The 144,179-nt window shown below is 39.6% G+C and overlaps 3 protein-coding genes across 9 annotated transcripts; 1 reads left to right on the top strand and 2 right to left on the bottom strand.

The window, feature by feature from the left end:
• Positions 1-40,275: 40,275 nt before the first annotated feature.
• FAABTP (fatty acid amide binding transmembrane protein) lies at positions 40,276-64,101 on the bottom strand. 6 transcript variants are annotated; one of them, XR_008681810.2, is made up of 8 exons: positions 63,527-64,101; positions 61,557-61,670; positions 52,600-52,737; positions 51,952-52,206; positions 50,591-50,800; positions 48,657-48,703; positions 46,051-46,153; positions 40,276-44,812 (listed from the first exon to the last, which is right to left on the bottom strand). XR_008681810.2 is itself a non-coding variant. In XM_055395390.2 (7 exons), exons 1-7 carry the CDS (start codon positions 63,654-63,656, stop codon positions 44,807-44,809), a joined length of 900 nt encoding a protein of 299 aa, XP_055251365.2. In that variant the 5' UTR covers positions 63,657-64,101; the 3' UTR covers positions 40,277-44,806. The 6 variants fall into 6 exon arrangements, 5 of the variants coding, with proteins under 5 accessions (XP_055251365.2, XP_055251363.2, XP_055251364.2 ...); XM_055395390.2 differs by lacking the exon at positions 46,051-46,153 and having other exon boundaries at positions 40,277-44,812; XM_055395388.2 differs by lacking the exon at positions 46,051-46,153 and having other exon boundaries at positions 40,278-44,806.
• Positions 64,102-68,616: 4,515 nt separating this feature from the next.
• On the bottom strand, positions 68,617-90,768 carry THAP2 (THAP domain containing 2). The gene is made up of 3 exons (XM_055394092.2): positions 90,254-90,768; positions 80,936-81,131; positions 68,617-72,490 (listed from the first exon to the last, which is right to left on the bottom strand). The coding sequence occupies exons 1-3, from the start codon at positions 90,322-90,324 to the stop codon at positions 72,101-72,103; spliced, it is 657 nt and encodes a 218-aa protein (XP_055250067.1). The 5' UTR covers positions 90,325-90,768; the 3' UTR covers positions 68,617-72,100.
• Positions 90,769-90,817: 49 nt separating this feature from the next.
• ZFC3H1 (zinc finger C3H1-type containing) lies at positions 90,818-143,933 on the top strand. 2 transcript variants are annotated; one of them, XM_055394091.2, is made up of 35 exons: positions 90,818-91,825; positions 96,356-96,772; positions 105,984-106,048; positions 108,508-108,703; positions 108,928-109,151; positions 110,424-110,547; positions 112,351-112,448; positions 113,677-113,886; positions 114,078-114,242; positions 115,349-115,486; positions 116,025-116,146; positions 116,554-116,703; positions 118,324-118,498; positions 118,741-118,872; positions 119,216-119,758; positions 119,844-119,953; positions 120,846-120,977; positions 121,084-121,205; positions 122,111-122,212; positions 122,415-122,534; positions 123,654-123,837; positions 125,429-125,615; positions 127,574-127,762; positions 128,401-128,638; positions 131,593-131,698; positions 131,780-131,978; positions 132,719-132,813; positions 138,392-138,502; positions 138,764-138,868; positions 138,985-139,150; positions 140,262-140,362; positions 141,971-142,072; positions 142,616-142,655; positions 142,921-142,983; positions 143,113-143,933. In XM_055394091.2, the coding sequence occupies exons 1-35, from the start codon at positions 91,231-91,233 to the stop codon at positions 143,248-143,250; spliced, it is 5,964 nt and encodes a 1,987-aa protein (XP_055250066.2). In that variant the 5' UTR covers positions 90,818-91,230; the 3' UTR covers positions 143,251-143,933. The 2 variants fall into 2 exon arrangements, with proteins under 2 accessions (XP_055250066.2, XP_055250065.2); XM_055394090.2 differs by having other exon boundaries at positions 108,505-108,703.
• Positions 143,934-144,179: the final 246 nt, after the last annotated feature.

Raw genomic sequence — 144,179 nt, 5'->3', positions numbered from 1 at the left:
TCATCACAGAGCATCTGACTGGGCTCCCTGTGTGAAACAGATCTTGCATTCATCAATTCTCCATCTCTACCACCCTAGTGAAACACACAATCAACTTTGTGTGTGTGTGTGACTACTACAATAGCCCTCTAACATGTCTCCCTGCTTCTTCTTCTTGTTTAGTGTGTTCGACCTCATTTACTGTAGCCCACCAGCCTCCTCTGTCCATGAGATTTCCCAGCGAGAATACTAGAGTGGGTTGCCATTTCCTTCTCCAGAGGATCTTCCCAACCCAGGGATCGAACTCACAGCTCCTGCATTGGCAGGTGGTTTCTTTACCACTGAGCCACCAAGGAAGCCCCTCCCTGCCTCTGCTTTTGCCCTGTTACCCACTGCAATATATTCTTCAAACAGCTGCCAGAGTAATTTTAAAAAATAAACTTAGACTTCCCTAGTGGCACAGTGGATAAGAGTCCACCTGCCAATTCAGAGGACAAGGGTTCAGTCCCTGGTCTAGGAAAATTCCATAGGCCTGTGTAACTAAGCCTGTGTGCCACACTACAGAGTCTGTGCTCTAGAGCCCACAAGCCGCAACTACTACACCCCGCACCCTTAGAGCCTGTGCTCCACAAGAGAAGCCACTGCAGTGAGAAGCCCCTGTACTGCAACTAGAGAGTACTCCCGCTCGCCAAAACTGGAGAGAGCCTGTGTGCAGCAACAGAGACCCAGTGCAGCAAAAATACGAACACAAAAATAAATAAAAAATAAAACGTACAAAACTTAAACAGACTCAAATTCTTTACCATGACCTGTAAAGTCCCCACATGATCAGGATGCTTCCTGACTTTCCACCTTCATCTCATACCATCTTCTCTTCCTGTCATATGGTCGGAGGGTCCTGCGTTCTTCTATTCTGGTCTTCTTATAGGCCTAGTCCTTCTCTGTCTCCAGGTTCTTGTTTGGAGCAGAGAAAGATTTATTGCAGGGCTGAGCAAGGAGAATGGTTGGCTCATGCTCAAAAACCCCCAAACTCCCCATTGGTTTTCAGGAGAAGTGTTCATAGGCAAATTTGGAGTAAGGGCTGAAGGATGTGTGACTTTCTTTTGATTGGTTGGCAAGGTAACAGGGCACTACTCCAGGAATCTTGTCCTGAGCCAAAAGTTGCCATCCTCCACCTGGGTGGGAGCCTTAGTTCCTGGTTCTTTCCCAGTGGCGCCGCCTGGGAGACCCTTAGTTCTGGCAGAAGAACTCAAAGATATTATAAACATGTGTATCCGTGTGTGTGTGTGTGTGTGTGTGTCCCTTGATGAAGAACCAGGTGACCATCCTGCATTTTTTTTTGGGGGGGGGCGTTGACTGCTTCATTTTTGCTTCTGCGTTCCCTCACTTCTCTGATCATTAACTGTTTGAATCTGCTTTGGAACTCAAGGAAGGTCTAGGAGGCTGAAGCCTTTTTTCCTGCAAACAAGAAACAGGACACAGAAAGGATTTGTACTCAAGAGGACCTCACAGGCTTCCGCTCAGCTTCAGTACTTTTGTCACACTCCTAACATTTATGTGTGTCCATGTTTATAAGCTCCATGAGAACAGATGCCTTGATGGTTGGCACACCACTGAGTCTCTAGGGCCTAGCACTGTGCCCAGGACATAACGGTCACTCAGTAAACACTCGCTGCATGAACTGAGGTAGGATAAAGTTTTGATACTTTAATCTGTGGGAATTGCCCCCTAGTATTTCCATGAGTCATGGGGCATCGTATATACCAAGGAAAGACAGGGACAGCAGAACGTAGTACAACAGAGATTTTACTTTTAAACATCACACTGCTTTGATTAGTTTTGGCTGTGTTGCGTCTTCGCTGCTGCACGCAGGCTTCCTCTGGTTGCGGTGAGTGGGTGCTGCTCTTCTTTGTGCTGTGAGGGCCTCTCATTGTGGAGGACTCTCTTGTTGTGAAGCATGGGCATGTGTGTCCTGCAGTACGGATGGATGCTTATCTACCGTATCACCAGGGAAGTCTGATTTTCAGTTTTAGATTTTGATTTCAGAAGATCAAGCCACTGTTATTTAAAGAGATTTTTTTAGTAGAATATATAAGCAATTAGAGTAACTGCTTACATTGGTTGCTCAGTCGTGTCCAACTATTTGCAACCCCATGGATTCCAGCCCACCAGCTCCTCTGTCCATGGGGATTGTCCAGGCAAGAATACTGCAATGGGAAAAAAAAAAAAAAGAATACTAGAATGGATCACCATGTCCTCCTCCAAGGGATCTTCCCAATCCAGGGACTAAACCCAGGTCTCCCACATTGCAGGCAGATTCTTTACTGTCTGAGCCACCAGGGAAAGCCAGGAATATTGGAGAGGATAGCCTATCCCTTCTCCAGGGGATCTCCCCAACCCAGGAATTGAACCAGGGTCTCCTGCATTCCAGGTGGATTCTTTAGTAGCCGAGCTACCAGGGAAGCCCAGAGTAATGGCTTGATTAGTAATTATTAGTCAAGGAGAATCAGAGGAAAAGCAAGGGAGTTAGACATTGGTGAGTATTACTGCGGCAGATACCGATGTTTCTCAAATATCCCAACCCCTTCTGTCTTGCCTTCCTCTACTATAGATATAAAAAGAGAAACACTTGAATTAATAGTTTTTGAGTTATAATAGTTATACTACACCTATGAGACTCAAAATCATATAACTAAAAGTTGCAGAGCAGTAAGTTAGAAAGAGTCTTGAATAAGCATTCTGATCCTGAATTTCCTATCTCTGAACTTCTTGAAGAAGACAAATACCTAATTTATATAGTCCACTGTAGTATGATTATATTTGTGGCTCAATATATTCATAAGGATATCATCCCAAAGAGTTTTGGGAAATCCCAAAGCAAAGAAAACAAATTTCTCCCTTTCCTAAAAAAAGCCAAGAAGGTAACAAGCTTTTTAAAGTTCACCTGTGTCTAGTATGGGCCAGGAGCTGTAAAGCAGAGGTGGCTGCATCCAGTGTCTAGACAGAAAGCCTGAAACAGACTTACAGAGTTTCCTTAATGCCAGTGTTAAGAGAGGCCTCAAATGTTTCCATGAGCTACAGAGAAAAACTGACAAAGAACTGGACTTGGAGACAGGGTGATTGGTCATCCCAGTTTGCCCCAGATTCTCCTGATTTGAGCACCGTGAGTCCCACGTCCTGGGAGACCCCTCATTCCTGGACCAACTAGCATGGTTGGTCACCGTACTTGAAGAGACCCTGTGGCTAAGACAAGGAGGGCACAGCAGCACTCGAGGGCCAAGTGGCTATGAGGATGCGGACGGATGACAAATGGCTGCATGTCCGGCTGATGATAACTGAGGCCCTGATGGCCAGCATCTCCACAGTTCATAGTGTGACTGAAGCTGTTGCCCCAGAACCATACCCTGCCCCTCCCTTGAATGGAAACCAATCACTCTTACCTAAATTTCAGGAGGATCCTACAAAAAGAAACACAAGGGCTGGTTAGAACCAAGTAGGCCCACAGTGACAGAAGATGTGACTTCGGGCAGACCTTGACCTTCCTTATGCACTCACTGTAACAGCATGCTGAATGCCACACCCATCAGCACCATGGCAGTCGACAACTGTCACAGCAATAACCAGAGAAGTCCAAGCAAAGACCGAAAGGAGTGTTGCGCCAGTTCCAGACCCAGCCACACCTGTGTTCTCGGATAAGTCATGACTATTCCTCCCTCTTTCCAATGCACTCCCTTTTACCTCGACTCTCCTGTACCCGTGGTGTCTCCGCCCACTCTGGGTGGAGAAGTTGATGTGCAAACTAAGTTCCTGCTTCTCCATTCTTTGTCTGTTGCATAAAGCTTCTGCTGCTCCAGTCTCAGCATCGGTTTCTTTTCGTTTTTTGGCTGGATTGGGCCTTTGTTGCTCTGCACAGGCTTTCTGTGTCTCAGCATCGGTCTCTTTGCTGGCGATGCAAACCCGAGCAGAAAAGGAAGTTGAGACAGCGGCTCTCAGCTCGGGCTTGTTTTTGTTCGGTCGCTCAGTCGTGCCCGGCTCTCCGCGACCCCATGGACCACAGCACGCCAGGCCTCCCTGTCCAGCACCAGCTCCCGGAACTTGCTCAAACCCATGTCCATTGAGTCAGTGATGCCATCCAGCCATCTCATTCTCTGTTGTCCCCTTCTCCCACCTTCAATCTTTCCCAGCATCAGGGTCTTTTCAAATAAGTCAGCTCTTCGCATCAGGTGGCCAAAGTATCAGAGTATCAGCTTCAGCATCAGTCCTTCCAATGAATATTCAGGAATGATCTCCTTTAGGATGGACTGGTTGGATCTCCTTGCAGTCCAAGGTACTCTCAAGAGTATTCTCCAGCACCACAGTTCAAAAGCATCAATTCTTTGGCACTCAGCCTTCTTTACGGTCCAACTCTCACATCCATACATGATCACTGGAAAAACCATAGCCTTGACTAGATGGACCTTTGTTGGCAAAGTAATCATTCTACTTTCTAACATGCTGTCCAGGAGCATGTTAAAGATTTTCTTCCAAGAAGCAAGTGTCTTTTAATTTCATGGCTGCAGTCACTATCTGCTTTGACTTTGGAGCCCAAGAAAATAAAGTCTGTCACTGTTTCCATTGTTTCCCCAACTATTTGCCATGAAATGATGAATGCCATGATCTTTGTTTTCTTAATGTTGAGTTTTAAGCCAGTTTTTTCACTCTTCTCTTTCACTTTCATCAAGAGGCTCTTCAGTTCCTCTTTGCTTTCTGCCATAAGGGTGGTGTCTTCTGCATATCTGAAGTTATTGATATATATCTCCCTGCAATCTTGATTCCAGCTTGTGCTTCATCCAGCCTAGAACTTCATATGATGTACTCTGTAAATAAATGAAATAAACAGGATGACAATAGACAGCCTTGATGCACTCATTTCTCTATTTGGAACCATCTGTTGCTCCATGTCTGATTCTAACTGCTGGTTCTTGACATGCATAGAAGTTTCACAGGCGGCAGGTCAGGTGGTCTGGTACACCCATCTCTAAGAATTTTTCACAGTTTGCTGTGATCCACACAGCGAAAGGCTTTAGTGTAGTCAATGAAGCAGAAGTAGATGTTTTTCTGGAATTCTCTTGCTTTTTTTATGATCCAACAGATGTTGGCAATTTCAGCTCTGGCTCCTCTGTCTTTTCTAAATCCAGCTTGAACACCTGGAAGTTCACAGTTCACAACCTGTTGAAGCCTGGCTTGGAGAATTTTGAGCATTACTTTGCTAGTATGTGAGATGAGTGCAACCATGTGGTAGTTTGAGCATTCTTTGGCATTGCCTTTTATTGGGATTGGAATGAAGACTGACCTTTTCCAGTCCTGTGGCCACTGCTGAGTTTTCCAAATTTGCTGACATATTGAGTGCAGCACTTACACAGTATCCTCTTTTAGGATTTGAAATAACTCAGCTGGAATTCCATCACCTCCACCAGCTTTGTTTGCAGTGATGCTTCCTAAGAACCCTTGACTTTGTACTCCAGGATGTCTGGCTCGAGTGAGTGATCAAACCATTGTGGTTATCTGGGTTATTCAGATCTTTTTGTATAGTTCTTCTGTGTATTCTTACCACCTCTTCTTAATATCTTTTTCTTCTGTTAGGTCCATACCATTTCTGTCCTTTATCGAGCCCATCTTTACATGAAATGTTCCCTTGGTTTCTCTAATTTTCTTGAAGACATCTCTAGTCTTTCCCATTCTATTATTTTCCTCTATTTCTTTGCACTGATCACTTAGGAAGGCTTTCTTATCTCTCCTTGCTATTCTTTGGAACTCTGCATTCAGATGGGTACATCTTTCCTTTTCTTCTTTGCCTTTAGCTTCTCTTCTCAGGTATTTGTAAGGCCTTCTCAGGCAATCATTTTACTTTTCTGCATTTCTTTTTCTTGCAGATGGCTTTGATCCACCTCCTGTACAGTGTTACGAATCTCCATCCATAGTTCTTCAGTCACTCTATCAGATCTAATTCTTTGAATCTACTTGTCACTTGAATCTATTTGTCAATCCCTGTATAATTGTAAGGGATTTGATTTAGGCCATACCTGAATAGCCTAGAGGTTTTCCCTACTTTCTTCAATTTAAGTCTGAATTTGGCAATAATGAGTTCATGACCTGAGCCGCAGTCAAATCTGACTATAAATCTGAGTGGAAAATGCTAAGACAATGGGTCTCAACCTGGGCTAGGTCCCCAGTGTTGGTCCAATCAATGAATTTGGTAAAAATAGGTCCCCTCAAACACTGATAAACCCAGGCAACCCAGGCAGAATGTGAAGGACATTTTGAATTGACTAAGATTACTAACACTGATATTCCATTTCTATTATCTAGAAGTCAAACAAGTAAGTTCAATTTTAGAAAAATAAAATTTCTTGTTTGTGGGCAAAGACTTTGTGCCCTCTGTAGAATAAATGAGTAATCTGAATACTGAGAAAGGAGTAAGAATCAGCCAAGCAACGAGATAAATACTCAGATTTCAAGACACAGCATGCCATTAAACAAGCCCAGGAATAAGATGAGCATGGTGAGAAATGAATGTAAAGAACTAAATAAAATCATATAGAACCTGGAACATCATGCTAAAAATTTGGGGCTTTATCATAAAAAACAGTGAGAGGTCCTTTAGGACAATGTGACACAAAATGTAGTCTGCAGACCATCAGGGTCATCTGGAAGCGTTAGAAATGCAGATTCTCAGATTTTCAGTCCCCACTTTTGCGACCCCATGGACTGTACAGTCCATGGAATTGTCCAGGCCAGAATACTGGAGTGGGTAGACTTTCCCTTCTCCAGGGGATCTCGCCAACCCAGGGATCAAATCCAGATCTCTTGCCTTGTGGGCAAATTCTTTACCAGCTGAGCCACAAGGGAAGCCCAAGAATACTGGAGTGGGTAGCCTATCCCTTCTCCAGGGGATCTTCCCGACCCAGGAATTGAACCAGGGTCTCCTGCATTGCAGGTGGATTCTTTACCAACTGAGCTATCAGGGAAGCCCAGAGCATGCTAAACTATTGCTCACTCCCTCCCCCAACCCCCATTAAATCAGAATTTCTGGGGGAATCTGAGTTTTAACAAATCCTCCTTGTGATTCTTATTCATACTAAAGTTTATACAGCACTGATTTTGGGAGACAAGGTTAAGCAAAGTGAGAGAGACAAGAAGGATTGGAGTCTTGTATTTCTGGTTTAAGCAACTAGAAAATGGTGATGCCTTTCACTGAAATAAGGAACATACTAGAAGAAAAAAATGGTCATATTCTTTTGGTTTGGGACATTTTTATTTTGAAGGCTTGAGAAGTTCCTAGATAGAAATACCCCTACCTGCTAGCATAGGAGAGAGATCCAGGCCTGAGGCAAGGATGAAAGAGTCATCAACACAGACAGGGAAATTGACCATGAGAGTGAATGGGATCCTGCAAATGGAGTGTGTAAAACTCAGCAGCCCCAGGGCCTAGGACCAAACCCTGAAATCACAGAATTTATTTTTGGCTGCACTGGGTCTTCATTGCTGCGCACACGCAGCTGCGATGAATCGAGGTTGCTCTCCAGTTGTGGCGCTCAGGCCTCTCATTGCAGTGGCTTCTCATGGTACAGAGCATGAGCTCTGGGGCACACAGACTTCAGCAGGTGTGGCGCATAGGGCTTAGGTGCACGTGGAATCTTCCCGGACCAGGGATTGAACCCATGTCCCCCACATTGGCAGGAAGATTCTGAACCACTGGACCACTGGGAAAGTCCTGAAAGTATTGACTTTTAAGGGGTGGGCGAAGGGCTTCCCAGGTGGCTCAGTGATAAAGAATCAGCCTGCAGTTCAGGGGACACAGGTTTGATCCCTGGGTCGGGAAGATCCCCTGGAGAAGGAAATGGCTACCCACTCCAGTATTCTTGCTTGGGAAATCTCATGGACAGAGGAGCGTGACGGGCTACAGACCATGGGGTCGCAAAGAGTCGGACATTACTCAGCAACTACACAACAACAAAGAGGAACTTCAAGGGAAAGCCAAAGGAGCAAAAGGCAAGCTAGGAGTCAATGTTAGGAGAAGAGGATGTCTTAGAAAGAAAGAATCTTGAGATGCTTTGGAGAATTCAAGTTAAATAAGGACCTGCAAATGTCTACTGGCTTCTGTGTGTGTGTGTGTGTGTGCTCTCAGTCACTAGCTCCAAGGTAGCAATTAGAGATCTTGGTTTAATGGTTTCAGTAGAATGGTAGGGGTTGAATTAAACTTGTCATGCTCAGGAATGAACTAAAAATGGTGGACATATTTCAGCAGTTCTCAACCAGAGGTAATTATGCTCTCCAGGGGACATTGGCAATATCTGGTGACATTTTCGCTACTGGTATTTAGTGAGAAGAGGCTAGAAATGAGACTAAACCTTCTAAAATGCACAGCACAACTCCCCTCCCCTGCCCCAATGAAGAATTATCTTGCCAAGGTTAATTGTCAAGATAATTATAAAATGCCAAAGGTCAAGAAACCCTGCTTTAGCCTAATAAAATCTGTACACTTTTGTGGCCTATCATAATTAGAAATCTCCTGGGTGTATCAGGGACTTCGTAGGTGGCACTAGTCATAAAGAATCCACCTGCCAATGTAGGAGATGCAGGTTTAATCCCTGGGTCTGGAAGGTCCTCTGGAGTAGGAAATGGCAACCTGCTCCAGTATCCTTGCCTGGAAAATTCCATGGACAGAGGAGTCTGGTGGGCTACAGTCCTTGGGGTTACAAACAGTCGGACGCAACTGAGCACACACACATACATGAACGCTGGGTGTATTAATATTATTGAGGCAAACACAGTATTCCTGAACAAGTAGTAAAAGCATGAGAAACTTGGGACTTCCCTAGTGATCCACTGGTTAAGACTGTGTGCTTCCAATGCAGGGGGCAAGGGTTCAAACACTGGTAAGCAAACTAAGTTCCCAAATGCCTTGTGGCCGAAAAAAAAAAAAGAAAAGAGAGAGAGAGAAACTCAAGAGTTCAGAAAACCCTTTCCAGTGTTGCCACTATTATCTATGTATGTCTTTTAAATCATCATTTAAGTGTTTTCTCAGCTCCATTTCTTCATGTAAAATCATCTTGTATTCCCAAGGTATTTATAATCCTCCATGAACATATTTTCCTTTAAGCAAGTGTTACAGGGACTACATTCTTATTCTTATGAGGTTTCTCCTTAGGGACAAAAAGGGAATTCAAACACACCTTTATAACCGATTATAGAAATTCTGGTATAGATGCATGTTTCTGTACAGCTGAATTTCTACAAGTGCAAAAAAATCTGAGTTTACTGTGCAATCATTTGACAAAGAATAAGTTGAGTATGAGGAGATAAAGTGGAGAGAAAACAGGAATACAATTAGAAAATAAAGGAAATGCAGGAAACAAAGAAGAGATATTATTCCTGCAGCTGCCAGAGCTGAGGGGACTGAGATTTGGAGCGTGGCAGCAACATAGGGATTTTCAATATAATCGTCTGATGTGCTCTCCTCTAGGGGCTAGAATTGTGTTTGTCACATTTTTTATCTCCAGATCCTGGAATGTAGTGCTCGATTCATATTTATTAATTAAAACAAGTGCATAAAAAAAGCTAAGCCTATAAAATACTGAGGTTGGGAAATGCTCTTGGACATATGGGGTTTTGTTAAATAAAATTGTCAAAAATTTTTTCATTTTAAGAATATGTTAAGAATAATCAGGGCTTACCTGATGGCTCAGTGGTAAAGAATCTACCTGCCATGCAGGAGATACCAGTTCAATGCCTGGGTCAGGAAGATCCTCTGGAGAAGGAAATGGCAACTCACTCTAGTATTCTTGTCTGGGAAATCCCATGGACAGAGGAGCCTGGCAGGCTACAGTCCATGGGTTCACAAAGAGTCGGACTAGACTTAGCGACTAAACAGAAACAACAAAGAATAATTAATAATACAAAGAAAAATAGCTATTATCTACTACGAAATTTCCGTGAATTAAACCCTTTTGTTTCTCTCCTTGCTCAGTCATTGAACAACCTTTGTTGAATGCCAGGCAAGCATTTTTGCCTTCATAGAGCTTGTATGTGTGGCGGGCAATACAGAAGACAACTACCATAAGGTGTAGTGGCCAACTCGGCATTCACACTTTGTTCTCCTTTTAACGAGAGTCTGTTCCTTGCTCTTGTATCCACTTTCTCCGGTGCAGCCCATGTGCCTCTAGCTTCCAGTTGGTCCTTATCTCATTTCTCTACGGTTCTTTCTAGGTTTCAGAGGCCATAATTCATGCATGTGAAGCAGCAGTTCAAATGCCTCTTCCTAGCAAACGAAAACTGAGCTGTAATTGTAAGCACTGGGCACAAAGGGGCACTAGCAGCTCAGTGAGATTTACCAGGTTGGCCAGCGTACCGTCAAGACTGATTTTGAAGTCAGTTTTCTCCCGAGTTGTAGAAAACAAGAAAATTCCAAGGGACATACAGGCTAGGAGAGGGAGAAGAAACAGTTTCCAAGCCATTTATCCTTCAGATGCCAATGGTGAGTAAAAGTGTCAAGACATTTTACATATTCCTGTCAAAGAAGGAATTTAAACCAAAACTTGCAGATTCTCAGAACTTATCAATTTATAATAAAAATATATAATCTCAAAAGTGAAAATGGGAGGGCAAACAAAGAAGGCAAACAATTTAAAAGTAATGTGCTTTTTATTTTTCCATTTATAAATTCTACGTGTATTTTGAAATAAACAGAGCATGAGGTTGTATCAAATGGAAATGTATGTTCAACATACTTGGCAATAGAACTGTGTTCTAGCAATGTGTGCAAAGGTATCTAACTGAAAAGGTTCAGTTAGAATGGTAGCAGTTTGAGTCAGTCTCACTTTTTAAAACGACATATCAGTAGTTAAATGGAACTGGAAATTCTAGAAATTTGTCCACTTGAACTAGGCCTGAATGACTATTCTATCTTGAGAAATGGATTAGTGTAGAGATAGAGAAGCCTCTTAGAAACATTGCTTTGTCCTGGTGAAATGACTTGGCTGAGGGTTCTTGTGATGTGGAGTGTGGAGAGCTTTGGTGGCTGTGGGCTGTCTGGGAGGAAGTTCGTGAGCAGTGCAGATGTATACTGAGGATTACCGCACTCAGTACTACTTGCTTGAGTGTTGTCTCCTCTTGGCCACTCATTCCTGCCTTGTATGGTCTCATTTGCAATTTTATCATTCCTCCATACCATTTCTAAATGCTTCCTAGTGTGTATCATTGAATGTCACAATTGCCCATTTACCTATCAGTACTTGAGCTGTAAGCTCTATGGTAGTAAGTACCTGTCTGCCTTGCTCTCCACTATCTTCTGTGACCAGGTTGTCTGGAACATGAGAGACACAAAGAAAACCTGACCAGATCTCCCAAATACCAACTCTCTCAGGCCTTCCTTTTCAATATATGTATTTTTTGCATTTGCACAAACCTCTAACTCCTTGAACCTCCGTCTGCTGCCAACCCCCAACCTCCATTTGCATAGAGGTGTCTCTGTTGACTCTTTTAGATTAAATTCCAACCGTGTGGGTGAAGGGTGGAATTCCATGAGAGAGGGCAAAGAACAACTGCTGAGGAGGGAACATTTCCAGAGCAGCTGTCCTGTGGAAAACTCACCCTCATCCCTAGTCCGTCTCTCTGTCAGCCTGCTCTTGGTCTCTTCATCCCCCTTCTTCTAGCGCCCTCATATCCCCAGACTCCTCCCATATGTTTGGGCTTCTCTTTGAGCGTCTGGAGTCTCTCTGACCAGCATTCTTGGTTCTCTTATATCCTTATTTTGGGTTGGCAAAGAAGTTCGTTCGAGTCTTCCGTAACAGCTTACGAAAAACATGAAAGAACTTTTTGGCCAACTTGGTATTTCCACTGCATCATCACAGAACACCAACGTTCAAGTTAACTTCTGGAAAAATCTTCTGTGCCACCTAGACTTTGTGCATCAATACAGACTCATAGTCATCAAGTTCCTCTTGGGCTACCTGTCAGTTCCTGTCCTTTTCTGGCTTCAGTTTCTTCCCATCCTCTTTTACTACTGTTACATGCTCTCCTCAGGCCACCTCTGGCTTTAATTTAAACTGTCCACAGTATCTCCTTAATATCTTTCTAGTGTTAACAGATACATCGTGATCTCTCTTCTTTTATTCCTGATACTGGCTATTGTATATTCTGTTTTTTCCCTTGGTCAGTCTGGCAAGAAATGTATTAATTATTTATCTTTCTAAGAATCAGTTTTGATTTCATTGATTTTCTCAGTTATTTTTCAGTTCTTAATTTTACTGAATTGTAATCTTTGTTATTTCCTGCCTTCTGCTTACTTTGCTCTTTTTTCTCCAGTTTCTGAAGATAGAAGCTTAGATTACTGATTACAGATCTTTATTTTTTTCTTTCTTTCTTTTTCAGAATTTCGGTCATGCTAGGTCTTCTTTGTGGTATACGGACTTCTCTAGTTGAGGAGCTCGTGGTTACTTGTCCCAAAGCATGTGAGAGCTTACTGGCTCCCTGACCAGGGATTGAACTCCCGTCCCCTGCACTGCAAGGTGGATTCTTAACTACCGGACCACCAGAAAAATCTCTTTATTCTTTTCTAAGTATTTGTTATAGCCACAGTCACAAATTTTAACACCATATATTTTCACTTTCACTCTGTTAAAGTATATGCTGTGCCTAGTCGCTCAAGTGTGTCTGTTTTTTTGGCGACCTCACAGACTGTAGACCTCCAGGCTCCTCTGTCCATGGATTCCTCAGGCAAGAGTACTGGAGTGGGTTGCCATGCCCTCCTCCAGGGGATCTTCCCAACTCAGGGATTGAACCCAGGTCTCCCATATTGTAGGCAGATTCTTTACCAGCTGAGCTACCAGGGAAGCCGCATTAAAAAAAAAAAATATATATATATATATATAAAATTTTTTTCTTCCTCATGAGATTTCCTCTTTGACTCAGGCTATTGTGGAAGGCAGAATAATGTCCCACCTCTCCATGTCCCCAACCTCCAAGATGTCTATATCCTAATTTCTGGATCCTGTGAATATGTTAGGTTACATGACAAAGGGAATTAAAGTTGCAGATGGAACTAGGTTGCTAAACTTCTGACCTTGAAATAATGAGATTACTCTGAATTATCCAGGGAGGCCCAGTGTAACCACTGTGCTGTGCTTAGTCCCTCAGTTGTGTCCACCTCCTTGTGACCCAACGGACTGTAGGCTCCTCTGTCCGTGGAATTTTCCAGGCAAGAATACTGGAGTGGGTTGCTGCCCTTCTCCAGGGGATCTTCCCAACCCAGGAATCAAACCCAGGTGTCCCGCATTGCAGGTGGATTCTTTACTGTCTGAGCCACCAGGGAAGCCCTGTAACCACAATTCTTAAAAGCTTCTTAAATTCTTAAAAGTGTAACCACAACAATTCTTAAAAGTGGAAACAGGAAGCAGAAAAGGAGATGTGATGAGAAAAACAAGATCAGAGTGATATGTCCCACCACTACCAGCTTTAAGATGTCGGAAGGGGGTCGTCAAGAATTGAGGAGTGCATCCAGATGCCTCCTGTCCGTGCTCCTGGGGTGCTCTGTGTGCATTCTTCATCTCGTGGTTATATAAGGTGCCGCAATTCAACGCTCAGGAGCTTGTCTATTCACTATCTTGTAAGCCTCCTGACATCAGAGGCTGTTTCTTATCTATTTTTGTACGCCCAGTGACTACCACAGTGCCTGGCACACTGTAGGCATTTAAAACTATCTTGTTAAGTCAACAAATAATTGAAAACCATCTACTGAAAATGAGTATATTATTTGTTTCACCTCCTCACAGGGAACCAAAAATCTCTCACAGGCACAGATTTTAAGAGCTACATTAGTTATTATGATTGAATAAGAAGGAGGTGATTCTTGGCACAAAGTTAACCATTCTCTTTTTCAATGGGATCCCTTTGGATGCTGTAAAGACATCCTAAAAAGATTTGTCTTTTTTATGTACCTATAATTGACCCCAGTATGGTTTTCAATAGGAAAACAACTTGAAGTGAACTATGGACTTGGTATCATTAATAGAATCTTTACTATTTCCATCCTCGTGTGCTTTTTACACATTTAGGAGCAAAGGACCTTTCATCAACTATTTTCAAATGTTGTAACTGTTAAGATTGAAGAAGATCAGGGACTGTTACAAAGAATCTGGTTACTAAGTCAAGGCTGTCTTTTTCTGTTCTGGGCCTCCCCTTCCCCTAACTGAAACAACTAGAAAAAGCACTGGGGGAAGAAGGGGGAAATATGAAACAACTAGACAACAGTCAGCACGGGACTGTGACCTTTCAGCAAAGGGAAACTAAGTGAGCACGAGGAAGGCCCTGGCTTTCTCCCCAAGGACAATTTTCATCACAGTGCCAGATACCTCATTAAGACGAGAAGATAGAGACTAAAGTCCAGGGAGGCCAAGATAGCTAAAGTACGTGGGGAGGGACTCGGAGAGGAAGGTACTAGAAAGAGAACCCCAGAAATGTTCACAGATGTCCCTCCCTTGATTCTTTTAGACTGAATTCCAGTCTTGTGTGTGAAAAGGAAAACTCCATGAGATTCGGCAAAACAGTGTTGAGGAGAGAATGTTTACAGAGGAGTTGTAATGCAAGAAAATTCCCAGAGCTCGCCCAAGCCTTGAGATGATGCTAGAGCCCATCAGACAGAGTGAAGAGACCTCACTGAATAAATGGGTCGTTAAGTAGAGATCTCAGAGGTTCCGTCTTAGCAGTGGAGCTAAACTGGTTCTAAATAAAGGCTTCAGTTCAGTTCAGTTCAGTCTCTTAGTAATGTCTGACTCTTTGTGACACCATGGACTGCAGCGCACCAGGTTTCCCTGTCCATCACCAACTCCTGGAGCTTACTGAAACTTATGTCCATCGAGTCGGTGATGCCATTCAACCATCTCATCCTCTGTCATCCCCTTCTCCTCCTGCCCTCAATCTTTCCCAACATCAGAGTCTTTTCAAATGAGTCAGCTCTTCACATCAGGTGGCCAAAGTATTGGAGCTTCAGCCTCAACATCAGTCCTTCCAATGTACACCTTGGACTGATCTCCTTTAGGATGGACTGATTGGATTTCCTTGCAGTCCAAGGGACTCTCAAGAGTCTTCTCCAACACCACAGTTCAAAAGCATCAATTCTTCAGTGCTCCACATTCTTTATAGTCCAACTCTCACATCCAAACATGACCACTAGAAAAACCATAGCCTTGACTAGATGGATCTTTGTTGGCCAAGTAATGTAAAACACACTTAAATTCAAACCTCAGAAAGATGAGGTTGGGGACTTCCCTGGTGGTCCAGTGGCTAAGAGTCCATGCTCCCAATGCAGGGGGCCTGGGTTTGATCACTGGTCAGAAAACTAGATCCCACATGCCTCAACTAAAGATCTCCATGATGCAACAAACACTGCAGATCTGGTGTACGGCAACAAAGACACAGTGCAGCCAAATAAATAAATATTTTTTTAAAAAGATGAAGTTGACCTCAAAGTAACTTAACTTTCTGCCAGAACAAAATCTAACACTCATCAAGAAATACTGAAAAACTTTTAAAGGAATATAATTTTAAAAATTGGGGAGGCAGATATGGGAGTTCGGGGAGGTGGAAGCTGCTAGAATATCTGAGACAGAACTTGAGAGTAGGGCATGGCACAAAGAGATGTCTGGAGAACTGTAGAGGGGTCTCCTCAAATATGTGAGTACTGATATGCACACGAGTGAGAGGAATCTAAAAACTGCCACGGAAAAGGAGTAAACAAAACAGTTCCTGGAGTTCTCACAGGGCAGAGACCTTGTCATATATAGGGCGTTAGGTACAGCCCTCAAGAAAGTCAGGCGTTAGGAGTAAGAATAAAAAGCCCAGAGTAAAGTCTTCTCTGAATCCGCTGTAGCAAAGCTTAATGATAAGCCTCGCAAGGATCAAGTTGATCCTCAAGTAGATTGACAAAATCAGTACTCTAGAAGGATAACTCTTGTGCACTTTTGGTGGGAATGTAAAACAGTGCAAAATCTATCCTCACTGCAGGTGTCTATCATCTTTGTGACTCTTAAATTCAATGTATATAAAGTATTTTCTCTATTCTGGTTCATCAGCCTTTTTGTCTTTTCCTATTATATCACATTGATTTGATAGCATATTTATATTAAATATTCAAAATTTAATGACTTTATTGTTCTTATTTCTTATAATTTTCTTGGCTCCCCTATAGCATTTAATCTTTCATACAAATGTTAGGAGCATTTTATCCAGTTATGTAATAAACAAGGTTGTAATGATAATCAATATAGTAATTTGGGGAGAAATACTATTTTTATGCTAAGTTTTGCCATCTACAAATTTAGTATATTTTCCCACTTCTTTAGGTCTAATGTTTTTATATTACTCCTACCAAGAAGATTTTATAAATTTCTTTTCATATTTTTGACCAATTTATTTCTAAGAATGTTATAGTCTTTCCACTATTATGAATAAAATGTGGAATATTTTTCTCATTCTTCATTCCTATATGCTTGTTACCAGAAAATTAAAAACCTAATTAATTCAATATATTGTCTTGATATGTAGCCACCTTACTAATTTCTCTTATTGATAGTATAATTGATTAGTATTTATAGCTTAATAAAATAAGTATTATATTATTTTATTACTTAAATTAATTGTTTATTACTTTATTTTATTATTATTTTTGAATAAAATAAAATAATTAGTTACTTAAATTAATTAATAAATATTTCACTGGATCTCTTAGGTGTTCTGCTGCTGCTGCTAAGTCACTTCAGTCAGGTGTTCTAGGCACTCTTTAACTGTCATAGTAATGAATTACATTGGTACATTTCCTGATGTTCAGACACATTGCATTCCTAAAACAAATCTTGTTTGAACCTAATTTTTATTTTTTTGATATATATATGGATTCTATTTACTAAATTTTGGAAGAGAATTATACATTTGTAGTTGTGAGATATGACTATAGTTTTTGCCTCCATAAAAGAATATATTTAAAATTTATTCTCATGTCCTAAAATAAATTGGAAAACTTTCTTATATAAACAATAAATTTTAAAAATGGAACAGAATTATCTGTTCTTAAAAGTTGCGAATCCATCTTGTACTGGAGTCTTTTTTAAGTGGTACATTTTAAAAAAATCATCTTTAATATCTCTTTTGTAAAGTCTATAATTTTATATAAAGTACACATATTTGGTAATTTATATTTTGCTAGGAAATTTTCCATTTCATTCAAGGCTTTCAAATTTTTTTTTTCAGATTTATTTATTTATTTGGCTGCACAAGGTCTCCGTTGCAGGTGGGATCTAGTTCCCTGATCTCATTAACAATGTTGTGATAGTTTCAGGTGAGCAGTGAAGGGACTCAGCCATACACATACATGTATCTTGTTACAGAATTGCTAGTAGTATTCTCATAATGGTTTTAGTCTTTGCTGAATACATTGTATGCCTTTTTTCTCATACCTAATTGTTGCTCTCTCTCACTTAATCAGACCTATAACTTTATTTAGTTTATTTTCAAAGAACCAGCTTATTTGTTTCTTCTATTATTTTTGTTTCCTGTTTCCTCAATTTCAGCATTTGTTTTTTTTAAATTTTAATGTTATAGTACACTTTGCTAATTTTCTAATTTCTTAAGATAAAGACTTAGTTCCTTAATTTTTGTTTCTTATCTAGTAATAAATTTATTTAGAGGGAAAGATTTCCTTCTAAGTTCAGCTTTTGAATGTTCCCTACATTTTGGTGTGAAGTCTTCTCCTTTTCATTGCTTCATTGTTTATAAATTATCTTTGATTTACTCTTTGATCCAAAGGTAAAGAAATTAGTGTATTTCTTAATTTCAGTGAAGTTACATTTTCTGTCATTTGCATATATTTTCCCCTAATTTTTATTGGGTTATGATTAGAAAAAAAGTAGGCAGTGATATCTCTATTTGTTTTTTAAATTTGTTAAACTTTTCTATATGGGCAAGTATGTGATAAATGTAAATTTTCCAAGGAAACAAAATGAATATTGTGTATTAGAGAAACAATGCCAAAGAATGCTCAAACTACCGCACAGTTACACTCATCTCAGACTCTAGTAAAGTCATGCTCAAAATTCTCCAAGCCAGGCTTCAGCAATACGTGAACCGTGAACTTCCAGATGTTCAAGCAGGTTTTAGAAAAGGCAGGGGAACCAGAGATCAAATTGCCAACATCCGCTGGATCATGGAAAAAGCAAGAGAGTTCCAGAAAAACATCTACTTCTGCTTTATTGACTATGCCAAAGCCTTTGACTGTGTGGATCACAATAAGCTGTGGAAAATTCTGAAAGAGATGGGAATATCAGACCACTTGACCTGCTTCCTGAGAAACCTGTATGCAGGTCAGGAAGCAACAGTTAGAACTGGACATGGAACAACAGACTGGTTCCAAATAGGAAAACGAGTACGTCAAGGCTGTATATTGTCACCCTGCTTATTTAACTTATATGCAGAGTACATCATGAGGAACGCTGGGCTGGAGGAAGCACAAGCTGGAATCAAGATTGCCAGGAGAAATATCAATAACCTCAGATATGCAGATGACACCACCCTTATGGCAGAAAGTGAAGACGACCTAAAAAGCCTCTTGATGAAAGTGAAAGAGGAGAGTGAAAAAGTTGGCTTGAAGCTCAACATTCAGAAAACTAAGATCATGGCATCTGGTCCCATCACTTCATGGCAAATAGATGGGGAAACAGTGGAAACAGTGTCAGACTTTACATTTTTGGGCTCCAAAATCACTGCGGATGCTGATTGCAGCCATGAAATTAAAAGACGCTTACTCCTTGGAAGGAAAGTTATGACCAACCTAGATAGCACATTAAAAAGCAGAGACATTACTTTGCCAACCAAGGTCCGTCTAGTTAAGGTTATGGTTTTTCCAGTGGTCATGTATAGATGTGAGAGTTGGACCGTAAAGAAGGCTGAGTGCCAAAGAATTGATGCTTTCAACTGTGGTGTTGGAGAAGACTCTTGAGAGTCCCTTATACTGCAAGGAGATCCAACCAGTCCATTCTAAAGGAGATCAGTCCTGGGTGTTCATTGGAAGGACTGATGCTAAAGCTGAAACTCCAATACTTTGGCCACCTCATGCGACGAGTTGACTCACTGGAAAAGACTCTGATGCTGGGAGGGATTGGGGGCAGGAGGAGAAGGGGACGACAGAGAATGAGATGGCTGGATGGCATCACCGACTCGATGGACCTGAGTTTGAGTGAACTCCGGGAGTTGGTGATGGACAGGGAGGCCTGGCGTGCTGTGATTCATGGGGTCACAAAGATTTGGACAGGACTGAGCAACTGAACTGAACTGAACTAAGATCTTTTATATGGGCTCCCCAGTGGCTTAGCGGTAAAGAATCTGCCTGCAATGCAGGAGACACAGGATATGCAGTTTTGATCCCGGAGTCGGGCAGATCCCTTGGAGGAGGAAATTGAACCTACTCCAGTATTCTTGCCTGAAAAATCTACAGTCAAAGGGGTCAAAAAGAGTTAGACATTGAGCATTGAGCATGAAGATCCTATATATAGCTATTTAATTAAGTTAATTGATTTATTTAGCTTTCCTAGAATTGATTTCTAAGAGGGATATAGTTAAGTGTTTCACTAAATATCTTATTTTTTATCATGCATTTCGTATAGTTTAGATTTACATGTCTGATTGCTCTGATGCTGGGTGCATAAACATTTTTAATTATATTTTTATCATAAATTGTCTTCTTTAAAAATTACATAATGTCAGTCCTTATCCTGTTTAGTACTTTTAACTTCAAATTCCATTTAGTCTTGAGTCTTTCCTGGTATTCCAGTGGTTAAGACTACACTTTCAACTAGGGGGCTGCAGGTTTGATCTCTGATCTGGGAACTAAGACACCGTTTGCCACGTAGCCAAAAAAAAGAAATTCCAGTCTGCTCTTTTTTTTTGGCCTCGCCACATGTGGGATCTTAATTCCCCACCCGGGGATCCACTTCCCTGGAGTAGAAGTGCTGAGTTGTTGACCACTGGAACACTGAGGACGTCTCCTCTGCTTTCTTTTTGTCCGAATTTTCTTGATATCTTTTGCCTGTTCCCTTAATTGTCAGTTCTATTAGTTTGATTATGCTTCTTTTAAACAGTTTTTTATCTTTTAATGTGAACGTTGTCTTTTTATTTATTTTTATTTATTTGGCTGCACCAATCTTACTTCCGGCACTCAGGACTTTTAGGTGGATCTAGTTCCTTGACCTGGAGAAGGCAATGGCAAGCCACTCCAGTACTCTTGCCTGGAAAATCCCATGGATGGAGGAGCCCGGTAGGCTGAGTCCATGGGGTCACTCAGTCGGACACGACTGAGAGACCTCACTTTCACTTTTCACTTTCACGCATTGGAGAAGGAAATGGCAACCCACTCCAGTGTTCTTGCCTGGAGAATCCCAGGGACGGGGGAGCCTGGTGGGCTGCCATCTATGGGGTCGCACAGAGTCGGACATGACTGAAGCGACTTAGCAGCAGCAGCAGCAGTTCCTTGACCAGGGATCAAGGCTACCTGCATTGGGAGTATGCAGTCTTAGCCATTGAACCACCAAGGAAGTCCCTGGGTATTGTCTTTTTAAAGTTATTGTAATGATTAGGTTTCCCAGATAGTGCTAGTAGTAAAGAACCCACCTGCCAATATGGCAGATTTAAGAGAAGAGACTTGGGTTTGACCCCTGGGTTGGGAAGATCCCCTGGAGAAGGCCATGACAGCCCACTCCAGTTTTCTTGCCTGGGAAATCAGAGGAGCCTGGCGGGCTACGGTCCATGGGGTGGCAGAGAGTCGGACACGATTGAGTAGGCACCTTGGATAATGATCTCTTTATTTTATCCCATCCCTCATGCTTTATATGTAATACTTATGTTTCGCTTTTCTACATATACTTTTCCATGTTTCAGCTGTTTCAATCATGTTCATATTTCACTGTCTCTTCTCTTCAACAGTTCTATTAAAACCTTCTGTTACATTTCTTAATCAGACACACATTTTTCTACATTTGAAAACGAAACACAAAATGTTGCCCTATCTAGACACAAAATTTCCTCCACTGAGGAACTCTGTTTCTCCTCCACTTCTCTTACCAGTATGTTAAGATCTTTAGTATAATTTCGCTTGCCTCCTTCTTCCCTCTATCCATGAGGTCTTAGAAACTTTTAATTCCTCTCTTCTTATATTGTTCCTGAGTTTCATACTTTCCGTCTCAAGTTTTCCTATTTATATTATACACGTATTCTCCACATGCCCCGTCTGTCCTTATCTATTTTTATGGATCTGTGCATATGCCTAGCAATGTGTATTGCTCATTCTGTTTCTTCCGCTTTTGTATTGAAGTATTTGTGCACATTAATTTGTTGTCTTTTCTTTAATATTTTTCTAGTCAAGGCAGGGGAATGATCTTATCTCTGAGTTATTTCACATTCTCAGATTAATTACATCATAGCTAACGTTGCTTTCTCTCTCTCGAAAGATGCTAATCTACTGCCTTCAAGCTACTAGTGTTACAGAGGTAATGCAAAGGTGCTTCTTCTTCTTTTTTTTTTAAAGCAGCTTATTCTTTCTAAATGGTAGCATTAATAATATTTGTTCTTTAGAATTCAAGAATTTTACCAGGTTGTGCATGTCAGTAATCTTTTTATGTATAACCACGTGTAACTAGTCAAAAAATTCACATGTATACTGTCTCTTCCCCTACTTCTTTGGGGTAATTTCCTAGAGCTACTGAGAGAATGGGCTTCCCAGGTGCCACTTGTGGTAAAGAAACTGCGTGCCAGTGCAAGTTAGACATAAGGTTCGATCCCTGGGTCCGGGAGATCCACTGGAGAACACTCCAGTGTTCTTGCCTGGAGAATCCCATGCGCAGAGGAGCCTGGTGGGCTACAGTTTATAAGGTTGCACAGACTCAGACACGACTGAAGCGACTTGGCACAGCACTGAGAGAATATTTCCTGGGTTATAGTCCTCAGTGTGATGTTGAATAAAGCTTAACCCACTACTTTTATGTTGCATGTTTTTCTTTCAGTTGACACTGGCAGTGCTTTGAAAGCATGCAAGCTGTCTCCTCTCTTCTGAATTCACAGAGGTCTTACAACAAAGCATATAAGAATATGTATTTTGGAGCCAGATGCCTCAGTTCAAATACTAGCTCTGCATTTACCAGTGATGTGGCCTTGGGCAAATCATTCACACTCTATGCTTCAATTTCCTTATTTAGCCAATGGGTAAACAGTGAGTATTCTTATGGGTTTATTGTGAGAGTTATGAGTCTACTTTTGTGAAGTACTACTTTTTCAAAGTCTACTTTTGTGAGAACAGTGCCTGGCAAACATATGGGCTGTATAAAAGAAAAAAAAAACAAACAAACTCGTGCTGAAATTAGATGCATATGTGGTGAACAGGAATTGCTAAAACTTTGAGCTTTCTAGCTTTCCTTCCAAATTGTTCTTAATTTTGGCTGCACATTTGAATCACAGAGAATCTTTTAGAAACTCTCTTGCTATGTACCCCAGGCTGCTGCTGCTGCTGCTAAGTCACTTCAGTCGTGTCCGACTCTGTGCGACCCCATAGACGGAAGCCCACCAGGCTCCCCCGTCCCTGGGATTCTCCAGGCAAGAACACTGGAGTGGGTTGCCATTTCCTTCTCCAATGTGAGAAAGTAAAAAGTGAAAGTGAAGTCGCTCAGTCGTGTCCGACCCTTAGCAACCCCATGGACTACAGCCTACCAGGCTCCTCCATCCATGGGATTTTCTAGGCAATAGTACTGGAGTGGCTTGCCATTGCCTTCTCTGGTACCCCAGGCTAGTTAGATCAAATTTCCCCAAAGGAGAAACAAAGCAATGGGAATTATCAAAACTTCCCAGGTGATTTCACTCTGCAGCCAACACTGAAAACATTGCCTTAACTCCTTCGTACACCAAATAAAATTGAGCGTTTGTAGATTGAGCTTCTTTTGTATTAGTCACTGCAGATGAGCTTCCTCAAAAAGATTCTTTTGCTTTGCAGAATGCAGATCTTACAGAGAGGAATAGAGTGAGACTAAATCTCAGATTCACGGAAATTTGGAAAAACTTGGCAGTTGTTTTCCGTGGCACTGAGTTAGAACCTAGAGTCTGAGAAGGCAAAGCTCTGTCAGGGTTCAGTCCTGTCTTTCAGGGGTCCCGTCATGCTCTTTGAATGACTCTCCCCCCTGTTCACTATGCTCCAGCCTGACAGCCACCTTTGCCTTCCTTTAACAGGCCAAGCTCTTTTCTGCTTCAAGGTTTTTCTGCTGGCTGTTTCTTATTCCAGGAATGTTCTCGACTCCCTACCCACCCACCCCCCTTTTTAAAAACAAACAAAACCTGGCCATTGCCTACTATTGTTTCCTCAGAAAAATATTTCTTGACTTTCCAACACAATTAGCCCTTCCAGGTCCCACTACTGTAATCACCCACCAACATTATATTTGTCTTCACAACTCCTATCACGTCCTTCACAATGTGTCATTATGTGTTTAGTCATGGGATTACTGGCTTAATGTCTAACTCCTGGCTAGAGTATAAGATTTATGTTTATTTTGTCTGACTCCCAATGCTTCATGCCTAATACTGTATAGTACAGATAGTCCCGACTTACAGTGGTTCGGCTTATGATTTTTTGACTTTACAGTGGTGTGAAAGTGAAACACATTCAGTAGAAATCGTACTTCAGATTTTGAGTTTTGATCCTTTCCCAGCCTAGTGATCTTCACTAGGATGCTCTTTCATGTCGCCAAGCAGTAGCAGGGAGCTGGGTTTCCCAGGGAGCTGCGTGACTGTAAGGGTGAACAACTGATACACTTACAACCATCCTGCACCCAGATGACCATTCTGCTCTCACCTCAGTATAGCAGTCAATAACGCACATGAGCCATTCAACGTTTATTATGAAACAGGTGTTGTGCTATATGATTTCACCCAACTATAGGCAATGCTAGTGTTCTGAGCCCTTTTAAGCTAGGCTAGGCTAAGCTGTGGAGAAGGCAATGGAACCCCACTCCAGTACTCTTACCTGGAAATCCCATGGATGGAGGTGCCTGGTAGGCTGCAGTCCATGGGGCCACTAAGAGTCGAACACGACTGAGCGACTTCACTTTCAATTTTCACTTTCATGCACTGGAGAAGGAAATGGCAACCCATTCCAGTGTTCTTGCCTGGAGAATCCCAGGGACTGCGGAGCCTGGTGGTATGCCATCTATGGGGTCGCACAGAGTCAGACACGACTGAAGCGACTTAGCAGCAGCAGCAGGCTAAGCTATGATATTCAGTAGGTGTATTAAATGCATTTTAACTTAGGATATTTTCAGTTTTCAATGGGTTTATCAGGATGAACACCATCGTAAGTCAAAGAAGATGTGTATATCTAATAGATCATGAATAAATATTGAAGAAAGGAATAAATGAAATTTAGCCCTGAAAGGGGGTCTTGATGTCTATTTCAAATAGTTGTGGTTTGGATGAAGAAACTGATACTCAAGTATTACTGTGATTTGCCCAAAATCATTCAGCTAACTAGTGCTAGAATTAGGACTCAGTCTCATTTTCCCATCTCTCAGTTCAGTGAACTTTCTAGTATAAATGATTTGCTGTACTGATATAAAACAAGAGGATCAAGAAAGTAATTTAGATACGTGGAATGAATGAAAGTTTATCACAGTCATTACTCAGAAAAACAATGTCTGCTGTGCAATAATGTAAGGTGAGTACTAGAAACAGGAAACTGAACCGAGCTTCAGTTTCCAAGTGAAGGCAGAAGTGAATAAAGGTTCAGTTTAACTTTTTTGAAAGTTAATGTTTAGTTCAGATTGGATTACTATTTGGAACATACCCAGTTCCTTAGAAAGTGTGCCATCAATCAATAATAAACCTACTAGTCATTAAGTTCCCCTACAAGTGATTTGCATACATGAACTCTAAATCTCTGCAACTTTGCAAAGTATATATGACTATTCACTGAAAAGAAAATTAGGCATATTACTGCACAGTTTGTAATCAGTTACCATAAGGATTAAAATCACATTGGTGGATTCAAGTTTCTCATCTGACAACAAGGCAAACGCTGAACATACAAAGTCAATGACTCTTTGCCTTTTCAGAGAACTGAGGTCACAGAGCAAACAGCTTCCCCCAGACTGGAGAGAGACAGATGGATACAGAGAATCACAGTTGTTACAACAGGGAGCAGAAGCCCAGGAGCAAAATCCAGCAGCTGGAACCAGTATGCAGCCAGTATCAGTAGAACGAATTTAAGCTATAATTGAGGAATTGCTGGAAGCTCAGTGTAGACCATCTTGAGTTAAAAACCACTACCAGATGCCAGATTAAAGAGGTTCCACAATTTCCTGAATTTTACCTCCAAGAGAAATATTTCTCCACAGAGAAATATCCCTCCAGGAGAAGAAAAATTATCATTTAAAATGTGCCCAGAGGGCTTCCCTGTGGGTTCCCTTGGCTCAGTGGTAAAGAATCAACCTGCCAGTGCAGGAGATACAGGAAACTTGGGCTCAATCCTTGGGTCAGGAAGACCCCCTGGAGGAGAAAACAGCAACCAAATCTAGTATTCTTCCATGGAAAATTCCATGAACAGAGGAGCCTGACAGGCTACAGTCCATGCGTCGCAAAAGAGTCAGACATGACTGAGCATGCTGCACACACTCAAGGAGAGGTCATCTTAGCAACCCTGATTATAGCTGGGGAAACACAAATCTGGTGGTGAGAGGTGAGGAACTCTTCCAGGAGCACCTACTAACCTGTCACTATGTAAAATGGGTGAGACTCATTCAGCTCCTGGGGAGAGTGGGGCAGTGAGCAGGACACAGAGACAGCTAAAGACACGTCCTCTCAAAAGCCAGAGGACTGTTCTCTCCTTCCACCAGGCAGAAACCCAGTAGAGACCATGGTGGTTGGGATATGGAGATAGCGCTTCCTACTTCTACACAGAGGTTTTTGAGGTAGGAATATGGGGTAGAAAATAAGTAAAAAGAGTAAAGGAATTTGGAAAGTGGACACAGAAATTATTTTACCATATTCCTACCACTCTAGGATCTAATTTATCATGTGCAAGTACATACGTCTTCTCACAGATGCCAGTCAACTTCCTGCCAGAATAGAAGCAAAAGCCTTCTAGTAAGAATGTGTGGAATAACATGGAGATAACTGAAAGCATAGGAGATACCCTGAGAGTATTAATAGTCCAGATGGCCTGGAAACGTGAAGCATGAGTAAGGAAATAACTGTTGATGAGTTTAGAGCATAGGGAACCCTGTGACTACTATTCAATTCTGTTGCTCAGTTGTGTCTGTTTGTGACCACATGGACTGCAGCACACCAGGCCTCCCTGTCCATCACCAACTCCCAAAGCTTGCTCAAACTCATGTCCATTGAGTTGGTGATGCCATCCAACCATCTCATCCTCTGTCGTCCCCTTCTGCTCCCTCCTTTAGTCTTTCCCAGTATCAGGGTCTTTTCCAATGAGTCAGTTCTTCGCATCAGGTGGCCAAAGTACTGGAGTTCCAGCTTCATCAGTCCTTTCAATGAATATTCAGGACTGATTTCCTTTAGGATGGACTGGTTGGCTCTCCTTGCAGTCCAAGGAACTCTCAAGAGTCAACTCCAACACGACAGTTCAAAAGCATCAATTCTTCAGTGCTCAGTTTTCCTTATAGTCCAACTCTCACATCCATACACCACCCCTGGAAAAACCATAGCCTTGACTAAATGGACCTTTGTTGGCAAAATAACATTTCTGCTTTTCAATATGTTGTCTAGGTTGGTCCTAGCTTTTCTTCCAAGGAGCAAGCATCTTTTAATTTCATGGCAGCAGCAGCAGTCACCTTCTGCAGTGATTTTGGAGTCCAAGAAAATACAGTCTGTCACTGCTTCCACTGTTTCCCCTTCTGTTTGCCATGAAGTGATGGGATCAGATGCCATGATCTTAGTTTTCTGAATGCTGAGTTTTAAGTCAACTTTTTCACTCTCCTCTTTCACTTCCATCAAGAGTCTCTTTAGTTCTTTGCTTTCTGCCATAAGGGTGGTATCATCTGCATATCTGAGGTTACTGATATTTCTCCCAGCAATCTTGATTCCAGCTTGTGTTTCATCCAGCCCAGGGTTTCTCATGATGTACTCTCATATAAGTTAAATAAATAGGGGGACAATAAACGGCCTTGACGTACTTCTTTCCAGATTTGGAACCAGTCTGTTGTTCCATGTCTAGTTCAAACTGTTGCTTCTTTATCTGCATACAGATTTCTCAGAAGGCAGGTCAGGTGGCCTGATATTCCCATCTCTTGAAGAATTTTCCAGTTTGTTGTGATCCACACAATCAAAGGCTTTGGCATAGTCAATAAAGCAGAAATAGATGTTTTTCTGGAATTCTCTTGCTTTATCGATGATCCAATGGATGTTGGCAATTTGATCTCTGGTTCCTCTGCCATTTCTTAATCCAGCTTGAACAGCTGAAAGTTCTCAGTTCACATACTGTTGAAGCCTGGCTTGGAGAATTTTGAGCATTACTTTGCTAGTGTGTGAGACGCATGCAATTGTATGGTAGTTTGAACATTCTTCAGCAGTGCCTCTTCTTTGTGATTGGAATGCAAATTGACCTTTTCCAGTCCTGTGGCCACTGCTGTACTACCTGGGAAGCCCTTGGTTAATATCAGTTCAGTTCAGTTCAGTCGCTCAGTCGTGTCCGACTCTCCGCGACCCCATGAATCACAGCACGCCAGGCCTCCCTGTCCATCACCAACTCCCGGAGTACACTCAAACTCATGTCCACAGAGTCGGTGATGCCATCCAGCCATCTCATTCTCCGTCGTCCCCTTCTCCTCCCGCCCCCAACCTTTCCCAGCATCAGAGTCTTTTCCAGTGAGTCAACTCGTCTCATGAGGTGGCCAAAGTATTGGAGTTTCAGCTTTAGCATCAGTCCTTCCAATGAACATCCAGGATTGATCTCCTTTAGAATGGACTGGTTGGATCTCCTTGCAGTATAAGGGACTCTCAAGAGTCTTCTCCAACACCACAGTTCAAAAGCATCGATTCTTCGGCGATCAGCTTTCTTCACAGTCCAACTCTCACATCCATACATGACCACGGGAAAAACCATTGCCTTGACTAGACGGACCTTGGTCGGCAAAGTAATGTCTCTGCTTTTTAATATACTATCAAGGTTGGTCATAACTTTCCTTCCAAGGAGCAAGCGTCTTTTAATTTCATGGCTGCAATCAGCATCTGCAGTGATTTTGGAGCCCAAAAAAACAAAGTCTGACACTGTTTCCACTGTTTTTCCATCTATTTCCCATGAAGTGATGGGACCAGATGCCATGATCTTTGTTTTCTGAATGTTGAGCTTCAAGCCAACCTTTTCACTCTCCTCTTTCACTTTCATCAAGAGGCTTTTGAGTTCCTCTTCACTTTCTGCCATAAGGGTAGTGTCATCTGCATATCTGAGGTGATTGATATTTCTCCCAGCAATCTTGATTCCAGCTTGTGCTTCTTCCAGCCCAGCGTTCCTCATGATGTACTCTGCATATAAGTTAAATAAGCAAGGTGACAATATACAACCTTGACGCACTCCTTTTCCTATTTGGAACCAGTCTGTTGTTCCATGACCGGTTCTAACTGTTGCTTCCTGACCTGCATACAGGTTTCTCAAGAGGCAGGTCAGGTGGTCTGGGATTCCCATCTCTTTCAGAATGTTCCACAGTTTATTGTGATCCACACAGTCAAAGGCTTTGGCATAGTCAATGAAGCAGAAATAGATGTTTTAGTTTGATATAAAAAATATATATTTTTCTTCCTTCTTGAAAAATAAATTTCACGAACCTAGTTAATTCATTTAACATTGGAGGTTATCTTTTTCACAGAATAATAACAATAACGTCAAATGTAACAACGACTTCCCTGAGGTTCGATCTCAGGTCCGTGAAGATTCCACATGATGCGGGACAGCTAAGACTGGGCGCCACAACTACTGAAGCCTGCGCACCTAGAGCCCGTGTCTGCAACAGGGAAGCCACCACTATGAGAGCCTGCAACTAGCAGCAGCCCCTGCCTGCCCAAACTACAGAAAGCCTAAGAGCAGCATCAGAGAGCTTGCACAGCCGAAAATAAATATTCAGAAAAAGAAATAACTTGCTTTCGCATGGCACTTTGGATGTGTCAAATAGCAATGATAACACTTGCATGTGTGCATGCTCTTTGTGACCACATGGATTGTAGCCCTCAAGGCTCCTTTGTCCGTGGGATTCTCCAGGCAAGAATACTGGAGCGGGTTGCCATTTCCTCCTCCGGGGGATCTTACCAACCCAAATTGAATCTGAGTCTCCTGTGTCTCCCACACTGGCAGGCAGATTCTTTACCACTGAGCCACCTGGCAAGTCCAATGATAACATTAACTATCTGCGTATTATAATGCTAGAGACTGTGCTAGGTGCGTCAGAAGGGTGAACTCACGTGATCCTCACAGCAACATCATCAGCTAGGTGTTACTAACAGCCCCATTTTACGGATGAAGAGTCCGAGGCACAGGGAGGCTAAGTAAACAGGATCATGCAGTTAGTGAGTGGCAGAGCTAGGCTTTGAACCCAGGCAGTCTAGCTCCAGGACTTGGGCTGCATCCGGCTGCCTTTCAAAGCTCACATGGTCTATTAGTTTTCTGTGGCTGTTGAAAAATGAAAAAATGGTCACAAACGTAGTGGCTTAAAACAACACTGATTTATTGCCTTACAGTTCTGCAGGTCAGAAGTCCTGAAGTCAAGGCATCGGCAGGGCTGCATTCTTCTGCAGACCCCAGGGAAGAATGTGTTTCCTTGCTTCACCAGCTTCTAGAAGCTGCCCACATTCCTTGGCTCACGGCCCCCTTCATCCATCTGCAAAACCAGCATCTCTCTGACTCTTCTTCTGTTGTCACATCTCTTTGAACACAGCCTGGAAAAGTTTTCCATTTTAAGGGATGCCTGTGAGGAAGTTGAATTCACCTGGGTAATTCAGGCTAATCTCCCCACCTTAAAGTTCTTAACCTTAATCTGTAAGTCTCCTTTACCAGGTCTGGTTGTCACAGACTCCGAAGTCTGGGACATGGACAACTTCTGGGGACCATTATTCTGCCTAGAGTACATGGTTTTCCCAGAGGTTTTTTACTAATATTGACTGATTTGATATCAATGGCTGAAATGGTATAGAATCTGTCAATGCAAGAGACCTGGGTTCCATCCCTGGGTTGGAAAGACACCCTGGAGAAGAGAATGGCTACCCACTCCAGTATTCTTGCCTGGAGAATCCCATGGACAGAGGAGCCCGACAGGCTACAGTCCATGGGGTCACAAAGAGTTGGACATGACTGAGTGACTAATGTTTTCACTTTCAGTCTTTAGTCAGTACCAAATCTCTAGTCACAGTCCCTTCAAAATGTTACACCCTTTGGAACTCAGTACTTGGATGTGTCGTCATACCCTCTGGGAGGGAGTCTCCACCATCTTGACTTGACAAACTGTTACTCATCTTTTGGTAATGTTTTCTGCCGGGTGTTCTCAGATCACCAAGCAGCTAGTGGTAGGGTTCTCACTTGCCTTTGTCTTACGCTTGTAACCTGGATAAAATATAATGTTTGTGAACACACAGTGTTAGGATGCCAATGACTCTAACTGCCTCTTGTGATGGAGATGCAAGTATGACTGACATCTGGAGGCTGAACTGAGGATACTGCACACACCCTTCCACAGAGAACCTGAAACCTGCTGCAGAACTCCTGGACTCCTCAGCCAGACCAGAGTTACAAAATGCAGCCAGAGAGGAGAAAGCGTGTGTGGAGAGTGAAGTTTCTTTAGAGGGAGTGGTAGCCAGGCTGTGAATCCTTAACTTGGGGAGGAAACTTCAAGTGTACCCTGATAGAGTTTTTCCTTTAGTTCAGAGAGAGAGGGAAGGCCAGTGCCCGAGTCATGCCTGAGAAAGTTAATGCCAACGTTCATCCTGAGGACTGAGCCCTGCCCGGGATTCCAGAGGGCAAGGAAGTGTCCAACTCCCTGTTTGATGTTGAAGCCAGATTTCACTGAGATTGGCTAGCACTTCCAGGGGTTGTCAGAGCAACGCACGGATTTCTCCCACAGAGCACATGAAGTTCACCTGTGAAACCTTATCACGAGGTTGTCTTGAATCCTGTCCAGTAGGGTTACCCGAGAGGTAAGACGACCTCAGCAGAAACAGGCTAGGTGCCCAGAAATTGAGAAGCTAACAGTGTGGGAGACTGTTAGAATAACGCCCATCATGCCGTCACATGCCTCTGTCACCTCTCTCCTTTAGTATGGCTTCCCTGGCGGCTCACATGGTGAAGAATCCACCTGCAAAAGGAGACCTAGGTTTGATCCCTGGGTCAGGAAGATTCCCCTGGAGAAGGAAATGGCAACCCACTCCAGTATTCTTGCCTGAGAAATCCCATGGACAGAGGAGCCTGGAAGGGTACTTTAGGAGCCTGGAGTCGCTGAGTCGGACACGACTGAGTGACTAACACATGTAACTCTAGTATTCCTTCCATGAAGGGTGGAGTACATTTTTCCACCCTTTGAATCTAAGTAGCCTTTTAACTTTTTGGACCAATAATTGTGGCAGAAATGACATCATGAGACTTCTAAGGCAAGGCCTTAAAAGAACTTGTAGCTCTTACTTTTGGTTTCTTGAAATGCCTGTGTCTTCTGGTAAAGAAGCCTGCTGAAGGATGACAGACAGGTCATGTAGAGAAGCCTAGTCAAGAGGCAGCATCAAGGTGCCAGTCATACAAACGGAGCCATCACAACCAGCCCGTCCAGCCCCCACTGACCTGTCACCTGACTGCAGACATGGCTGAGTGAGCCCAGCTGACGTCACTTAAAACAGAACTGCCCAGCTGAGCTCAACCCCAGCAGCCAGCCACAAACTGAGCAAATGAATGGCTTTTGCTGTTAGACACGAAGTTCTGGGGTGGTTTGCTTTAACAGATAACTGATGCAACGAACCACTTGGACTACAGATGCAGCTGCTGGTGTTAAGAATGGTAAAGGAGAGGAGACAGAGAGCAAGCCAGTACCCAAGTCATGCCCGAGGAAGTTAAACCCAAAGTTCATCCTGGGGACTACCTCTGCCTGGGGTCCCAGAGGGCAAGACAGTGCTTGACTTCGGCTTTGGCGGTGAAGCCAGAGACTGCACTGAGACTGGCTGGCACTTCCAGAGGAAGTGATTCCAGGAAGCCTCCAAGTAGCCCACAAAGCACCCCGCAAGCTAATACCAAGTCTAACCTCCTACACGAGATTCATCCAGTAACAACAGCATTTGCCATCTGCCGTGCCTCAGCTCAGTTCAGTTGCTCAGTCATGTACGACTCTGCGACCCCATGGACTGCAGCACGCCAGGCCTCCCTGTCCATCACCAACTCCCGGAGTTTACTCAGACTCATGTCCATTGAGTCAGTGATGCCATCCAACCATGTCATCCTCTGTCGTCCCCTTCTCCTCCATCCTTCAATCTTTCCCAGCATCAGGGTCTTTTCAAATGAGTCTGTTCTTCACATATGGTGGCCAAAGTACTGGAGTTTCAGCTTCAGCATCAGTCCTTCCAATGAACACCCAGGACTGATCTCCTTTAGAATGGACTGGTTGGATCTCCTTGCAGTCCAAGAGACTCCCGTCTTCTCCAGCACCACAGTTCAAAAGTATTAATTATTCAGTGCTCAGCTTTCTTCACAGTCCAACTCTCACATCCATACATGACCACGGGAAAAACCACAGCCTTGACTAGACGGACCTTTGTTGGAAAAATAACGTCTCTGCTTTTCAATATGCTGTCGAGGTTGGCCACAGCTTTTCCCCCAGGGAGCAGCGTCCTTTCCCCTCGCGGATGCAGCCGCTGTCGGCCGTGCCTGCAGACTCACCTCTGCCTGCCTCTGCCCGCCCCCCCCTCTACACCAGCGTCTCAGTCTGCTCCAGTGGCTGCAACAAAGCACCAGGGACGGGGCAGCCTACAAGCAACAGAGATCTACCTGTCACAGTGTTGGAGGCTACAAGTCCAAGGCCAGGGTGGCAGCAAGCTCGGATTCTGTCAGGGCCCCTTCTGGGTTGCAGATGGCTATTTTCTCAAGTGTCCTCATGTGGTGGAGAGAACAAGACAGCTCTCTGGCATCTGTTTTATAAGGCACCGATCCATTCAGGAGGATCAATGATCCAACCACCTCCCAAAGCCCCATCTCCTAGCACCATCACACTGGAGGTTACGATTTCAACATGTGAGGCCATACAAACATTCAGTCAACCAGCACCAGCAAAACTCGAGTTTATCAGCAGTCTCAATTCAGCATTTAGAATAGCCAAACCTGGGTTAAAAAATAAAAGCAAAACATACAAACAAATCTTCCCCCACCAAATCCCCACTCTCAGCTTGAACCTGCTTCAGCTGGAAGCCTGCAGTGGGAAAGGGGAATGTGATTTTCTGCTCAGAGTTCACCCATTCTCCCACCTGTTTCTAGGAATAATAAGGAATGTGAACCACAGCTTGCTATTCACGTGGCAAATGTCCACGTTTCTATATAAGGTTATGGGAAGTTTGATGGGCCAATAGAAGACAAAACTAAAGGAGCTTAAATCACAGGCCACGTGTCGTATTTATTCAACACGCTAGTTACACACGTCTTCCCCACTCTTATCAGACCTGGAGGGCACAGTCCTTGTCCCAGTCATCTTTGAGTCATTAGATCCAGAACACAGTGCCTGAAGCATAAAGACATCAGGGGAATGTTGGGTGACTGGATTTATGTTGCTTGAAACCCCATTTTACTTTTCAAATTCATTGCTAATAAGGCTGTTTATAAAGAGACGGAATACCATTTAAAATAACAATGGGGGAAGGGTGGTGGGGAAGAGGGGTTATTCCCAGAGATTATTTTGTTTACTCTGAGCAATTTTTCATTTGCAGAAGAAACTTATTTGATTGGAGACTTTTAGAAAAGTATTTAAGGAATTCCCTGGCGGTCCAGTGATTAGAATTTGGTGCTTTCACTGCTGAGGGTTCAATCCCTGGCCAGGGAACTGAAATCCCACAAGAAGCACGGCACAGTCAAAAACAAAAACCTCATAGAGACGTATTTAAAATTACTTTTGTATAAGTATTTTAAAGTAGCTTTATTGGTAAATAATAGATCATTAACTTAAAAATTTCAAAAATAAAAATAATCTATAACCATAACAGATAACACATTAATATTTTCGTATACATCCTTCTAATCATTTTTCCTAAATAGGTTTTTCTTGGGTATAAGTACTTGACTTGAAGCAGCAAAATGACAGTGCAAATTATAGGAAAATCTGACTGATTAATACATATTAAAACACATCCAAAACAAGTAATATTTAGAAAATATCTCAAATTTCTAGCAGTTTTCTTGGGAGAAGGTGGGAGAAAGCTAGATTTGTTGAGGAGATAGTGGAGGCAAAGGATATTTTAGTTTCAGTTCAGTTCAGTTGCTCAGTCGTGTCCAACTCTCCGCGACCCCATGAATCACAGCACGCCAGGCCTCCCTGTCCATCACCAACTCCCGGAGTACACTCAAACTCATGTCCACAGAGTCGGTGATGCCATCCAGCCATCTCATGCTCTGTCGTCCCCTTCTCCTCCCGCCCCCAACCTTTCCCAGCATCAGAGTCTTTCCCAGTGAGTCAACTCGTCGCATGAGGTGGCCAAAGTATTGGAGTTTCAGCTTTAGCATCAGTCCTTCCAATGAACACCCAGGATTGATCTCCTCTAGAATGGACTGGTTGGATCTCCTTGCAGTATAAGGGACTCTCAAGAGTCTTCTCCAACACCACAGTTCAAAAGCACCAATTCTTCGGTGATCAGCTTTCTTCACAGTCCAACTCTCACATCCATACATGACCACAGGAAAAACCATTGCCTTGACTAGACGGACCTTGGTTGGCAAAGTAATGTCACTGCTTTTTAATATACTATCAAGGTTGGTCACAACTTTCCTTCCAAGGAGCAAGCGTCTTTTAATTTCCTGGCTGCAATCAGCATCTGCAGTGATTTTGGAGCCCCAAAAAATAAAGTCTGACACTGTTTCCACTGTTTTTCCATCTATTTCCCATGAAGTGATGGGACCAGATGCCATGATCTTTGTTTTCTGAATGTTGAGCTTCAAGCCAACCTTTTCACTCTCCTCTTTCACTTTCATCAAGAGGCTTTTGAATTCCTCTTCACTTTCTGCCATAACGGTGGTGTCATTTGCATATCTGAGGTTATTGATATTTCTCCCGGCAATCTTGATTCCAGCTTGTGCTTCTTCCAGCCCAGCGTTCCTCATGATGTACTCTGCATAGAAGTTAAATAAGCAAGGTGACAATATACAACCTTGACGCACTCCTTTTCCTATTTGGAACCAGTCTGTTGTTCCATGACCGGTTCTAACTGTTGCTTCCTGACCTGCATACAGGTTTCTCAAGAGGCAGGTCAGGTGGTCTGGGATTCCCATCTCTTTCAGAATGTTCCACAGTTTATTGTGATCCACACAGTCAAAGGCTTTGGCATAGTCAATGAAGCAGAAATAGATGTTTTAGTTTGATATAAAAAATATATATTTTTCTTCCTTCTTGAAAAATAAATTTCACGAACCTAGTTAATTCATTTAACATTGGAGGTTATCTTTTTCACAGAATAATAACAATAACGTCAAATGTAACAACGACTTCCCTGAGGTTCGATCTCAGGTCCGTGAAGATTCCACATGATGCGGGACAGCTAAGACTGGGCGCCACAACTACTGAAGCCTGCGCACCTAGAGCCCGTGTCTGCAACAGGGAAGCCACCACTATGAGAGCCTGCAACTAGCAGCAGCCCCTGCCTGCCCAAACTACAGAAAGCCTAAGAGCAGCATCAGAGAGCTTGCACAGCCGAAAATAAATATTCAGAAAAAGAAATAACTTGCTTTCGCATGGCACTTTGGATGTGTCAAATAGCAATGATAACACTTGCATGTGTGCATGCTCTTTGTGACCACATGGATTGTAGCCCTCAAGGCTCCTTTGTCCGTGGGATTCTCCAGGCAAGAATACTGGAGCGGGTTGCCATTTCCTCCTCCGGGGGATCTTACCAACCCAAATTGAATCTGAGTCTCCTGTGTCTCCCACACTGGCAGGCAGATTCTTTACCACTGAGCCACCTGGCAAGTCCAATGATAACATTAACTATCTGCGTATTATAATGCTAGAGACTGTGCTAGGTGCGTCAGAAGGGTGAACTCACGTGATCCTCACAGCAACATCATCAGCTAGGTGTTACTAACAGCCCCATTTTACGGATGAAGAGTCCGAGGCACAGGGAGGCTAAGTAAACAGGATCATGCAGTTAGTGAGTGGCAGAGCTAGGCTTTGAACCCAGGCAGTCTAGCTCCAGGACTTGGGCTGCATCCGGCTGCCTTTCAAAGCTCACATGGTCTATTAGTTTTCTGTGGCTGTTGAAAAATGAAAAAATGGTCACAAACGTAGTGGCTTAAAACAACACTGATTTATTGCCTTACAGTTCTGCAGGTCAGAAGTCCTGAAGTCAAGGCATCGGCAGGGCTGCATTCTTCTGCAGACCCCAGGGAAGAATGTGTTTCCTTGCTTCACCAGCTTCTAGAAGCTGCCCACATTCCTTGGCTCACGGCCCCCTTCATCCATCTGCAAAACCAGCATCTCTCTGACTCTTCTTCTGTTGTCACATCTCTTTGAACACAGCCTGGAAAAGTTTTCCATTTTAAGGGATGCCTGTGAGGAAGTTGAATTCACCTGGGTAATTCAGGCTAATCTCCCCACCTTAAAGTTCTTAACCTTAATCTGTAAGTCTCCTTTACCAGGTCTGGTTGTCACAGACTCCGAAGTCTGGGACATGGACAACTTCTGGGGACCATTATTCTGCCTAGAGTACATGGTTTTCCCAGAGGTTTTTTACTAATATTGACTGATTTGATATCAATGGCTGAAATGGTATAGAATCTGTCAATGCAAGAGACCTGGGTTCCATCCCTGGGTTGGAAAGACACCCTGGAGAAGAGAATGGCTACCCACTCCAGTATTCTTGCCTGGAGAATCCCATGGACAGAGGAGCCCGACAGGCTACAGTCCATGGGGTCACAAAGAGTTGGACATGACTGAGTGACTAATGTTTTCACTTTCAGTCTTTAGTCAGTACCAAATCTCTAGTCACAGTCCCTTCAAAATGTTACACCCTTTGGAACTCAGTACTTGGATGTGTCGTCATACCCTCTGGGAGGGAGTCTCCACCATCTTGACTTGACAAACTGTTACTCATCTTTTGGTAATGTTTTCTGCCGGGTGTTCTCAGATCACCAAGCAGCTAGTGGTAGGGTTCTCACTTGCCTTTGTCTTACGCTTGTAACCTGGATAAAATATAATGTTTGTGAACACACAGTGTTAGGATGCCAATGACTCTAACTGCCTCTTGTGATGGAGATGCAAGTATGACTGACATCTGGAGGCTGAACTGAGGATACTGCACACACCCTTCCACAGAGAACCTGAAACCTGCTGCAGAACTCCTGGACTCCTCAGCCAGACCAGAGTTACAAAATGCAGCCAGAGAGGAGAAAGCGTGTGTGGAGAGTGAAGTTTCTTTAGAGGGAGTGGTAGCCAGGCTGTGAATCCTTAACTTGGGGAGGAAACTTCAAGTGTACCCTGATAGAGTTTTTCCTTTAGTTCAGAGAGAGAGGGAAGGCCAGTGCCCGAGTCATGCCTGAGAAAGTTAATGCCAACGTTCATCCTGAGGACTGAGCCCTGCCCGGGATTCCAGAGGGCAAGGAAGTGTCCAACTCCCTGTTTGATGTTGAAGCCAGATTTCACTGAGATTGGCTAGCACTTCCAGGGGTTGTCAGAGCAACGCATGGATTTCTCCCACAGAGCACATGAAGTTCACCTGTGAAACCTTATCACGAGGTTGTCTTGAATCCTGTCCAGTAGGGTTACCCGAGAGGTAAGACGACCTCAGCAGAAACAGGCTAGGTGCCCAGAAATTGAGAAGCTAACAGTGTGGGAGACTGTTAGAATAACGCCCATCATGCCGTCACATGCCTCTGTCACCTCTCTCCTTTAGTATGGCTTCCCTGGCGGCTCACATGGTGAAGAATCCACCTGCAAAAGGAGACCTAGGTTTGATCCCTGGGTCAGGAAGATTCCCCTGGAGAAGGAAATGGCAACCCACTCCAGTATTCTTGCCTGAGAAATCCCATGGACAGAGGAGCCTGGAAGGGTACTTTAGGAGCCTGGAGTCGCTGAGTCGGACACGACTGAGTGACTAACACATGTAACTCTAGTATTCCTTCCATGAAGGGTGGAGTACATTTTTCCACCCTTTGAATCTAAGTAGCCTTTTAACTTTTTGGACCAATAATTGTGGCAGAAATGACATCATGAGACTTCTAAGGCAAGGCCTTAAAAGAACTTGTAGCTCTTACTTTTGGTTTCTTGAAATGCCTGTGTCTTCTGGTAAAGAAGCCTGCTGAAGGATGACAGACAGGTCATGTAGAGAAGCCTAGTCAAGAGGCAGCATCAAGGTGCCAGTCATACAAACGGAGCCATCACAACCAGCCCGTCCAGCCCCCACTGACCTGTCACCTGACTGCAGACATGGCTGAGTGAGCCCAGCTGACGTCACTTAAAACAGAACTGCCCAGCTGAGCTCAACCCCAGCAGCCAGCCACAAACTGAGCAAATGAATGGCTTTTGCTGTTAGACACGAAGTTCTGGGGTGGTTTGCTTTAACAGATAACTGATGCAACGAACCACTTGGACTACAGATGCAGCTGCTGGTGTTAAGAATGGTAAAGGAGAGGAGACAGAGAGCAAGCCAGTACCCAAGTCATGCCCGAGGAAGTTAAACCCAAAGTTCATCCTGGGGACTACCTCTGCCTGGGGTCCCAGAGGGCAAGACAGTGCTTGACTTCGGCTTTGGCGGTGAAGCCAGAGACTGCACTGAGACTGGCTGGCACTTCCAGAGGAAGTGATTCCAGGAAGCCTCCAAGTAGCCCACAAAGCACCCCGCAAGCTAATACCAAGTCTAACCTCCTACACGAGATTCATCCAGTAACAACAGCATTTGCCATCTGCCGTGCCTCAGCTCAGTTCAGTTGCTCAGTCATGTACGACTCTGCGACCCCATGGACTGCAGCACGCCAGGCCTCCCTGTCCATCACCAACTCCCGGAGTTTACTCAGACTCATGTCCATTGAGTCAGTGATGCCATCCAACCATGTCATCCTCTGTCGTCCCCTTCTCCTCCATCCTTCAATCTTTCCCAGCATCAGGGTCTTTTCAAATGAGTCTGTTCTTCACATATGGTGGCCAAAGTACTGGAGTTTCAGCTTCAGCATCAGTCCTTCCAATGAACACCCAGGACTGATCTCCTTTAGAATGGACTGGTTGGATCTCCTTGCAGTCCAAGAGACTCCCGTCTTCTCCAGCACCACAGTTCAAAAGTATTAATTATTCAGTGCTCAGCTTTCTTCACAGTCCAACTCTCACATCCATACATGACCACGGGAAAAACCACAGCCTTGACTAGACGGACCTTTGTTGGAAAAATAACGTCTCTGCTTTTCAATATGCTGTCGAGGTTGGCCACAGCTTTTCCCCCAGGGAGCAGCGTCCTTTCCCCTCGCGGATGCAGCCGCTGTCGGCCGTGCCTGCAGACTCACCTCTGCCTGCCTCTGCCCGCCCCCCCCTCTACACCAGCGTCTCAGTCTGCTCCAGTGGCTGCAACAAAGCACCAGGGACGGGGCAGCCTACAAGCAACAGAGATCTACCTGTCACAGTGTTGGAGGCTACAAGTCCAAGGCCAGGGTGGCAGCAAGCTCGGATTCTGTCAGGGCCCCTTCTGGGTTGCAGATGGCTATTTTCTCAAGTGTCCTCATGTGGTGGAGAGAACAAGACAGCTCTCTGGCATCTGTTTTATAAGGCACCGATCCATTCAGGAGGATCAATGATCCAACCACCTCCCAAAGCCCCATCTCCTAGCACCATCACACTGGAGGTTACGATTTCAACATGTGAGGCCATACAAACATTCAGTCAACCAGCACCAGCAAAACTCGAGTTTATCAGCAGTCTCAATTCAGCATTTAGAATAGCCAAACCTGGGTTAAAAAATAAAAGCAAAACATACAAACAAATCTTCCCCCACCAAATCCCCACTCTCAGCTTGAACCTGCTTCAGCTGGAAGCCTGCAGTGGGAAAGGGGAATGTGATTTTCTGCTCAGAGTTCACCCATTCTCCCACCTGTTTCTAGGAATAATAAGGAATGTGAACCACAGCTTGCTATTCACGTGGCAAATGTCCACGTTTCTATATAAGGTTATGGGAAGTTTGATGGGCCAATAGAAGACAAAACTAAAGGAGCTTAAATCACAGGCCACGTGTCGTATTTATTCAACACGCTAGTTACACACGTCTTCCCCACTCTTATCAGACCTGGAGGGCACAGTCCTTGTCCCAGTCATCTTTGAGTCATTAGATCCAGAACACAGTGCCTGAAGCATAAAGACATCAGGGGAATGTTGGGTGACTGGATTTATGTTGCTTGAAACCCCATTTTACTTTTCAAATTCATTGCTAATAAGGCTGTTTATAAAGAGAGGGAATACCATTTAAAATAACAATGGGGGAAGGGTGGTGGGGAAGAGGGGTTATTCCCAGAGATTATTTTGTTTACTCTGAGCAATTTTTCATTTGCAGAAGAAACTTATTTGATTGGAGACTTTTAGAAAAGTATTTAAGGAATTCCCTGGCGGTCCAGTGATTAGAATTTGGTGCTTTCACTGCTGAGGGTTCAATCCCTGGCCAGGGAACTGAAATCCCACAAGAAGCACGGCACAGTCAAAAACAAAAACCTCATAGAGACGTATTTAAAATTACTTTTGTATAAGTATTTTAAAGTAGCTTTATTGGTAAATAATAGATCATTAACTTAAAAATTTCAAAAATAAAAATAATCTATAACCATAACAGATAACACATTAATATTTTCGTATACATCCTTCTAATCATTTTTCCTAAATAGGTTTTTCTTGGGTATAAGTACTTGACTTGAAGCAGCAAAATGACAGTGCAAATTATAGGAAAATCTGACTGATTAATACATATTAAAACACATCCAAAACAAGTAATATTTAGAAAATATCTCAAATTTCTAGCAGTTTTCTTGGGAGAAGGTGGGAGAAAGCTAGATTTGTTGAGGAGATAGTGGAGGCAAAGGATATTTTAGTTTCAGTTCAGTTCAGTTGCTCAGTCGTGTCCAACTCTCCGCGACCCCATGAATCACAGCACGCCAGGCCTCCCTGTCCATCACCAACTCCCGGAGTACACTCAAACTCATGTCCACAGAGTCGGTGATGCCATCCAGCCATCTCATGCTCTGTCGTCCCCTTCTCCTCCCGCCCCCAACCTTTCCCAGCATCAGAGTCTTTCCCAGTGAGTCAACTCGTCGCATGAGGTGGCCAAAGTATTGGAGTTTCAGCTTTAGCATCAGTCCTTCCAATGAACACCCAGGATTGATCTCCTCTAGAATGGACTGGTTGGATCTCCTTGCAGTATAAGGGACTCTCAAGAGTCTTCTCCAACACCACAGTTCAAAAGCACCAATTCTTCGGTGATCAGCTTTCTTCACAGTCCAACTCTCACATCCATACATGACCACAGGAAAAACCATTGCCTTGACTAGACGGACCTTGGTTGGCAAAGTAATGTCACTGCTTTTTAATATACTATCAAGGTTGGTCACAACTTTCCTTCCAAGGAGCAAGCGTCTTTTAATTTCCTGGCTGCAATCAGCATCTGCAGTGATTTTGGAGCCCCAAAAAATAAAGTCTGACACTGTTTCCACTGTTTTTCCATCTATTTCCCATGAAGTGATGGGACCAGATGCCATGATCTTTGTTTTCTGAATGTTGAGCTTCAAGCCAACCTTTTCACTCTCCTCTTTCACTTTCATCAAGAGGCTTTTGAATTCCTCTTCACTTTCTGCCATAACGGTGGTGTCATTTGCATATCTGAGGTTATTGATATTTCTCCCGGCAATCTTGATTCCAGCTTGTGCTTCTTCCAGCCCAGCGTTCCTCATGATGTACTCTGCATAGAAGTTAAATAAGCAAGGTGACAATATACAACCTTGACGTACACCTTTTCCTATTTGGAACCAGTCTGTTGTTCAATGTACAGTTCTGACTGTTGCTTCCGGACCTGCATACAGGTTTCTCAAGAGGCAGGTCAGGTGGTCTGGGATTCCCATCTCTTTCAGAATGTTCCATAGTTTATTGTGATCGACACAGTCAAAGGCTTTGACATAGTCAATGAAGCAGAAATAGATGTTTTTCTGGAACTCTCTTGCTTTCTCCATGATCCAGCGGATGTTGGCAATTTGATCTCTGGTGCCTCTGCCTTTTCTAAAACCTGCTTGAACATCTGGGAGTTCACGGTTCACATACTGCTGAAGCCTGGCTTGGAGAATTTTGAGCATGACTTTACTAGCGTGTGAGATGAGTGCAATTGTGTGGTAGTTTGAGCATTCTTTGGGATTGCCTTTGGGATTTGAATGAAGACTGACCTCTTCCAGTCCTGTGGCCACTGCTAAGTTTTCCAAATCTGCTGGCATATTGAGTGCAGCACTTTCACAGCATCATCTTTCAAGACTTGAAATAGCTCAAATGGAATTCCATCACCTCCACTAGCTTTGTTCGTAGTCATGCTTTCTAAGGCCCACTTGACTTCACATTCCAAGATGTCTGGCTCTAGGTCAGTGATCACGTTATCGTGACTATCTTGGTTGTGAAGATCTTTTTTGTCCAGTTCTTCTGTGTATTCTTGCCACCTCTTCTTAATATCTTCTGCTTCTGTTAGGTCCATACCATTTCTGTCCTTTATTGAGCCCATCTTTGCATGAAATGTTCCCTTGGAATCTCTAATTTTCTTGAAGAGGTCTCTTGTTTTTCCTATTCTGTTGTTTTCCTCTATTTCTTTGCATTGATCACTGAGGAAGTCTTTCTTATCTCTCCTTGCTATTCTTTGGAACTCTTACTAGTGTTATAATTTTTTAAAAAGGATAGATTCAGAGTATTAATTACAGATTAAAAAAATCCAAAAAGAGTTGCCACATGTGTAAAATAAGTTTTGAAGGATGTGGTTATGATAAATGAAAGGGAATTAACACGTATTGTCAGAAAAAATAAATTCAGGAGCTTTGCCCTGTTAACCCACCTCAACCCTACCCCTTCTACAGTCACTTCCTGATTCATTAGTTCCAAAGCCATTAGAACTGTGTCACACAATTGAGAAACACTGGCATCATGGCAGTCCTGTAAAGTTCAGGTAACCAAACTGGTTTTTAAATTTTCTTCCACAAGTATGTTCCTGATCATCAACTTTTAGTGACTCTTAAATGGGAAAGCTGATTAGGTTCAAACAACTTAATTAATATATACTGAACACTTTTGTTTTAAATGTTCAGAACCATTTGAAGTTACAGCAACAGTACTCCATGGTGCTGCTGCACATTTGTGCATGCACGCTGAACGCTCTCGCAAGTCGCCTGGGATCTGCCAAGCAGAGTCTCCTCTCCCTGCAGTGGCGTCAGGAACACCAGAGGGTGGGGCTCCAGGGCACCCAGGTGCAGACAGGCAGCAGCTGTCCGCGCTACAGGCACGTGGCAGCATTTGCAACACGCCGCCTCACATGATTTTCCTTTATACTACGTCTATGCCTAACTGGGGTGAGGCTGGCATTTCTGGAGCCAGCATCCTACAGGTAAAGCAGCTAGAAAAAGGAAAGAGATACTGATTCTTGGGTCGGGAAGATTCCCTGGAGAAGGAAATGGCAACCCACTCCAGTATTCTTGCCTGGAGAATCCCATGGACAGAGGAGCCTAGCAGGTTACAGTCCATGGGGTCGCAAGAGTTGGAGATGACACAGTGACTAAACCACCACCATACGCACCTAGGCCAAGGCATGGATAACTTAAGTGATGAGAAAAGCTAAGAATGGAATGACTTGTCTTATCAGTTCACTGTTCTCCTGATGGTTCCCTTCAAATAATGAGTCTTCAAATAATCTCCTTGAAGCCTTCAGATCTCCTTTAGGAGCTGCCCTGAGCCACATATACCTTGCTCTTTTCTACTGTCTAAGAATATGTTAAGAAATAGAATGGATGCCTTTAGGCTGCCTAGGTAGGCAGCAGTACACGTATTACTTTAGTAAGTGCCTCCATGGCGCTCTTTCCATGAAAAGCATTTTTTACATAAACTGTTTATTGTTACAGTAAAATATCTAACACATGGAAAACTTTTTTTAAAAAAAAAGCACATTTTTAAAAAGTCTACAATTATCATATCCAAACATGCTCTGCAAACAGAGAGTTTCTTCCTAAATTCTGTGACAAAAACTGATTTGACCTGATCTGAGGCTCTCAGCGTCTTTAGTTATCACATTAGTGGTATTCATATATTCACCACAGAAATATCAGTGTATTTGGTAATGGGTGCCCTTCTAGACTCTTTGCACAGTTTTAAGTAAATTATTTTATATTTACCCTATCACTTGTTTAAAATCTGAAAAATTTTGATTCCAAAACACAACTAGCCCTTGGTTTGTCAAAGGACTGTCAAGTGTACATTCCCAAACTGTTACCAATGTGGTGATTCCTCCAAACTCCAAAATGGTTCCAATGACTATGTCTGCTCCAAAGAATGTCATGAGGCTAAATCTCCAGGAAAAGAAAAAAGAGGAATGTTAGAACAGCTGTAGGAACACACAAGCTGCACACAAAAAAAATGACAGAGAAATGATCTGGGAAGTCACGTAAGACTCTGTATTACCAGAAGCTGCTGCTGCTGCTGCTAAGTCACTTCAGTCGTGTCCGACTCTGTGTGACCCCATAGACAGCAGCCCACCAGGCTCCCCTGTCCCTGGGATTCTCCAGGCAAGAACACTGGAGTGGGTTGCCATCCATAAAGACAGCACCCAGTACTGTTGCTAATAGCTGCCTGCATAAAAATGAAAAGCCCCACTCTTTTCAGACTTTTAGGTATGGGGTATTCTTTATTTTTATTGAACTATAATTGACATACAACATTAATTTCAGGTGTACAACATAATGATTTGACATCTGTATAAAGATACTCTTAATTTGGGACTTCCCTAGTGGCTCAGTGGTAAAGAATCTGCCTGCCAATTCAGGAGACACAGGAGAAGCAGGTTCGATCCCTGCGTTGGGAAGATCTTTTGGAGGAGGAAATGGCAACCCACTCCAGTATTCTTGCCTGGAAAAATCCCATGGACAGAGGAGGCTGGCGGGCTACAGTCCATCCACAGGGCTGTAAAGAGTCAAGCACAACTGAGTGACTGAGGACAGCATATTCTTAAGTCATCGTTCTCAACCTGGTTAAACACTGGACTCTCCTAGGGAGTTTTCTAAAAATAACCCAGGCATGGATCTCACTTTCAGACATTCTGATTTACTTGGTCTAAAGAGCGGCCTTGACAACAGTGTTTTAAAAAACCTCCTAAACAATTCTAAGGTGCAGCCAGAGCTTTAAAAAGTCCCAATACTCAGTCTGTGTCCCAGACCACATAAACCAGAATTTTTGGATGAAGCGCAGACGCAAGTATTTCTTTAAAAAGATGCTCAGGTGATGTCAATGTATACACAAAGCAGATAGGTTGAGACCCACTGAGTTGCCTGGCTTAAGGCTTAAGTGTGTCAACTGTTTTTTAAAAAATTCTTCCTGAACCAAGTCATTTCTAGATAATCACTGAAGCAGTCACCAATAAAGAATTCTAAGCTTTCTCCACTCTGATAGTGGCTTATTCATGAATCTCTCCTCAATTTTTCTATGAATGCACAAGGGCCAGTGGAAGAAAGATATTGAAATCACATGAGAGATATTTCAAAATACTTTTAGCACAATAATCCAAACTACAGTAAACTCCTTTAGCACTTACATCGAACTGAAGAATGTAACTGGAAAGTAGCATTCACCTTGGTTGAGGCTATAGGAGATAGGAGCACACCTTAACAGGAAGTCACAGCGTCTTCCAGTAAGTTCTAGGACAGCAAGCGAAACAATAAGTGCACTAATTTTCCAGTGACTCTCACTGGTCAAGATGCCAATGTAAGCCACATTCATAGACAGATTTCACAGAAGGCTACAAAATACCTTAAAGCTAAATATAGATCAATGGAACAAAATAGAAAGCCCAGAGATTAAATCCACACACTTATGGACACCTTATCTTTGACAAAGGAGGCAAGAATATGAAATGGAGAAAAGACAGTCTCTTTAACAAGTGGTGCTGGGAAAACTGGTCAGCCACTTGTAAAAGAATGAAACTAGAATACTTCCTAACACCATACACAAAAATAAACTCAAAATGGATCAAAGATCTAAATGTAAGACCAGAAACTATAAAACTCCTAGAGGAGAACGTAGGCAAAACACTCTCCGACATAAATCACAGAAGGATCCTCCAAGACCCACCTCCCAGAATACTGGAAATAAAAGCAAAAATAAACAAATGGGACCTAACTAAAATTAAAAGCTTCTGCACAGCAAAGGAAACTATAAGCAAGGTGAAAAGACAGACTTCAGAATGGGAGAAAATAATAGCAAATGAAATAACTGACAAAGAATTAATCCCCAAAATATACAAGCAGCTCCTTCAGCTCAACTCCAGAAAAATAAACGACCCAATCCAAAAATGGGCCAAAGAACTACACAGACATTTCTCCAAAGAAGACAGACAGATGGCTAACAAACACATGAAAAAATGCTCAACATCCCTCATAATCAGAGAAATGCAAATCAAAACCACAATGGGATACCATTTCACACCAGTCAGAATGGCTGCTATCCAAAAGTCTACATGCAATAAATGCTGGAGAGGGTGTGGAGAGAAGGGAACCCTCTTACACTGTTGGTGGGAATGCAAACTAGTACAGCCACTATGGAGAACAGTGTGGAGATTCCTTAAAAAACTGGAAATAGAACTGCCATATGATCCAGCAATCGCACTCCTGGGCATACACACTGAGGAAACCAGAATTGAAAGAGACACGTGTACTCCAATGTTCATCGCAGCACTGTTTATAATAGCGAGGACATGGAAGCAACCTAGATGTCCATCTGCAGACGAATGGATAAGAAAGCTTTGGTACATATACACAATGGAGTATTACTCAGCCATTAAAAAGAATGCATTTGAATCAGTTCTAATGAGGTGGATGAAACTAGAGCCTATTATACAGAGTGAAGTAAGCCAGAAAGAAAAACACCAATACAGTATACTAACACATATATATGGAATTTAGAAAGATGGAAATGATAACCCTGTATATGAGACAGCAAGAGACATAGATGTATAGAACAGTCTTTGGGACTCTGTGGGAGAGGGTGAGGGTGGGATGATTTGGGAGAATGGCATTGAAACATGTATATTATCATATGTGAAACGAATTGCCAGTTCAGGGTCGATGCATGATACAGGATGCTCGGGGCTGGTGTGCAGGGATGACCCAGAGGGAAGATATGGGGAGGAGGGAGGTGGGAGCAGGGATCAGGAAGGGGAACTCATGTACACCCGGGGTGGATTCATGTCAATGTATGGCAAAACCAACCAATATAATATTGTAAAATAATTAGCCTCCAATAAAAAATACATAAAACATTTAAAAAAATAAATAAAAAAAAGAAAAAAAAAACCTTAAAGCTATTAAATTTAAGATAACTTCTGCTCAGAGACCAACTGAAATATATAGTAAGGTGCACAGTTTTTACTTCTCAGGTATCTCTTTATTATTTTAAAAATAATCTTTTTTTTGTGCATTCTAAAGGTCACATGAAAAAGACATTTACTTTTTTCCCATCACTAACTCTGAGGAAGGAAGAACAAACGTGCAGAAGACCTTGCAGCTCACCAGGAACCAAACTCCACACTTTTTACAGTAGTAAGTGGCAGGTAACAGGAGAAGTCCAGGATACTACACTTACACAGGCTTCCGCATATATTCGTTTAAATACTTAAAACGGATATGAAATCTGGGTAACTGGCATGGAGGCATTTCTCCATCACAACTCAACCATTTAAAAATTTTATCACTTTTAGTCCCTTTGCTGATTTAAATAAAGAAAACAACATTTATATCTACCATGCAGGAACTTTCCGTTCAATATACTGGGACATTATAACTTCACTGTTCAAGTTCTATTCAGCAGAAGAAAAATAGCTAAATTGAGTCTTGTCTTTCACTGGGAAGATATTAGCTATTAGAAACACATCACAGAGAGGAAAACTGTGGCATGCCATCATAATGGACTAGAGGAGGAAGTGGCACTTCTGCTTTGTCATTACAGTTATTCTTCTTGGGATAAAACTTGGAATTGCAAGTTTAGCTAAATTCATCACAGCTTTAACTCTGGTAAATGAAATAAAGTTCACTGTCTAGGCCAAAAACCCCAAGCAGCTGTTGGGAGCAAGAGGGCTACGAGGACAGAAGTAAACAGATTCACGGCATTGTTGTCGAGAATGGGTTTCCCTGCTATGTACTTCACCTCCTTCCTTGGGCTGTTGACCACCATGCCAGTGCTTTCATCCAAACCTGGAATGAAAAAGAAGTGAATGAAGTAGAAAATTCAAATGGTTTGATTTAAAAAACAAGAGCAAAAAAACAAATTAGCTTTCTCCTCTAAAGAAGATAACCTTGCAAAGATTCTCGGCCATTCAAAGCATGACTTTAGTGGTTACCTATATGGTGAGTGACACAGAATCCATGGTGACAAAAGCCCTCCTTGAAGAAGTGGGTCTCAGTATGCCTCAATACTGGTCTCTCAACAATGCTGGAGTTCTTTCAGAAGGAGAAGGGAGGCCTTGAAAAGCAGAGGTGGCATAAAACTGGCAGATTGGGCTTGCCTTCCCAGGGGCTCCCCTCTAAGACCACATGGAAGGCTCCTGAAAGCAGGGGTCACCTTTCCAACCTCTACAATAGACACTAAGGCCCAGCAAGGTGCTCACACAAAGGAGGCACACAGAGATGAATCCAATCTGCCCCCCAGCCCACATTTTTTTTCCCAACCCACTCAATATGATCAGAAATTTCCGAGTTAGAACTCAGTTTAGAACAAAACCTAGGCTCTTTAAAATAAAAGGTGTAAAGCATTGTGTGTACGGTTACTGACCCTTTAGTACAAATTACAATCCGACTACTTCCTCCCAGCATCTAGATAAGAGTAATGAAGCTGAGAGAGCAGACGTTTTGTTGGTGGAATCAGATTATACCGGGGTGTGAAGAGAGACTGGGAGCACTGTGTTTGGGGAACTGTCTGGAGACTTCCAGCATCTTCACTGTATGAATCAAAGGAGAAGATGTGGTTGGTCAGAGGCTGGAGCAAAGACACACCAAAGAGAACAAGTCGGTACACTGGCATGACAGGAGAGCCTTAGGTGCAAAGCACAGAAAATGCTGGAGAAAACGTTTATGTATCTTGATGCAGGACTAGCAGACATGACGTCACAGTAGAAAAGTACATCATCTGTGTAGCATCAGGTTAGCAGAACTATTTCTCAAATGGATTTGGAAAACAAATGGAAAGAGGGGCGTAAGACTGATCTGACTCTCAAATTCTGCTTCCCTGGGATTAAAATCCCATAAGCAAATGCATCTGTCTCCTGCATGATCGTTCCCTGTACATTTCTACTCATTGCTCTGCAGGACTAACTCTCTTTCAGTCAGTTTATCACAAAAGAATAAGAAATTCAAAATTGTGTTAGAGACTTTGCCCCACTATTCTGGCTCCCTCAACAACCTGTGTCTTTGGGATTGTTTTTATTATCTTATCTCTCTTTTTTTCTTTTCCATATTTCTTCCCCATTTCTTTCTCTTTTTTTAAACACGTTTATTTTGTTTTGGCTGCACTGGGTCTCACTGTTTTGCATGGGCTCTCTCTAGTTGCGGAGGGTGAGTGCGTCTCTTCGTTTCAGCATGGCGGCTTCTCCTGTTGTGGAGCGCGGGTTCCGGCACGGCAGTGTTCAGTGTGCTGGCACACAGGCCCAGCTGCTCCATGGCGTGTGGAATCTTTCTGATCAGGGGTCGAACCTGTGTTTCCTGCAGTGCTGGGCAGACTCCTATCCACTGCACCACCAAGGAAGCCCCTGTCTCTTTTCTTTTGGTTTTAAGGACACATTTATTCTGTGTCATGATCAGACTACTAACTTTAGCAATCAACCAGCAGCGTGGGTGAAAAAACAACCCTACATTAAATATCTCTGTTGTAATGCTTTCCACTTTCCACAGAAAAGAAACTAACTTGTTTACAATTAGTCAAAAATACAGTCCTAGAATTTTCTGTCCATAAACATGACATATCTAAGATATGTCTAAAACATATCTTCTCTGAAGCGGCTAGGCACTGCTACTACTGTGTGTGGCTAAGTCCTCATTTCAATAATAATACACCAATAAGTTGCAATAATAAGGTTATGTTCTTACCACTAAATTGCATGGTAGCTCCTAAATATGAATCCAGGATTGATCCGAGTAATCCAGCCAGACCCCCAAATGCAATAATTGGCCACTGGGGAGCAGAAATGTCTAAATCGTTAACAAAAACCAACTGTGTGAGGAAGTAAGTGATGCCGACAGAGGTCCCACCAAGAAGACTGGAGGCAAGGCCCACCATCGTCACTCCTCCATTGGTCCCTAAAGAAGAACAGGATAAAATCAGCTGGTGAACAATCAGCCAACACAGGAAGTCAAGAGAAGCAAAACATCTGCTACCTGTCTAATCAAAACCAACTCAAAGAAAGGGTTCACTCTGATGCAATCCAAAGACCCTCCTACTCAGAAAAGAGGCGTTTCTCCTCAGTAATTCCTGACATTTTCAACAGTGAGTTTAGGAGAGCCAGGCTGCCTGGTTGTGTGATTTCCAAGCTTGGTGACGGTGATGAAGCTATGTAACTTCTCCAGGCCTTAGTTTACTTGTCTGTGAGAGATAAACACTAACAGGACCAATTCACGTGATTATTCGGAGTAAACAGGAATAATGGAGAGCGGTCGGAACACTGCTTTGCACACAGCAGGTACTCAAATACATTAATCGTCATGTTGCAGCTGCTGATGATAATGAAGGGGACGAAAGGAAGAAAAGGAGAAGACAGAAAGAGGGAGAGATGACGACAGAGCAGGAGCGGCAGTACTATTCACATCAGCAGCAGTAGCTGATAACAACATTGGGGAAATGAGATACACATCGAAGCACTAACCATACAACAGGCTCCCAAGAGATACTCTATCATTTCTTTCCTTTTCCCTTCCTGCTGATAAGCCTGCAGGTCAATCTCTATGTTTGCATACAATTTATCTAGGAGCTACTAACACTTCCTGCAAATATTACTTATTATCACCAGTTTAATAGCCTATAGTCATTTTCCAATTAAGGGGGAAAATTGAAATTCTCTCTTTTTAAAAAATTATTTATTTATTTGGCTGCGCTGGATTTCAGTTTTGGCAATGTGGGGTCCTCATTCTTCCTTGCGGCATGAAGGATCTAATTCCCTGACCAGGAATTGAACTCAGAGCTCCTGCATTGGGAGCATGGAGCCTTAGCCACTGGACCACTAGGGGAGACCCCAAACTGAAATTCCTAAAACGCTTTTAAATAAGAAACACAGTAAATCAAGAGGCTTTTTTTTTTGGCCACACTGTGTGTCATGAGGGATCTTAGTTCCCTGATCACGGATGGAACCTGGATCCCCTGCAGTGGAACCTCAGAGTCTTAACTACTGGATCGCCAGGGAAGTCCCTGTTCACATTTTTTTTTTTAAAAAAAAGAAACTTAAATAAAGACTCACCAACTGGAACTTTCTCCCAGGTTGTTATCAGCCTTGGCGTGCTTTTACTTAGAACAGGGCCAACTTCCGAAGCCCATGTGTCTCCAGCAGAGGAGGCCAACGCAGCCAAGAGAGACAAACACATCCAGGAAGCAGTGTGTTGTTTGGAAAAATCTATTGGGATTTCCCCAGGGCCACTCTCTATCATGTACAGCAGGGCCAGCTCCGTGGGCACAGCGCCGTTACAGAACACCTGGATCCAGTTTCTCTGCCCACCTAGGATCCAACAAGAAAGTGAAGAGGACAAGGATGCTTCCTCCTCAGGAGGAAAATCATGCAGTTACCGATAACTGCTCCTAATTTACATTGTAAAATTTAAGAAAAGAAAAATGACTACAATTTTAAAATGACTAAAAGTGGGATGATAACGCTGCCCACACTCTATCTTGTTTCAGAATAATTAATGATAGACTTCAGTACTTCTAAAATTCTACTGTTCTTGCTATCATGATAAAGTAATAATAAACTGTATCAAGCCACTACTTTAAGTAATTCTCATATAAAATTTATGTTTCATGAGTCTAAACAGGTTCTGATTAAAAGCTTATGATATGTTAAGATAAAATAAAAGTTACTAACTTAAGTGACATTAAATATAATTCACTTTACCTTCCTTGTATTCTGAATCTAGACGTTTCTTTTCTTCTCCCTTCCACTTAGTAAGTTTTGAGGAAGAAAGAAAAAACACCAGCAAAGAGGTGAAAAAGCTGAAATTTGCAATGGTTAGGATAAATCCAACCACGAGCCCTGAAAGAAACACATATATACAAAATTACACTCAGTCCATATACTGCTGCTGTGAAAAAAAGAATGAATTTTTTCAGTTATTTTCATATTAACACTGGAAATGTTCATTTCTAATATATTTACATTTTTACCAACTAAGATATTAGCAAACAGTATGCAATGGCAACCCACTCCGGTACTCTTGCCTGGAAAATCCCATGGACAGAGGAGCCTGGTGGGCTGCAGTCCATGGGGTCCCTAAGAGCCGGACACAACCGAGCGACTTCACTTTCACTTTTCACTTGCATGCATTGGAGGAGGAAATGGCAACCTACTCCAGTGTTCTTGCCTGGAGAATCCCAGGGACGGGGGAGCCTGGTGGGCTGCCATCTATGGGGTCGCACAGAGTCGGACACGACTGAAGCGACTTAGCAGCAGCATAGTCTTTCAAGTTTCTTTTACATTTCCCCTCCATACCTGGGATTTTTTTCCCACTTTACAAAAAATTCAGTAAATAGACCATTCAAGAGTGAATCTGGGAGAAAGAGATACATAGAAAACAAATTCCAACATGATAGAAGTAAGTGTCTCCTTATTAGTAATTATTTTAAATGTGAATGGGTTAAGTGATCCAATCAAAAAAAACAGAGACTGCAAAATGGATAAAAATACTGGTCCGACTATATGCTGACTACAAGAGACTTGCTTTAAATCTAAAAACACAAAGGGCTGAAAGTAAAAGAACTGAAAAAGATAATCCATGCAAATAAGTGACAAAAAGAGAACAGGGGTGGCTATACCAATATCAGACAAAACACACAAAATAGACAAGCTCAAAACCACATTTATGTGACAAGATCTCTCTCTATATATATTTTTAAGCATTTCTTTTCTTTCTGGCATAACAGAATGCTTGAGGCTCATCTTAAACCGACTTTGCCCCAGGCGTGAAAGCAGGCATTTCTCTGAGGCGCTCTGGCTCATTCCAGTGGGGAACAGATGTTAGAGGTAAAAATCTAGGCTCATAGTCTGTCCATGTCTACTGAGATATATTTGGTTTTTGGGGACAAAGCAAGTGAATGCACACACAAATATACACTCATGCGTATATATTCATGCATATACACGAGTACCTCCAGCCTTGCATTTTCTGAGAATGTGATGAGCACATTCAGGCACAGCTATCTTCTATGGCCCTATCCAGGCTACCTGCTAGTATAATATCACTAACTACTAACTGCATGATGGACAATCTCTGCTCTCTGTAACTCTTAAGATAAATATATTCAGTTTGCTACATGAAGATTTTTACTAAATAACACAACAAACAAAACATTACTAAGTAACAGAATAGATATTAAACAATTAAGTATGCTACTATCTAATAATTTAAGTATTAAATAACAAAACAAGGGCCCAGATTCCTATTTCTGAAGTAATTCCTTCCAATCTAGACTGATTCATCAGTCACTGAATTGCTTGATTATTGGCATTTTACTTAAGTTCAGAACGTTTTAATTGAGAGTGCAAGAAACAGGATAACGCTGTATAAAGTACAAATAAAGTAATAAAGTGCTTCACCTCTGGAGCTGAACATTCTGAAGTTAAAACCTCAACTGCTGCCCTTACTATTGAATAGCCGTTACCTAACTTTAATCTTCAGTTTCTCATTAGTGTATTAATAATAATTACTACCTCACTGGCTTACTGTGAAAAGTTAAATGAGATAACTTTAATAATATGCTTATTATATAAGCCAGCATATAGGAGGTCCTTAATAAATGTTAACTAGTATCATTGGCAATAATGTTAAATAGCAGTTACAGTGGCAAAACCTCAACAATCACATTATTGTTGCAATTATGATTACTGTAATAATAATGATATTATTATGATGTTATCCAACCTTTAAGTCTTTCCAACTGTTTTTTGAATATATTACACAAGTAGTACAAAAGTGGGCTTCCCTGGTGGCTCAGTGATAAAGAATCCACCTGCCAATGCAGGAAACATGGCTTTGATTCTTGAGTTGGGAAGATCCCCTGGAGAAAAGTGAAAGTCGCTCAGTCATGTCTGACCCAAGCTACCCACTCCATGGCATTCTCCAGGCTAGAATACTGGAGTGGGGAGCGTTTCCCTGCTCCAGGGTATCTCCCCAGCCCAGGGATGGAACCCAAGTAGCCCACACTGCAAGTGGATTCTTTATCAATTGAGCTATCAAGGAAGGCTCCCCCCCACCCCCCAGGAGAAGGAAATGATAACCCACTCCAGTATTCTCGCCTGGAAAATCCCACTTACAGAGAAGCCTGGCGGGGTCGCAGAGTCGGGCACAGCTGAGCGAACGAGCGCACGCTCGCAGTACACAAGGACCGGAGCGGAAAGCCGAGACACACGCAGGCACATGAAGCAACCAAGTGTCCTTCCCCAGCACCACCCTGCCCGCCCTTCCCCAAGGGGCCGCCCTTTCTCCAGCCACCTCAGAACACCACAGGAAGCAGTTAATGTTCAACTCGAGGACAGGTTCAGAATGCGGAAATAAAGCGAAGGCAACATGCTTCAAAGGACTGATTTCTTTGCTGCAGTCTAAAAATGTCCTAGAACTTTTTGTATCTCCCAGTCAGTCTGAACGTTTAGATTAGTAACTGCTGTCTCAGTGCAGGTCTATTCCACCTCTTCAACCCACCGCTAACATCTCTAATGGTTCCTCAGTGCTGAGGACTTAACACGTGTAACAATGGGAAGCTTTCAAAGAATGTGAAGACTCAAGGATTATGGCTACCTTCTGAGTTTAAAACATGTTAATTCTGTAACTGGCAGATGTCATCTGGGGAAGTGAGACAACACTGTGTATAAATAGCTCTGACAGTGGGAATCAGTCAGTTCAGTTCAGTTGCTCAGTTGTTTCCTACTCTTTGCAACCCCATGGACTGCAGAACACCAGGCATTCCTGTCCATCACCAACTCCCGGAGTTCACTCAAACCCATGTATCCAACCACCTCATCCTCTGTTGTCCTTTCTCCTCCCGCCTTGAATCTTTCCCAGCATCAGCGTCTTTTCAAATGAGTCAGTTCTTTATATCAGGTGGCCGAAGTACTGGAGTTTCAGCTTCAACATCAGTCCTTCCAATGAACACCCAGGACTGATCTCCTTTAGAATGGACTGGGTGGGTCTCCCTGCAGTCCAAGGGACTCTCAAGAGTCTTCACCAACACTGTAGTTCAAAAGCATCAATTCTTCAGTGCTCAGCTTTCTTTATAGTCCAACTCTCACATCCATACTACTGGAAAAACTATACCTTTGACCAGACTGACCTTTGTTAACAAAGTAATGTCTCTGCTTTTTAATATGCTGTCTCGGTTGGTCATAACTTTTCTTCCAAGGAGTAAGCGTCTTTTAATTTCATGGCTGCAATCAGCATCTGCAGTGATTTTGGAGCCCAAAAAAATAAAGTCTCTCACTGTTTCCATTGTTTCCCATCTATTTGCCATGAAGTGATGGGACCAGATGCCACAATCTTAGTTTTCGGAATGCTGAGTTTAAAGCCAACTTTTTCACTCTCCTCTTTCACTTTCATCAAGAGGCTCTTTAGCTCTTCTTCGCTTTCTGCCATAAGGGTGGTGTCATCTGCATATCTGAGGTTATTGATATGTCTCCCAGCAATCTTGTTCCCAGCTTGTGCTTCATCCAGCCCAGCCTTTCTCATGATGTAGTCTGCATATAAGTTAAATAAGCAGAGTGACAGTATATAGCCTTGATGTACTCCTTTCCTGATTTGGAACCAGTCTGCTGTTCCATGTCCAGTTCTAACTGATGCTTCTTGACCTGCATACAGGTTTCTCAGAATGCAGGTCAGGTGGTCTGGTATTCCCATCTCTTGAATAATTTTCCAGTTTGTTGATCCACACAGTCAAAGGCTTTGGCATAGTCAATAAAGCAGATGTTTTTCTGGATCTCTCTTGCCTTTTTGATGATCCAACGGATGTTGGAAATTTGATCTCTGGTTCCTCTGTCTTTTCTAAATCCAGCTTGAACATCTGGAAATTCTTGGTTCACGAACTGCTGAAGCCTGACTTGGAGAATTTTGAGTATTACTTTACTAGCGTGTGAGATAAGTGCAACTGTGTGGTTGTTTGAGCATTCTTTGCCATTGCCTTTCTTTGGGATTAGAATGAAAACTGAGTTTTTCAGTCCTGTGGCCACTGTTGAGTTTCCAAATTTGCTGGCATATTGAGTGCAGCACGTTCACAGCATCATCTTTCAGGATTTGAAATAGCTCAACTGGAATGCCATCCTCTCCACTAGCTTTGTCCATAGTGATGCTTCCTAAGGCCCACTTGACTTTGCATTCTAGGATGTCTGGCTCCAGGTGAGTGATCACACCATCGTGATTATCTGGGTTATGAAGATCTTTTTTGTATAGTTCTTCTGTGTATTCTTGCCACCTCTTCTTAGTATCTTCTGCTTCTGTTAGGGCCATATCATTTCTGTCCTTTACTATGCCCATCTTTGCATGAAAAGTTCCCTTGATATTTCTAATTTTCTTGAAGGGATCTCTAGGCTGAAAGTTACCTAAAATTGCAACCAAAGGGGCCTGGGAATAATCTCTGAGAGGCAGAAAAGGAAAAGTTATTATTGGAATTTTTTAATCAAATAAAATGAAATCTAATCAATTATATCATATATACTATTGCCCAGAGAAAGACCGTGAGAATCGAAAGAAGGCTGGTTAGCCGAAAATATAGAATATGAAGGCCAAGAGAACCAGAGGTTGGCAGACTTGAATACTATACCAAAGTCAGGAATCTCTGAACTGCGCATCTGCATTACTGACTGTTCTTCAGTAAGGTGTGTCTGTGCCGTTGTGTCCGACTCTTTCCAACCCCATGGACCACAGCCTGCCAGGCTCCTCTGTCTGTGGGATTTTTCCTGACAAGAACACTGGAGTGGGTTGCCATTTCCTCCTCCAGGGTATCTTCCTCATCCAGGGATTAAACCCACGTCTCCTGATTCTCCTGCACTGGCAGGCAGATTCTTGACCACTGAGTCACCTGAAAAGCAACCTTTTAAATACAAGCTGACTTCTCAACTGGCCTGACCTGAACAGTGATGTTTGCACCCAGTTGGTCCAGGAGTTCTATATTTAATCAGCTTAACAGAGTGGCACTCTGGCTTACTGATTAGTCCCTTGTGAGGTGGGCAACATAAACCAGTCTTCTTGGCTGTGATCAATTCTGGGTGCCTGACAGAATGAGATTTCTATTTGAAAAGACTGAAAACCATACCTGAACTATGATAACGCAAGAGGTAAGGACACCTTTGTGAGACCACATGAAGCACAACCACTGGCCTTTTCTGACAACACCCCACTGGCTGTGCACTCCCATCACCCTTACAGCATCTTCTCCCTGGGCTTAAATGCCGTAAACACCTCCTACTTCTCATCTGCTGCCCTTCACTAGAAATGCAAGCTCTTTGACAGTGGAATTTTTACCTATTTTCTTCACTTCTTAGTCTTCAGTGCCCAAAACAGTGTCTGGCAAACTAAATATTTGTTGCAGGAATGAATTTAAAAAAGCAAAAACCACTAAACCCGAGAGTCTTGACAAGTGAAATTAAATTTAAACTCATCAAGAGACTGATGACAAATTGTCTACACAGACATGTTCACAGGAACACACTGAATAACTAGACTGGAGCAAATCACTGGCACAGCTTCACAGTTCACAAGCACATTCTCACACAAGCCCTTACGTGAGCCTCTCCTTATTCTAGAAGCACTCTTTCTCTTGAGAGGATGAGAGCACTCCAAATACTCAGATCCTGAGGATGTTCTGAAACTCTTCTCAATGCCAAGCACACTAAACACATGCTATGGCAAAACTGAGTAAAATCCCTATGACTGTAATAGTAATTGTGGAAGGAAAACAATACTATAAGATACATATTTTAAATGCCAGGTCCTATGCTAATCATTTTATATGTATGATTCCTCACGATGAGTAAATGCTATAGACATTATTATTCCTTCTCATTTTACAGGTGGAAATAGTCATTAAGACGAAGTCTAAGTGACTTGCAGTCACACGTTAGGACAGATTTCCCAAGTACGATGATATACTTTGAATCAACAGTACAGTATTTTATCCTTAAGGGGAAAAGAAGCTCCAAATAAAAAAGATACAAACTTTCCATAGAATGAGTGATCAGGTAGAGAGTGGAGGTTTAAAAACCCACCTACATGCATTTCCTAAGCACTGTTCAAACAGCATGGGGCACAGGGCGTATGGTGCAGTCTGTCTGCGGGAGTCTACTGTGTAAGACTTCACAGGTTAAAGAGATACGGTGTCCCACACAGTTTCTTGTTTGAGCTTCACCAAGAAGCCCATAAGGACCCATTTCATGAAGAAAGTGAGGCTCGGAGGAGACAGGTGCCGCAGCCACGTTCACAGAGAGACAGGTGGCAATGCCAGGATTCAAATGCTTATCTTCTAATTCTAAATCAAGCCAAGTAGGAGAGGAATAGAGGCCCAAGGGCTAGAAGGCAGAAAAGGAAATGTTAGCAGGAAAGAAACGAAAGTGGAGACCAGAAAAGTAAGAGGAGAAAACAGGATAATAAACAGCATGGAAGTCAAAGGAAGACAGTACTTCAAGAACTTGACGCTTCTTCCCACAGGTCAAGAATGACAAACACCAAGGCAAGGCTGCCCAGCAAAAAACATTTTTAGCAAAGCATAACTCTATATTATTATATTCAATCAGAGATTGTTCAAATTGTTTGCTATAGATGAGTTAGTACTTTCAAAGTGCTAACAGTAGATTTCTCAATTTCTCAACAGTACTTGAAGAGTGTGTCTCAGTTTTGAAGCATGAAAATGAGCATGATTCCCCAAGGACCTATGCCTAATCATGGCACTCACTCTATACATGCTGGCTACGTGTCTAGGCACTGAGCTAAAAACTCCACAGAAATTATTTCATTTTTGCTCCAACTCTAAGAATGAAATGAGGGGTAGATCAGAATTTTGTGGGTCTTGAAACAAACAAATTGGGAGCCCGCTTTGTTTTTTAATCTTTCACGTCTGAACTTTACAAAAGAAGAGCTACTGGAAATGAGGTGCCATGGGGTTTAAACTGTTACTTTCATGGTACTGTCCTTCTCTAGGCTGGGTATGTTTAATGCACAGGAAGCATTTATTCATCTTCTGAATCCTTAAAAAGTTGAAGTAGAGTTGATTTACAATGGCATCTTAATTTCTAGGTTAGATGTTAAAAACGCTCTTCTCTGAAGAGAAAACTGACGTACAGGGGGGTTAAGTGACTTTCTTAAAGTCCCACAGCTTTCCTAGCCATTATTCAAACTCGTCTTGCTTGATTCTAGTGCTTGTTCCTTTACCTATCAGACTATCTCGCTTCCGTGAAGGCCCACTCTAGTTCATAAAACTTCTTAAAACCTCTGCTGTATGTGAACACAGAGGAGAGAGAGCATGTTTACAATACATTAGGGATAATGATCAGCAGCCTCTTGAAGGCTGGGTAGGCAACTTTGAGACCTGCCCGTTCTAAATAATCAGCATTGAGTAGTGATCCCAGCCTACAGGACATATTTGAGGGGAATCCTCATGTCTTGCGGCTTATGATATGAAAATCCCAGTCATATCAGATCCCATCACTCCTCTGGTTCGAGACAGAGGGATTCCAGCTTGGGATAAAATCATTTTTATGCTCCGCAGCCCTGTATTATCTGGCCATTGCATCTTTCTTCAATGCTTATCTCTCATGACTTTTCCAGTCGAATGAGTCTTATTCTCACTCCCAAACAAACCAGGCTTGAACATGTCGGGGCCTTTCTGCTTGTTTTGTCAAGCCTGGAACATGCTTCTTGCAGTTCTCATTTCTGACTTTTTCAGGTCCCAGTTCAAAACTACCTCTTTAACACAAAGGTTAATCCTGAGCCTATTCACAGAAAAATGTCCCACATTCCCCAATATTCACACTTCTTATCCTTAATTTTTCTCATAAACTTTATCAATATATGAAAAGGTTTATATATTTTATGATCTATCTGTACTAAAGAAGAGAAGTTCCATACAATCTGAAACCCTGCCCTTGTTCACAGCTATTCCCCCAGTTTCTAGAAGAGCAGCACACAGTAAATGCTTAATAAATATCTGCCAGAAGAATAAATAAATGGCCTGTCCTCATTGCAATTCTGAAGACTTGAGAATACTCAGTTTGGAGTACTCTGCTTGAGGCTACTCACAGTAATTTCCAAGTGCTATTCTTCCCAAAATGGGCTTCCCAGGTGGCTCAGTGGAATATAATCTGCCTGCAGTGCAGGAGATGCAAGAGACGCGGGTTCAATCCCTGGATAGGGAAGAGCCCTTGGAGCAGGAAATGGCAACCAGCTCTAGTACTCTTGCCTGGAGAATCCCATGGACAGAGGAGCCTGGCAGGCTACAGTCCCTGGGGTCGCAAAGAGCTGGACAAGACTGAGCACATTCTTCCCAATGGCTCCTCCACTTTACCTTGAGGTAAAATGCTCCAATGTGTCTGCCTGTAGAAAATTTAATCCAACTCAGGAGCTGAGTAATCAAGGTCCTCAAAAGTCTATCCCACTAATTTACTTGTTATCAACTACAAAGTTCAATTTGCATGTCACACTGAAAGGATACGTTAGTATCTGAAATTCTGGCAGAATAGGAATGGCGAGCAATGCATAACTTTATCATTGTCTACACTAAGTAAACATTGTGATTTATAGTCTCATGTTCAGAATTTAGAAACCACACGTTTAAATTACATAAGCAATTATGCGCCAAACGTTCAAAAGAAAAACATACCTCCTAAAGCCCCACTGTGATCCAGACTTTTCTTCTTAAAGCCATTAGAGACAATCAAAACAGGAACAACAACAGAAAACAGCCAACGCCAAGGAGAAATAGGCTGAAAGTCACCTGAAAATTATAGAAGTAGAGCATGAGCTGCGTCAAGCCCACACAGGTGAGTCTTGGGTGCAAGCTCTGATAACTGTATTCTGGATTAAAATACGGTCGGAAGTAGAGAAACTGAGATGAAGCCACCAAAGTGAAATATTTACGCTGAAACTTGTTTAAGAGACACAATCCTACTGGTGAGTGACAAGAAAAGTCCTAAGTTTTAAGAACCATTTACAACTATTTATAATAATGGGTATTTGATACATATTTGAAGATGTGAAATGCATTTCTGGTTCTTTCTTTGGAAAGGAGGCACATATTCAACCTCAAGAACTGCACAGAACAAACAGGATCCAATTTTTTTAAAACGATACAATTATTCCTCTTTCTGCCTTTCACAGAGATTTCTTAAAAAGGTAACATTCCCACAGGCTACATACACTCCTCAGGATTCAAAGGTTAGCATCTGATTTTTCAAAGGTGGCATCCTTTGTTTCGGCTAGCATAATTTTTTTTCAGATAATTGAGTCAATAAAGATTAGGAAATTTAGTATAAAAAATCCAGACTCTTGTTTCCTGTTTTAAAACCTGGATGTTCAGGCTCACATGGCAGAACTGACTACAGGGGACGAGAAACCACCTCCTTTAGAGCATTCATAGCGTTACCATTTAAAGTCCCCCCTTTAATATAAAGTGATTATAGTCAAGAAAAATGTGAACTATTGCTTGTGCCCACATTTCTACCAAAAATTGGAAAATGTTATAGTCAATATTTTACAATAACTATAAATGGTGCATAACTTTTAAAAATTATGACTCACTTTATTGTACATCTGTAACATATAATATTGTATATCAACTAAAACAATAAAATTTTTAAGAAATTAAAAAAAGAAGGAAAATGCAAGACAAAGAGGGTAAAACATTAAAAAAAAACTACTGGGAAAATCCTATTTCTAGAAGTGCAAACTGTTCTCATGCGCTTAACATGCAAAGAAAAGCCTTGGACAGCTTCACTTACCTGCATTAGGTGCCCGGTCCCAAGGGGTCACTTACATTTACTAATCCTAGCTTACTCTAGTTCAAGTCACAGTTAACACTGCCCCTGCACTCACCTCCCTCCCCAAGCCCTCACCCCTACAGGGAACCATGAATCAACAGCCAGAAATCTGGATCTTGGAAAACACTTACTAGATTATTCACATTTCTGTGCAAAATGACTAAGGTCTAAAACGGCAATCACTTATAACCATTTAAAAGAGTTTACTTTCTCACTCTATTTTTCACTTTTCCTTTCAACTGAACAATATTCTGTTTTTATAAAGGGGTATCAAGGAATCTGTACAAAAGCATACTTGTGCTCTACAGCAGCTTCAAAACCTTCAAGTTCTGAGTTCAGAGTGCCTCATATTGATGCAAATTGGCTTCAGGCTTTAAAACAATTTTGCTCTTCGGCAGTGACCAAACAGCAGGCAAATGTTCCAAATCTCCAAATGTGAACACTGTGTCGTTTCTTTTTTATTTTTTTTACAGGACACATGAAACTGATGAACTTTATGAATATTCTTATTAAAAGTATCACTGCAATTGCTTTGCAAAATTATGTTTCACCTCACTTGCTTTTCATCAAGATAGATGTAACAATTACATAAAATATAAAACATATTTTGGAACAGGTATAACTAGTATGACAAGCAATATTTATTAAAAGCTTTAAAACGTTCAAGGCACTGTATTATTTCCATGTTAGTAAATCCATGTCAGGCCACAGAAGTTAAATAAACACAACAGTTTATAACCCTTCAAAGAATATGAGTTGTGGCCTTCAAAATGGGACTTTCTAAATTTCACCGATTAGAGACATTCATACTCACCATAATAGGTGCTTGCAGTCATAGACATAATCCAGAAAGCCGAAGAAATGCAAATGATCAGGCTTAATATAACTATATTAGTTATCATCTTTATGTATTTTTTGTACGTATTGTCGTCAAGTTTTCGCATGAAAAATAAGGATATAAAAACCTGGGGAAGAAACTATCTCGCGTTTCGGAGAAAAACAAAGTCAGTTAAGTGGCCAGCAAAACATTCGTATAGAGGCGAACGTAAATGCTAATATTTACCACCAGTCGAGAAAACAACACAAACCAAAACTGTTTCTAGACACTCGGCTAAGCACTGCCGCGGGGGCTTCCGCGAGGAAATCAGGCCGCACCCGCGACGGGCGCCCGCTCGCTTCACACCTGAACTTCGCCGCCGCGAACGGGAAAGGGGAGCGGGGGCAGCAAACCAGAGGCCCGGGGCGGCGAGCTCCGCCTTCCCCGCGCGCGCAGGGGCGGGACGCGGGCCGAGGACGCGGCCGCCCCGGCGGCGGGGCGCGGTGGCTGCGCGCGGCCGCCCGCGCGGCTCCAGGGGCCTGGTGCAGCCGGCCCGGCCTGTCCTCTCTGCGCCCGCGACGCCGCCTGCGCGCATGCTCCGCGGCCCCCGCGGGCGCGGCCTCGCTCACGGCGGCGTTTAAAGGGCGGCGCAGTCGGTAAAGAATCTGCATGCAGTGCGGGAGACCTGGGTTCCATCCCTGGGTCCCGCGGAGATCCCCTGGAGAAGGAAATGGCAACCCACTCCAGTATCCTTGCCTGGAGAACCTCATGGACAGAGGAGCCTGGTGGGCTGCAGTCCATGGGGTCGCAAAGAGTCGGGCACTACTGAGCGACTAAAACTAAGAGCAGGCAGGCCTGGCGGATCCCGCAAGCGAGTGCCATCGTTAGTGCCCGGTGCGTTTGTAGTGCTTCTTCGAATCTAGGCAATTGGAACACCCTATAAAGGTCTTGCGTTTGAGGTCATACCCAAGCGCGGAAAAGTGAAACCGCCACCATGACAGTAAGAGGAATGAAGGCAGTGGATTGAGATCCAGTTAAGTCCATATCAAGCATCAAATTCGGAAGAATTGTTCATGCCATACAATATTAACGGACTTTTTAGGGGGAAAGGGATATATTGGGCTGTAGAAAGGGAATTTTGACTGAGAACGTCGTTTAAAAATAACATCGTTCCGTAAGGTGCTGGACACAGTTGGCCACTAGATATATACAGATAGCTCCACATAGCTCCTGTTATTGAACTCTCAAATAGTTACTATCTGGAACTGTGGGAAATCTGTTCCCACACCTCTGCTATTTGAAGTCTGAATTCAGTCAGTTAACTTAGAAAGCAGAGCAGCTTGTCATCATTAAAAATCTGAATCTTGGGACTTCACATTTTTTTGATATTAATTTTTGTTTGCTGAGTTATCAGTAATAATTACATTATATTCTGAACCTTCCCCGCTAATTGCTGACAGTGTAAGCAGCAGCAGCAACTCATTTTCAGACGTAGTACCCAAGTACGTTTTAACCTGTTAAAAGTAATTACTTTTTGAAAACACAGTGTTATATGCAAAGACTATTTAAAACGCTTTCCTTTGGTAAGTAAGTGAAAATCGCTCAGTCATCTCTGACTCTTGCCACCCCATGGACTATAGAGTGCATGGAACTCTCCAGGTCAGAATACTGGATTGGGTAACCCTTCCCATCTCCAGGGATCTTCCCGACCCAGGTCTCCCGCACTGCAGGCGGATTCTTTACCAGCTGAGCCATCAGGGAAGCCCAAGAATATTGGAACTTCCAGTGGAAGTTCCTGACCCAGGAATCCAAGCAGTCTCCTGGATTGTAGGCGGATTATTTGCCAGCTGAGCCACCAGGGAAGCATTTGATTAATTACGTGATAACCACATTTGTGAAGTAGGACTACATAGTAATGGACTTCTTTCACTATATGCATATATAGTCTATGCAGAGATTATGTGCCCACTTTAGGCTGGGTCTGTTCAGCACAGGTAAACAACTGGATTACTTCAGAAAGCATATTGGCCAATCGTAGTGATACTAGACTACTGGGTAGAGTTATTATTAATAAGTGACCTTGTTTTTGTCTTTGCTTAGACAAAGTTATGAACTGGTATTGCTTATTTATCCCCTTCACTTCAGTGTGGTCGCAGGGTGTTCTTGCCTGATCCTATTCTATGAGATTTTTATGTCCAATAGGAAACCTGTGTCTGGCCATCTTCTGACAACACTCAAGTCCAGCTGTGTCAGGCTAGTTCCTGAATGGCAGGGATGATTTTCTCTTTCATGAATATGTTAGCTAAATTTGCAGATTAAATAATAACAGTATCTGTGATTGACTCTTCAAATGAATAGTGTCTTCCATTTATTCCGGATGTCCAATTATTGCAGTTGTTCTTCATAAAATAAGTTATTCTCTCTTAAAGCTGAAACAATTTGGGGGAATTGACATAATTAAAATATTCTTTAAAAAGAAACATCATTTTACAATCTGATAATGTTTATAGACTTTGATAATCTGAAAAGATTTCAACAAAATCTTTTTCTATTTGCTTTAAAAGCCATCTCTAGCAGACTTTCTGGGTAAGCATTTTCTAAATTATGTTCAAGATATTAGTACGTATGTGACCCTCCCCCACCACCTTCCCTCCAAAATAGTCTTAGTATTAGTTGCTCAGTTGTGTCTGACTCTTTGTGGGACCCCATGGACTGTAGCCCACCACCTCCTCTGTCCATGGAATTCTCCAGGGAAGAATACTGGAGTGGGTAGTCTTTCCCTTCTCTGGGGGAATCTTCTCGACCCAGGGATCGAAAAATACCTCTGATAAAATTTAAGGTTCAGATATGAGGTTTGTTTCCTCAAAGGACTGGGAGGGTGCAGTAAAGGCTCTGAGAAGTTAAGAAACTGAACAGTTTAAATGTTTCCAACAGAGTTGTTTTACCACAGATTTTGTTCCCTCACAAAACTTCACAGTTTGATAATTGTTATTATTATCAGAGCAACAGCCTGAAAGTTCATTGTTGGACTAATAATCTTTAAATTTTACAATGTAAATACCTACTTATGTGGTTTTTGACATAAACATTTTCTGGGGTAAACATTTGATACATAGTACTCTAGTATTCTTGCCTGGGAAATCCCATGGACTTAGCAGCAAAACCACCACCACCAATTGTAAAAATCATCCTGCTGGCAAAAACGACTTAACTGATGCTAGGAAAATATCAGTGCGTTCTGTGTACAATCACTTTGAATCTAAGGCAAAGGAGTGTTTTAGATTTTGTGAAATCTAAATGTGCTAATGGCTAAAATATAAGTGTCAGACCCTTGAGGCCCAAACCAAAACACACACACACACATTTGGCTGCAGTGCAGGAGACGTGGGTTCGATCCCTGGGTCTAGAAGATCCCCTGGTGGAGGGAATGGCTACCCACTCCAGTATTCTTGCCTGGAGAATTCCACGGACAGAGGAGCCTGGCGAGCTAGTCCATGAGGTCGCAAAGAGTTGGACAGGACTGAGCAACTAACACTTTCACTTTCACACATACATGTCACACCCTGAAGCCTAAAACAAAACACACACAGAGCCTTGAAAAACACAGAAAATGAAAATAGATGTGTAGACAATAATAATGAGATGACGACTTTATCCAAGTTATGCATAAAACAGGACTTAAAGAGAGAAGTGCTTATGTCACTTTGATATGTTACAGGAAAGTGTCAGAGAGTGGGAGCATCAGAGCCAATACTTAAAAAGATGATAGGGAGTTCGCTAAATGACAAAGCTAAAGTACAGGCAATATATAAAGATTTGGTGGTTAAGAGCATGAAAGTCGACATTCATGAGAATGGAGGGTTTTGAGATAACAAGGTCTGAAATACTTAACTAAAGAGCTTCTTGATGAAAGAGAGTGAAAAAGTTGGCTTAAAGCTCAACACTCAGAAAACTAAGATCATGGCATCTGGTCCCATCACTTCATGGGAAATAGATAGGGAAACAGCAGAAACAGTGACAGACTTTATTTTGGGGGGCTCCAAAATCACTGTAGATGGCGACTGCAGCCATGAAATTAAAAGACGCTTACTCCTTGGAAGAAAAGTTATGACCAACTGAGACAGCATATTAAAAAGCAGAGACATTACTTTGCCAGCAAAGGTCCATCTAGTCAGAGCTGTGGTTTTTCTAGTAGTCATGTATGGATGTGAGAGTTGGACTATAAAGACAGCTGAGCCTCGAAGAATTGATGCTTTTGAACTGTGGTGCTGGAGAAGCCTCTTGAGAGTCCCTTGGACTGCAAGGAGATCCAACCAGTCCATCCTAAAGAAGATCAGTCCTGGGTGTTCATTGGAAGGACTGATGCTAAAGCTGAAACTCCAATACTTTGGCCACCTCATGCGAAGAGTTGACTCATTGGAAAAGACCCTGATGCTGGGAGGGACTGGGGGCAGGAGGAGAAGGGGACGACAAAGGATGAGATGGTTGGATGGCATCACAACTCAACGCACATGAGTTTGTTTGAACTCCGGGAGTTGGTGATGGACAGGGAGGCCTGGCATGCTGCGATTCATGGGGTCGCAGAGAGTCGGACATGACTGAGCGACTGAACTGAACTGACTGAAATAATATTTAATAATCAGAAAAATTAATAAAATAATATCTTATTTCCTTGTTATTCAAATAATGCTGTAGTAAGCATATCTATGGGCTTCCCTGGTTGCTCTGACAGTAAAGAATCTGCCTGCAATGAAGGCGACTTGGGTTCAATCCCTGGGTTGTGAAGATCCCCTGGAGAAGGGAATGGCTAACCACTCCAGTATTCTTGCCTGGAGAATTCCACAGACAGAGGAGCCTGGCAGTGGGGTCGCAAAGAGTCGGACACGACTCAGCGACTTTCACCTTCAAGTATATCTACAATCTGTGTGTGAGCCCTCAAGTTATTGTCAGAAGAGACATAAATTTTTATAGCCCTTCATATTTCTGATGTAGATTATATAACCAGTATTTAAAACAGTAAAAATACACTATAATGTATGTTTAGATATAATTTGAGCCATTAAATGAAAATTCCTCTTCTAGGCTTTACATATCTTTATTTTGCTGACAGTTTGCTTCAATTTAACGAGAGAGACTTCTATTAAAGTATTTCAGGGGTTCAATTTAAGGGAAGGATTTCCACAGAAATGTTTATGTACATATTTTAGAAATAATAGGCATGACAGTAATTTCCTTAGAAAAGCTTTTAGTATTAACATACCCAGAATACATTTTTTTGTGAAAACAGTATGCAACTGTTTAATATATTATAAATTCCTTAATTTTATAGTTTTCAACTGTCTCAATACCAAAAGAATCCCATAATTTGACATAAAGAGGAACCATTTTCTATATTGTACCAAAATTACAATTTACCTGTATTCTAACATTGAGAAGTGAGATTAAAAAAACCCCAACATTATAAAGTCTACCTAAAAGAGATCAACAATGACTTCATAGACTGTCTTTACTGTATATCTATGTATCTATCTATATATGCACAATTTTTTTTAGTTTTTTGAGACACATGACCTGCCCTATTTTAATGATGTATTTAACAGAGGGTTATAATGTGGAGGTCAGAGAATAGGATTTGGAGGCTGAAGACCAGTGTTCAACCTAGAACTTTCTTGACACTGCATTTCTACCCTTTGTGCCAGATACATTTAAATGTCTGAATAATTACATTAACAGAGATTTCTTCATCTATAAATTGGAGAGAACACCACCTACCACACAGAATATTTGTAAAGAACAAGTAAGAGAACTAGTTGTTGCCACAGTGCATTGTTAACTTTAAGACTCTGAGTTAAAACTATTTTTTTAAAAAATTTGTGATAGTAGGGCTTGTTGTTTACTAAAAATATCAAATAAACTCCAATCTTGGTTTTGATATAATATTTTACTTAGTTATGTTCTCCTTTTAACAAGATATCATAAACAACAAATTTTGCTCAGTGCTCATTTTAAAGGGAGGAAAGTCTTACAATTCATTAAATAAACACTATGTAATTCACCTTAACCCCCATGTTCTACAAAATCTCCTTTGGTAAGTCATTATAAGAAGAAATCCATTTATTTCAAAAGAAAACTATTATAAAAAGTTCTAAAGTTTACATGTTCTCATTAAATTCCAATTTAATGGCATTTACCAAAGCACTTCACACACACCTCTTTCATAGCATTTATCATATTGTATTGTAAATAGTATTTGTTTCTCTCAAAAGACTTTGAGCAGCTTAAGGGCAGAAAAATCATGTCATATTCATCTTTATATCAAATGCCTAGGCTTTGGCCGATTCTCTGTAAAGGTTAGTGCCTACCAGAAACAGCATGAATGATGGACATAAAACAGGATATATGTGTACAGCAGAGGACAAAGAGCTACTATAATTCTGATGAGTTGCATGATAAACGGGCTAAGTGATAAGTTTATCAACAAACTGAAAACAGGATTTTAAAAGATACCTTTAATTTTTAAAGTAAAACTAAATTCCTTTGATTTTCTCTATGAATGAAAGTAGTTTTAAGGCAGACAGATATATGTTAACATAACTTGATGCAGACAGAGTTTGTAGCATGTTATCAGAACACTAACATGAAAATGACATGCGGAAAAAACAGCAAAAAATTTACTGAGTGGTAGTTTATTCAGTGCTCTCAAAAAATAATGAAGTCAAGTTAATGTGCCAAAAGTTTGTTGTATTTTATAATGGTTTATTTTTGTGATTTAAAAAATGTTATATTAAGATATCAAGGTACTATTGTACATGGGAATCAGCCTACATTGGTGTTTTGTATTGGGGAGGGGTGGTGAACCACATGGGAGTTTATATTTGGAAAACATAGTTTATGTTTAAATGATTATTTGCCCAACTTATTTTGAAGTATAGAAATGGTCAGTAACTGTTGATGATTATGTTTGAAACCATATAAAGACAGTTGAAAACATGAAACAATTCCAAAAAGTGACATCCCATATTAAAGATAACATGACTAATAAGGTTTACACTATACACAAAAGGATATTCTTAAATATTTACTTTAAGTGCCTGATGAAAACTAAAAGAGATCTTTCCAACCATTGCTTTTGTAACTCTAGTAGGCACTCCTTATTAAAAGAAAGGGTGAAAATAATGTAAAAAGACTGTTGCTAGGATTTAAGCAAATGTTATAAAATTTTTTTTATCATCAAGGAGCCATTACCTTATGGAAAGATTTACAGTAATATGTGATTATATATATGGTACTTTCATATGGTGTTGTTAGAAACTCAAGTTAGGCCTGGTTAACCTGATTGTACATTAATAAATTATTTTTTGATTTGACCAAAGCTGTTTGAAGGGTTCTTATTAAACATTTATCTGGCAAAATAAGGCAAACCCTTTAATTGTTCAAGTGGAAACTATAAGAAGAGTTCTGATATTCTCTGTTGTAAAATAATTAGCACCTGTACGACTTTATCACAGACACATGCATTTTTATAGGGATCTACACTTCATTTCCCTTATGCAGTATGGTTACTCTACTTAACTCTTACTAAAAGAGATAAAAAGCAAACTGATATGTAAGATAAATTGACTGCATTTTAGGTTATAAGCTGTGGAGATACAATCTGGTAATCACTTTTCCATAATTCAATTCTATTATGGGTTTATGGAAAAAAAAGAAAGCTTAAGAATTTTGGTATCAATACACATGGAGACAGAGGGAGTATTTCTAACATGAAACTCTGTAGCATGTTTCCCTATTAATGCATCAACTGAAGTTGAAAATGTATTTTTATTATGAGAAAAATGTGGTATACACTTATCTTTGTGTTCAATTAAAGTAAAAGCTAGATCTCAATCTCTGTGTTATTTCATAGCATATTTTCTCAAAAGGTGAATATAACCAGCTACCAGTTTTTAGTAGTCTGAGGTACTTGGATAACTCAAAGGTACTTCACATTTGAAAATACTATTTTCAAAATATTTTACAAGCTATTGCAAGCTTATTTTACGGATAAGAAGATATAGAAAGTTTAAATAATTTGCCCTGTATTTCAGGGGGTTTTTCCTTATAATTTTTCCCAATCACAGGGCCAATAATAATAATTTAATTAATAAAAAACTGAGCAGTTTTACAGTTATATGTCAGTTAATCCCTACTAGGCAAATTACTTAGAATGTAATATCCCAACTTTGGTACAGGAAAAAAAATTTTTATAATATAAATTAAAAACATTACTTGTAATAGACTGTTCTTTAAAGAGGTTAAAAAAACAAAAACACTCTACAAATATTCAGTTTTCTAGCAAAAATTTTAAGTATGTAATTCTCACAATAAGGCACTTCTATTCTCATTTAAATGTTTCACAGAAAGTTCTCCATTTTTTTGTAATCAAATCTTCATAAATTATACAGTAATGTTACTTCAAGTAAAACTTTATTAACTACTCAATTTTGGAATAATTTAAATATCTTTACCTGTGAATAGAATGGAGTTTGAGGAACAAATCCTAAATGAACCTACTCTTAGTCTGTTTCAGATTTAGAGAACTGATAATGTTTTACCCTGTTGATCTTGTTCAAGAATCTTGAAATCTTCCAAAGGAAGACTGTTTAAGGCTGCTGGTAAAATGTGTTCTGATGTGCCCTTAGGTAATACGTTATTTGTTTCTAGATTCTTCACCAAGCACGCGGCTTTAATCCATCTTCGAGTTGCTCTGCGTTCTTTCTGTAGGCAAGTTTTCATTTTCCTTCTTAAGCTTGCTATTTCCTTTTCCAGTTTAATTATCCTCTTTTTTGCGTCCATAGGATTCCTAAAGGCATAACTGTGTTCAAGTAGTACTTGCTGACTACTAATGCTTGATTTTAAATTAGATGGTCCGGTTGGTGTACAACTGTTGTTTTTCTTCAAAAGATTCCTTGACTTGAGTTTCTGAGCCAAATAAAATTAGAGGGTTGAACATAAATTATGGAATATCACAAATAAGCAAATTCTGTCCAATTTTGGATAACAGTACTTAAACTGCTCTTTTGGAACCAGACAATGCACTTCCCAGGTTTCTTTCAAATTACCGAATATTCCATAGAATTAAAATTTTATTTGCAATATTCTCATCAAAACCAATATAGAATGCATTTAGACATTTATTTATTTGTGTATCACAAATAAATGATTTGATCTCTGTTTAAAGTAAATACTGTTCTCTCAATTTGATTAATATTTCAGACCTGTGATCCTACTTAATAAAAACATTTCCAAGAATCAAGCTCCTGAATAGGTTTACTTATTAATTAAGCACAATTATATTGTACAATCAAGGATTTAAGATCTGACTAGAAAACTTCTGTCCAGATAATAAACCTGAGGACCCTTTTTTCCCTTTAATTTCTTTCATTCAGGTAGTCCTCAAGTGCTATTAATTTTACCTCCTAAATATCTCTATCAGGATGTTTAGGATCTTCCCATCATTCTTAATGCTACTACCCACATCAGGCCCATATCATTCATGTCTAATTTGAATATATTAAAAACTTTATTGATCTCTGGGCTCATTTTAATCCTCACTAATCTATTTCCCCGACCAGTAATGCTGAAGAAGCTGAAGTTGAATGGTTCTATGAAGACCTACAAGGCCTTTTAGAACTAACACCCAAAAAAGATGTCTTTTTCATTATAGGGGACTGGAATGCAAAAGTAGGAAGTCAAGAAACACCTGGAGTAACAGGCAAATTTGGCCTTGGAGTACAGAATGATGCAGGGCAAAGGCTAATAGTTTTGCCAAGAGAATGCACTGTTCACAGCAAATACCCTCTTCTAACAACACAAGAGAAGACTCTACACATGGACGTCACCAGATGGTCAACACCGAAATCAGATTGACTATATTCTTTGCTGCCATAGATGGAGAAACTCTATGCAGTTAGCAAAAACAAGACCAGGAGCTGACAGTGACTCAGATCATGAACTCCTTATTGCCAAATTCAGACTTAAATTGAAGAAAGTGGGAAAAACCACTGGACCATATGATTATACAGTGGAAGTGAGAAATAGATTTAAGGGACTAGATCTCATAGACAGAGTGCGTGATGAACTATGGACGAAGGTTCGTGACATTGTACAGTAGGCAGGGATCAAGACCATCCCCATGGAAAAGAAATGTAAAAAGCAAAATGGCTGTCTGAGGAGGCCTTACAAATAGCTGTGAAAAGAAGTGAAAAGCAAAGGAGAAAAGGAAAGATTTATACCCATTTGGTATGGCTCCGAGAGGAGCTACCCCATGCCCGAGGTCAGGGCGGCAGCTGAGAGGAGCTACCACATGTCCAAGTAGCTGTGGTTGTGCTAGCGCAGGAGGGCTGAGAGTAGCTACTCTACGTTCAAGGTCAGGAGGGGTGACCTCGTCCAATGTAAGGAGTAGCGGCTGCGCTTCGCTGGAAAAGCCGTGAAGAGATACCCCATGACCAAGGTAAGAGAAACCCAAGTAAGACGGTAGGTGTTGCGAGGGGGCATCAGAGGGCAGACACACTGAAACCATAATCACAGAAAACTAGTCAATCTGATCACACAGACCAGAGCCTTGTCTAACTCAATGAAAATAAGCCATGCCTGTGGGGCCACCCAAGACAGACGGGTCATGGCGGAGAGGTCTGACAGAATGTGGTCCACTGGAGAAGGGAACGGCAAACCACTTCAGTATTCTTGCCTTGAGAACCCCATGAACAGTATCAAAAGGCAAAATGATAGGATAGTGAATGAGGAACTCCACAGGTCTGTAGGTGCCCAGTATGCTACTGGAGATCAGTGGAGAAATAACTCCAGAATAAATGAAGGGATGGAGTCAAAGCAAAAACAACACCCAGTTGTGGATGTGACTGGTGACAGAAGCAAGGTTCAATGCTGTAAAGAGCAATATTGCATAGGAACCTGGAATGTTAGGTCCATGAATCAAGGCAAATTGGAAGTGGTCAAACAGGAGATGGCAAGAGTGAATGTCAACATTCTAGGAATCAGTGAACTAAAATGGACTGGAATGGGTGAATTTAACTCAGATGACCATTATATCTACTACTGTGGGCAGGAATCCCTTAGAAGAAATGGAGTAGCCATCATGGTCAACAAAAGAGTCTGAAATGCAGTACTTGGATGCAATCTCAAAAACGACAGAATGATCTCTGTTCGTTTCCAAGGCAAACCATTCAATATCACACTAATCCAAGCCTATGCCCCAACCAGTAATGCTGAAGAAGCTGTAGGTCTATGAAGACCTACAAGAACACCCAAAAAAGATGTACTTTTCATTATAGGGGACTACAATGCAAAAGTAGGAAGTCAAGAAATACCTGGGTAACAGGCACATTTGGCCTTGGAATACAGAATGAAGCAGGGCAAAGGCTAATAGAGTTTTGCCAAGAGAACGCACTGGTCATAGCAAACACCCTCTTCCAACAACATAAGAGAAGACTCTACACATGGACATCACCAGATGGTCAACACCGAAATCAGATTGATTATATTCTTTGCAGCCAAAGATGGAGAAGCTCTATACAGTTAGCAAAAACAAGACCAGGAGCTGACTGTGGCTCAGATCATGAACTCCTTATTGCCAAATTCAGACTGAAATTGAAGAAAGTAGGGAAAATTGCTAGACCATTCAGGTATGGCCTAAAACAAATCGCTTATGATTATACAGTGGAAGTGAGAAATAGATTTAAGGGACTAGATCTGATAGAGTGCATGATGAAACTGGATGGAGGTTCATGACACTGTACAGGAGACAGGGACCAAGACCATCCCCATGGAAAAGAAATGCAAAAAAGCAAAATGGCTGTCTGAGGAGGCCTTACAAATAGCTGTGAAAAGAAGAGAAGTGAAAAACAAAGGAGAAAAGGAAAGATATAAGCATCTGAATGCAGAGTTCCAAAGAATAGCAAGGAGAGATAAGAAAGTCTTCCTCAGCAATCAATGCAAAGAAATAGAGGAAAACAACAGAATAGGAAAGACTAGAGATCTCTTCAAGAAAATTACGGATACCAAGGGAACATTTCATGCAAAGCTGGGCTCGATAAAGGACAGAAATGGTATGGACCTAACAGAAGCAGAAGATATTAAGAAGAGCTGGCAAGAACACAGAAGAACTGTCCAAAAATATCTTCATGACCAAGATAATCACAATGGTGTGATCACTTACCTAGAGCCAGACATCCTGGAATGTGAAGTCAAGTGGGCCTTAGAAAGCATCACTACGAACAAAGCTAGTGGAGGTGATGGAATTCCAGTTGAGCTATTTCAAATCCTGAAAGATGATGCTGTGAAAGTGCTGCACTCAATATGCCAGCAAATTTGGAACACTCAGCAGAGGCCACAGGACTGGAAAAGGTCAGTTTTCATTCCAATCCCAAAGAAAGGCAATGCAAAAGAATGCTCAAACTACCGCACAATTGCAGTCATCTCACACACTAGTAAAGTAATGCTCAAAATTCTCCAAGCCAGGCTTCAGCAATACATGAACCGTGAACTTCCAGATGTTCAAGCTGGCTTTAGAAAAGCCACAGGAAACAGAGATCATATTGCTAACGTCCGCTGGATAATGGAAAAAGAGAGTTCCAGAAAAACATCTATTTCTGCTTCATTGACTATGCCAAAGGTTTTGACTGTGTGGATCACAATAAACTGTGGAAAATTATGAAAGAGATGGGAATACCAGACCACCTGACCTGCCTCTTGAGAAACCTATATGCAGGTCAGGAAGCAACAGTTAGAACTGGACATGGAACAACAGACTGGTTCCAAATAGGAAATGGAGTACGTCAAGGCTGTATATTGTCACCCTGCTTATTTAACTTATATGCAGAGTACATCCGGATAAGGCAATGGCACCCCACTACAGTAGTCTTGCCTGGAAAATCCCAGGGACGGCAGAGCCTGGTGGCTGCTGTCTATGGGGTCGCACAGGGTCGGACACGCCTGAAACGACTTAGCAGCAGCAGCAGAGTACATCATGAGAAACGTTGGGCTGGAAGAAGCACAAGCTGGAATCAAGGTTGGAGGGAGAAATATCAATAACCTCAGATATGCAGATGACACCACCCTTATGGCAGAAAGTGAGGAGGAACTCAAAAGCCTCTCGATGAAAGTGAAAGAGGAGAGTGAAAAGGTTGACTTAAAGCTCAACATTCAGAAAACTAAGATCATGGCATCTGGTCCCATCACTTCATGGGAAATTGATGGGGAAACAGTGGAAACAGTGTCAGACTTTATTTTTTTCAGCTCCAAAATCACTCCAGATGGTGACTGCAGCCATGAAATTAAAAGACGCTTACTCCTTGGAAGGAAAGTTATGGCCAACCTAGATAGCATATTAAAAAGGAGAGACATTACTTTGCCAACAAAGGTCCATCTAGTCAAGGCTATGGTTTTTCCAGTGGCCATGTATGGATGTGAGATTTGGATTGTGTAGAAAGCTTAGTGCAGAAGAATTGATGCTTTTGAACTGTGGTGTTGGAGAAGACTCTTGAGAGTCCCTTTGACTGCAAGGAGATTCAACCAATCCATTCTAAAGATCAGTCCTGGGTGTTCATTGGAAGGACTGATGCTAAAGCTGAAACTCCAATACTTTGGCCACCTCATGCGAAGAGCTGACTCATTGGAAAAGACTCTGATGCTGGGAGGGATTGGGGGCAGGAGGAGAAGGGGATGACAGAGGATGACATGGCTGGATGGCATCACCAACTCGATGGACATGAGTTTGAGTGAACTCCGGGAGTTGGTGATGGACAGGGAGGCCTGGCGTGCTGCAATTCATTGGGTTGCAAAGAGTTGGACACGACCGAGTGACTGAATTGACTAGCTGACTGATAACCCATTTGAATGAAGAATTCCAAAGAATAGCAAAGAGAGATAAGAAAGCCTTCCTCAGCAATCAATGCAAAGAAATAGAGGAAAAGAATAGAATGGGAAAGACTAGAGATCTCTTCAAGAAAATGAGAGATACCAATGGAACATTTCATGCAAAGATGGGCTCAATAAAGGACAGAAATGGTATGGACCTAACAGAAGCAGAAGATTTTAAGAATAGGTGGCAAGAATACACAGAAGAACTGTACAAAAAAGATCTTCACGACCCAGATAATCACAAATATGGTGTGATCACTCACCTAGAGCCAGACATCCTGGAATGTGAAGTCAAGTGGGCCTTAGGAAGCATCACTATGAACAAAGCTAGTGGAGGTGATGGCATTCCAGTTGAGCTATTTCAAATCCTAAAAGATGATGCTGTGAAAGTGCTGCACTCAATATGCCAGCAAATTTGGAAAACTCAGCAGTGGCCACAGGACTGGAAAAGGTCAGTTTTCATTCCAATCCCAAAGAAAGGCAATGCCAAAGAATGCTCAAACTGCCACACAATTGCACTCATCTCACACGCTAGTAAAGTAATGCTCAAAATTCTCCAAGCCAGGCTTCAGCAATACGTGATCCGTGAAATTCTAGATGTTCACGCTGGTTTTAGAAAAGTTCGAAGAACCAGAAATCAAATGCCAACATCTGCTGAATCATAGAAAAAGCAAGAGAGTTTCAGAAAAATATCTGCTGCTGCTGCTAAGTCGCTTTAGTTGTGTCTGACTCTGTGCGACCCCATAGACGGCAGCCCACCAGGCTCCCCCGTCCCTGGGATTCTCCAGGCAAGAACACTGAAGTGGGCTGCCATTTCCTTCTCCAGTGCATGAAAGTGAAAAGTGAAAGTGAAGCTCAGTTGTGTCTGACTCTTAGCGACCCCATGGACTGCAGCCTACCAGGCTCCTCCACCCACTGGATTTTCCAGGCAAGAGTACTGGACTGGGGTGCCATTGCCTTCTCCAGGAAAACATCTATTTCTGCTTTATTGACCGTGCCAAAGCCTTGGACTGTGTGGATCACAATAAACTGTGGAAAATTCGGAAAGAGATGGGAATACCAGAACACCTGACCTGCCTCTTGAGAAACGTGTATGCAGGTAAGGAAGTAACAGTTAGAACTGGACATGGAACAACAGACTGGTTCCAAATAGGAAAAGGAGTATGTCAAGGCTGTATATTGTCACCTTGCGTATTTAACTTATATGCAGAGTACATCATGAGAAACGCTGGGCTGGATGAAGCACAAGATGGAATCAAGACTGCCGGGAGAAATATCAATAACCTCAGATATGCAGATGATACCACCCTTATGGCAGAAAGTGAAGAAGAGCTAAAGAGCCTCTTGATGAAAATGAAAGAGGAGAATGAAAAAGTTGGCTTAAAGCTCAACATTCAGAAACCTAAGATCATGGCATCCAGTCCCATTACTTCATGCCACATAGATGGGGAAACAGTGGCTGACTTTATTTTCGGGGGCTCCAAAAGCACTGCAGATGGTGACTTCAGCCATGAAATTAAAAGACGCTTACTCCTTGTAAGGCAAGTTAAGACCAACTGAGACAGCATATTAAAAAGCAGAGACGTTACTTTGTCAACAAAGGTCCATCTTGTCAAGGCCATGGCTTTTCCAGTAATTATGTATGGATGTGAGAGTTGGACTATAAAGAAAGCTGAGCATAGAGGAATTGATGCTTTTGAACTGTGGTGTTGGAGAAGACTCTTAGAGTCCCTTGGACTGCAAGGAGATCCAGCCAGTCCATCCTAAGGGAGATCAGTCCTGAGTGTTCATTGTAAGGACTGATGTTGAAGCTGAAACTCCAATACTTTGGCCACCTGATGTGAAGAGCTGACTCATTGGAAAAGACCCTGATGCTGGTAAAGATTGAGGGCAGGAAGAAAAGGGGATGACAGAGGATGAGATGTTTGGATGGCATCACCGACTCAATGGACATTAGTTTGGGTGAACTCCAGGAGTTGGTTATTGACAAGGAGGCCTGGTGTGCTATGGTTCATGGGGTCACAAAGAGTCAGACACGACTGAGTGACTGAACTGAACTGAATCTATTTTCTGCCACTAGAGTAATTTTCTAACAGATTTGATGTTTTAATACTGGCTACATTCTTATTTGCTTCCCTATTTTCTAAAGAACAAAAAAAGCTTTACATGGCATAGTATACCATTTAGGATCTCACCCCATTCTGCCATTCACCATCTTAATTTTCTTACAAAAATATTAAAACACTTTTAGTTCCATTATCTCATCAATTTCATAACTTTGTGTCTTTCATTCATTCAACAAATATTTATTGAAACAACACAACAGTGAACAAGTAAGATAAATATGGTTCCTGTCCTCATGAAACCTAAAACTGGCATTCTTTCTGCCTAGAGGAATTGGCAGGGATTCCTTTTTGATCTTTATATACCCAGCATCTAAGTTGGATTTTGACATAGGTAAAGCTTAGTAAATATCTGTTGAAAGAATAAATGATCAAAGTGTGAAAACCAAGGTATACTTCAAGTTCAACCAACATCTGAGTGTGTCCTACGTACCAGACACTATTTGAGGTTCTGAGGATTCAGAAGTGAAATGCTTACCATCCTGGAGCTTTTCTAATACCTGTGATGTTAACATTAATAATTAGTTTACCACAATCTCCTCTCTCTTCTCTCCCACTCAGATATTAACCATGTAGATTTACAAACTTACCCATAAAAAATAACTCAAGGAAAGCAGTGGTTTTTTTCCTTTCTCAGAGGTAAAGATAACTGTCATCTTTTTCAAAGCTAAATTTTTCACATTTTTTTTGTTCATTCTACCCCTTAACATTTCAGTGACCTGTCTTCTGATTAGATCTTCCTTGAGTAGATAAAACATTGCTTTAATACATTCATACTATACCTTAAATTTCTCCTTTTAAGTATCACTTGCTAATACTTATTTTCCACTCATCCCTCAACTCATTAGTTTTTGTTCTCATCGTACTACTGCAGCTGCCCTGTGCAAGGTCAAGAACTCTCTCCTACGTTCCAAACTCTAACCTCAAACCCAGTCTAAATGCCAGAGTTTTATGAAGTTTTCTGTTACGCCTCCCTCTGACCTTATGTTCTTCGGTCTGACTCTGGTATTCTTTGGGTGTGCTGCCATGAAAGCACTTATCACACATTATTTGCATGTCATCCTGAAACCAGGGCAGAATGATGCTAGAGGTTTCATTAAGATTTTTCAGTTTAACCAATGGGTCAGTTATTGATAATAATTAACAATAATGTAGAATTCCAATATGATAAAACAGTGTGGATTGGGGAAATAATAGAATCAGGAGATCTGAGCACTAATTCTAGCCTGCATCTTTACTGCAATTTTCCAACTTCCTTGAGGTACAGTATTATATATGAATTTCAATATATTCTGAACCATTCCATTTTACAAACAAAAAGGGATGGATTCTAAAAACGGAGTTAAAGAAAAGTAACATTACCTACCATGGACTTTATATGGGTACAAAAATCAAAAATGGTTGGAACAGCATCCATTTTAAGTCGTCTAGTTTGTCCTGTTAGGTCAAAACAGGAAGCTTCGAAGTGCTTTGAACAAAGAAAAGTATGTTTTCCTGGCACAAAATTTTTGCGCCTAACCAGGCGAACCCATTCTTTTCTTCTTTTAGGATCCAAAGGAAACCTTTAAGAAAAAAAAAAAGGGCAACTCAAATTCCAACTATCACACTTCTGGTTGCACTAACTAGTCAAAAGAAATTTTGAAAAGTGACAATTTAAAATATATTCCAGAAAAAAAAATCTTCCATTTACATAACAAATTAAAAATTTCTAATATCCAAACACTGGAACAGAAATGAATTAATATTAATTTTTATAAATTCTTAAAAATTAATAAAAAAGTAACTTAAGTGGATCAGTTTTTCAAGGTTTTAAAAAGAGACATTTCTTTCTAAACTAGTCCTTAACAAGGGAGAAAAAATAAGTAAAACTAAATTTATCTATATCAAATTTATGTGGAACCACTGTAAGCAGGAATAATTTCACAATGATTTGATCTGCTGTTGAATACATGGTCAAGACAACTCAGATAATCCACAGATTAAATTTTATCAAGACAGATTCTGGTATTCCTTCCTCTGTGTTCATTATGATACTTACCACATGCTTTGTAACTTTTCTTTTTTAAAAAATTTCCAGTGAAATGAAAGAAGATGATCAGTTTCTTGAGGACATGGATCATTATATCTTTTTATCTATCTTTACCACTTAGGTATTGCCTTGCAAATAGTTGGGACTCAACAAAAATGTGCTTAGTTACTTTAAATATAGAATATATAAATTAATACTATACTATACTACTTTCATGAAGTTAAACTGCATATATTTTTGAAAAATGAAGTCTTAAGCTATGTAGTACAGTTGAAAGCATAATTACTACAAGAATTAAAACGCTGATGACAAGCCACTTGGAATGTTTTTCCTATTTACTTCAAACATAAAGATATCACCCAGTGTATGGCTGTTAAGGAAGAGAAAAATATAAGGGACTTCGAAAAATTCTGATGGTAGCTGTGCTGTGAAGTGAAAGTTGCTTGGCTGTGTCCCACTCTTTTCGACCCCATTGACTATAGAGTCCATGGAGTTTTCCAGGCCAGAATACTGGAGTGGGTAGCTGTTCCCTTATCTAGGAGATCTTCCCAACTCAGGGATTAAACCCAGGTCTCCTGCACTGCAGGTGGATTCTTTACCAGCTGAGCCCCCAGGGAAGTCCAAGAATACTGGCGTGGGTGGCCTATCCCTTCTCCAGCGGATCTTCCCAATCCAGGAATCGAACCAGGGTCTCCTTCATAGCAGGCAGATTCCTTACCAGCTGAGCTATCAGGGAAGCCCCTGTGTTGACTGACTTGGAAATAGAAGAATCAACATTTACATGCAATAAGTTTGAACTGAACTCTTTAGTTTGACTACCTTATCCTTTAAGTATTAATTATGAACTCACTAGTGCCTAAAAAGAACCATTAAATTTATGTTAGAAGATCCTGTGGCTCTGAAGCCCCCAGCTGAAGATTCAATAGGAACAGCTTTGGCTATATTAGATATACTCAGTTCAGTTCAGTTCAGTTCAGTCGCTCAGTCGTGTCCGACTCTTTGCGACTCCATGAACCACAGCATGCCAGGCCTCCCTGTCCATCACCAACTCCCGGAGTTTACTCAAACTCATGTGCATCGAGTCAGTGATGCCATCCAGCCGTCTCATTCTCTGTCGTCCCCGTCTCCTCCTACCCCCAATCCCTCCCAGCATCAGAGTCTTTTCCAGTGAGTCAACTCGTCACATGAGGTGGCCAAAGTATTGGAGTTTCAGCTTTAGCATAAGTCCTTCCAATGAACACCCAGGATTAGATATACTAGGGTTGCTCAAATTACCAGCAGGGAGGGGCACAGAGATGAAAGCCCAGGTTTACTTATACACCCTGCTATCTCATGTCCCCATTCCCCACAACCTCAAATACACCCTGATCTGAAGAAAACATTTGTATGTCACTCTACAGTTCCTATGTTTTCATAAGGTAATTTTTTTCTATTTCACTAGATACTTCTGATGAAGAATTAATCTACTCTGCTAGCTCTCACTTCTTAACAATAATGTATTCTCACTTCAAAGCTCTGTTCCAATATTTAATGATTTGAAAATTCTCCTGAGGACTGACCTAAAAATTAAGCTATTAATTCATAAGCACACTTCTTGTTGGGACCTCAATAAAGGTGCAGAATAAATAAGTACTATCAGTATTGTTGTATCAGCATTTGTATAAGACTCTTCAGATATATGAAGACTGTCAGATATTATTTTTCACACCCCCTTTAGCTCTTTTTTGAATAATGAAATCAATGCCTCCAACTGGACCTTAACTTCATCAAATTTTACTTAAGACTCAATTTAGGAATCCCATTTTCATGATCAGAAGACTCGGTTAGATGTTCCTGTATCATATAGTGCGAATATAACTGTATTCTAATTGTTTACTTTTCTGTCTCTACCACTAGATCACAGGTTTCTCCTGGTTCAGTTCAGTTCAGTTCAGTCGCTCAGTCGTGTCCGACTCTCCGCAACCCCATGAATCACAGCACGCCAGGCCTCCCTGTCCATCACCAACTCCCGGAATTCACTCAAACTCATGTCCACAGAGTCGGTGATGCCATCCAGCCATCTCATTCTCTGTTGTCCCCTTCTCCTCCCGCCCCCAACCTTTCCCAGCATCAGAGTCTTTTCCAGTGAGTCAACTTGTCGCATGAGGTGGCCAAAGTATTGCAGTTGCAGCTTTAGCATCAGTCCTTCCAATGAACACCCAGGATTGATCTCTTTTAGAATGGACTGGTTGGATCTCCGTGCAGTACAAGGGACTCTCAAGAGTCTTCTCCAACACCACAGTTCAAAAGCATCAATTCTTCAGCGATCAGCTTTCTTCACAGTCCAACTCTCATATCCATACATAACCATGGGAAAAACCATAGCCTTGACTAGACGGACCTTGGTTGGCAAAGTAATGTCTCTGCTTTTTAATATACTATCATGGTTGGTCATAACTTTCCTTCCAAGGAGTAAGCGTCTTTTAATTTCATGGCTGCAATCAGCATCTGCAGTGATTTTGGAGCCTAAAAAAATAAAGTCTGACACTGTTTCCACTGTTTCTCCATCTATTTCCCATGAAGTGATGGGACCAGATGCCATGATCTTTGTTTTCTGAATGTTGAGCTTCAAGCCAACCTTTTCACTCTCCTCTTTCACTTTCATCAAGAGGCTTTTTAGTTCCTCTTCACTCTCTGCCATAAGGATGGTGTCATCTGCATATCTGAGGTTATTGATATTTCTCCCAGCAATCTTGATTCCAGCTTGTGCTTCTTCCAGCCCAGCATTCCTCATGATGTACTCTGCATATAAGTTAAATAAGCAAGGTGACAATATACAGCCTTGACATACTCCTTTTCCTATTTGGAACCAGTCTGTTGTTCCATGTACAGTTCTGACTGTTGCTTCCTGACCTGCATACAGGTTTGTCAAGAGGTAGGTCAGGTGGTCTGGTATTCCCATCTCTTTCAGAATGTTCCACAGTTTATTGTGGTTAGAAGCTGTTTATTTCACTACTTTATCCTGTTTAGTAAGCATTCAATAAACTTTTCTGAGTGAACCAATGAATATACAAGCTAGTGGAGTTAGTTTGGCATTACTAAATAATCTTCAGATTATCTGTGTTGAAATAAAATAAGAATAATCAACAACTTTATATTTGATTTTGGATAATGTTTTATAAAGATTAACCTTAATTATGTTTTTGACATGTTGCTTGGATTTTTCCCAGCAAATCCAAAGGGTGAGTGAAACAGCCTGTAAGCTGAATTTAAGCAATAATAAATCCTGTAAATATTAGTTTTAAATAAGTGAAGTAGTGTTAATAGATGGATATATTCTTGCCACACAAAACAGAAGCAGGCTTTCAGAAGCATTAGATGTTTTGGAAAATCACTCAGTATTTTAAACAGTGCTACTTTGCTTGGGTCTTTAAATAACTGAATGCTTCTAACATTCCAAGCACTGTCCTAGGCACTGAAGACATGGTGTAAGTAAAACTAACCTACCTTTCTGATAGCCCCCTTTTTTGAGGGTATACTGTAATAAGGAAGGTAGAGAATCAAACAGCTTGAAGTAGCAGAAAAGAGTGGCTGAGAACAGTTTCTCTGCAATCAAACCAGGTATCAATCCTGGATCCTTCACATAATAGCTGGGTGACTTCAAGATGTTGTTTAACCTATAAAGGCCTCAGTTTTACCACCCATAAAGTTGAGTAATAATGGTACCTAGTGCGGTTCTAGAAATTAAATGAGACAATGTGAGTAAATGCTTAGCTCAGTGCATGTGTGTGTTAGTTGCTCACTCCTGCCCAACTCTGTGACCTCATGGACTACAGTTTTCCAGGCTCCTCTGTCCATGGGATTCTCCAGGCAAGAACACTGGAGTGGATTGCCATTCCCTTCTCCAGGAAATCTTCCCAACCAAGGGATTGAACCCAAGCTTCTTGCACTGCAGGCAGTCTCTTTACCATCTGGGCCACCAGGGAAGCCCAGCCCAGTGCATAGTACATGGTAAATATTAAATAAATACTGTTTTTATTATTCAGTTCAGTTCAGTCGCTCAGTCGTGTCCGACTCTTTGCAACCCCATCAATCACAGCACGCCAGGCCTCCCTGTCCATCACCAACTCCAGGAGTTCACTCAAACTCATGTCCATCGAGTCGGTGATGCCATCTAGCCATCTCATTCTCTGTCGTCCCCTTCTCCTCCCACCTCCAATCTTTCCCAGCATCAGAGTCTTTTCCAGTGAGTCAACTCGTCGCTTTTTATTATTGGGTTGGCCCAAAAAGTTCGTTCGGGCTTTTCCATAGCATCTTACAGAAAAACCTGAACGAACTTTTTGGCCAACCCAATATTACACGTGTAATTATATGAACTTATAAAACAGTAAGTACAGGATTGCATGGAACCATAATAGGAAGAGCCAATCTCATCAACAGGCCTTAAGAGAGTATGGGAATTAGCTAAGGAAATGGTGGTAGTGAAGTAAAGAGTATCTTGGGTACAGGCAAGTGTTATGACATGAAATGATGATGCAGGGCCTGCTGAGATAAAGAGTGATTTTGAATTTAACCCAAAATGGCATTTGTAAGTCATCAAGAGCCTAATTTAGAGGTGACTGTTAACAGAAAATGTTTTAACTGGTTGTTAAACACAGCCATGATTAAAAATTTTGTAAGTTTGCATTTAAGTAATACATATAAAAAACCCACCACCTAGTTATTTTACTGTTATCTACACTCTTAAGGTTACTTACATGTATGAAACCTGTATGAAATAAATGATACAGAATAGGGTAGTATTGTACATTTCTTCCCAACTCCACGATCAGTGATGTCATGTTGGTAGCTTAAACCCAGTTACAATTGGGAGTATTTATATCCTGCAAATTGGACAAACACTACAAATCAGGGCTTTTGCCCTTCCCCAGAGATCCTGTTGTTAAACATTTAGCAAGACACCATTTACTATAAAAGAGCAGTTAGAAGGACATGAATGGAAGCAGTGAACCAGTTAAGAAGTTGTTTTAATACTTCAATCGAGAGGGAATGGTGAGAAGTCAAGGGAGGATAACCTCCCAGCTTCTGGGTGGCTGGTGTTTCCTTTTATGAGAAAGGGAATATGGGAAATGTAGTTTTGGGGGAAGGACAAGTTTAAGAATACAGTTTTAGTATGCTGAATGTGAGGAACTGAAGAGACGGGGGAAATAATTGAGACACTTCATCTAAAGGTCTAAAACGCATTGGAGGTTTGGACTGGAAGTACTGATTTAGCAGGCATCAACAAATAAATGTTAACCAAGACCGCAGGAACAGCACAATCCTTTTGATGAGAATGGGCTCGGTGATAGAATGGTGGAGGAGACTGAAGTTAGGCCAAGGAAGTAAGATGAAAATCACAAAATTAGTGTCAAATAATTCAAAGTAGAGAGTATTTCAGGGAGGAAATGATCACATGCCATGAAAAAAGATGTAGGAGTGACAATTCACGTTAGCAAGAACGGTTTCAAAAGATTACTGGGGAGACTCAGTCTGGAATGGTTGCAGGAAGAGAGAAAAAAATGGGGACAATAAGTTTAGGCAATGTAAGTTGTATATGGGGATAAAGAAGTCTACCAATGTCCTAGGAAAGGAGTGAATTAGATGTTAACTATGAAATAGAAATTAATTTTATTATGAATAATGCTATTTTAAGGCCTAAACTTCTGAGGTTACACATGAGTATGTTAATTTCATAGGAAGCAAATGGTCAAACATGGAAAGGAGGTATGTATGTTAGTGCACCACCACACATCTCCTAAACATTCATTGTCGGTGCCTTGACTCCACCCTCTTCCTCATCTTCCAAATCAAATTACCATATACAATAATTCCTCCTCAAACACTTCTCAAATCTGTTCACTTCTTCCCGTCCCTACTCTCAGTACTACTCTAGTCTAGGCCACTGGGTGGAGTCTCCCTTATTTTATTACAGGGTCCTAACACTACTCTTATGGCAGAAAGTGAAGAGGAATTCAAAAGCCTCTTGATGAAAGTGAAAGAGGAGAGTGAAAAGGTTGGCTTGAAGCTCAACATTCAGAAAACAAAGATCATGGCATCTGGTCCCATCACTTCATGGGAAATAGATGGAAAAACAGTGGAAACAGTGTCAGACTTTATTTTTTGGGGCTCCAAAATCACTGCAGATGCTGATTGTAGCCATGAAATTAAAAGACGCTTACTCCTTGGAAGGAAAGTTATGACCAACCTTGATAGTATATTAAAAAGCAGAGACATTACTTTGCCAACCAAGGTCCGTCTAGTCAAGGCTATGGTTTTTCCCATGGTTATGTATGGATATGAGAGTTGGACTGTGAAGAAAGCTGATCGCCGAAGAATTGATGCTTTTGAACTGTGGTGTTGGAGAAGACTCTTGAGAGTCCCTTGTACTGCAAGGAGATCCAACCAGTCCATTCTAAAGGACATCAATCCTGGGTGTTCATTGGAAGGACTGATGCTAAAGCTGCAACTGCAATACTTTGGCCACCTCATGCGACAAGTTGACTCACTGGAAAAGACTCTGATGCTGGGAAAGGTTGGGGGCGGGAGGAGAAGGGGACAACAGAGAATGAGATGGCTGGATGGCATCACCGACTCTGTGGACATGAGTTTGAGTGTACTCCGGGAGTTGGTGATGGACAGGGAGGCCTGGCGCGCTGTGATTCATGGGGTCGCGGAGAGTCGGACATGAGTGAGCAACTGAACTGAACTTTTTTCTCTATCAATCTAGGGCTGCTCATGTCAGCATCAGAACTACATTGTTTAGTTCCACTGAGCTGCATCAGGATTTCCCTGTGAAACAGTAGGTATGTCAACATTCTGTAATAAGCTCCTTTCTCGTCAAATTCATCTCATGATGATGCTTAACCAGCACTTTAGGTAACACTGTAATTCTCCACACTGCAGCCTGAGGGCTTTTTAATATGGAAATCTAATCACTCCATTCTTTGTAAGCCTTCCATAGCTACTCAAGAACTCATTGGATAAAACAGAAAATCCTTAAAAGTATTGTACAGGACCAGATATATGTCTTTGGTCTCATTTGAAATTTCATATCCTTTGAGAAGTGTTATTTGACTTTCCAAGGCTAAATTAGGACTCCCTGAAAGTCTCTTCTGTGGCATTTAACCATAATTATTTATGTCAGTCTTTCTCATTCCAAGTCCAGGAAGGTTAAGAATTTTCTGGATCCTTAGCACCATGTCAGGTGCTTGGCACACATTCAGTTCAGTTCAGTCACTCAGTTGTGTCCGACTCTTAGCAACCCCATGGTGCCACCATGGACTGCAGCATGTCGGGCTTCCCTGTCCATCAGCAACTCCCCAAGCTTGCTCAAACTCACGTCCATGGAGTTGGTAATGCCATCCAGCCATCTCATTCTCTGTCTTCCCCTTCTACTCCTCCCTTCAGTCTTTCCCAGCATCAGGGTCTTTTTCAGTGAATCTGTGCTTCACATCAGGTGACCAAAGTATTGGAGCTTCAGCTTCAGCATTAGTCCTTCCAATGAATATCCAGAACTGATTTCCTTTAGGATTGATTGGTTTGATCTTGCAGTCCAAGGAACTCTCAAGAGTCTTCTCCAACGTCACTGATGCTCCAACAGTTCAAAAGCATCAATTCTTCAGCTCAACTTTCTTTATAGTCCCAACTCTCACATCCATACATGACTACTGGAAAAACTATAGGGACTTTTGTTGGCAAAGTAATATCTCTGCTTTTTAATACATTAGATGGATCAATGAATAAAGCACTACATTTGCATGACATACGTGAAAAACATAAACAACACAAGGATTTTGTTTTTTAAGTGGTAATTTTTAATAGGGGGTACATTTAGTCATAATGAGGTGGGAAGAAAGGTCAAGGATATAATTCCCTGAATTCTAAGGTCTTATTAAGTTGCAAAGTATATAAATGCAGAACTGTTTGCACTTAACTTTTTGAATGCTTCTTTTCCTCAAGCATATGGCAGGCACTTGCAGAAACGGCAAATGTTCACCGAGTCATTATTTCATGCAGTATTCAACGTGCTTTCCAGAGTTCTGAACTAAAGAATTTTGACTGCTGTTCAGCAAACGAACTAAGAAGGTAACCTGGGTTCTTCGTATATTACTCTGTTCTAGTAAGAATAGAAAGCTTATCTTTTACATTTTCATTCACATAGCTTAATTCTACTGCTATTAACTACAACTCCTCCGCAGTTACTGTATGTGACTATCAAAAATCTTAAATGCTTCCCATGTCAATATAGCTAGTGAGAACTGACTAATTATAACGGGAACGTAGTCGGCTTTTTAGGTGATTGCTGATTTGAAAAGGAAGATTTCGCTTCCTCTTATGGCGTCATTAACATCAAGACCTGGTCTAATACATAGGAGATAAAACAGCAGAAAATTAAGGTATCCTCCTGTCACTTTCTAGAGAAGGACTAATCACTTTACAGAACTTGAGTAAACCTTCCCCGAAGGGAGAGAAAAACTGGACAGATTTGAGAAACACAAAAGGCAAAATGGCAAAAAACCCTGCTACTTAATAGCTATAAGTTAGAACTAGTAGAATCCTCTTGTTCTTTTCACACAAGTGATACCCAGTCCAGGAACTCCCGTTTCCGTCAGCCCCTCTCCCTGCCCAGGTTACCTGTGGAAGCTGATGTTAATGTGCTTGTTGTAGGTAGTAGCACAGCCCGCCGCGGCGCAATTGGTCGGCATTTCCCTTTCCACCTCATTCGGCGCCGTCTTACGCCTGATTTGAGGCGCGGGATGCTACGCTTCCTTCGGGCGGACCCTAGGCAAAAGAGGCTGGGGAACGGCCCACCGAGCTGAGTTGCCAGAGGTGGCTGGGAAGAAGGGGTATGGTGTGTGCGCGTGTGTGTGTGCGGCTGGGGGGCGGGAGGGGTCAACCTGCCCTTTCTCTTTATTAATATGGCGGACTTGAGCCAGCAAAGTCGGCGGTCCTGGAGCTCCAGTCGCCCTCGTTTGCCTTCACCAACATGGCGGACGCAACCTGCCCTCTCCCCGGCTCCCGAAAGGGAGTGGGACTACAGCGTCTCTTGAGCTGCGGGCCACCGAGCAATTGGACGAGGTGTGCCCCTCTATTCCCCCTATTACTACGAAATTCTCTCGAGGCCAAGATTTAAAACAGGCCCGCCTACCCCGCCACACAACCCAAACCCCCAAAGGCCAGTAAGGAATAGGTACGAGCCTCAGACTGGAAAGATAACCTCAAAGCGAGCGGCAATTAAAAAAAGACTACAAGTCCCAGGGAGCATAGCGCTGTCCTAATTATTATCGCGTGAACTGGGAGTCTTGTTTCCGGTGTGCCGCAGGAAGTGACGGCCTAACAGAGCCACTTGCAGAGCCACTTTCTCGCGAGGCGGAAGAGCCCCGATCGCGGAGGAGCAGGGGGGCGCTTGGGTAGGGAAGTGGGTTGCGACGGTCCGGCGAGAAAGAGCTGGGGTGCGGGGAGGTTGGGGAGCAGAGCCCGCTAGGTCCCCTAACAGGATAAGGCCGCACCGACCGGGTCCGTTAGGAAAGAAGGAAACCGAAGAGGAAGGCAGTAGTCGGGCGGATCCCCGGATAGAGGGCTAAGGTTGTGTGGAAAGCGCTGCTCCCGGGATGGCGACCGCAGATACTCCGGCCCTGGCTTCCAGTGGCCTCTCGCCTAAGGAGGAAGGGGAGCTGGAAGATGGGGAGATCAGCGACGACGACAATAACAGTCAGATACGGAGCCGGAGCAGCAGCAGCAGCAGCGGCGGCGGGCTGTTACCGTACCCGCGGCGAAGGCCTCCTCACCCGGCCCGGGGCGGTGGATCCGGCGGAGGCGGTGGCTCCTCCTCGTCGTCGTCCTCTTCTCAGCTGCAGCTGAGGAATTTCTCACGGTCGCGGCACGCGTCAGAGCGGGGCCACCTCAGGGGACACAGCAGCTACCGACCCAAAGAGCCATTCCGGTCTCACCCGCCCTCCGTGAGGATGCCTTCCAGCTCACTGTCCGAAAGCAGCCCCCGGCCGTCGTTTTGGGAACGGAGCCACATCGCCTTGGACCGTTTCCGTTTTCGAGGCAGGCCTTACCGGGGTGGGAGTCGCTGGAGTCGGGGACGAGGAGGGGGTGAGCGAGGAGGCAAGCCGGGGGGCAGACCTCTGGGCGGAGGAGCGGGATCCGGATTCGGCAGCAGTCAGAGCTGGCGAGAGCCCTCTCCACCTCGGAAGAGTTGTATCCTTAACGTGGCGGTCTGCCCTGGGTGTGTCACTGAAGTTCCCTTTAGCGTCATTACTAGGTATGAGATGAGTAACTTTTCTGAACCGTCAGAACCGCTTATTTGTCATTGTGTCAAAATACTTAACGTAGGTGGTTCTTTGGTAAACCCCGTGTGTCAGACTGTCGCGTTGTTTCTTAAAATTGCTTGATTGGTTATATTGCTTTTTTAACAGTGACTTGTTTTGGAGGGGGGCCAAACTAGTGGAATCTAAGTGTAAAATCAGATTTGAAATACTACATCACAAGCCCAGGTTTCATTAGCCTTTGTTTTTGTCAGTAAAATTTGTTATGTGAAGTTGCTTTAGGTTGTTAGAGGGAGAAAAAAGTATTAGCCATAAAAAGTTTGAGGAATACTGTTGCTTAAATCGTATTGCACTGTCACATTGAAGATTATGAAGTTTCGTTACACCGAATCCTACTGTTTTTGTGATTCTGTTTTTTTTAAAACCTTTATTTATTCTTATACATTGCTGCGTTTTAAAGTTGGGAAAAATTTCCTGGTGTCACCAACTATTAATTCAGAGGTTTGAAATTCATGTATCTTTGGCAGAAACTTTACCTCCTTAACTTCTCTATTTCTTATGTTCATATTTGGGGCATTTTATCACTCTTAGTGCTGACAGTTGTGGACTAGAGAGAAAATGAAACTTACCATCATTTTTATTTTAACATATTGGAAACCATGGGATTTATGGAGAGGTGGAGCTAATGGAGAGGTTAAGGAGGAAAATAGCAAGTATATGATTCTTGTCCCCTCTAATCTTATTCTTAGTTATCTTAAACATTCCTGAGTTTATTCATGTGAGGATTTGCTATTTTAAGATGTGTTTGTAGAACTGTCCTTTAAAAAATTTTTTTTTAAGTTATAGGTATGTGTTTCAAGATAGAGCAAATGGATGCAGATGTATATATTATAGTAATTATATTAATTAATATTCTCTTTCGGATTATTTGTAGAACTATGTCTTGACATACTCCATGATGACTGCCTAAAAACAGTTTATTGAGAATACTTATTGCTGATTGTAATTTCCATGCTGTAATGATTTTTTAAATACATTCATTATATATGAAGCTTACATGTAATGACATTTGTTAGGGAGACACTCAACGTTATTTTCACAGAATACTTAAGACCAAATGGTCTTTGCCAGATGTAAGGATAGAAAGAGGACCAGAAATGTAGTTTAGATAAGGAGGGGGAGCTTCTGATGCTAGCGCTCTGAAAAAACTTACGCAATCACAAGTTGGGTCAGAAGCACTCAGGATTGTTTCAGGGAAAAAAAATCACATAGGTATTTAACTTTTAAAAAGAAAATGTTCTTTGAATAAAGATAGAAAACCTTAGCCCAAGATATTTTTTTTGACCAAGGATTTGTTAGTTGTCAGTTCTGAGCCTAAGAACAGAAGGGCTATTTAATTACAGACACGTAAATTATTTAAGAATACAAAAATGATTGAGGTTTGACAGAAAACAACAAAATTCTGTAAAGCAATTATCCTTCAATAAAAAAATAAATTTAAAAAAGCATAAAAAAAGAATACAAAAATGAAACTTGTGTGTTGAAGAGACAAATGTTAATTATATTCAGTGTAAAAAGTTCAAATTGAGGTATGTAAAAAGTACTATGGGAGCTTAAATTTTTTTCTTAATTTTATGTTAGAGAAGGAAGTGATGCGTGGACTTGCCTACTTCCTCCTTTTGCCTTCTTTCTGTCCATGAGTTTGATATCAACTTGGCCTCTGCCATATACCTTTATTGTTAACCTTAGATGTTTTTATTAATGAACAGGCATATGGTGTTGTGAAACACGTATGGAAAGTAACCAGTCTGATTTCTATAGTAACTTATCAGAAATGAGCTGTCTTGCTGTTTTTCTTTTCACACGTCCTGCACAAGGATGATTGTTTTGATCCTCTGCTCATTGTTTTCCTTGAGGTGTATCGTTAATCCATCCTAGAGGTGGAATTCTTTATAAGAATTTGTGAAGAGAAACATAGTTCCCAGCCACTTTTATGTAACGTGAGCAAATAAATTTTGTAATAAAAGATTTTGTTACTTTAAATTCCTTTAATACCATGATTATACTGTTTAATTTTTATTTCCACTGTGATTGTAATAGTGACATTTTTATGTTACAAGTATTGCATTAAGAAAAAATAAGTTATTCTGTGACTTATTTCCATAATGTAGAAGTGAAGTAGCATGAGTACAGGTGGGTATTTTTTTAAACTTTTTCAGTAATAATTAAAATATGCTAGATGCAGCTTTAAAGAAATAGAATAAACTAGATTCTGTTGGAGGTAGTTATTTTCATTCTCATTCATTTTTAATTTTCCTTATTGATAGGCACTTTGTCAGTCAGTCTTAGCATATGTCTCCTTTGGATGGCTGCTGCTTAAACTTTCAAATCTGGTCATAGCTAACATAAACTGGGCTTCAGTTAGAAACTCCATGTTGACCAATTTCATATTAAATCATTTAAGTGTTGGTTTCATTCTAACTGTTCTGTATAGGTAGAAGTAGGAGACTTCATTTAGCCTTGAAAGAGATTAGTTAGTCATAACTCAATTGATTTTCCTTTTTTTCTGTCCTTTAGTTATTTTAATTTTTGTTAGTGTATTGAATCTTTTCTCTTTCTGAATGTTTCCAAGGACTCTAGTCTTATTTTTTTAGTTGCTGTGACTCCACTGAAAAAGTGAGATTTAAATGTAGATAATTACCCAAGTTTATGTACAATGAGTATGTAATGGTGGGATGGGGGAGCAAGTGATTATCTAGCAGGGAGACCTTTGAATTGGGGTAAATTTGAAGACCAGAAAAACCTAGACACAAAGCTATGCATAAACTGTGATAAACCTGGAAGAGGTGAGATTGGAAGGCAATCATGAAAGCATTATATGCCATTGTAAGGATTTTGGACTCTATTCTTAGTGAGATTAAAACAAGGGATAAGATCTGATTTGTGTTCTAGAAAGATTAACAATAGGATGGAAGATGGCTTGTGGGAGATAGAACCCCAAATATCACCAGGCAGAACTATGGGAGTGCATTAGCATGCTCAGAATGAAAAGAGACTAAGTAGGACTTCCTTGAGAGCACTATTGTTTCAGCAGTTGGGAGAGAAAGGTGTCATTAAAGACCAAAAACCCAAAAAACCTAGAGAAACAAAGGAAGAGTGGAATTACGGAAGCCAAGAGAGAGAAGTATTTACAGTGTTAATGTTACAGAGAAGTTAGAATAAGGTTTGAAAACATGATGGATAGTCAGCCAGCAGAAGCCAGATTCCATTTCGTTGAGGAGAAAGACAGGTAATGAGAAACTAGTAGTATTTCAAGAAACCTAGCTCTAAAAAGGAGATCAGAAAACCAAAGACTTGCTGGAACAGTTTTGCTGCAGAACTTTTAAAGATTTTCAGTTGTAATGATGATTCAGTTTCTAAAATACTTGGTGGTAATTCCCATTCTTAAATTGGTCATTAGAGAAGTTTAAAAATCTTTGCATATTGTTTGTCCAGTAAGTTGTTACACAGAAGAAACTATATTTAGGAAAATGTAATGTTATATCCTAGCCAATTTAATGATCTGCTGATGCCTTACGGTGTTAAAACCAAATAAAATACTTGTCTTTTATTAATTTCTAGACTGGAGAAGTGAGGTGGAACAGTTTTTACATGTGTGAATTATTTTGAGTGAAAATTTTAGTTTGGAACTTTGTAGCCACTTCCAACCATGAAGTTATGTTTTATGTATCACTATGTTGAAAAGAAAGACCAAAAATAACAGGTTTTAGATATCCTTATCTTCAAGGAAAAATTAGTTTAGAAGATACATCTTGAATACAACTTAATGTTTGTTTGTTTTTTTTAAACTGGTTTCATTGTCCTAGTTGTACCTGTTTTGTATGTTAGTATACTCGATGAGTTCTAAGATTGCTATGTGTTAGGTTTTTAATGCAGTGTTTCTTATTTATAACTTAGTCTTAACTGTTAATTATCAGTGTTCATTTTTTTAATCTCTATTTTTAAAAATTTGAGACACGAGAAGAAATTAAAAAGAGGAAACGTCTTCTGATTATTTGAAGTGTAAATTATCAACATCTGTGACAAACCATTCAGTTTCTCCCCTCTTCCTTCAGAAACAAATCTTTAACAACCAGCTTTTTATGGGCTTTCCTGATACCTGCAGAAGGATGCTGTAAACTAACTAGGTGCTGTACCTCTGGTTACTGTGGGTAATAAGTGACACTGCTGATCTTGTAAGTGGACTGTTTATATGAATACTTGTTAAATTTGAAATATGGGCACATAATGAAAGTGCTTAACACATAACAGCACATGTGTTAAATGGGATTTAGTAATTTTAAAATATCAATTCATCTTTGAAAAACACAAAACAGGGCGACAGTTCATCTATAACTTAATGTGTTTTTGTTAAATTAACTGGAAAATTTTTGGCAACTGGTTTCCTTAATACGCTGTTCAGCCAAAAGTTTTGGAAGATCTCCATCAAGAAAACAGAATTATTCATCAAAAAGTGAAAACTGTGGGGAAGAAACTTTTGAAGATTTACTTTTGAAGTATAAGCAAATTCAGTTGGAACTAGAATGCATCAATAAGGATGAAAAACTGGCTTTGAGTAGCAAAGAGGAGAATGTGCAAGAAGATCCTAAAACGTTGAGCTTTGAGGACCAAACAGGCACTGATAATGTCAGTATTATAAAAGACTCAAGTAAAGAAGTAGCTCCTGAGGAGAAAACACAGGTCAAAACTTTTCAGGCATTTGAATTAAAACCACTCAGGCAAAAATTGACTTTACCAGGAGATAAGAACCGATTGAAAAAAGTTAAAGATGGAACAAAACAGCTTTCCCTGAAATCTGACACTACTGAATCTAGTCCAGGTAATGGAATTTAAAATTTCAGTTAGTGATGAGATTTCCTTTGAAGGGGTAACTGGTTATTTTGGTAGTGTACTTCATTGAAATGATTCTAATATTTTGTCTGAATTCTTTTTGCACTGTCTACATAGACAGTCATAATGTTGGATAATGACAAATTCTGTTTCATTTGGCGTTAAGTGCTGATCAGGGCTAATAATACAATTTTAACATAAGTGATAGTGGGCACTTTTGTTCCTTAACTTACAGGGGATACTTTGGCATTTACTTTTTTTTTGATTGGAGTTTAGTTGCTTTACACTGTTGCGTTTCTGCTGTACAGCAAAGTGAATCAACCATTCATATACATATATCCCTTCTTTGCTGTTTACTTTTAAACATAGTGTTGGTTAAGTTTATTGTAGGAATTCAGACCTTGCCCCCATTTCCTTGTTTGAAATTTTCAACATGAATGGATGTTGAAGTTTATCAGATATTTTTTTTTCATTATGGAGAAGAACATCTAATTTTTCTTGTTTATTAGTGTAATGGATTATGTTAACTGTTTTTTGTAGAGTTAAACCACTCTTGTATGATTGGGATAAATCCAGCTAGTTCATGATACATTATTTTTATATACATCATGGATTTGGTTTGTTAATTTTTCCTTTTCTTCTTTTATGTGAGTGTATATTTAGATACAGTAAAAATTTATCCACTTAAATGTGTAGTTCTTCGAGTTTTGACAGATGCAAGCAGTTGGGTAATCATTGCCAGCCATCACTATTCAGATATAGAACAGTTCCATTAACTCCTTCCAGTTCCCTCATGCCAGCAACCCTACTTGGTAACCGCTGGTCTGTTTTTCTGACCCTATACTTTTGCCATTCCCAGAATGTCATATAAATAGAGTCATGTAGAACATTGTTGTTTAATCCTAGCTTCTTTGATTAGTGTGTTTGAAATTGATCCATGCGGTTATATGAACCAGTAGTTCATTCTGTTTTACTGCTGAATGTCCCATTGTATGGCTTTGCTACAGTTTTTTAATCCATTTCCCACTTGAGGGATGTTTGGTTCTTTCAGTTTTGGGCAGTTATAAAACCTTCATAAATAAAGGTTTGCTAATATTTGTTTAGAAAATTTCATCTATGTTTGTAGCCTGTAGCTTTGTTCCTTGTTTTTCCTTTCAAGTTTTAGTATAAGGTTGGTAGTATGTCCAACTCTTTGTGACTGAATTGTAGCCCTCCAGGCTCCTCTGTCTATGGGATTTTACAGGCAAGAATACTGGAGTGGGTTGCCATTTTTCCCTCCCAGGAATCTTTGAAACTCAGGGATTGAACCTGCCCCCTCCTTTATCTCCTGCATTGCAGGCTGATTGTCTACTGGGTGGGGGGAGGGGGAGCCTAGTATAAAATTATGATGCTCATAATGAGTTGAGGAGTGGTTTTTCCTCTTTTGAGTAGGTTTAAGGTTGTACTCATTCCTGGGATATTTGGTAGATCTTGCAGATAAAATTATCTGGGGCAGGATGGAGTTTTCCTGGGGAGGTTTTAATCTACTGGCTGTTCATGTTTTCTATTTCTGGGTAAAGCAGTTTAGGTAAACTGTATTTTTCTAGTAATGTGTTCATTTCCCGTAAGTTGAACAGTTTATACTGAGTTATTCTTAAATGTCTTACCTTTTTATTATCTGTGGCATTTATAAATTTTATCTCCCCATACCTTTTAAAATTTCCTCAGAAATAAGTTCCCTGCTTGTTAACTCATTAATTCTTAGCCTCTCTACTATTGACATCATTTTGTGCAAAATTCTGTTAACCTCATTTTGGGCTATAAATTTTGCTTCCCTGATAGCTCAGTTGGTAAAGAATCCACCTGCAGTGCAGGAGACTCCACTTCTATTCCTGGTTGGGAAGATCCCCTGGAGAAGGGATAGGCTACCCACTCCAGTATTCTTGGGCTTTCCTTGTGGCTCAACTGATAAAGAATCTGCCTGCAATGTGAGGACCTGGGTTCGATCTCTGGGTTGGGAAGATCCCCTGGAGAAGGGAACGGCTACCCACTCCAGTATTCTGGCCTGGAGAATTCCATGGACTGTACAGTTCATGGGGTTGCAAAGAGTCAGACATGACTGAGCAACTTGCACTTGGGCTATAAAATTTCTATTTTAGTTGCATCTCAGCTTGTGATATGTAAATTTTTTTTCATTCAGTTCTAAGTATTTTCTAATTTTTGTTGTTCTTTGGCCCGTAGGATATTTGGAACTATTTCTTAACTTCCAAGCATGTAGGTTTTTTAGCTGTTTTTCTGTTATCCATTTGTAAGTTGGTCACGTTGTCAGAGACCTATGTGGTACCAATCTTGTGAAATATTTCTAGAGCCTTGCATTATTGTCTCTTGCATTATTGTTTTTGTAACTTCCTTGTGTGTTTGAAAGGAATGTTTGGGGTGTTAGATCAGGCTTTTATGTTCACATCTTAGAAGGAAGATGTAAACAGTTTTTTGACCTGCTTGATATATCAGTTGCTTGCTAAAATCTGCCAGTATGGTGGTAGATTTCTGGTTTTCAGTTTTTACTTTAAATACATTGAGGCTATGGAATTATTATTCTTATTACTATGTAGTGGCCTCTATGTCTAGTAGTAATTTTGCCTAAAAGATTATTTTGTCTCATATTAATAGACAGCCACACCATCTTTCTCTTCAGAAGTGTATGTTTTTTGTATGTCACTGCCTATCCTATTAGTCTTACTGTATCTTCTTGTTCCAAAGGTTATTTGCACATTATATGGAGCCGATTTCATTTGTAATTTAACCTAAAAATCTTTATCTTTTAACAAGAACATGTAATTTGTTCACACTTTTTCATGATTACTGATCTTTGTATTTCCTTTTTTTCTTTCTTGCCTCTTTTGTTTGTGTTTGTTTGTTTTAAATTTTTTTTTTCTTTTACTGGTTTGCAAGTTAGATATTAAGTTTTTAGTCTCATTTTGATTCCTTTAAGAATTGTAACATGAATTCTTACCAGTGTTTAAAGTTAATCAAGTTATTTACCATCTCCCTGATACACAAGGACAGTTTTTGCCTACCTTTGGCTGTGTGTCACTCTTCTATGTCTAGAATCACTTATGCTTAAAATATGTTTTTAAGAATTTCCATGTAGTAGTTTGTGTCTACCATATGAAAAAGTTGTTTATGTTTACCCCTCCTTTAAAGACAGTTTTCCCAGGTTTAGAATTCTAGGTTAGTTAGTTATATTATCAATATGTTGAAGATATTTCCTGGCTTCCATTGTTAACTTTGAAAACTCTCTCATTTGAAGGTAGTCTGTCACTTTTCTCTAGTTGCTTTAAAGACCCTGTTTTTGTCTTATTCCTCTACAGTTTAACTGTGATGTGTTAATTGTAGTTTTTATTTTTATTCAACTTGGGACTTGTTTTGCTCCTAGTTTTCATTGATTCTGAAAATTGTCATTATCTCTTACATTGTTGAACTCTGTATTGTATCAGTATGTTTTATTAAATCATCTCACTTTACCTTTCATTTCTTTTAAATTGCTATCTGTAACTGTGTGATGCGTTCTGGAAAATTTCCTCTGATGTATCTTTCAGTCCACCTGGTTCTCAAATTCTTTACCTCTTGTCTGATTGGCCTTAAGCCCACTTATTGAATTTTAAATTTTAGTTACAGTTTTTGTTTTAGTGTTTCATTTTTATTTTGTTCTTTGGTCACTTTTTTAAATTTTTCTTCTGTTTCTCAAATTTAGACTTTGGATTTGGGTCTATGTTATATTTGACATCTTCAGAAAACTCATGTGATGTAAATTTGATTGCAAACCCAAGTGGTGACTGATTCTGGTTACACATTTTTAGGGACATGTTTATTCCTCCTCAGTTTAGCACCATGATTCTAGACGGGCAGTTTCAAAGATTATACCCCAATGGGATAGAGAAGACATGTAGCCAAATATGGAATATAATGAGGATGTATGAAAGCCTACAGTAATGCAAAGGAAGGATCAAATACCTTCATTTGGATTTAGAAAGTTTTCATTGTGATGGTAATGTGTGATGGTAATGTCTTGGAGCATGTATCTTTTCTCCTTGGGAATTCCCATCAGGGAAAAAAGGAACCAGATGAGCAGTTGAAAGCATAAAGAACTTTTAAAGGATGTCGAGTTTGATCTAATACAGGTGCAATGTGAAATATATGTATGTTTGTTGAGTGGTTGGATATAAATTTATAAAAGTACAGGTTGAGATTGGAGTGCAAAGGGTGCTGAATATCTTGCTTAAGGGACTTAGATTTTCTTTAAACCTCAGGTGAGCCATCAAATATTTTTAAACAAAAAAATGATGTGATCAGATGTCTGCTTTAGAAAAGTAACAGGCAGCAGTGTAAAAGAGGGATTGGAAGAAAACCAAAAAGCTAAAATTTATCTGAATCAAGAAATTATATTGATTAGTGTTAAAACACATATACCCCTTCCCCAGTCTTCAGCAAAACTCACTGCTCTGCCATTAAACCTTTCGATTGCTATGGGTCAGCTTCCCCCCGCCCCCGACATTTCTCTTTTTTCAGGCCATTTACTCAACCTTTATCCCTATTGTCAGCCTGTGAGCTTGCCCCCTATTTCAGGTGATCTCACTCAAATTCTAACTTTTCACTTCCTAATTGTAAGCTTATATCCATATCAATTTTCATTTCAGTTCTCTACTCTGAGGACGTGGTGACCCTCTTTTTGTTTATGACCACTTTGTTTTAACCTGTTTCCTGGCTCTAATTTCTCCCACTTTCTCTGGGATCTTTCTTCAAAGGTTTGTTATTCTGTTTGCTCTTTAACCACTTTTCTCTCTTAAGGAGTACTTACTGTAAAAACACTGGTGTTTTCCATCTCCAAATCTGAACAGTCCCTCCTCCCCATTCTGCCTTGTTCCTTAACTTCTGTCTTTTCAACCAGACTACCAGAAAGGCCAGTCTGCGCTGACTCTTTTCACTTTACCTCTTATTTCTTCTTAACTCAATGCAGTTTGCTTTTCTGCCCCTACCAGAGTATTGAAACTACTCAGGGCAAGATTACTTTAACCCAGTTGCAGATTTTACTGTTCATTTTCTTTCATTTTTTATTTCATTCTTCCATTTATTCAAAAGTTAGTTGAGCACTTTGTTCCAGGCTCTTGGGAATACATCAGTGAACAAAATAGACAATCATTTGTTCCTTCATGGGCTTGCATTTTGAGAAGAGGAAACTAATTATGACGACTAAATAACAGTTGTAGAGAGGAAAAGCATAGCAATAAGTAAGTTAGAATGGAGGCAGTGGCTTTGGGCTGCAGTATTAATGAGTGATCAGGAGAGGCCTGAATTTGAAGGTGAGATTTAAACAAAGGCTTCGAAGATGGTGGGAGAATAGCCAAATGTTTACCTGTGGGAATGAAGTTTCCAAGCAAAGAGAATAGATAGCTTAGAGTATTGGTTTTTTAACTGTGGTCCTTTAGATCTTCTTTACTTGGAAACTTAATAGAAATGCAAATTCTCAGGCCCTACACCAGATCTCATTGGAAAAGACCCTGCTGGGAAAGACTGAAGGCAGGAGGAGAAGGGGATGACAAAGGATGAGATGGTTGGATGGCATCGTCGACTCAATGGGCATGAGTTTGAGCAAGCTCTGGGAGATAGTGAAGGTCAGGGAAGCCTGATATGCTGCAGTCCATGGGGTCGCAAAGAGTTGGACACAGCTGAGTGACTGAACAACAGCAACCCTACATCTACTAAAGAGGAAACTCTGGAAATGGGGCCCAGCAGTCTGTATTTAACAAACCCTCCTGTTGATTCTGATATCTGCTAAACTTTGAGACTCATTGAACTGGAGTAATGACCCTTAGGCAGAGGGGTACTGGCACATTTGAGGAGTAACAGGGAAGCCAGTGCCACTAAAGAGGAGGGAGTGAGGGGGATGAGTAGAGGGAGAGGAGAGGTCAGAGACAGCGGGTGGGGCAGACCATGCAGTGTCTTACAAAAGCTTCAGTTTTTACTCTGAGTGAAACAGGAGGTGTTACAGGATTTTGAGCAAAAGGTTGACATAATTTGTTTTGTATTCTCAAAGGGTCACCCTGGCTGCAACTTTGAGAATATTCTATAGGGAGTAGACATCTGTTACATTCAGTGATACTTTTCTCATTGATCTTGAAATTTCAGGGTTTCAGTGCTGCCATACACATCAGTGGTTTCTTACAGCTTTCTCCTGATTTTCCTGTCGTTTTTACCCTTTTCCTTTGTAGCTTCTTATCTGTTGGTGTCTGTGGTGTTCTGTTCGCCTTGGTTGTTTGCATTTGTTACAGTTGTTTTTTTTGGTTTATTTATTTCTGGCTGTGCAGGCTTTCTCTCGTTGTGGTGAGTAGGGGCGAAGTCTCCAGTGGGAGTGTGGGGTTCCTGGCCGCAGAGCGTGGGCTCTCGGGCGGGCAGGCTGCTGCACTTGTGGCTCACAGGCTCTGCGGCACAGCCCAGCAGTTGTGACGCGCGGGTTTAGTCGCTCCCCGGCCTGAGGAATCTTCTGGGGCCAGGGATCAAACTTGTCCTCTGCATTGGCAGGTGGATTTGTAACCCCTGAACCACCAGGAAAGTCCAGTTATTATGGTTTCAACTACCCCCAAATCCTATCTCTTGCTCAGTTTAGAATTTCAGGTAATAATTTTAAAAATACTACATGGCTGCACAAGACCCCTTTTCATTTTCGAAGTATTGAGTAGGAACTGATATAATAATATTGTAAAGACCTATGACAGCGGTAGGACAAAAGGACCAAACCACATATTTGGTCAATGAAACCGTAACGCGCTTTTATTAATCTTTGTGTGAAGCTGAATTTATGGTCTCTGCTTGTTTTCAGGTGACGTTGTGCTCGTTAGGTATCCGCCAGCTTAGTGGATAGTTGCTTTTACTTCCCTGACAGGGAGGTGCTGCTACCTTTTTATAGAGAGCCTCATCAACTAATAGACTTCGCCTGACTTAATGATTTCTCCTCATGTAGGAGGAAAGCAGTTCTTTTTACATTTATTATGGAAAGTCTGGTTTTTTTTTTCTTGTTAATTTTTATGTAATAGTTATTACTATTGTGGTATTCTTTGAAGTATGGTCAGTTTTGCTATAAGGTGACATACATTCCTGAAAATCACTGCTGCTGCTGCTGCTAAGTCACTTCAGTCGTGTCCGACTCTGTGTGACCCCATTGACGGCAGCCCACCAGGCTCCCCCGTCCCTGGGATTCTCCAGGCAAGAACACTGGAGTGGGTTGCCATTTCCTTCTCCAGTGTGTGAAAGTGAAAAGCGGAAGTGAACTCGCTCAGTCGTTTCCGACCCTTAGCGACCCCACGGACTGCAGGCTACCAGGCTCCTCCATCCATGGGATTTTCTAGGCAAGAGTACTGGAGTGGCTTGCCGTTGCCTTCTCCGCCTGAAAATCACTACACTGTGGAATTACACAATAAAAACCACAGGGTTTATGGGCAAATCATGTTAGGGGAAAAAACACTCAAAAACCTTGTCAGTGGCACATAAAAAAAAGATTGGAATCTATTTGTAGTGCAAGTTTACACATTAAATGGGTAAAAATTCCTGAAATACTGTAATGTCACTTTACCTTGAAAAAGACCTAAAATGTGCTTGTGGAAGCAGCCTATCAGTTATAAGTGGAAGCAGCTCTACTTACACGTTACTGTGAGTAGAGCAAGGGAGGTTATTTGAAATTGGACAATAAATTGTAACACCAGATGGGGATAGGTGTGACTCATCACATATGTACAGTGAACTGAAGAGCTGGTAGATGGCTCAGAGTCTGTGGGGTTTGTATGTTCTTACATGGCCCCTACTAGGATCACCTGGGTGCAGCTTTCTGCATTCTCGTAGTGTTTCTTGGACACAAATTGTACATAAGCAAATATGAAATTTGTTTTGTCCTCAAATTATTTTCTAATATGTCAATCATGTTGCATCAAATTCGTATTTCCAAAACAAGCAATACGGCAGAACTGACCTAACTCAAAGTTTGGTGGTTGCCTTCCATTTACTTTTTTAGGGTAATTGATTAGTTCTATGTATTGAATAAGTTGCCTATTCTTTTACCAGTAGATCTTGAGTGATCAAGTTGAGATGTTTGGAATACTGGCAGTGGTATTATGGAAAAAAAAACCTAGGCTTGGAGTTTAGACTTAGTTTGAATCCTAGCTTTGCAAATCCAGTTGTGTCATCTTGAGACATTTTCTTAGTTTTTAACTTAATCTGTTTTAGTTATGAAAGAGTCTCAGTACCGTTACATAGGTACTATAACTTTACTGTATGATTTGAAGAGCTGTCATAGAGGAGATAATATCGTTGTTCAGTTGTTAAGTCGTGTCTGGCTCTTTTGCAACCCCAGACTGTAGCCTCCCAAGCTCCTCTGTCTATGGGTTTTCCCAAGTAAGAATAGTGGAGTGGGTTGCCATTTTGTCTCCAGGGATCTTCCCAAGCCCTGGGAAGTCAAACACACATCTCCTGCTTTGGCAGGTGGATTCTTTACCACTGAGCCACCAGGGAAGCCCAGATTAGATAATACATAAGTAAGATTTTGTAATAACTTAATCAGAAATATAGGTCTGAGGCTAGAATTCTGGAAAATGTGTGGATGGACTTAATTTTGTTGTCATTTAATCTACTTCTGCAAATACTTTTCTGGATAAGTAGGGAACATTTCTTCTTCTTCTCCTTTTTTTTTTTAAGTACATTTTGGCCACCAGGGAAGTCCTGAGGACATTTCTTTAGTAAATCAGTACTATCTCTAAATGTTTGAATTCATTTCAGCTTCAAAGGTCTGAATTAATCATCACATATTCTTTTTTCTGTATTATCTATTTAGTAAGGAAGCTTTGTTTTTTGCCTATCTACTATAAATTCTGTTCTTATTTGAAATAATTGTTTTTAATTCAGAAGTCATTTTTATCATAATGCAGTTTTAATTTATATTTTAATGTTTTGAATTATTTTTGCCTTATAACTTTCAGAAATGAAGTTGATACGGAAATTTTTTCAGATTTTCATTCTGGCAACATTCTTTCCTTTTGGTTGAGAGACTGAGAAAATGAAACCCTTTATTGAGACCTTTAAAAATAATTACTAGTATAAATGTCATGTAGCATTTTATTTTAAATTGATTGTAGCAGTCTTTTAAAGCATTCAAAGTGTGCTGTTTTATTTTAAAGGATTAGAAGATAAGGAACAAAATTTAACCAGAAGAATTAGTGCCTCAGATATTTTATCTGAAAAGGTAAGATAATGTTTTGTGGGACTGGCTATCTCTGTAAGACTGATTCTTGTTCTGCTTTACTCTGTTCTCTTGAATGGAAAGTTCTGTCTTGTTTTTCACTTTTATTTTTTCAGTCATTGCTGTACCTCCATTTAGATATAAGCCTTAAAGATAAAATCTGGAGAGCGATCTTGGAATATCAATATCTCCACTGGATTCAATTAACATATTTAATTGAAATGCTATATGTATCTATAGATGAACTTTCTGCTTGTTTTTTGAAATTTTTAATTTTCTTCCGGATGTTTTCTTTTCTTTGTTTTGGAGGATTTTGCTGTGTGAGAAAGCTTTGAAGTTACACCTTGACCTGGTGTCCAGTTCTCGTTCCTCTTAATAGCTGGGTGATCTTGTGTTAGCTGCTTAGGCTTTGCTTGCCTCTGTTTTCTTTTCTACTAAATGAGTTTAATGTCATCTGTTCTCTGGATTGTTGTGAGGTTCAGCAGGGTAAAGTGCAAGAGCATCAAGCACTGTGTTTGACGTTTAATAGGTACTCACTGGGCCAAGCCTTTTGTTTGTTGAATTAGATATCTGAAATATCTTCAGTTTCTTCTGTTAAGATTTCAGTTTCTTTCTATGAGTAAATTGAAATGATGAAAACAGCTTAGAAGTTTTAGGAAAGAGACGGTCTTGAATTTAAGGATGATAAAATAACAGATAGAGCCACAGGCATGCATGCATATATGTATATATGATTTTGAATATCCTAACAATAACTCTATAAGGTAGGTTGACATTATCTCTTACAGAAGAACTAAGGTTCAGATGTGTAGATTAACTGACTTGCTTAAAGTTTTATAAGAATTAAGATATCAGAGCAAGGAGTTTGAATGAGCCTCAGTACTCTTCTTACTGACCAAGTAGCTGCTTTGAGTGACAGTATCAGTGGTCTCTTTCATTCCAAAAGGACAAGTAGCAAAAGATAATCAAAGACTTTTAAGTCTCTGTGGAACAGTAATGATAGCTTTATTTTAGTTAAACTCTGGATCAGCACTGTCCAATAGAATTTTCTATAATAATGGAAATGTTTACACTCCAGTATGGTAGCTATTAACCACATGTGCCTATTAAGCATTTGAAATGTGACTAGTGTGGCTGCGAAACTAAAGTTTTCATTGAATTTTGTTAAATAGCCACACATGACTTACTGGTTCCATTTTTTGGATAACGTGACTCTAGAGCTTCAGTACCAAGCAGTAGAATTTGATATTTAAATGACTTAGAGTATAAAAGACTCATGATAAATTTTCAGCTCATTTTTTACATATATTTCCCAAGAAAGCAAAGAGTAACTATATCCTGGTTTGGGTAAACTGAACTACTGAAACGTGATGGTAGTTCAGTTAGGGATTTATAATAGTCTGTAGAAGGTTAAACCGCTAGATAGACTCTACTGTTTTCTTTATGTTTAAGAATTAAATAATTTAATTTTATTTTAAAAGTATAATTACAATTCACTTACTGAGATAAGTCAGCCTTAGCTTTTCTGAGTCTTAGCCTCTTTTTAGTTTCCCCTCCTTTTCTGTTTATACACATAAGGGATAAACATGCATAGCTTTGTGTTGAACTTCAAGGAGTGGGGATGCCAAAGGACCCCCTTATTGCCCTCCCTCCAAAGTCTCATGGACTTCAATCTAACACTTTTGCTTAGGTCACCTGACATTTTCTGTTACATTTTAGCTAAAATGTACAGAATAGATAATTTTTTAAATTAACTAAAAAAAAAGTGAAAAAATAAAGGTTATTTCAATCGGAAAAAAGTTCTCAAACGTTTATTCCTAACCTGTTTCCCTGTTTTAGCTTCCCAAACAAGTCTTGGGTGTTAAAAATATTGTCGATACCAGATAAATGTCTGTACCTTTAGAACATGGAATGCTCAAATATAAGCAAGTCTTTACATATACTTTCCTTCAAAACTGATTTGAAGGATTATAAAATATATTTTTAAAAGTTTGCAAATTTGAATCTTGACATTTCACTGTGCCTGTTCTGTGTAGTACTTGTAAGGCTAGTAAATAGTAGTAAACACCCACGATTATGAAACCACTTTGTTCTCTGGTCATTATCTCCCCTGGGTTGATTTCTTCTTGCATTCACTGCAGTCAGATTTCTACTTTTGTTCGGTAAGCAGTTAAACGCCAGTCTCAAACTTTGTTTTCATCAGTTGTACCCTCCGCTGTAACCTGTCTCATGTATACATATACCCTCTACAGATTGATCTTCAGTTTGTATTATAGGAACTGAATTAGAGTATAGGGCTATGGTAACTTATTCAGTTTCCTTATTTTATTTGTACTTACCATTTAAGTATTTGTCTTAAAACTAACTTTAAATTCTGATCTTATAGCAGCTTTGACTTGGTAATATGTCTAAAGTCAAATAATAGAATTTTTAAATGGTAACTATTTCTTTTGTTAAAGAAGCTTGGTGAAGATGAAGAGGAGTTATCTGAACTGCAGCTTCGTCTTTTGGCTCTTCAGTCAGCCAGTAAAAAATGGCAACAGAAAGAACAGCAGGTGATGAAAGAAAGTAAAGAAAAGTTGACTAAGACGAAAACTGTACAGCAAAAAGTTAAAACCAGTACAAAAACACATTCGGCCAAAAAAATTAGCACTACAGGTGATCATTTCTATTAAACTCTTTTAATTGATTTCCTATATCAGTATAGTTTCTGGATTTTAATTCAGAAAGTTTTGAGTTGGGGAATTATTTAGGGCCCTGAATAAAGGACAGTCCTGTATAAACAAAACTTAATAATTAAAATAATTATTAAAGCTTTGTTTTCTCTATCTTCTTGAAAATTCTAACTCTAATAGATGCTGATGTTTCTATATTTTTTAAAGCTAAACAAGCATTGAGGAAACAGCAGACAAAGGCGTGGAAGAAACTACAACAGCAGAAAGAACAGGAGAGACAGAAAGAAGAGGATCAGCGTAAGCAAGCTGAAGAAGAAGAGAGAAGGAAAAGAGAAGAAGAAATCAGAAAAATTCGAGATCTCTCAAATCAGGAAGAACAGTATAATCGATTTATGAAATTGGTTGGTGGAAAGAGGAGATCACGGAGTAAAGTAAGTGTTACTCAAATTTGAGTATCCTGTATTAGCTCATAAATTCAGTCAACTAGGAAAAAGTATTAAGTTCTTTTGTTTGGTAGAGCTTGTTATATATAAATAATTCCTTTGGGAAGAAGGGAAGATAGGTTATAATTGAGAATGAATTGTTTTTATAGTTATAGATGCTAGAAATAGAAGAAGTAGACTAAAATTTTGATGAGAAAAGCCTCCCTTTGGCTTTTGTGTACTTTTCTATTTAGAAGAAAGAAGCATTCCTGAGTTGCAGTGATAACTTATTCTTAAAATTGCTATTCCCTTTTAGTTTTCCATTGTTTAGTAATGTAGAATTAGAAATGTATCATAATTAGTTGATATGAACTATTTTTAAGAAAGTTAAATCATCATATCATAATAACCTTTGTGCATGTGGCTACTTTAGTTATCAAGTATTTGTGAATAAGTCATTGATAATGACTGAATGAGTCATTGCCTTTTATGGCTGGTGTCAGGAAGTAGACTGGAGATTTAGTACTGATCTGGTGCTATTAGCAGTGACAAATTTCCGAATTCTGAGCTTTAAGATTACACTTGTAAGTGTAGTAAAAGCATAGAGGGATATTAAAGAGTAAGAGCTCTTTAATTGTAGGGAGTCAAGGGTTAGATTTGTATAAGGAATTTATAAGTATTCATACTTTGAGCTTCCAAAAATTACTTTGATGAAATCTTTTTATAGAAAAGTATTGTACATTATTTGTATCCATATGGATAGGTTTTGCTAATTTTTAATTTCTTATAAACTATCTCTGAGTGGAGATTGTAAGAAGTGAAAAAAAAAGAAAACAACATGCAAGCATATGACCAAGAGTGAAATGTTAATGGATTAGTTGGGCAGTATTCTAAATAAAGCTTGATTACATAAAACTTGAATTCATTTATCTGATTTCTTAATTTTCAGAGAGAGGCCATTAGTATTTCTGATCTTTGTGTCATCTTACTTTCTAGAGGAATAGCTGATTATTTAGTGGCTCAGCTCACTGGGGAATTTCATCTGTACCTGTAGTACTTTCTAGCTTCATTTTCTGTCTGACAGTTATAAAATGTCAGCCACAATGTACGTATCATGTATATTGAATTTCCCAAATCAGATGTGATAGTTCTAACTGGATCATCATGATTTTTGATACTGTTCTAGGTAAAAGATAACTATTAATTGTTTTATAATTTGAGCCTAAGAATAGACTAAGACAGAAAATGTTGTGAAACTAAAAATAAATCTTGTATAATTAGTCTTCAGATCCTGACCTGAGACGATCCTTAGATAAGCAAGCTACTGATAGTGGAGGAGGCATTTATCAATATGATAACTATGAAGAAGTTGCTATGGATACAGATAGTGAAACCAATTCTCCAGGTATGAGCTAAAACTTAAAACATTTGTTCATTCACAATTATTAAGTAGAAAATGGTCAAGAAGCTACCCAAAACATTGAAAGAAATGTGTAATGAAAGTAAAGTTTGGTAGGTTGTACAACCAAAGACATTATTTGGTGTTTAAATACTTCAAAAGCAAACCTCAAACTGTAGTATTAACCTTTATTTTCTAGTATTTCTTCCTGTATAGTATTTTAATAAAAAAGGCAGTATTGTGCTGTTAACTGTTTGATCTAAGAAGTGAGTATTGTGGGAAAGGTGAGGACACTGCTTTAAAAAACAAACGAACAAGGAAATCTTTAAGTATCTTTATGTCTAAGGCATTCTTCAATTTAGTCAAAAAAAGAGATCTTTCTTTTGTTCAGGCTTCTTTTCTTCTGCTGATGATACTTTGTAGGAATAGGGACATGGAAAGTGATACTAGTGGTGCCTTAGGATCAGCTGATTATAACTGTTAGGGCTATACCTCAGTTAGAGTGCACATTTTAGGATGTGGCCATCCTTGAGAGTTAGAGACTTGCTTTAGTTGATTTTCAGAAGTAATAGACTGTGAGAGACCTATCCTCTTACTAATTAAAGCACATAAGAATGGGGCAGACAACAAAATGCCATCAGTGTTCGAGAAACTAGAATACTTACTTGCAAGGTCATATGATTAGTGTTTTTCTTCCAGTGGTTGTATTGTGAGACCAAATGAAACTAGAATTCCACTTTAGTGTGTTTAGAGAGAAGGCAGAATCTATATGATTTGGTAATGTTTAGCAAAAGCTCATTTTCAGGTTGTAATGTTTAGGTTCATATTTAATTATCTTGTATTTTCATGTCATAATTCTCTTTGGTCAGCCTTTCTTTAATTATTTCTAAGTTCTTGGAAATGATTCATTGTAGTTCTCAAATATTGACATTATTATTACTCTATAATAATTTTATGATTTACTCTTTAGAAGAATTTTGTTAAAAAATAATGTAAAAAAATATAATCAAATGGCATCATTTGGGTCACAAATCAGCTCCATGCAAGTCATGTAGTTAATACTCATATCGACTTGAAAGACAACTGGGACAAAGAAGAAATATTAAGTTTCCCTAAGGTTATATGGCTTAGAGGTAGCAAGAGTGATCTCCAAATCTATCAGATTTCAGTGAGTCTAAAGAAACCACTGAAGGTAAAATAAGCAGTTATTTTTATCTGCTGCTAAGGAAAAAATGCTACCAGTTTAACTGAGATGCATCAGTAACTATTTCAGAATTACTAAATTTGAAAAAAAGTATACTTTAATGATGAAATGCAATAGGTAATTCTTTTCATTCCTAGTCCTTTTTGCTTTCTCTCTAATTTAAATAGTCCATTTCTTCACTTTTCTTCACATTAAGGAGGGAATGGAGTCACCACATCACTGTTTTCCTTTGGTTATGATACTTTGGCAGATTCAGGGGAATTTTTTATTATTTCTTAAAAAGTATGTTTTTTTCCAGAAAGCAATAAAAGTCTTTCCTGCTTTATTCCTTTTTACCACAAGTAGGTGAAAAGTAGAGCAAAATAGAAAAGTTTTTGAGGGACTAAATATCAGCTTAAGTGGATGGGTTCCTTTATAGTGATATAAGAGCAATTATAACTAGGCAGAGGTAGTTTCATGGAGGTTAAAGTATTTTATTGGAGATTAATGCAATCTCATTTTTACTTTACTTAGATGTAGTTGTATGTCTTCAAAAATATTATAAATTTAATTTATTCCTATTGAATATATGTTACTAAACTCCTATAAAAAATTTTTTTTGACAGCTCCTTCACCAGTGCAACCACCATTCTTCTCTGAATGTTCATTGGGGTATTTTTCTCCGGCACCATCTATTTCTTTGCCTCCACCACCTCAGGTTTCTGTAAGTGAGGATTGGTATGATTTCTAAGAAAGTTTTGTTGCCTTGTGTCTTTTCTAATTTGTTTTGAAAAGCTGGCACATAGTTAATAGTTAGGTTTGAGAGCATAAAGTCTGCTTGCCAGAATTAATAGCTATGAAATCTATGGTATATTAATTACTGGCAGGCTATCGATCTGGTAGATTTTTTCATAGCTAATTTTTAGTCTCATGTTGGACTTTCTTTCAATACTTGGCATGTTTCCTTCTTTATTTTTGCTCCTCAGAAAATGTATTCTTAAGCAGAATAAGAATTATCTATTATTTTGGATTTTTTTTAGAGGGTAATTGGGATTTAAGTGCATTTAAGGTGCTTCTAAAAACTCTTCCTTTCTCATCTTTTGATTATATAGTTGTTTTTAATTTGAAAATTCAGTAAAGGAAAAGCACTGACTAGTTAAAAGTTAATTTCTTTTCAACCTACTTTTGAAAGAACTGCCAGTCCCCTGTTAAAAGCAAAAAGGAAGTGGGGGAGTCATAAAGTGATTTGTAAGTTTTCTCTAGATAGAGAGAACCTGGAGCTCACACTGGTTCTCTCTTAATGGGTTAGTAGGAACTTTGCTATTTCACCGTTCCTAGGCAGACACCTGGTGTCCTCCTGGAAAGTTTAAGATGAGGGGGGAATATTAGAGAGTGAGAGGGAAACATTTTTTTCTTTCTTCCTTGAATTGTTTTAAGTGCCAAGAGAAATACTGGAAGGTCTTTGAAGCAAAAATGTGTGCAAATGCAGGGATTTGGGTAAAATTAACTATCTTTACAGATGCTCTCTAAGAAGCCATTTCACAAGGATTTTATGAAGGTAGTGGTGGTGATTTCTCACATTTAATTCTTGGTATACTCCAGACTGTTCCCATCCAGATTCCTTTTGGTTCCTAATTTTTAATTTTTACTTAAATATCTGTTTGTTTTCAGGTGGTCATCTAGAGAGATAGATCCTGTAAAATTTGATTTCTCTGTCATGAAGTTCATAAATTACAGTTGATTTTAACTTTTTGTAAAAATTATACTTTTTCTTGGCTGAATATTGAATTTGGGTTAGTTTTGAGATTTCCAGTATACTTCGTTCACTTATTCTTGCAGTAAAGTAATAACCTGATGTTTACCTTTTTCTAATTTGATATTGCTGTAGCGATAAACGCTTGGAATGAGTAAAATTTGCATGGTAATTATTTTTTCTTTTTTTAATTAACTAGTCTGTACCACCTTTGAGCCAGCCTTATGTGGAAGGCTTGTGTGTTTCTCTTGAACCTCTACCTCCTCTACCACCTTTACCACCTCTTCCACCTGAAGATCCAGAACAACCTCCAAAACCACCTTTTGCAGATGAGGAAGAAGAGGAGGAAATGCTGCTTCGAGAAGAGCTACTTAAGTCTCTAGCAAATAAGAGAGCTTTCAAGCCAGAGGTAATTTAGGTGACTGACTCTCTAGGTGGTGCTATTGAGCCTAGGTTTAGGTAGGACTGCTCTGCTAGTTTGGGGTTTATTGGGCTTTTCAGTCAAGTAGGGTTAAGTCTGTTAACTAATTTGCTCAATACCTTTAAAGATGACAGAAATTTCATTTAAAATTGCTTCATATCTGTCTGTTCCTTCTTTAGGAAACATCCAGTAACAGTGACCCACCTTCACCTCCAGTTCTGAACAATTCACAGCCTGTGCCGAGAAGTAATCTTTCCATAGTCAGTATTAACACAGTGTCTCAGCCTCGGATACAAAACCCAAAGTTTCACAGAGGACCTCGTCTTCCACGAACTGTGATCTCGGTAAAAACAAAATAATTAGTCCCTACTCTTACTTAAATATCTTGTGAGAAATTTGTATGCAGTTTTGCTGTCCTGTTCCCTGTCTCTAGTTTATTATATACAAACATACTTATTTTTATTTATTAATAGTGGTATGGGAGCAGCTTTTTCACTTGAAAACTGGTAGAGTTTATGATAATATTTTTTGGGAAAGCATTATTTTCTTCCGAGGGGTATTCTTTCCCCTGCCATTTCCTCTACTTTTGTTTTATATAAATTGGTCCTTTTAGATTTTTCATCTATTCTAGATCAGTTTTAACAAATTATATATATATATATATAAATAGTTTTTCCTATCTTTGCTCATATTTTCTCAGTTAATGACTGTACTATAGTGGAAGAATTTATAATGTTTTTCACTGTTTGTTAAGGAGATTGAAATGACAGTTTCTTTCTACTGTGTTTTCTAATAACTTTGTGATAAATGTGGAGAAGGAAATGGCAACCCACTCCAGTATTCTTGCCTAGAGAATTCCGTGGACAGAGGAGCCTGGTGGGCTGCTGTCCATGGGGTCACAGAGTCGGACACGACTGAAGTGACTTAGCATGCATGCATGCATAAGATAAATGAAGCAGAGCCAAGGAGAAATCTTGCCTCTGTTAGGTAAACATGTCCTCAGTATATCCTCTATATACACATGGAAGCCATAAAGTTTTATTAGTAATAATGTGGAATTGCTGTTTTTTCTCTGACGTTAGAAGGTTAGTCTAGATTGCATTATGTTTCTTTATAGAAAGTTGGTTAAAATAAAACTTAATGAAAAAGATGATGATAGTAGTATCTAGAATATTTTGTTTTAGTATATAGAATATTTTAAGTTTTTGGTATATTAGTAAAATATAGAATCTTTTATGTTTTTGTGTATCTGTGGAGTGAGACAAAGTCAGTCAATTCATGCAATATAAACAGAAGGAACCATAGACTGCTTGAAACCTATTGTTTTTATGAATTTAAATTCATACAGATAAAGTGACTTGTTCAGTGTCGTGAAGCTAATTGTGGTAGAGCTAAGAAAAGGATAGTGATACATTTGTTGTCCAGAATAACAAATATATTGGCTTTGCAGCTTCCAAAGCATAAATCAGTGGTCGTAACACTAAATGATTCCGATGATAGTGAATCTGATGGAGAGGCGTCCAAGTCAACTAATAGTGTTTTTGGTGGATTGGAATCTATGATTAAAGAAGCAAGACGAACTGCTGAGGTAATTAAGTGCAGTAATGAAAGATGGAAAGATTTATTGACAGTTACTAAAATTTGCTTGTTTTTCCTAAAAACTAGACCTTGGAGGTTTAGATTTTTTAATATATTGAATTTATGGAAATATTTTTTGTACTTGTATTATTGAGTTTATATAATGAAGTATATACATTTGGATAGATTTAACTGTTTAAAAACCCCTTTTGTCTCCAGACTAAATCCTTCTTTCAAAATAGTAAAATAGTGTGGATAATGGTCCTCTGTACTAAGGAAATTTATTGGTGTGCAATTGTGTTATATTACCAGAAAATAGTTTTTCTGAAGTGTGTAATCTAAGTACAGCTTTTGTCCCTGTTTGTAATTGCAACATTTGCTTAAATATGAAATAGTTCAGTTATTTTTAAACCGTAGGTCTTGACTGCTTAGTGGACTGTAGAGTTAATTGGTGGTTAAAGGCCAGCATTGTTTTTTTTTTTTAAAGGAATAGATCTAAGTTGGGGTTATGAAAGTTTTTGATCTGGTTAACTTCAAATGTTTTCTAGCAAGCTTCAAAACCGAAAGTACCTCCAAAATCTGAGAAAGAGAATGATCCCATGCGAACACCTGAAGCTCTGCCTGAAGAAAAGAAGATTGAGTATCGATTGTTAAAGGAAGAGATTGCCAAGTAAGTAGCATTTTATGTAGTTTGCTTTAAAGGTGTGTGATGTTTGCAACACTTAATCTGGATAGAGTTTATTGGCATTGGGAAATGAAGATGATGCTTTTATCCAAGATGAAGAGTTAGTGTTTTTATAAATTGCACAGAAGGGGGAGCCAGATGATCATCTATAAACTTGAATGCAGTCAGTAATGCACTGAGATACAGACAGCCTAGAAATAGATAAATGCTGTTATAAGGGTTACACCATCAGCTTTGGATGCCAACTTGGGTCATGCACATTGGTCATCATTGTTAGTAGTCAGTGTTAGTCACTTAATATTTTTACATTATTTTATGAGAAAGAATGCATCTTTAAAAAATAATTTCAGTTTTTCAGGGAATAATTTGTCAACCTTTATTGATTATTTTAGTCGTGAGAAACAGCGTTTGATTAAATCAGATCAGCTGAAGACAAGCTCATCATCCCCAGCAAACTCTGATGTAGAAATTGACGGGATTGGCAGGATAGCATTGGTTACTAAGCAGGTTACAGATGCAGAAGCAAAGCTTAAAAAACATAGGTGAGTCTCATTATCTGGTTTTACTGCATGTATCAAAATGTTCTATATTAGAAGGATGTATTTTTGTGCTCTGTGTCAATAATAAGTACACCGTATGATTACTAATCCTTTCATACTTGGTAGACCTAGAGAGGCTATCATTTTGTGGAATTGTCCATTTACAGTACATAGAGTAATAGTATTGATATTTAAACAAAAATACCAAGACTTCAAAAGAGTTTTCTTTAGATTTATGTATGGCCTGCTTCTGCTGCTAAGTCGCTTCAGTCATGTCTGACTCTGTGCAACCCCATAGACGGCAGCCCACCAGGCTCCCCCGTCCCTGGGATTCTCCAGGCAAGAACACTGGAGTGGGTTGCCATTTCCTTCTCCGATGCATGAAAGTGAAAAGTGAAAGTGAAGTCGCTCAGTCGTGTCCGACTCTTCACGACCCCATAGACTGTAGCTTACCAGACTCCTCCATTCATGGGATTTTCCAGGCAAGAGTACTGGAGTGGTAGCCATTGCCTTCTCCTATTCATTGCTAAAATGAGACTCTTTGTTTTGGAATTTTCTTTAAATCCTCTGGCACGTTTTTAGAAATACCTTTATTGGAAGCATATTTTTATTGTTAAAGGTAGACTTAATTGTTCGGAATAAGTCATTACTTAGTCTGTTCAGTAAGACACATGGTCAAATATTGTGTTACTATAAAACCTATGATATGCAATAACCTTAAGAGGTATCCAGAGTGTTATGTGCAGTAACACTAAGACGTGTTAAGGCTCATAGATGAAATACTGTGGTGACCATAAATCTCTAAGGAAATGGTATGGTATATATATTTTAAAGGAAATTAAAATAAATTCATTTAGATGGTTTCTTTAATAACTTTCATAACAAATGAGAAGATTTTTAAAAAATTGTCTTTCTATTCCCCATCCTCTTTATTGCATATTTATCACATATCCTCTGTCTTTATGATTCATTCTAGATGTCAGTTGTTGTGACTGTCTTTCTGGGAAAGATGTTTTTTTTAGCCATAATATTCAGTAGTTGAAAAGATGGAAATCTGTATCCATAAATTTGTTTTTCTGTCCTGATTTATGCTTCTTAAGTTCACACTTGTAAGTTAATTAAATGTGCTTGTTGATGTTTATTTGTGTGTTTATTAGGAACATTGTAAATGAAACCAACATAAGGATTTTCTGTCTTAAGTCCTGGTTTTTCAGGAGTTTTTTAGGGCTATGTTGAAATTTACTGTTGATAGCTTTTCAGCTATAATTCACATTACTCAGACTTGTAAACTCCCTGGTGGTCCAGTGGTTAGAACTCTATGCTTTCATTCCTGAGGGCCCAGGTTCAATACCTGCTGTGGATGTGGAACTAAGATCCCACAAACCAAATGGTGGAGCCAGGAAAAGATTAACCCTTAGTTGCTTTCATAAAATTTAACAATGTGTATCTGAATACTTTTGTGATTGATGAATATGAAAATATTTATCCTGTTAAATATTTACCTCTCTATATTATGAACATAATTTTTAAAATGAGCTATTACTTTGTAAGTTTTTAGAAAACTTGATGATGTTAGTCCACTAGTTTAGAGAAACATTAATAGTTTTGTTATTTCCCAATTAGGATTCTCTTGATGAAAGATGAATCTGTTTTAAAGAATCTAGTACAGCAAGAAGCTAAGAAGAAAGAATCTGTTCGAAATGCTGAAACAAAAATTACAAAACTTACAGAGCAGCTTCAGGCAACAGAGAAAATTCTCAATGTCAACAGAATGTTTTTGAAGAAGCTTCAGGAACAGGTAGTATTCTTCCTTTTTAAATCAAATATTGTAGGCTCATGTTTACTACACATTTTTATGGGCCAAATTTTTAATACAACTATAAACCAAAGCCATCAAAATATATAACCTGTATATTGTTCTTCATTGAGACATAATGTTAGAACATTTAAAATTTTCAGTTGAATACCCTAAAGCTATTATGTTAAAGAAGGTATTGCCTCTCCTAAGATTTACATTTTCAGAATTACCCTTTATTTCAGATTCACAGAGTTCAACAACGTGTTACAGTTAAGAAAGCTTTGACTCTGAAGTATGGAGAAGAACTTGCTCGGGCAAAGGCAGTGGCTAGTAAAGAAATAGGAAAACATAAACTGGAACAAGATCGCCTTGGAGTAAGTTGTTGGTAGAAATATTTTATGTTTGAAACTGAGAAGGTTTTAATAGTTCTTTTGGGGGTAAGAGATGCATGAAAAATTCAAGGTTTTTCCCTGCATATTCAAAGAGAATAAGATTAAAGCTTTGTTTTTAAATGACATCCACCTTTTGGAAGCTTATTTTTTTTATATACATCACAAATTAACTAGCAAATCTGTTGGAGGCTTTTGTTAAACTGTTTTATTCTTATTATTGACTTAGTTTTATAATGTTGGCATTGTTGGGATAGCACAATTGTCTTAACAAAAATTGTTTATAAAATCATAGAAATATAAAATATTGATATCATTTTCCCCTCAGCCAAACAAAATGATGAGACTGGATAATTCTCCAATATCAAGTCCAAGAAGGCATTCAGCAGAACTAATTGCTATGGAAAAAAGACGGTTACAAAAGCTAGAATATGAATATGCCCTGAAAATTCAGAAACTAAAAGAAGCCAGGGCCCTAAAAGCAAAGGAACAACAAAATATTACGCCACTTGTGGAAGAAGAACCTGAATTTTCTTTACCTCAACCCTCACTTCATGATCTGACTCAAGATAAATTAAGTCTGGACACTGAAGAAAATGATGTTGATGATGAGATTCTATCTGGTTCAAACAGAGAAAGAAGAAGATCTTTCTTAGAATCCAATTCTTTTACTAAACCTAACCTTAAGCACACTGATACACCTAACAAAGAATGTATAAACAAACCTACTAAGAATACAGTAGAAAAACCAGAACTTTTTCTAGGGTTAAAAATTGGTGAATTGCAGAAATTATATTCGAAAGCTGACAGCTTAAAACAACTGATTTTAAAAACCACCACAGGCATTTCAGACAAGGTTTTGCATGGTCAGGTAATCGAACATTTCATATTCTTCATGAAATCTAGAATTCACCCTAGCCTTATTTGCCTTTTGAAATTGCTATTTTCTTTTGCAGGAGATTTCTGTGGATGTGGATTTTGTGACAGCACAGAGTAAAACAACAGAAGTAAAGCCATGTCCATTCAGACCCTACCATAGTCCCCTTCTAGTTTTTAAATCTTACAGGTATAGAAGAAAGATTCAGTAAGCTTGAGTTTCAGGATTGCTCCTTGTTCTTAATAATATCTTAATCTTTAATGTTTGATGACAGTGAAAAAACATGAATCACGATCACTCAAAAAGCGAGCTCATCATTTTAGGAGATAAAGAGATTTAGGTGCTTTGTTGTAGGACTTGAACCAAACAGGAGCTAAGAGTTAACTCACACTTGGGTTTATTAATTCTTATCAAATACTAATTTCTGGCTACTGATGGAATTGTGGAGAATTCTGAATTACTGCTAAAGGATTTTAGGAAAAGTAACTGAGAGAGATTCTTAACGTGAATTTTTAATTTTGCTTTTTAATTATACTATTTTTTTAAGGAATACATTAGCTAGCTTTTATAAAATTGACTTGACATTTTCAGATGATTAACTTTGGCAGGTTGTTTTTGGTTTTTTTTTGAGACTTTAGAAGCTGTGTAACTGTCAAATTGATATCGTTTTATTAGAATCTTTGAAACTGTTAAATTGGTATGATTTGATCATAAAATTGCAAAGCATCTACCGGGTAGTATAGACTTTCTTTGGTTTCTTGGGTGGCTGGTAATACGTAGAAGAAATACCAATGTTATATAGCATTTTATTATGTGGAAAGAAAACACTACTTTAAAAACACTAGGATATTTTTGTTTTTTTGTTTTCTATTACAGGTATTTTATGTACTGAGTGTAGAAGTAGTTTATCCTTATGACTTGATATTCTGGTTGTTTTCTAGATTTAATTTCAGTATTAAGTAATTAAATAAATAGTAAACTCAAAAGTATAGACACTTTAATTGAGAAAGAAAAAAATGAAAAAAATTTAAATTTTTCTGAGGACTGTTTATGGAGCATCATAATGTACCTTTCTTCTTAGATTTAGTCCATACTATCGAACCAAGGAAAAACTTCCCCTAAGCTCAGTATCATACAGTAATATGATTGAACCGGATCAGTGTTTCTGCCGTTTTGATTTAACAGGAACATGTAATGATGATGATTGTCAGTGGTGAGTAGTTTTTATTTGTGACTGTTTTATAATTTAAAAGCCAGTCTTGGTCATTTAGCTTTGATATATACATGATTATCTTTTCTATGTTGATTTTTTATTTTAGGCAGCATACACAAGACTATACACTTAGCCGAAAACAGCTATTCCAGGACGTTCTGTCATACAATCTGTCCTTGATTGGTTGTTCAGAAGGAAGCACTGATGAAGAAATTGCTGCTGCAGCAGGTTTCAAAGACCTCTTGTTTCCCAAATGAAAATTGAATTTAGGCAATTTAAACATTTTATATTCAATTGTTGATATCTTTAAATAGCTATAAAATTCAGTACAGTTATCTGTGACACCTTATCTAGATCTGCTCTGTCCAATACAGTAGTCACTAAAATAAAAATTCACTTCCGCAGTCACTCTAACCACATTTCAAGTGCTTAGTAGCCACTCTTGAGCTCAGTCGTGGTCAGTAGCTTACCAGTAAGACAGTGCAGATGTGGCACATTTCCATTACTGTAGGAAATTCTTCACAGAGCTCATCTATTTCAGTTTAAAAAGAGTATATTAACATGGTTGTTAGAACTTTTACTGATGATTTAAAAATAGACTATTTTTATTCCTTTTAGAAATAGAGGGGATTGGAAGTTAAGATGATTATAGGTTCAAATTCTACAATGAAGTAAAAAAGAACTTAATATAGTTTGACATTGTAGAAAGCGTAGATTACTGCCAGACATTGTGTGTAAATAAATGTTGTTAAACTTTTCCCCAGATTTAGTGCCAAATATTAAACCTTAAATGACAAGTCTTTTGGAAGTAAGGAAATTGATATTCATTAAATTCAGTATAATCACAATTCTTAGTGATTGTGACAAAACAGTGTTTAATCATTCCTAATTAAGGACCTTAATTTTCACTTGTTTAGGTTGTTTGCTTTGTTTTCAACCCAATTTGGGGTGCGTGATATGGTAGGGTTTGCTGTATTAGTTGAGATAATGTAAGCCTTGCCCTTTAGACTGTGTTTTTGACTCATACCTTTTAATTTTTAAACTATTCTTTTCTTCATACTCTTTAATTAGCCTCATCTCTGTAATCTGTGTTTTTTATACTTTTTATGAAGATAACATTGCTCTAATTTCAGAAAAATATGTTGAGAAACTTTTTGGAGTAAACAAAGATCGAATGTCAATGGACCAGATGGCTGTTCTCCTTGTGAGCAATATCAATGAAAGTAAAGGCCATAGTGAGTATATGTATCTTTCTCTCACACAAAAGGACCTTACAGTTTATGAGAACAAATTTTTGGCATTATATAAAAAATATATTTATCGTTTTTGATTAACATGATAGAATAAATTTAGCTCTTTTTGAGCACTGTTTAGTTACCTTTCAGAACTGTAAAAGACTAGTTCTGTTAACTAACAGTCTTCTCCTATCCACTTTAGCACCTCCATTTACAACCTACAAAGATAAAAGAAAATGGAAGCCAAAGTTTTGGAGAAAACCTATTTCAGAGAACAGTTTCAGTAGTGATGAGGAACAGTCTACAGGACCAATTAAGTATGGTAAGTAATTTAAGATCCAGAATCATTAAATTATGGTGTCATTTCTTTGTCTAACACTTTGCTAATCTTTTGATATAATCTGTGGATGCATGCTCAATTGTTCAGTTGTGTCTGGGTCTTTGCGACCCCATGGACTATAGCCTGCCAGGCTCTTCTGTCCATGGAATTCTCCAGGGAAGAATACTGGAGTGGGATGCCATTTTCCTCCTCCAGGGGATCTTTCCGACCCAGGGATCTAACCTGAGTTTCCTGCATCTCCTGCATTGGCAGACGGGTTCTTTACCACTAGCTCCACCAGGGAAACCCCTTGGTATAATCTACTAGCCTTTAAAAATTTTTCATTTTTAAAAAGCAGTGATGCTGCTTGGTGTTTAGGGCAATTAGTTCTTCCTTATGCAAGACTACCCCTTATGTTGCAGGAGTGTTGTTCCATCACCCATGTTCAGTAAATGCAAGAATCACCCTTTGGTAAATATGAAGGCTTTAAATATTGCTAAACCTACTTGAGTGGGGAGAAACTGCTCCCATTTGAGAACTGCTGCCTGGCCTATGACCTTCTTGAGAACAGGCATTCTATTTTGTTAAATCTTTGAGTCTGTGTTTTCTGACATGCACTAGGCTCACAGAATGAATTAATTAAATGAGTGAACAAAGTAATCTATGAATGAGTGCTTTACTGTCAAGCACATCTTACATTACAATCTCAGATTTTCATAATTATGTACTATTTGCAGATTAGAAGAGGTGCTCTCATGTACTTACTTACATTAACACTTTCTTTCTAATTTAAATGTAGTGGAATAAATCATCTTTATAAATTATAACTTTCTCTTGAAACTTAATGAATGTGAATTATCCCTTAGAGTAGGGAGGTCATACTTCTGGTTTGCCCAGCAGAGTCCTACTTTATACCTGTTGCCCTGGTGTTATTTTTATAATAATACCCCTTTTTACTCTTAGGAGTGTCCTGATTTGGACAATAAACTATATGACCGGTCTGGTTTAAAGCTATAAGCTTTAGATTTTTATTGATAAGATTATTTGAGAGATGAGGCCAGTTTTTTTTCCTTAGGTCTGTGGATTAGAGAAATTGTGAGGCTAACTTACTTTTCCTTATAGCCTTCCAGACAGAGAACCGAATAAATGTTCCAGCTCTGGATACAGTTGTCACTCCGGATGATGTCAGATACTTTACAAATGAAACTGATGACATTGCTAATTTAGAAGCAAGTGTGCTTGAAAATCCTTCTCATGTACAACTTTGGCTCAAGCTTGCATACAAGTACTTGAACCAAAATGAGGGGTAGGTCTCCTAATCTTTGTGTAAGCTGTTGCACTTTTATATTTTTATGTTTGAGGTTTATTTCATCTCTGGTAATCAGGTTTCCCTCCTAGTATCAATGGAGCCTTTGTTTTTTGATAAAGCAAAAAGTATTTAATTGTTTAAAAGGTGTTAGAAAAAGTTTAAGATTACATCTTGAATTATGTGCATGGCTCAGTGTATGGGTAATAATTTAGCTACAATCTTTAACTTAAGTAGGCTACTTCAAAGTAGTATCAGTTAAAACAGTAAATTCTGAGCAGTTCAAGAATTAATCATTGCATTTTTTAAATAAATCAGGTAGTCATGGTCTCTTAATAAAATTTTGATAAAGTCACGGTGTAACTGGTTAAATTTTATGTTAATTATCATTTAGAGATTTAAAGGTTGTCTGCTGCTGCTGCTGCTGCTAAGTCACTTCAGTCGTGTCCGACTCTGTGTGACCCCATAGACGGAAGCCCACCAGGCTCCCCCGTCCCTGGGATTCTCCAGGCAAGAACACTGGAGTGGGTTGCCATTTCCTTCTCCAGTGTGTGAAAGTGAAAAGTGAAAGTGAAGTCGCTCAGTCGTGTCCGACCCTTAGCGACCCCACGGACTGCAGCCTACCAGGCTCCTCCATCCATGGGATTTTCTAGGCAAGAGTACTGGAGTGGCTTGCCATTGCCTTCTCCGAAAGGTTGTCTAAGAACCTCTAAATTCTGGTGGACTGACTTTTTTGTGTTAGTGTTACATTATGTATATTCACATAAGATAAATATGAATTTATCTCGAAAATGACAACTCCTATTACATAATTATGTTTTCTGACTCCTACTTATTCATAGGATCACAGAAATAATGTTTTATGACCAGGAGTAATATTTATTGCTATAATTTTGGAATTATAATAGGTTTATTTTTTTAAAGGCTGCTTTATCTAAAAACTTGGTATAAAAACTTTTTAAGGTTGCACTACAAAATGCTAGTACATCACGCATACCTGAACATGGTGCTTTTTAACTTGCTTTGTGTGTCATTTTCATGTTAATGGGATGAGCTAAAGTGTTTTCTTTTCTGACTCATTTACTGAATGAAGGCCCCAAAACTACATTATTTTATGAATAGGATCATGAGAGACAATTTTCTTCCTCAAGAGACAGCAAGCCCTCGACTGTTGAAAATAACTTATATTGAAAGCCTTGATTATTTTGTGCTTGTAGTAGCTGGCCTTGAGAATTGCTTAACTTTTCCCATTCCCAGACCACTGTAAATCATGAGATATTGCTGAATATGGACAGAAAGCACATTTGAAGTTGATGATCTAGTGGTTTTACAACACCATATTTTTATCTGGTAAATGCGCATTGAACACGCACTTAAAAAGGAATTGTTGGCTTTATGGGAAAGTTAGGACATTTTTCGGACAAATGTGATATAAAATTTTAATCTACTTCTCTTTATCATAGGTGATTCTAGCTTCTTGGTAGGTTCTAATAGAAAATGGAATTTAAAAGTTGACTTATTAGACTAGACTGATTTAAAAAGTATTTTCAAGCCTTAAAAAAATGCTCCTCCTTTTCTTTCAAATATGTAGGCTTTGTTCAGAGTCCTTGGATTCTGCTTTAAATGTTCTGGCTCGAGCTTTGGAAAACAACAAAGACAATCCAGAAATTTGGTGCCATTATCTCAGATTGTTCTCAAAAAGAGGAACCAAGGAGGAGGTGCAGGAAATGTGTGAAACAGCTGTTGAATATGCTCCTGATTATCAAAGTTTTTGGACTGTGAGTAGAAACAATAAAGTTACACGTGTGTGTGTGTGTGTGTGTGTGTGCACATTATCAAATAATTCTTAAGGCCATCTTAAATATTGATGTGTAACTTCATAGATTATATGTTTTGTCTGCATACAGATATAATAATAAGCTTACTTTCACTGTCCAATAACCTTAAAACCACTTCTCTGTGTCCAGGTTAATTTAAACTGAAAAAGAAGACAGTATTTAGTGAAGAGGTGTTTTTTTGTTGTTGTTTACTTTATTGGTAAAGAAAAAAGATAAACATTTTAAAGCATTTCACACTTACCTATTCATAAGCAATTTTATTTTGGATAAATGAAGTGAATTTTTGTTAAGTACCTGGAAATAATTTTAAAAAACTTTTTATGCTTATGTAACATGGCTTGAAGCTCAACATTTCAGAAAACAAAGATCATGGCATCTGGTCCCATCTCTTCATGGGAAATAGATGGAAAAACAGTGGAAACAGTGTCCGACTTTATTTTTTTGGGCTCCAAAATCACTTCGGATGCTGATTGCAGCCATGAAATTAAAAGACGCTTACTCCTTGAAAGGAAAGTTATGACCAACCTAGATAGCATATTAAAAAGCAGAGACATTACTTTGCCAACCAAGGTCCGTCTAGTCAAGGCTATGGTTTTTCCCGTGGTTAAGTATGGATGTGAGAGTTGGACTGTGAAGAAAGCTGATCACCGAAGAATTGATGCTTTTGAACTGTGGTGTTGGAGAAGACTCTTGAGAGTCCCTTGTACTGCAAGGAGATCCAACCAGTCCATTCTCAAGGAGATCAATCCTGGGTGTTCATTGGAAGGACTGATGCTAAAGCTGCAACTGCAATACTTTGGCCACCTCATGCAACGAGTTGACTCACTGGAAAAGACTCTGATGCTGGGAAAGGTTGGGGGCGGGAGGAGAAGGGGACGACAGAGAATGAGATGGCTGGATGGCATCACCGACTCTGTGGACATGAGTTTGAGTGAACTCCGGGAGTTGGTGATGGATAGGGAGGCCTGGCGTACTGTGATTCATGGGGTCGCGGAGAGTTGGACACGACTGAGTAACTGAACTGAACATTTTCATGAAGGCCAGAAAACATTTTGGTCTTTTTATTATGTTCTTATTACTTATGAAAATAATCTGTAAATCATACTAACATTGAACCTTGCCAAATTAAAAAGATTTGGTGAAAAAGTTTTTCCTCATTTTCTGAGAAAATGGGATGTTGCCTACCTATGCTTAAAATTATAATTAATCCACTTGTAAATATTCATTGATATGTATAGTTTTACTAGCTGAACTCGGAATTATTAGACTCAGATAAGCTTTCATATCACCCTATGGCTGTCAGATCTGTCATTTACTTGTGAAATGAGATTCAGAATGGACAGACTTGGATGACATGACACCCTTAGTGAATGAACATGCCACTTTCTTATTCCCCCAACTCACTGAACGGATTCAGACAGTGAGAAATGCTTGAGTTTTAACCTGAAGCTTTATATCAAAACTAATACTGTTGATCAACTCAAGTTACAGTGTGTAATGTTTTTCCTGAAGTTGTTTGGTCTTTAAAGGACTTCTTAATTCTTGCACTTATTTTGTCACATCTTTCTTCTATGAATGTTACTCTCGAAAGTTTTATACAGTCACACACCTGAGCAGTGCAAATTATATGTGGTCTTGCTGCCATTTATCTATTGATTCAATCAAAGGTGAAATGGCTTCAATGATAATTCCAACAGTATATCTCTGTTGTTTTAGTTGTCATCTGATTCCACTATCCAGCTTAGTACTGGAAGATGGGTTTATACATATTTGTAATTATCCTTTTTGCATAAATTGAATTTTTAATATATGACAATTTCTTAGTGAAATGTGAAAACTCTGTAGTATTAGATTATTCTTGTGAAGCAGGAGTAATCATATGAAATCCCTTTGGACAGTTTCTGCACCTGGAAAGCACCTTTGAAGAAAAAGATTATGTATGTGAGAGAATGGTGGAGTTTCTCATGGGAGCAGCCAAGAGGGAAGCATCAGATAGTCTGTCCTTTCAACTTTTAGAGGCTCTTTTGTTTAGAGTTCAACTGCACATATTTACTGGAAGATGCCAAAGTGCACTTGCAATTTTACAGGTAAGCATTTATTACAGCATTTAATGACATTCTGTAGAGAATTTTTTAAAGGTTTAAAACAGTAGAGCTAGCACAGCTTAATGATGAGGCTTTAGATTTGAATCTTTGCCACTTTTTAGTAAGTTGTGTGAACTTGGGCAAGTTTGTGACTGTTTCCTCCTTTGCTTATTTAGTAGCGATAAAATCTTTAGAACAGTCTTTAGAATATTTATGAGGTTTAAATGAAAATAATACTTGTTGAGTACCCACCAGAATAAACTTCAGTATTCTGGGGATTCACACTATTAAGGGGGTTAGTCCATAGTGAAACTCTTTCTATATGGGTGTGGTGGGGTTTTTTGTTTGTCATTTTTAGATTTTGAATATTAAGACACTTTAAATATACAAATAAATTTAACCTTTTCATTAATTATGTCATAAACCTTAGTATAGTGAAAATTATGTTAATCTGTTACTGATCTCTCTAAAGAGTTTTTTCATTTAAAAAATTGGTGACTATCAAAAGTTGGGCTTAGCTGTTTAAGAATTATGCCAAAGAAATAAAACACTTCTAAAACTAATCTTCTTTGCCTTTGCAGTTGAATCTTATTAGGAATATTTTTAAAAACACCTTCAGATTATTTTTCCATTTTACCTAGAATGCATTGAAATTGGCTAATGATGGAATAGTAGCTGAATACCTTAAAACAAGTGATCGATGTTTGGCATGGCTGGCCTACATACATCTTATTGAATTCAACATTCTTCCTTCAAAATTTTATGATCCATCTAATGCCAATCCTTCAAGAATTGTTAACATAGAACCATTTGTAATGCCGTGGCAAGCAGTTCAAGATGTAAAGACTAATCCTGACATGTTGTTAGCAGTATTTGAAGGTAAGTATAAATGTTTATAGGGCTTCCCTGGTGGCTCAGAGGTTAAAGCATCTGCCTGCAATGCAGGAGACTCGGGTTCGATCCCTGGGTTGGGAAGATCCCCTGGAGAAGGAAAAGGCAACCCACTCCAGTATTCTTGCCTGGAGACGTTTATAAATTATTTAGAACTTGAGCTTATTGCTTATTATGATTCTTCATATTAAAGTAAAACAAATTTATGTATTGCAAATTGTAATTTTATTTATTTTTTTTAAAAGATTTATTTGTGTTTATTTTTGACTGTGGTGGGTCTTTGTTGCTGCGTGCAGGCTTTTCTCTAGTTGCAGTGAGTGGGGGCTGCTCTTTCTTGAGATGTGCGGGCTTCAGTAGTTGTGGCACATGGGCTTAGTCGATCCTGCTGCATGTGGCATCTTCCTGAACCAGGGATCAAACTGATGTCCCTTGCATTGCAAGGCAGATTCTTAACCACTGGACGACCAGGGAAGCCCCTATAGTTTTATTGTATAAATGCTTTAAAGATTAAATCAGATAAGGTGAGCACAGTCATGTGTGAAAACCAGGAACTGTACTAAATTACATAGGTTTTCTGATTACAGCAAAGGGCTTCAGCTAAGCATGTAAATAATACAGTATGTTTACAGAGGTTTAATGAGTTGATTGAGTCACAGAACCAGGTAAATTTTGTAAAGCAATCTATCAATGTGAAAGTTAAAAGACACTACCTTATTTTTTCAAGTGGTTAGTATTTTCTCCCTCAATCAGTTGAGTTTGATTCCTCTCTGTACTAACCAAGGTATCTGCTTTGAAATAATAAGGTATAAAGCCTGTTCCCTTCTAATAAAAAGTATATAGCCTAGTCAGAAGATAAAATCTATACATATAACATCAATGAACATATGAGAAGTATAATTGTCTTAGCATATAGTCTAAATTCTGTGCTTAGAGAAGAGACTGGGATCTGTGATTTAGAGAATTACGTGGTACAGGCCACAAACCTAAAGGGAAGAGGTTATTGCAGGTTGGCATGATCAAGTATGTCTTCATAGAACACTTAGGACTTGGAGCTGCACTTTGAAGCTTGATTATGATGTGACTGACATAGTGAACCTCATTTTTAAGCTGGGACTCTTTGTTTTATTTCTGTTTCTCAAGGACCTGTAATGTCTGGCAGCATACTGAGTGCTTAGTAAATTTTCATTGAATAAACTAGGGAAGAAAAAAGTAAAAGAAGGACATTCCTATTAGGGGAAGTAAGTAAACAAAAAGCAACAAGTAGATAAGATTTGGTGCAGTGTATTTAAAGAGAAATTAGAAGAAGGAAGAGCCTTATCAAAATGAGTTGTGATGTTTAGTTGGTAAGTTGTGTCTGACTCTTTTGCAATCCCATGGACTTCAGCCTGCCAGGGTCCCTCTGTCCATGGTATTTCCCAGAGAAGAGTACTGAAGTGGCTTGCCATTTCCTTCTCCAATCAAAGGGAGACTTTTGTGATAAAGAATAGTAGGAATTAAACTAGATAAGTGGAATGATACTAGGATTTCAAGAAATTCGTGTGGTAGGTTTGATGGCAATAGAGAATCTTTAAGAAAGAAAGAATGTGCTGGAGAGAAATGATACCAAAGGTAGGAAAACCAACCAGAAGCCAGTTGCCATAACTGAGGCATTAAAGAGAGTAACCTGGGAAAGAGTATTTATTGGAGATATCTAAGAGGCAGATTAAATATCAGGGAAGAAGAGAAAAAACAGTCAAGGATGATTTCAGGGTTTTGAGACCAGGAAAAGGAAAGTATGCTAATGGAAAACTGGTGAATTGCAAAGATTGCTAGTAAGAGTGTGACTGATAATTGGTCACCCAAGTAGAAATGCTTGTTGCTAGAAGGAGACAAGGAACCTTAAATGGACAGTTACGGAGAGGAATGGATTTGACAGTTAGCAACATAGAAATTTTTGTATTATATAGTATTTTGCAATTTTTAATGTGCTCCCACAGTAAGTTATTCAGTAGTTGAAGCTATGAGATACTTTGTTCAAGGAAATGGAGATTTAAAAATATAGCAGTAATAAGGGATAAAAGAGAGAATTAAGTCACTGAAAGCGACCAAGAAAAAATACAATCTCTTAGAAGCAGAAGCAAGCAGAAATTAAGAAGAAGAAGAAGATTATCAAATGCTAATGTAAAGATAGATTTGTTTAGATAGGATACTTAAAGCTAACTTCACAAGTGCTATTTCAGAGTGACTTTCACTTAGCAAATCTGAGAAGTCATATCACTATTGGGCAAGAAGGAAATGGTGACAGTGGTGCAAAGTGGAACAATGGAGGACTATTCTCTAAGAAGCAGATCAAGTAAAGGACTCTTTATAAAGGGAAAAGTGTTCTGAAAGAGTAAAGAATTGTATAAGTCTTAATTATGCTGCATTGGTTCATAGTGCTTTTCAGGTCTACTGTATCCTTCTATTTGCCTTTATATTCATTCTGTTAATTTTTGAGAGTTTGATATTGAAGCTCCCAATAAAAATCTTAAAGACTTAAAAAAATTATAGAACTATATGTAACTCTGTTCTGTATTTTCCAGTTGTCCTGTAAATGTGTTACCATACTTTCATAATGTACAAAAATAAAAAGTTTTAAAAAAAAAAGGGAAAGTGTTAATCTTGACAGAAAACTGGGAAAAACAATCACGTTTAGGGGGATATATTTAAATGACTGTAGATTAGCAGAGCAAGGCCTCTTGAATCTTCAAAGATATATATTTAAATCAAGAGCTAATAATGGATGTTTTATTCTTAACAGGAAAGTGAGGATAAGAGATCAGTTTTAGGAGTTTGGAGATAACCTGAAATATCTCCTTTAGGTGAAAGCCAGGAGCTTAATAAAGGTGAATAAGATATGGTCAAACAAAAGAAGAAAAATTCATTTTGTATTTGATTCGTGTTTTTGTGATGTTTTTGGGTAGATGCGGTGAAAGCTTGCACAGATGAGAGCCTTACTGTTGAGGAAAGAGTAGAGACCTGTGTCCCACTTTACACAAACATGATTGTTCTGCACCAGCTTCTTGAGAGGTAAAACTTAATTGACAAGCAGTTAACCTCATATAAAAAATAAATTTTTCATGTGTTAAGATGTGTGTTTTTCTTGTGAAGGTATGAGGCTGCAGTGGAGCTTTGTAAATGTTTATTGGAATCATGTCCCATGAACTGCCAGTTGTTGGAATCCCTTGCTGCTTTATATTTGAAAATGAATCAGCATGACAAAGCCAGGGCAGTGTGGCTTACTGCATTTGAAAAAAATCCTCAGAATGCAGAGGTTTTTTATCATACATGCAAATTCTTCATCTTACAGGTAAAAAAAAAGAAATTCTTTGTTTTTCGTAATTCTTAAATATGATGTTTTTGTTTCACATTCATTTGTCCTTTAAGATGTTTCAGACATCAGGCTCTCCAGGATGTTTTACTGATTGTTTGCCCTTTGCAAACTGTTAGGTATTCCTTCTCTTTCTTCCAGAATACCGCATCCATAGTTTAGCCATTGTATCACATTGTGAATTTGCTTATGGCTGCTTTATATACTGTACCAAGACCTCCCAGAGGGAAGGGAGCTCCCCTACTCCTCACCTAGCACAGAGCCAAACATGTAATAGAGCTTAATGGCTAATTGGTGAAATTGGTGAATGAAATTTGCTTGTGTTATATTGGATGCTGGGAGGGATTGGGGGCAGGAGGAGAAGGGGACGACAGAGAATGAGGTGGCTGGATGGTGTCACCGATTCGATGGACATGAGTTTCAGTGAACTCCGGGAGTTGATGATGGACAGGGAGGCCTGGCATGCTGCAATTCATGGGGTCGCAAAGAGTCAGACACGACTGAGCGACTGAACTGAACTGATACTGGATGTTAAGCTGTTTATTAGTTCAGTTTGGAGATCAAAATACAAAAGTCATCTCTACCTCCACCTACTCAAAAAACCTAATCTCCTCATTATTTTGGGGGTGATGTTGATGGTGGGGCTTTTCCTCCCTTAAAAGATTTTAATTAGACATTGTAAGCCTAATGTGTATCTCTCCTCCCTCTTTTAAAAATAGAATCGAGGAGATAATCTTCTTCCATTTTTGCGGAAGTTTATTGCATCCTTCTTTAAACCTGGGTTTGAGAAGTATAGTAACTTGGATCTGTTTCGGTAAGTTTGTAGAAGACTGAGAAATGGTGTAGCTTAGTGGAAAGACTACCAGTTTTTGGTGGATTGATTATATTTTAGATTAGATTTTTTTTAAAGATACTTGAATACCCTGTTATAGATCTGTTATAAGAGCAATAAAATTTAGTAAAAATGGACACAAAATGTAAAATGCTTTATATTCTGTATTAAGAACACTTATAAAGGAAGTTTTGTATTAACACTATGGTGATCCATTCTGCTTTTAATTATTGTCATTGTTAACTTTATCACTTAATACTATATCAGCAAATTATCCTGAGATAATCTCAGTGATTTATGGAAAAATAAATTTCAAATTGTTGGATTGGTGACTTAAAGTGAATCTAAATAATATGCCTTTTTGAAAAAAAAATTCTAAAGAGGACTGCTTCAACTTCTGAAAGGCTGTTGAGTTAGAACCTTTAGCGGATTTTCTTTTCAGCCATCACTGTCTCAGTAATTTATCGAGAATTCTGTATTTACTGCCTTTATTTGCTTCCCTGTGAGTTTTTGTTCTAACAACAATAAGAGGCCACAGCACATCATAAGGAGTGGGTTTTTTGGAGGCTTTTAAAAAGTTCTCTTTTATTCTTCCTCCTCATCTCTCAGTAGGGATCAGCAGACTTTTTCCCTTAAGGGCCAGATAGTAAATATTTTAAACTTGCAAGCCATATGGCCTGTCACTACTAGTCAGCCTTGCTTTTATAACAGGAAAGCAGCCATAGACAGTATACAAATGAATGGGCATGGCTATGTTGCAATAAAAGTTTATTTATGAAAATGGATGTAGTTTGCTGATCTTAAGTAAAATAGCATTGAAAGGAAAATATTTATCATGATACAACTTTATTATTTTACGTTAGGAAGAGCTGGGAGAAGGAAGGTCTAAGCTGAATATCTCCTAAAAAGTATTCTTATAGAAAATACTGAGCAAAGGTAAAGTCTTGGATTTATATGTGCAAGTCTAATGCTTGCATACAGTTTTCTTTTCTTAGGTACCCCATCCCTGCATCCTACCCCTCAGTATCGTAATGTTATATAAAAACATATTTTCAAAAATAACCCACATTTTGTTAAGTCAGTGGTTTATCTGCCGAAGATTTTGAAATTTGACAAAAAATGTTTGGGGTCACTATTCTTTATCAGACTTGAGTCTTTTGTTCTGTCCTCTGATGGTTGCCAGTTTATTGACTTTGTGGTTTTAGTACTCTTCCTAAAGGTCTTTCTGCTTTGCTATACCTAGATTAACATCTTACAGTTAATTACAAAAGAATAATTTGAAAGGCAAATTAAAGAGAAAAATTAAACTATTCTATGAGAAATTTAGAGATTGTTTGGTTTCCCCATACAGACTTTCTCCCTATTGCAGTTAGATTGCTTTAACATCTCAGAGCACAGGTTAAATTCAAGGCTGAACAAGACTTAAAAATTTGACAATTCTGATTTTCCTTTTGGCATGAAGGTAATTATTTTAGCTTTGAAGAAAATACTGCCAGTTTGTGCCATGGTCAAAAATGTTGAGATCTTCTTGATGTCAGCTTAATAAAACAGAAATTTATTCTGGGTCAATAAAAATTTGAAAGTGGGCTACCTCCAGATAATCTTCTCATTGTTTACTAAGTCATTTTGCTTAATTAATTTGTTACTGTAAAGGCGTAATTCACAGTTCACCAAGAATTATGAGGAAAAAATATCCTGTGCTTAGTTTATATAGACAATTTGAAGTCCTTCTTTAGAGTGCATTTCTGTTAACTGAGAAAATCTTTTTTGAGTCTAAATATTAAGAGAATGGCAGTAAGTTAGAGAGTGTTCAGCATTGCCATACTTACTAGTATTGATAAAACAAATTTTTTTGGCCACACCACTCGGTATGCTGGAACTTAGTCCCTGGACCAGGGATTGATCCCATGCCCTCTGCATTGGAAGCTCAGAGTCTTAACCACTGGACCACCAGGGTAGTCCCTGATACAAATATTTTTAATTTATAAAAGAGCCAAAGCTTATTAATAGTTGTCAGTGCTCTTAATAGGTTCAAAGTGTTTTTATTTCATGAGTAGAAATTATAAACTACTTAGAACTATAATATTAGAATTGGAGTCTCATTTCTCTGTGTAACATTTAGTATAAATTTTATACTGTAAAATTTTGCATGTCAAATTTAGTATAAAACAGAGCTAGAAGGCGTAATTTTCATGTGTTTCAAAGATTAGTAGATAACCATAAAAATTAACTTGGGGGTTTCATTCACCTTACTGAAGTTAGTAGGGATAATCTTACATACATGAGAGTTGAAGTCATCTTCTCTTACTTACCTCAGTTTTTAATTGAGGAAAGCTGATACTCTTAGAAGTTAAGTGATTAGCTCATGGTGATACAGCTAGTTATGGCCAAGCTGGGATGATAACTTCTAGATTTACCATTTCTTCCCTGTCTTATGGCTCCCCACTCAATCTTGCCCACCCCAGACCCCATACAGCCTCTCTAATACATTAAAATGTAGTCCCTTGAAATAATTTTTTAAATCCAGTTGGTTGTCCTTGTTGAAATCAGTGTATTTCCTTTAAAACACATTGTTCCTGAAGATGCTGGTACACACAGATTCAAATATATTGGGGGAAACCTGAATTAGCAAAGTCAAAAAGAAAGTGAAGAGGAACTCAAAAGCCTCTTGATGAAAGTGAAAGAGGAGAGTGAAAAGGTTGGCTTGAAGCTCAACATTCAGAAAACAAAGATCATGGCGTCTGGTCCCATCACTTCATGGGAAATAGATGGAAGAACAGTGGAAACAGTGTCAGACTTTATTTTTTGGGGCTCCAAAATCACTGCGGATGCTGATTGCAGCCATGAAATTAAAAGACGCTTGCTCCTTGGAAGGAAAGTTATGACCAACCTTGATAGTATATTAAAAAGCAGAGACATTACTTTGCCAACCAAGGTCCGTCTAGTCAAGGCAATGGTTTTTCCCGTGGTCATGTATGGATGTGAGAGTTGGACTGTGAAGAAAGCTGATCGCCCAAGAATCGATGCTTTTGAACTGTGGTGTTGGAGAAGACTCTTGAGAGTCCCTTGTACTGCAAGGAGATCCAACCAGTCCATTCTAAAGGAGATCAGTCCTGGATGTTCATTGGAGGGACTGATGCTAAAGCTGAAACTGCAATACTTTGGCCACCTCATGCAACGAGTTGACTCACTGGAAAAGACTCTGATGCTGGGAAAGGTTGGGGGCGGGAGAAGGGGACGACAGAGAATGAGATGGCTGGATGGCATCACCGACTCGATGGACATGAGTTTGAGTGTACTCCGGGAGTTGGTGATGGACAGGGAGGCCTGGCGTGCTGTAATTCATGGGGTCGCGGAGAGTCGGACACGACTGAGCAACTGAACTGAACTGAGTATCCTTTAGTATTGTGGCTTTTTAAGAGCAGCCTTTATTTTGCAGTATTTTTCAGTCTTATTTGGTCATAGACCTCTTTTTGACAAGTGCCTTATGGGGCAGTATGTTATAGAATACACTTTCATATGTCTAAAATTAAGTATAGTGGTATTTGTCTGTATGTTATGTGAGGGAGAAACAGTTTTCAAATAACAGGTTTGGTAACTCAAAGAATTTTTCCTTTACCAGAATGTACAGATTTTGTGGGAAAATTGTAGATACTTGGTAGTCTCATTTGTTCTCTGTTTTTAATTAGATTTCATTAGATGATTATGGTTGGAGAAGGCAATGGCAACCCACTCCAGTACTCTTGCCAGGAAAATCCCATGGGCGGAGGAGCCTGGTGGGCTGCAGTCCATGGGGTCACGAAGAGTCAGACACGACTGAGTGACTTCACTTTCACTTTTCACTTTAATGCATTGGAGAAGGAAATGGCGACCCACTCCATTGTTCTTGCCTGGAGAATCCCAGGGACAGGGGAGCCTGGTGGGCTGCCGTCTATGGGATCGCACAGAGTTGGACACGACTGAAGCAACTTAGCAGCAGCAGAAGATGATTATGGTGGTTTGTTTAATTTGAGCTAAAGATTTTTTTAAATTTGTTTTAGAAGAGTTATTTAAGTAGGTGGTAGTGGTGGTTTAGTCACTGAGTCGTGTTCGACTCTTATGACCCCATGGACTGTAGCCCAGCAGACTCCTCTGTCCATGGGATTTCCCAGGCAAGAATACTGGACCGGGTTGCCATTTCCTTCTCCAGAGAGGTTCTTCCCAACCCAGGAATTGAACTTGGGTCTCCTGCATTGCAGGGAGATTCTTTACCGACTGAGCTACAAGGGAATCCCATTTAAGTAGGTAAAGTGAAGTGAAGTGAACTCGCTCAGTTGTGTCCGACTCTTTGCGACCCTGTGGACTGTAGCCTACCAGACTTCTCTGTCTGTGGGATTCTCCAGGCAAGAATACTGGAGTGGGTTACCATTTCCTTCTCCAGGGTATCTTCCCAACCCAGGGATCGAACCCGGGTCTCCCACATTGGAGGCAGACACTTTAACCTCTGAGCCACCAGGGAAGCAGAAGATAATAAATATATGATGCTAGAGATGTGGCCAAAATGATATGGTATACACCCCCAAATAAAGTCTCATTCAGTTCAGTTCAGTCACTCAGTCGTGTCCGACTCTTGAATCACAGCACGCCAGGCCTCCCTGTCCATCACCAACTCCCGGAGTTCACTCAAACTCATGTCCATCGAGTCGGTGATGCCATCCAGCCATCTCATTCTCTGTCGTCCCCGTCTCCTCCCACCCCCAATCCCTCCCAGCATCAGACTCTTTTCCAGTGAGTCAACTTGTCGCGTGAGGTGGCCAAAGTATTGGAGTTTCAGCTTAAGCATCAGTCCTTCCAGTGAACACCCAGGATCGATCTCCTCTAGAATGGACTGGTTGGCTCTCCTCGCAGTCCAAGGGACTCTCAAGAGTCTTCTCCAGCACCACAGTTCAAAAGCATCAATTCTTCGGCGATCAGCTTTCTTCACAGTCCAACTCTCACATCCATGCATGACCACGGGAAATTACCTTATAAAAATATTTCAAGGAAATTTTAGTTGAAACTATGGTTTTTCCCGTGGTCATGTATGGATGTGAGAGTTGGACTGTGAAGAAAGCTGATCGCTGAAGAATTGATGCTTTTGAACTGTGGTGCTGGAGAAGACTCTTGAGAGTCCCTTGGACTGCGAGGAGAGCCAACCAGTCCATTCTAGAGGAGAACAGTCCTGGGTGTTCACTGGAAGGACTGATGCTAAAGCTGAAACTCCAATACTTTGGCCACCTCATGCGACGAGTTGACTCACTGGAAAAGAGTCTGATGCTGGGAGGGATTGGGGGTGGGAGGAGACGGGGACGACAGAGAATGAGATGGCTGGATGGCATCACCGACTCGATGGACATGAGTTTGAGTGAACTCCGGGAGTTGGTGATGGACAGGGAGGCCTGGCGTGCTGTGATTCATGGGGTCGCAAAGAGTTGGACACGACTGAGCGACTGAACTGAACTGAACTGAGGACTTTTTAAAAAGTATTAATAATCCATAGGTTCATAGGCATAATTTAAAGAGTATGATTGTTTTCCCTCAGGTATCTCCTGAATATCCCAGGACCACTTGACATTCCAGCCTGTTTATGTAAAGGAAATTTTGATGATGAAATGTTTAACCACCAAGTTCCTTATTTGTGGCTGATATACTGGTGAGACATCTACTGTGGAGAGAAATGTTGCATACTAGGCTTGCACTTGTTATTTACTATTGAATTACACTATATTAAAATTAACCTGTTGTTAAAATCATTGAAGCAGAATTGAAGGGATGCTAAGGTTTATTCATTATCAAAGAAGATCAAAAGAAGGATTCCATTGTAATAATATCTGTAGTGTTTATAATTTGTCATTCCTTTATCTAATTGAATTGAGCTGTAGACATACAATGTTTTCCTTCATTTTTTAAACAGCCTTTGTCATCCTCTTCAATCAAGTATTAAAGAGACAGTGGAGGCATATGAGGCAGCATTAGGGGTGGCCATGAGATCTGATATAGTGCAGAAGATTTGGATGGAGTAAGTTTAGTTCCTCTTAATAAGAATGGGATTTGAAATAAGGGAAATTGGTTGGGTTTCTTCTTAGAGAATTACTGGCTTAATTATTCTAAATTATAATATTTTTCTTTTGGCAGTTATCTTGTCTTTGCCAATAATAGAGCTGCTGGATCCAGAAACAAAGTCCAAGAATTCAAATTTTTTACTGATTTAGTGAATAGATGTTTGGTTACAGTCCCTGCCCGATACCCCATTCCTTTTAGCAGTGCTGATTACTGGTCCAACTATGAATTTCATAATAGGGTAAGAGCTTAAAACTTTTTTTCTTCAGATATTTGTACAAAAGAATGGAACTTAAATGATAGCAAAACTCCTGTTTAATATCAGGAGAGCTTTTCTTAGGACCACTTTGCTAGCATTTACTATTATTCTTGACCTTGTTTTCTATTTATCTCTTCGAAGTCTCAAAACAGAGCCCTTTAAAGTTCAGTTAAGATAAATGTGCATATTAATTACGTTCTACTTAAGCAAATTGAACATTGAAGCATAAGTGAAGCGATATTAAGGTTCAATACATCTTAAAAAAGAGAGATAAAAAGAAATAATTGTAATAATATCAGTAATATTTTTCTTGAGTAATTGGAAATTTTACTGAATGAAAAACTCCGTAACTTTAATAATGTCCTTACATGTTGTAGCTGCCCTTTTTATCAGTATTTTGTCAAGCAAATATAGGCATACATGGGACATAAGAAAGCTGAAATCAGATGATGTTTGGAATTTTAAAAATAGAATCTGAATATTGATATATTTATAAGGTCATCATCTTACAGGCAGTGAAGCAAAGTGTTCTTTTAAAATTGTTTTATTTTCAGAGACCCCTATCATTCAGTATAGTGTAAGCTAAAAGCTCCTGCCTAAAGCTCAGTGTAGACTAAAATCTCTCTGTGTTTTATTTATTTTTTTGGTGGGTTGGTTTTGTTGCTAATCAGGATAACCAATTACTATGCTTTGTACTTCTATGCCATTCTTTATCCCAGGATCTCAAACCACTTTATGGACATTAAGTCATTTATACACGGGCATTCCATGAGCAAGATGTGGCAGGTATTATTAGCCCTATGACTTGCCCAGCTATACAACAAGTAAAGGTAGACTCAGGAATAAAAACCCGGACTTCTGGCTTCTTGTCAGTGTTCTCAGTCCATGACTGTCATCACTGGATCATATTTCCTAATTCATACTTGGAAAGTCACTAATATAATTAATGATAGGAACTATAACTCACAGCATCATACATTATTATAATTTATACATTCATGTCTTAAAGACCATTTTAGTTTTCTCATTTAAACACATAGGTAATTGGATTTCACATTTTGTTGCATTCCTTTCCTCCCCTCAACCTTTACAGGTTATTTTCTTTTATTTGAGCTGTGTTCCAAAGACCCAGCATTCCAAAACCTTGGAACGGTTTTGCTCAATTATGCCAACTAATTCTGGACTTGCACTGAGGTAAGTAAAAATAAAATTCTCAGTTTAGTTGTATTGGCTCTTCATATAAAATGATTCTTGAAAACTTACGAAGAATAGTCTGTTTTCTCACTATTTCCTCATTCTACTTTAGTTTCAGAGCTGTTAAGCAATTTGTAGTTATTCATGTAAAAGTGATTGTAAAAATCTAGTCACTTCAGAAAACTGCAGATTATAAGGGGACAAGAGTGAAAGAGAAAAGCAGCCATCCATATGTATTTTAGTTACTATGACTATTTAGGTCACTCATTCTCAAATATTAGCATGCATCAGAATCTCCTGGGATACTCATTTAAAATGCAGTTTCCTGGGTTAGAGCTTTCTAATGACGTTGGAGAAACACTCATCCAGGGATTTCATACATGAGTTAGATTTTTTTTTAGAACATTTGTTTGTAGTTTTTCTGCTCTGATAGAATAAAATCCATTTTACCCTTGAAGAATTGTGCTTTTTGATTCAAAAAGGTACCCTACGTAATACTGCTCTGGCTTCTACTTGTGCCATCATTTCCACTGCATCAGTTGTGTCTTATGCTTCTAAGCTTGTTTTACGGATTATAAGGTGCCTAAGGACTTCTCAGGTGACTCAGTGGTAAAGAATCCGTCTGCCGATGCAGGAGATGCAGGAGAAGTGGGTTCTATCCCTGGGTTGGGAAGATCCCCTGGAGGAGGAAATGGCAACTCACTCCAGTATTCTTGCCTGGAAAATCCCATGGACAGAGGAGCCTGGCGGGCTACAGTCCATGGGGTCCCAAAGAGTCGGGCACGGTTTAGCGACTGAACACACACTCACACAAGGTGCCTAAAGTAGTTATCAAATATTCCTTTATGTTTACATTCCATTTAGCATGTATGTGGGAAAATGGTGTAAGAGATTGAAAAAAATTCAAAAGCCGAAGACTATGACAAAAATAACAAAATAACACTGCAGTGTTTTATAATAAAAATTCTCAGTAAGCATGCTAATCTACCAAAGTTAATTACAGAAATTTGTATTATAAATCATCACTTTTGGTAAAACATGTAAAATAGAAAATGTAGTGGTATTTGACTAGTTTCTGTAATGGTGGGTATTTTGGAATATAGGTAGTTTTTTGTTGATAAAGCTCCACTTTTGATCATTCTTATTTCCTTATAGTCATTCCTGTCCTATTTTTTTCAGAATAGAGAACTTAATAATTAGTCAGTGTACTTATTACATTTTAGCTCAAGGAAATTAAGTATACTGTATTTAGTAAAGAAAGAAAAATACCAAGAAATCCTATTAATATATCAGTTCATTGTTCTTGAAGACTTGGGGCTTAAAGGAGAGGCGTGCAGTGTTCATTTGAAGAGGTGCTTTGGTATCCTGTGGGAGTACGTATTAGTCTGTTGAAGATGGTGTGGACCTTGACTGGATCTTTTGCTAGTTTACATGTTTCTTTCCCAGGGTAATTTTAATAAGAGGCTTTCTACAAATACTTGCTGAATAGCCTTGATGGAATTTAATGGATCAAAAATTATAACTAATCAAACATTCTGTTCATAGAGTACATTTGAGGTTCCTCATACTTGCAATGCTTTTGTTCATTTCCCTGAATGTACTTTACAGGCTACTTCAACATGAATGGGAAGAAAGCAATGTTCAGATTCTGAAACTTCAAGCCAAGATGTTTACATATAATATCCCAACATGCCTGGCCACCTGGAAAATGTAATGCAACAATCTTGTACATGTTCTTATAGCAATTGCTTTTATTTATAAGGTTTGCTCCAGACAGGTAAATCTGAAATGACATCTATTTCTCCACCTGGAGAGATCTAAAATTTACATTAATTTTCCTTGAAGGAGAACATGTGGATAACAATTCTGTTATCAAACAGATCTGTTATACACATTTTAAGAGTGTCTCTTTTGAAATGCAGGGTTTCCCCTTGTTACAATTGGATGTCTTCTTTCTTTTATAGGTGTTAGTGCTAAGTATTTTTTGTTTTTACTAGAAATTATGAGTATTTTTCATGAACCTTAATTTATGTTCAGAACACCGGTCTTCTTTATTATTGTAAAGTTGATAAAAATTGTTGAATTTTTCTTTTCACTATAGGTTACCCTCCTTGGAAGTTTAGCCTGTTACTTTCAGGAAGTTTTGTTCTCAGATTCCCACAGTCAGTATTCTGCGAGTCGTAGTATTTCATTTTGTTCAAAGATATATAAATTTTTTTTTCCCTTTTCTATATTCCTTTTTTTTTTTCTTAGAGCCATTGCTGCTGAGATTGTTCTAAAGGGACAAAGAGAGGTAAGCCATGATTATCAGATGGATTGCTTTTTTATTTTTTAAGTAGTTATTCTGCCCTTTTTGTTGACGTCTTAATTTAAAAGGATTAAAGTGTAGAGGTTAACATCCTAAGAACTCTACATGTTTGGAAACTCCAAAACCCAATATAACCATTTTGTCTTGAATGTTATTATATTATGAAGTACCATTCAGATGGTTAGGATTATGAAGGAAGGGGCTTTTCCCCACATTTCCTGATGCAATTGTATATGTATCTATCTTATAGGTCCACCGTTTATATCAGAGAGCCTTACAGAAGTTACCTCTTTGTGCATCACTGTGGAAAGATGTAATGCTTTTTATCTTTTATTTAATCTTGAAGTTTTCCTATAAATTTTCTGCATGTGCCATATCCATTGATGTGGTAATGCTCAAAATCTAGCTAAGTCTTACTTCTATGCTTCCCTGTCTTTTACAGCAACTCTTGTTTGAAGCATCAGAAGGAGGTAAAACTGATAACCTGAGAAAACTAGTTTCCAAGTGCCAAGAGATTGGAGTCAGCCTAAATGAGCTCTTAAATTTAAACAGTTACAAAACAGAAAGCAAGAATCACTGAACACTGGGTGCAGTCAGTTCTAAGTCCTTATAATAATTGCCAAAATTATTTGAATGATCCTTCAAGATTAGGCTGATTCCTGGCTAAGGTCTGTGTAAGACAGACAAGCATTACTGATCATATCAAGTCCCCTACAATATCCTATCCTCAAAACCGGAAGCAATGAACATGACCCTCTTCGGTTGGATAAATGAACTTCCTGTTTGGCCTGCTTCTAGGCCCTGCCAGATTCTCATAACATCATGTACGTAAGTATAGTTCCTCAAAGTGACTGACATTTATTTTCATTTTGCTTTGTTTTTGTTTTTATTTTTTACTTTTCCCCCTTCCTTTATGTTGTGCTATTCCTGATTCACTTGACACTCTCTGATGCCTGAGAGATTCTTGTTTGGGATTTAATTTCCAGGGCTGTGTTTACAGTAAAAAGCCGGCAGTCCCTTTTAGTTTTTCCTCTTTAAACCTTTTGAGATTCTTCATTTCAGGATTTAAAACTTGAGCAGCCCATCTTAAGGAAAGTGTAACTGCCATGGCCACAAGTCTGCTAGTTGCACTTGAATGCTCTAACAGGGTTGTCTATTGCCCTTTCTGCGTTCTGGACTCCTTGCCGAGACTGTTTAACTTGAAGATTAAAGAAACTATTGCAAATGCCAGTGCATCAGAACCTAAGAGTGGTCAAATATTATGTGCAATTTTTTTGTAAAGAAATTTTAATTTATAATAAAGTTTAACAGTTTAAAGAACAGTTAATATTTGAACTGCTTTGTATGGCAATACTACTTTGTAGTATTAAAATTGTTTATAAAATATTTTTAATATAAGTTTAACTTTTTGAAAAATGCTGCTGTCTTTATTCGCTTTTCACATTCTGGTGGGAAAGGGTTGAAGTAGGAGATACGGATATTCACTGTGACTATATCAGTACTTTCTTA

This window comes from Moschus berezovskii, chromosome 6 (assembly GCF_049115385.1).
Source record: "Moschus berezovskii isolate FMDL1 chromosome 6, NW_MosBer_1.0, whole genome shotgun sequence".
NCBI classification, from domain to species: Eukaryota; Metazoa; Chordata; class Mammalia; order Artiodactyla; family Moschidae; genus Moschus; species Moschus berezovskii.
This window is presented reverse-complemented; position numbering and strand designations above follow the sequence as displayed.

What these genes read in the sequence shown, in the direction of transcription:
- ZFC3H1 (XM_055394090.2), top strand. Translation starts at nt 91,231, where the DNA reads ATGGCGACCGCAGATACTCCGGCCCTGGCTTCCAGTGGCCTCTCGCCT. An exon ending in TTCCACGAACTGTGATCTCG is followed by an intron (nt 114,243 to 115,348) that starts GTAAAAACAAAA and finishes TTGGCTTTGCAG; the next exon opens with CTTCCAAAGCATAAATCAGT. An exon ending in GCAAAGCTTAAAAAACATAG is followed by an intron (nt 116,704 to 118,323) that starts GTGAGTCTCATT and finishes TTTCCCAATTAG; the next exon opens with GATTCTCTTGATGAAAGATG.
- THAP2 (XM_055394092.2), bottom strand. Translation starts at nt 90,324, where the DNA reads ATGCCGACCAATTGCGCCGCGGCGGGCTGTGCTACTACCTACAACAAG. An exon ending in ATTAACATCAGCTTCCACAG is followed by an intron (nt 81,132 to 90,253) that starts GTAACCTGGGCA and finishes TTTTTCTTAAAG; the next exon opens with GTTTCCTTTGGATCCTAAAA. An exon ending in GTACCCATATAAAGTCCATG is followed by an intron (nt 72,491 to 80,935) that starts GTAGGTAATGTT and finishes TATTTGGCTCAG; the next exon opens with AAACTCAAGTCAAGGAATCT.
- FAABTP (XM_055395392.2), bottom strand. Translation starts at nt 63,656, where the DNA reads ATGCGAAAACTTGACGACAATACGTACAAAAAATACATAAAGATGATA. An exon ending in AGATTCAGAATACAAGGAAG is followed by an intron (nt 52,207 to 52,599) that starts GTAAAGTGAATT and finishes GTTGGATCCTAG; the next exon opens with GTGGGCAGAGAAACTGGATC. An exon ending in AGCTACCATGCAATTTAGTG is followed by an intron (nt 48,704 to 50,590) that starts GTAAGAACATAA and finishes TTTTCATTCCAG; the next exon opens with GTTTGGATGAAAGCACTGGC.